Source organism: Nipponia nippon, unplaced genomic scaffold (genome assembly GCF_047370975.1).
Source record: "Nipponia nippon isolate SJK-2023a ecotype South Korea unplaced genomic scaffold, ASM4737097v1 scaffold_10, whole genome shotgun sequence".
NCBI lineage: Eukaryota > Metazoa > Chordata > Aves > Pelecaniformes > Threskiornithidae > Nipponia > Nipponia nippon.
This window is the reverse complement of record NW_028262291.1, coordinates 7696949-7841127: the sequence shown is the minus strand read 5'-3', so window position 1 is coordinate 7841127 and position 144179 is coordinate 7696949. Positions and strand designations below refer to the sequence as shown.

Below are 144179 nucleotides of genomic sequence, written 5' to 3'. Positions count from 1 at the left end.
CAGCTGACATAGCATGTTCTCTGTGGATGGAAAAATGCATCTGTGTCAAATTTCGCATCTTCTTTTTTGATCTAGGAAAAAAATTGTGAAGTGAGTACCTGTATTTCCTGATTCTTGTTTCCACATAGTTATTCAGTGGCACAATTATTCTGACCTAAACTGCAACGTAACTTTCAGGAGGAAAACCAATTTGTTTTAGAACAGTCAGGGAGTATGTATAGGAACTGGCTCTTCTTTCATATCACTTGGTATTGACTATTTAACCAAAACTGCTGCGCTCCAGGCAAGAATCAGTACTCTGGCAGTACATGCATTCAGTGAGACTATTGGATCGGATCCCTGTTTAGAGAGGGCTTTATCCTTCTTTCACTTCATGCAAATCTCCTATTCTGATGTTCAAATGGGCCTGAAGGCAAGTTAGAGGACGTTGGACTTTCTTGGTAATTATCTCCTACCAGATGCCTCTCCTCACTTCCATACCCCTGTGCTAAAAGGCTAGAAAGTGCTAGCATAGGATGAGATATCATTTCCTTAACGATTACCATATTTGAGAAGAGCCAGCCCTCAAAAACTTACTCATAGCAGCATAAAGATCCCTTTGAACTTCTCTGGTTACCATAATGAGAAGCAGAAGGCAGGGTATAAATACATGGCAATTTGTACACGACACTGAAGATACCTGATAGGACCAGAAAATCTTTACACTTACTCTCTGTGCGTCTGGCATAGGATGGCAGCAATGACTGATGTTGCCCATTTTTCTCAGATCTCACCCTGTTTAATTTCCACTCAGGCTGCCTGGACTAGTCCATTGTCTTGAGAACAGCTAAGACAAGTAGTTAATTAGAGCATGTCTGTCTTTGGGGAAAAAAGGAAACCAGAAGTGGTTAATGAGACCAGTTCTTTGGTCCTTCAACACTAGCAAAGTTACATTACAGTGATTAAGACTGAAAATCGAGTAGTGTGAAAAGGTGCTTAGGAGCTGTGAAAACATGAGTTTCAAATAGTGAGCAGGTTATGTCTGGTGCTGTATTAAAGGAGGCTACCTGTAGAAACGGCAAGGTATACTGTGCATTATGGAACATTAATAGTAATTTTGCAGGAGTATGGAAAGGTGAAAATTTCAGGTGATGAAAGTGAACAGAGATGCCCACTTATATCAAGCATTGTACAGAAGAATGGAAATTATAAATATCAAGACCTGAATTTTACAACAGTAAGGGAAAATATGACAGTGTGTTATTTGTTTTTTATTTCTTACCCTTTTTTTCTCTGCAGGCATATTGGGCAGTTTTTAATACCTCAGAACAGCTTGTGTCTTGCTCTGACATTTATCTTTATGCGTATCATGAAAATTTTAGCGGAAAGCTTGATGGAATATACTAATTGCCCAGTCTCTCTACTGCAGGTACACAAAATATGTATTTTTCTTTACTTTCTCTGAGCAGGAGATTTAGTTTTCTCTCTCTCTCTCTCTCTCTCTCTCTCTCTCTCTCTCTGAATCCTTTATTTTCAATCATCACACAGCACTGGACAATCAGATGATCCTCATTTACCTGTGGCACAGCTCAGCTTAGTATCGGAGTTACTTGAAAAACCTCTCTCTTCTCTCTTCTTTCATATATTATATTAATCAGGTATGTTAATCTCCATTCCCTACTAGTTTCCATCCTGAGCTTCATGGCAAACTGGCCTAACAGCCTGATTTTCTTCAGCATTGCATCTACGTGTTGCTGATCTTGTATTTTTCTTATCCTTTGAAGTGTTTTGCAAGGCATAGTCAAGGATCTTTGACTCTTCTATCTGTCACTACTTCCACTGTTTTTTTTTTTTTTTAATTTGAGACGATCCTCGCATAACATTTGTAATACTTTTGAAGGCATCAGTAATGCAATGTCTGATTAAAATGAGAGTACAAGTTAGCTGAACTGAGCCAGTTGCTGGTTGTCAGGGATCTTGGTTCTGGTTTCTGTTCTGCCAGCTTTGGCAGCCCAATTACAGGCTACAGAGCTATCTGCAGGCTACAGGCTATCTGTCTGTCCCAGTAAATGTGGTGCAACCAGAGAACACTTCCAACAGAAGAGCCTAAAAAGAGATACAGGTGTGTTTTTTCTCTAAACAGTCAGGTAAGGAACTGTAGTGTTATGTGTTAATTGGCCTAGATCCTCACTCTCAGAGCAGTAATACACTGTTCATTCTTACTCGAAAATAAATAAATAAAAAAAACAACCCTGCAAAAAACTTGTGTAAGTTTTACTTTCACCTTGTATGTGACCATCAGTCTACAGTTTTTTTTCTAGGTCTGTCTACAAAGTGTTGTGAAAGAGTACATAGCCAATCTTATGGCCAATCTATAAGATCCCCCCTAAATGTGTGCCTTTCTGTGGGGCATAACTGATACTCAAGTAGGCAGATTCTGAGTCTGACCTAAGACTTGTTTTGATCTGTGAAAAGACTGACGGCATCTTTTTTCATCAGTGCATAATGAGGGGGAAATAATGCTCTTTGGAATCACGGTCAAGAATCTTGTGCTGGCTGTACCCTTCCATTTTCAGCTCCATTAGCAGTATGTATTAAACTATTTTATTATTTCCTAGTTGTTCATTGTAATGGTGTGATTTCCAGAAGTTCTACAAGAAGTGAAAATTAGATTTTAAAGTCTGACATTGAATAATGTGAATATGAGTGAATAGCAGTGAGCTTGTAGAACTATTGCTCTGGAATGAATGGTGATTTTCTTAAGCAAAGTTTACAGGTGGAAGTAGCTTTTTATAAACGTTGTCCTGCTTGCGTACTTAGACCATCACAGCTATAGTAGTAAGGCATGGTGATTGGAATCAGATTTTCTACTTTAGTTTTACGCTGCATACCTGACATGATTCAGAAGTATCCATGCCTCAGTATCTTCTTTAGATGGACACAGGTACTTCCATAAAAAACATATAGCAGTGTCAGAAGGATGAAGTCCATCGGTTGCTAGATAGATCTAGCTAACCTGTGTTCAGTGCAGCGGTCTGAGGGAGTGGGGAGAGAGGTGACTTTTGCCCATTCTGATCCTGCCTTGGTTCTGAGGCCAAGCTTGAGGGCTTGGAGGGTTCTTGCATCCATCAGTGTGTTCCAATGTGCGTGTACTCCCACACATAATGACAATGGCACTGCAGTTCATAATCTCACATAACCATCTAAAACACCTTTCTTGCAGTTTACAATCATGTACTGGGCTGTAGATGACACTGAGTTTCTATCATACGTGTTCCTGTTGTACTATACTGCTACAAGAGAATGTCAATATACCAGTGTATTCCTTGAGTTCATACAAAAGTTGTTAACTTCGATAATTGGCAGTGACTCCAAAGGACTATTTTAACCCCTGAGGGTCAGCTGGACGGACTAGAAACTGGACAGTAGACCTGCCTCACAAGGTAATTCTCCCACTCAGGAACAGATTTCTGTGAGACGAGTGTCAGCACACTGACAGAGAACAAGGTTATCTTGTCTGCCAGTAAAGGTCTATTGTGTTTTCAGTTGTCGTGACTTAGATACATAGAATTAAGTTTTCATACATCAGAACTAGGCTTCCATTCTCTAGGTTGGGGTTTAGACACATTGCATTGTATCCTTTTTCCCTAGCCAGTGGTGGAATAGCTTTCACTGTTATAATAATTTTACGTGTAATTGGGTGACATTGGTTCCTAGATATGCCATTTAATGTGTTTCCTCAGTGTATAGTTAACAAAAAATATAATTTAATATTTTAAATTATGTGGGTGCAGAAATTGGCACTGAAATGCATTTATTGCTATTGAAGTGATTTTAAATAGTATGCCTCTTTATATCAGCTCGTCCATGATTCCTGTGGTGAGTGAATAGTTGTGGGCAGGATCAGAAATCTCCTGTAAAGAGCAAGTTGAAGTTGGTTCCTAAGCAGGAATCAGGCCAACTAATTCATTCAAAGCTCTCACAATGCAGCTCCCAGTTTAAAGGGCTATTTCAAACTTTAGTTTCCTTAGGTATATTTTTCAAAAGGAAATAATCTTGTATTTTATTGAATGTGATAACTTTCACATTTTTCAAGCCATAGGTTAGTATGTATTATTTTCTGCTTTAAGAGGTCTACTGTGATAAGTAGCTTTTAGAAAAGTAGCAAAGAATTTGTTGAAATAGTTTATACTTTGAATGCTTTCAGGGTAGGTTTCAGAAACCACTGCAGGTCTTTTCTGTGTTACAGAAGGACTTACTGAATGGGCTCTGTGAAAATTTTCAGCAGTGCCCACAAGTTTTAGGCACTTAAATTTTTGCAGTATAGTTTAATACCTGCATTTCTAGTGGAAGAAATCCCCAGTAGGGAATGGTATAGAGGACCATTGTTAGTGGAATTTATTTGCTCTTTATCATAAACCCTTCTGCATTTTATCATTGCAATGATGCAAAAATGTTTCTTGTACTTGAGCAAAAATTATAACTTTTGAAAGAAATTGTTGATGCATAAGTAGATTGGGTATGACTTCAGATGAACACAAAGGGAAAAAAATGACATCTCTTAAGAGTTGTAAACAAGTGTGACAGTTTTTACATTTTTTATGGGCTGAAAGTGAGTCCAAACCAGTTGAGAATACATGGCTTGATTAGTAGACATTTTTCGCAGTCCAACCTGAGTGTTCAGAAATCATGAGTCAATTTATGTGATGTGGAATTAATTAGACAACCGAAGAGTACACATGATTTGGCTCCTGTGCCAGTGATATGTCAAAACAGTGAGCTTCCATGAAAGAGCTAGGAAGTATAAATAATTTTGTATTCCACCAAGAATCAATAGCCATCTGGCTATTTGCCAACCAAACCTGGAAGGCAACTATAACAAATGTGTGCTTTACATACTTGCCAAAGTATTTAAAAGTATTATTAATTTAACTTTCAAATAATTGAGCATTTTAGACATGGCACATAGTATTCAGCTCCAAAAGTGTTCACAAATATTGCTATCAGAGATTAATGTTACTTTCAAGAGAACACCACATTTCTGAGTTCATTCTGTAAAGACATGAATCCATTATAAAATCATTCCTCAATTACAAGACAGATGAAAAATGAAGTCTTCTAGATAAAAGAATAGATTTTTTTAATTTTATTTTTTAGTTGGGTATCTAAAGATTAACCTTGTGATCATGTGAGTGTAAAAGAAATGTTAATTTTATTTGTTGGTTGTTCAATTATGTAAAGCTGTGGAACTTCTTGAATATTTTGAATAGATCCCTCTTCTTATATGTATTGCATATACTTGTATTCTGTAGGAATGGTATTCCCATTTCTACAGTAGTTGCAGTCTAAAGGATAAAAATGAATGTGTTTCCCCAAATGTATTAGGTTTTGTTGTTGTTTGGCAGAAATTATTATACATAAGGAGAGTGTACAAGGAGAGATCTACAGTCATACCAAATAGAGTGGATTAAGAGTGCTGACTCCCAAGCCACTATTTACATATTGTCCAATATCACTGATACCGTATGCAGATTCTAACCAAAATCCCTAAAGATGAGGTCCAGAGGGAGTAACTGTCTGCACAAAATGGGAACCAGTGGCAGAGTTTGCAATTAACCTTAGCTTCTTGGCAGATAATGAAGTCTCATGTATTTTTTATTAGGAATTATTAATCCAAACATTAATGTCTATCAAGAATCACTTCTGCTATTAATTTTCATTTTCTTCTAATTTAAATTGTTGTCATCCCATGGAACAGCACAATTTCATGCAATTTTGATGATGAATGACATACTAGCAGTAGGAAAATACTCAGAGAGCTTCTTGAAATGAATTCTGGCCGGGGCCTGAAAACTCCTTGGGTTGTTTAATAATGTATATATCTGGAGAAATTGTGATCCTCTAACAAATCATTTATAAATGGAAAAAGAAGGCTGAACTGATCATAAATATTAACAGCAACAACCCTTCCAACCCATTGTATTTTGTTCTGTAGACATATGGTATTCAGCTTGGATAGATGAGAATAAGACTTGATTTTCCATTAGGAAGTGGTCCCTTTTCATTGCTTTAATGTCAAAATGGAAAGTAACCTGGAGACATCTAAGTATCTAAGAATTCTTGTTGGAGAAAAATAATGAGGCAGAGGTGGTAGACTGTGTCCAACTTTCCATAGAAGTCATCATTTAGTATAAGATGACCCAGGAAAAGGGATTTGACCTGATAGTCATATAACAGCCAGTGATGATAACTGCAAATTAGCACATTTGCCTTTTCCCTATCACATGTTGCAGTGGTGGTCTTTTTAGCTTTCTGGAATATTTTCATCTTATTTAAAACTAAAATAAGCACTATAACAGTTTTAAAAGGATATACAAAAATGCAAAGTAGAAGAAAGAAAGATAATGAAAAAAACCCCCACAATTTGTTTTGTGTTTGTAAGTTTTGGCATGTGCCTTTTCCAAAGTGATTGTAATCACTAGAATTTGACTACAGGAAAAATACATATACATTGGACAGAGTTTCACAGAATTGATGCAAAGTCCAGTATTTGAGCTGTATTTTTTAGTAATCCAGTCCAAGGTCAGCTCTGGGATATAAGGACACACATACAGTCAACCAGTTGTGAAAACCATTATTCACGATTCCCAAGTAAATTTTCTTGTTGTTTGGATACTGTGCCAACAATATATTTTATGAAGATAAACAGTTTCATTCATGAAATTAAAAGCTGTTCTGAGACCATTTCCAGCAAGTGCTTAGAAAGTGTTTATACCTATATTTGTGTTGAATCAGTTTAGTTAACGATGAAAAGCTTCTCCTAAGCTTAGGATGCAGGAGGTGCATTTCTTGTGGTGCACACCAGGTGTTCTCAGCCATATGCATTCAAGGAAGTGGAATGGCTTGGTGTGTGTGTTTTCTGATAGGACAGGGTGGGGCCAAGTGATGAAACTCTATTGACTATAATGTTCTCTATACTTTTTTGATAAGCAGTTTCCAAAGAAATACCTATATTTCATTGCAAAATTTATTTACTTGTTTACAGAAAATACCAAACTACCTACATCATGCTATTGTCAAGATGTTTCCTTCAACTATTTCTTTATTCTCCAGTTACTCTGAAATATCTATTTAAAAATAAGAACATTGTCAACTTTGTGATTGTGGAACTTAGTTGAGTGAATGATGTCCATTTTCCCCCTGGACCTGTATCTCTAGGGGCATACATACTCACATGTATATATAGCTTATCAAGGAAGATAAATCACCTTTAGAAATTAGTTTCATAATTAACAAGGACAGGCCTATTTGTTGGTATGCTAGCTGAAATCAATGAGGCTATGTATATTCTTAAAATATCTCAGTACTTACACGTCTTGTCATTCTATCTTAGTGGGAGGATTTTGTTTCTGAGAAAAAGCAGGGCTTTTGCTGAATTTGGAGCTCAGTAGGAGCAGTGAGCAGGGGCTGCCAGGAGATGCTTTTGATCAGCTGCCTTATCTCTGTGATAGGCAGCGAATCCCCATCAGGAGCTTTGTTTCTTAATCTGGACTTAAATCATGGCTATATCTAGCATGCCAAACCTACTCAAAAAATTTGTCTAGAGCTCTGAGCAGGTCCCCAATTATGCTGTAGCTTCTGCTCATGACAGAGGCATCCATATTGCAAGTCAGTACCATTACACTACAAGCCTACACATGTCAATGGATAGCCTTCAGATAGAAATTATTTCATTTGACCTAGATACTGCAGATCTGGGTCAAATTTTAATTAGTGTAAATTAGTCACTGATTCTACAAACCACTTGCATTATGCTTGTGTACAGCCTTATGTGTGCTAGTAATCCCTCTGAAACCAATTGGTAATACTCAATGGTCTTGAGAATGTAACTATTTGCATGATGAAAGTGGTGTAGGCAGTTGGCACGTATTAGTCCTATCAGCATCGCTTTTCCAATCCAAAACGTAACCCTCAGAGAAGGAAATTCTGAATGAGGCCACTGGGTCAAAAGGGAGGTCGTAGCAGGAGATTTCATCTTGCATTTTTATGCAAGACTCAAGTCACTGAAGATGTTCTGTCATAGAAGTCGTGTTACCAGTCGGCATCTCTCCCCTAGGCAGCTAGCAAGGCGCTTATCTCTTACTGAAATCAACTCAAGGCCTGGGCCCAGATCTTCAAACATCTACTAGAAAAAGCTTTCCTTTGACTCCCTGTCATTCATCTCCTTTATGTCCTCTGGACAGAGGTTTGTTGTATTATGTACTGCTTTAAAGACGGGAATAGAACTTAATTAAAATCTATAAAAGTAGGGTAAGTGATACTAATAGGAAAAGAAAAATATTACATGAACAAATACGTCAGGAATTAAAATTTGTTGACTAAAAGTAAATGGAAAATTTCAGTACAAAAAAGTAAAAATTAAAAATTATGAAAGACAGCATGTAGATACTCTAGAATTATGGACATTGTATTTTATTGAAGTAAGAGTTGATAAATCATACAAGATACTACAGAGGCAGTTGGTGGTGGCTGTAAATAAAACTAGATAAATTAATTTTTTTAAAGAGTCGCATGGTATAGGAGAATTGAAAATAATTTTAGAAGACTGATAATGCATGCCATTCATTAGCCTTTCTATTTCTTTTGTACAATTATTCTAATAATTTAATTTAGTTTAGCTGTTGGGTTTTATTTGGGGGGGGGGGGGCAACAAAATAGAACTCTCTCTTCCTTGCAGAATGGTTTCAGAGTCATCATTAGCAACTTTTAACCCTACTCCAATATTTCACATTATACTATTTAAATGCCAGTCTGTCTTTACATTCAGATAGGATCTTGGTGTAAAGCTCTGTTACCTGAGCCAAAAAGGGAGGTGCTGTATGTTAAATTTCTGCAGAGTTTTACTGGAAACAAAAAGCAACTATGGAAATCAAAGATAACCTGGAAAGATCTAGTTGACACATATCTCCATTTCAGGTCTGTGGTGGGAAAATGAATACTTTCAAACAAAGAAAAATGTTTGCTTCTGTGTTCGTAATTACTATCCATAAATCACATAGTTGCATACAAGCATTAGACAAAGTCACAGTAATGTAGAGTTAAAGCACATATCCCTGAAAGTCTATGAAATGAAATTCAGCCCTGTGTCCAGGGAATACTGTGTCTGCTTTTACAACGGCTGCATGATTGGGGTCCAAGGCAAATTGTTTAGTCTGCAAGCACTTTGCCTAACATACTTTTTTTGGGGTAATGTGTTTTCTTATTCATATGGCTTGGATGTAGCCATTTTTCTTCATTAAAGTTGTTAAGAAAGGGTTATTTTTGTTTATCTTGCTATGTTGCTCAAATACTTGTGGCTTCCACCACAGACAATCACCATCAGAAACGGCTGAAAACTTTGTCCGTAATACAGTTTTGATACAGTACAATAACTGATAAACTAAGTAGCGCGAGTGATACCATGGAGATGGTTAATGGCACCTCATTGCCTTCTGTGCCCTTGAGACTCTCAGCCATTTTGTTTCAAAAGAGCAAAAGGAGCAAGTGCCCCTTATTTCCCTCTCCATGTCAGTACAGGATCGTATATGTGCCTACTTCAGAAGAAAGAAAATTAAGGGGAAATATGGGGAAAGCCAACCGTATCCTGGGCTGCATAAAAGAAGCTTGGCCAGCAGGTCGAGGGAGGCGATTCTGCCCCTCTACTCCGCTCTGGTGAGACCCCACCTGCAGTACTGTGTCCAGCTCTGGGGTCCTCAGCACAGGAAGGACATGGGCCTGTTGGAGCGGGTCCAGAGGAGGGCCACTAAAATGATCAGAGGGATAGAACACCTCTCCTATGAGGAAAGGCTGAGAGAGTTGGGGTTGGAGAAGAGAAGGCTCCAGGGAGACTCTATAGCGGCCTTTCAGTAATTAGAGGGGGCTTATAAGAAAGATGGGGACAGACTTTTTAGTAGGGCCTGCGACAATAGGACAAGGGGTAATGGTTCTAAACTAAAAGAGGGTAGATTCAGACTGGATATAAGGAAGAAATTTTGTACAGTGACGGTGGTGAAACACTGGAACAGGTTGCCCAGGGAAGTGGTAGATGCCCCATCCCTGGAAACATTCAAGGTCAGGTTGGATGGGGCTCTGAGCAACCTGATCTAGTTGTAGATGTCCTTGCTTATTGCAAGGGAGGTTGGACTGGATGACCTTTAAAGGTCCCTTCCAACCCAAACCATTCTATGATTCCATGAAATCTTGCTAAGTGTGCAGATGGTATTCGTGTAACATAACTTGACTGTACACTATCAATCTGCTTGTTTGCTCCATACTAGAACAGCAGTTTTTTCTTTCTTCAGCTAACTGAAGCTATTTACTCTGTGATCAGAATGGTTATTTTACTATTTTACTTATCTAGTGAAATATTTGACAGATAAATACAGTTCTACCTGTCAAGCAGTCCAACTCATGAATAATATTAATCTGAAAGGTGATCATAAAGAAAATTTCCAAAATTGCCAGTGTGATTATGCGAAGCAGGGGGGAATGGAGTAATTTGTTTGGTGTTTTGGTTTTTGCTGATTTTTTTTTTTTTTATTTCTGCTGTTACTACAACCCACTGTCAGCAGTGAACAAATGCTTCAGAAACTAATGATGTGCACTTCTTCGCTTTATGAGATTTAACGCCAATTGTTTCAGCTGGCATGAAGCCCAGAATCTCTTCCTTATGTTTTGAAATTATTGTAAAGTGCAGGGAATGCTAGGATATACGGATATGTATGCTTTTGCTCTTTTTCATTCAAATGCCTAAATACCAACTTACAAAGCAGTAGGTGTCTAACCTGCACATCAAAATTTGTGTATTTGATTAAGAAAGTGAAAAAAAAACATTATGTGATTATGTATTATAGTTTAAAAAAAGCATTCTAGACTGTTAATTATACTTCATAGTGCAAGAAAACCTTGAGATTCTGCATTTCGGTACTTTGTAACATATCGTGGCAAATGGGTGATTTGAAGTTTGAAAATCACAATGCATTTGCTGCCCCAGAAAGCATAGGATGAAAATATATGATGATAGATGGATGCAATAAAGAAGTGGAACAGAGTAGGGGAGCAATATTTCTCTTTCTTACAGTAAACAGCTGCAGTAACACAACAGCTGCTGAGAACTCCTTTAAACAAGCCAAGGCACTTGAGTACTGTTTCTGTGCATTCACAGCCAAGCCTGATGAGTCATATATAGTGGATGTACTCAGATAACATGTACACTGCATGCATTGCATTTGTATAATTGTACTTAATGCTCACGTGAGGAAGTCTTACACACATGCATGAATATGCCATTTAATGCATATTGAGCAAGTCTCCTGCATCTGCCTGCAGACTTTCAGCACTGGACATGGCACCATGGGGGCAAAAGCCTGGCTCCCAGAAGCCCGTCCTGAAGACGGTAATTCTCAGGCTTGATAGGCATCTGCAGAAAGGTGACATCAAAAGGATAATTTGAAGAGGAATAGTCATTTTGCTCTTTTTGTAGCGAATTCATCCCTTATTTAGAGGATGGTAGAAAGTGGGAGAGAGTTCGAAAGAAAACTGGACTGATAGATGATGACAGCTGGCTTGAACAGAGATGAAAATCACTGAAGAGCACATATTCAGACCACAGGCTATACTGTACTATAAGCTACAAAGCACATTCAATTTAAAACTTCTCTTTGGATCAGGAGTTTATGATAGACTGAAAAAGAGAGCAGTCTTTTGGTGGCATGGTGGCACAGCCAAGAAGATTAATTTAGTTGTATAAAAGTGAATGCATTGAAAATGGTCAAAGTGGCATGTGTCAAGATGAGAGAGTAAGATGTTGCAAAGGTCAAGATGAAAACTGGTGGTCTGGGTTTCAGCTTCAGCAATAGGAACCGAGGGGAAAGGCTGATCTTGGAGATGTTACACAGAAAGAAACAGATTTGTGCTGGATACGTAACATTAGAGATGGCTAAGGTGAAGTTGCCACCCTGGTTACAATCCCAGGAACTGGAGTGGTGACAACATCAGCAGGTTTTGCCTAGTCATTGCTGCAGTTGCAAACTATATAAACACTTTCCTGAGCTCATATTTAAACAGATTGGAATAATTTTTTATATCAATGCATTAAGCCCCTGCTTAAGAAAATATCTTGATAGTAGAATCTAAAAAATCTAAGGCCTTAGTATGTTACTACAGTACTTCCTAAACATTGAAGTGGGAGAAGGGAAATAAGATATCAAATCTGTGCCACTTCCCTGTGAGGTATTTTCTTCCTACCTCTATTACTGTCAGTGATCAGAATTGTTATTTGCATAGTCTCATAAAGGCCTAAACTGTGCTTAATTAGTAGTTTAAAATATGAAATTTAAGGGGAATGGATTTTTCAGAGAAATTATTGATACATTGGACAGCCTCTCATAATAATGCTATGTACTAATGATCATTACTTGTTGGTCTTAGGTGAGACTTTTGTGCTGTTTTTATAGTTTTCAGGAGACAAACCACTTATGGAGAATGTGCATTTGCTCTGACAGGCCATGCATTTTACCACACTGATATAATTAGTTACAAAACTACAATTTCAGAGACACCATGAGTTAGATTAAAAATATATTTGGTTTTGTTGTAAAGTAAAAATGCTTTGTTCATGTCCCAGCCTTTTATGTGCAATCACTTCCTTTTCTTACTCAGCGCACTTGCTTGTTTAGATTCCGCCATGTTTTTTTACTTGGTCTTTTAATGGATATTCTCTTAGGACCCAGCACTGAGGCAAGTGTTTATGTATGTTTATGAAGAAGAGAAGTTAAAAAGGCATTTTGACTCTGAATCACCCATCTGGAGTCCAGTTCGACCCTCTTGACTCTGTGGCTGTCAAGATACTCCTTCATTTGAATATGAAACAAGTTCGTAGATAGAGTATTTGGAAACTGGGAGCTATGTGAGATTTAAAATCTGAAAAGCAAAATGTGAGGGAAACCTGCTCCTTGTGCTTGACTGAATGAGAAAGAGATACAATTCAGACCCTGAGGTATTTTCTGGTGACATAAATAAAGTGACATAAATGGGCAGAGTTAAAATTTTGTACAGAGTTTGGAAAAATATCACTATTTATTCGTCTCTGCTTCCTATTTCATAGAGGTAGCAAAATCATTTTTCTGGATATTGCAGATGAATTATCAAAATTAATTCTTGGGTTCCCCTGTTTTTATCAAATGAATTAACATTTACAAAAGAACATAGGACTGTATTCCTCCTCTTAAGTTTGTTTGCTTAACCTCTATGACTTCTTACATTACCTAATCACTTTTGATGAAAGATTTTCCTAAAAGATTTTCAGATAGCTAAGTACTCTGGACAGTGTTACCTGCATTTTGCTTGTGCACTGTAATGATTTGGAAGAACTCCAGCATGTCAGTCAGGACTGTGGCTTTTACTAAGCAAATCTTATTTTTTCCGCACGCTTGGTGGCTGGATCCCGCAAAACTGTTTGGAATTGTTTCCTCTATCATTGATATTATTTTTTTATAATGGTCTGATACTGTATTCTCAGGAACGATGAATTAGAATAGCTCTACTAAGTCTATAGAGCTTTGTTAATTATGCCTGGCTGAATTATGGCCTATGTATTTTACCTTTTTTTGGTTCTTAGGTACCTGAAATACAGATCTAAAATGTTAAATAGGTCAATAATGTATGAATGAAAAATATGAACTTTTTTAGTAATTTGGGACACAGTGACAAAGTTCCTATTCAGAGAATTAACCACAAACCTTGCTCCAGGTTTGCATCAGGTGAATGCTGATCTCTTGAACTAGAAAGATATGATTCTGGCATTAATACTTTGTGCTTTAGTCACTCTGGTCAAATGGAGAAAACACATCTTTCACTTTTACTGACGTTATCGCAGTTTGCTACTGGCACTCACATTAAAGACAGTAAGTAATTTCCTAAGTTTTAGTATTTGTGGATGTCCACTTGAAACACAAGGAGCTATGGAGATCAGAGCAGGAACTTGATGACAAGATGGGACTTCTGTCCTTCTGTCCTTCCATGTGTACAGGTGCTATATAGCACCAGGAGTCCTTTAATCTGGAAATGAGTAATGATTAAACAAGATGATGTTACAAGTAAATTAATGTATTGGTATATACTGTCAGAGGGCAGGCTGTACTCAAGTGTGAACTTACCTCTGGTCATCTTCTGTTCCTCCATTTGTAATTCTGTAAGGAAAGAAACTGGGAGCCTGAGTTCCCAGGCAGTGCAGATGATGTCAGATATTTTGTAATGCAAGACTGTCAAATTGTGAGTTATCAGCCAAGTTGCAAAAGATGTGTGTTTGAGACCATAAAGAGTAGGCAGAGACTCAGAAAGAGCTGTTGATCGTGCCAGTGGTTGTTGTTATTGTAACTGTTACTGCAGACATAGGGCATTGGAAATGTAAGAAGGTTTATGCAGGAAAGAAGTGCAGAGGTTCAGTTGTAACTCTGAGAGCACTCTAACAAAGGTATGCTGTGTGACTTGGAAATCCTGAGAAATTACTTTTGACCCCTTACCAGAGAACAATGGAGGAAAAAACCAAGAGCGGTAACAATGAAAGCAAAACCCAAACCCTTGATGGATTAGCGTAAGCATTACCCATATTTAGTTTAGAGCCTGACAAGTGGATAAAATGTGGTCTGGCATAGATGTAACAACACAGAACTACGCCAATCACCAACTGAGATTAAAGCTTCTTTTGCAAGCTAGAAGTGACCTTACTTTTCTGTGTAATCAAGGGAAAGCTGTAGCTCCTAGAGGGATATGGAGTGGTGTTAATCTAGGAATCAAGGAGAATCACACCCTGGAAGTGCAATGACATGAGTTTTGTTAGATTTTAAGGTGCAATATTTTAGTGAATATTTAGAGAGACATTGGGTCAGAAGATATGTCTGCTACTTGAAGAAAATTGTATTTATTATGGTAGCTCAATATTGCCTTGTTGGCACAGTGTTTGAACTAACACTCGTGCCCAATTTCTGATTTCTCACTAGTTGACCGACACTGGCTTTAGATTGAAGTGATCCAGCTGTCTCTCCAGGCAACGAAATGTAGGCACTGTGCAGGAGAGAGCTGAAGGGAAGAGAGACTGGCTTATACACCAACTCTATTCCTGCAGCTGATGTGGATACAGCCACACGCATGTCTGTGAAGAGGAGTCAAGCTTAAGCACAATGTCAAATCGGGCATCAATGTAGCCTGTAATAGTGTATTTAGGAATTGGTTAGATGTGGCTTGCACAGGCCTGAACTTTAAGGAAAAATGAAGCCTCTTAAATATCTGTAATGTGAAGGATTTTCATATTTCAGTAAGTTCAACATATATTCTTCAAAAATACACTTCCCTAAATTAGTATTTTTAAAATCTTTTTGTTTACTAATGTGGCCATTTGCAGATATTGCCTTCCTTCCTTTCAAAGAGTACCTTAAACATTAGCAAAATTTCCATGGAGTCCACCAGCTTACTGATGATTTCTTCAGCTCACAAAACATTAACACTAGAGAGCAAATCTTTCAGCAGGTGTATAATAGGGGGGTAAACGAACACAAATTCAGTTATGATGTTGATATTTTTCAGCTGGTAAGATTTAAAAAAAAGAGATGGAAAAAATTAAATCTATTTTTCATTAAATAACTCTTTGCCCTACTTTCCATATGGTCTTGCAGCTCTTTTTAAATTACACAATTGTGTTAAGTAAACAAAATTATTCTATCAACATGGGTCATATATCACATTTATTGTGATAGAACACTTAGCGACTGCCTCTAGTGTGTATTTCTGGGCATACAAAAAATTGAATTTAGCAGGAGACCTGACCAAAACTAAATAAAACCAAGTAGCATTTTCTCTAATGGAACAGCTGTTAAATATTGTGGACAGATCTTGGTATATTCAGGAATCTTTCTCTGAGCAGAAGCAGGCAGTCTTCAAATCACTGTATTGTGTAGGTCTGCAGAGGGTGTGCCCAAAGGTATTTTTTGCCTGTTCTTTTTTTTTTTTTTTTTTTTTGGATCTGTAGCAAATGGTCTAATTACCTTTTGCTATAAAACTTGCATTTCTTGTATTTTTAGACCTTGCTTTTCTTGTATTTCTATACTATAGTCCTTAACAACTTCACTGTTATACACTGGAATAAAGAGAACATATCTGGAAATGTAAATAATACAGATGCACAGCTGGGCTTTGCTTGGACTGGAATAAGTAGGCAAGGGAACAAATGAAGATTCATGAAGGAGATAAATTCTGATGGTGATTTTGGTCACTATTTTTTCCAGTAATATAAAATATAATCTATAAAATGTGGACTATATATGAACATAAAGAGGGCCAATGAAAATTGGAGAGAAAAATGAGAAGAATATAGATGCACTCCGTTCTGTATATGAGGAGTGCAGAGACATTGTGATTAAGCAATGAACATTATCAATAATAATATAATTTTGTCTGTGAAGGCCACAAATCCATGTGGCTTTCAGATTTTCCAGTGAATTTGTACTAGTGGACCATATTTCCACTAGTGGTTGGACTGGTGGCCTAACCATTTTACACATGTTGAATTTCTTCTGCTCTTGCATGTCATCTGTCAGTTCTATCTGACAGCTGTTGACAAAAGTACAGAAGAAATTTGCCAAGCCAAAATGAGATTCTGCCACAGAATGGATACGGACTCTAGCTGTTGTGGAGATTTTAGCCCATTGTGTTTGACTGAGACTCCCAGAGGGAGGGGAGGAAAAAAAAAACCAATGAAAAGGATGGCTGTCAAAGAGAGACGCAGTCCTTCCTTCCTTCAAGGACTAGAGTACTCTAATACAGCAGGTTTTGTGCAGATGTACAGAGCACGGCTTGGCTGTCCATTTTCTCAGCTCCTTGCCTGCATTTTCAGCAATTGCAGCAGTTACTGTTATTCAAGTGTTGCTCATGCACAAACAAAGAAAGGTTAATGAACTTCCAGCTGTATAGCCAAGGTCAATTCTCAGTTGCACAAATTTGAGCAAAGAATCGTCATTGAAATTAAAGTTGAAACACATTTGAATTGAGAATCATTACTACATTAATACCACTACAGAGCTCTAAAATGCCATTTTAAAATCTGTTTTTAAAGTAGAATAGTATGCTAATCTCTTAAATTTGTGTAACAGGATTCTGTCATTTTTTTAAATGTTGACTTTATGGTAGTTTTATGGTGGTCTTGATTTTGGTTTGGGAATTGAAGACCTCTTGCCAGCTTCTGTTGCTAACACATTCCATGGTCTTTAGAGAGTTGCTTTAACTCTGTCTCAATTTTTTTGTCTTGTCAAATTGTAAGTTCTTTGGACAGATAGTCTTTTTTTTTTTGTCTTCTCCTTCTGTTTTTATACTATGAAGAAATGTCTACTGTAGGAATGTATTGCCAAGAAATCTTGCAACTTGCAGACACCTAAGGAAGGCCTTACCAGGTCAGAATGAAAGTCATCTGCCATAGAATTGGATGTGTATGGATGTTCCTGAATATTCTGAGACCATGCAAGCTGAAGACCTGTATACACAACAGAACAGTTGCACTGATAATCTGCAACAATGGGAAATGAAGTGTGTGTCAATGCTAAAAAGAAAAAACAAAACCCAAACCATTTGGACTGCTTTTAAAAGACATGATCTGAACCTCAGCAGAACCACAGATCTTCAGCTCCCATCTGTGTGCAATATATTTTATTTTTTCCAAATACCCTTTAAGACTGACACTTATATCTGTTGGCAGCAGTCACCTCAGCGAACACGCTTTGTGTAGATACATTATTTGTGTACAGCCTTGCATTTCATAGAATAAGCTATCTAGTTCTATCTGCTGGGGCAATAAGGTAGGGGTAAAGTTGCTTCAAGAGCTGCTGAACTGATACTGGTTCTATATCACTGTGTTTCTAAATGTCTGGGACTTTAAGAAAAGCTGGAAAAGGAAAACATTCAAGAGATGTTTCCACTCCCTCCAGTGTTCCATCCTCATCTTTCTTTTTCTGAAACCTGTCTGTAACTCCTAATTTTTTCCACTGATTACAATCGGCCTGACTCAGTGACTGATATCGTCTATGAATGATGCAAAATAGTGACAGAGAAATGCAAGGCTAAATTACTACTTAGGGGAGTACTTGAGTTAGGAACTGTACTTCAGAAGGATTTTAACTACTGGAAGGTTAGGTTTTGGGTTTGTTAACAATCAGTCCTTTCAAGTCTTTGAGTGACTAACTTTCTTGTTTTACAGTCTTTCTGAGTTTAAAAGCTCTTAATAATTTCTCTCCCTACTGATAAGGTTTGCTAATTTGACATAGAGAAAATTTTCCTTTAAAGTATATCAAAACGTGAATAAGGTGTCATGAGCATACTGTACTGAATAGACACTTCTAAATGTGGAGAGAAATGCCATCAGTTCACAATGTAAGAAGGCTTTCATTTGGTAGCAAAGCTTTGCAAATGTATATTACTGGGTAATATTATTGGATATGTAAATGACTATTACCTGCTATCTATAAGGCTCTACGCTTAAAAAAATAAAAGCTATGAGGGGAAGAGTGAAGAGATCTTATGGAATTATAGAGTATAAGCTACAAGATGGGGAGATGGAGGGAGAAAAGGGTAATTTAAACATCAGTAGGACTTTCCACACAAAACCTGAATCAACACACGTAAAAGTGTTTCAGAATCCACCAGTGCAAAGCCATGAGGATAAGAGCACATGGGGATACTAGTGTAAAGGCACTGCAATGGTGTGGTCAGGACGTACAGATGAAATATTACAAGTAAAAGGCAGGCTACAGAATTGGAATGAAAGGCCCTCAATGCTTCAGAAATTAAAATACTCGAGGCACTGTGCAATAACATTCAGAAGACCAGAAAAAAATTACATGTGTGGAGGTAAATGTCTCAATATTATTGCCTCAGTAATTTTTTCTCAAAAGAATACCCGGGAATACACTCTTCATTTTAGCACAACTAATTATATCTCTGACCATAATGTGCAGCCATCATTACTGTTCTTCTTCAACCAAGACAAATAAGTCTGTCCAAAGCAAATAAATCGCCTAAGATGTAATGGCAGGTCATAAACAAAAAAAAAAAAATGCCAGTTGGGATTGTGTATTTTAGTGTGATTAATGGGTTATTTTTCTTAATTATAACTTTTGCACATAGACGTCTTGTGCTGGGAAGAGCCCTTCAGATATTTTGATACCACACATCACCAAGTCTGAGCTTCACTTAACAGCTGACGACCTGAAAATATTACTCAACTTCTAGTAACATTCTTTTTAGGTATAACCATGTTGTACAAGTCCAAGGTGTAACTAGACCTTCTGTGGTTGTTGGTACCCAAGTGAATGCTGATACAACTCTATGTAGTATTTATTATAACAATGCGAGGCTAAATATTTTGCCCAGCATTTCAGATGGGTTTTGCAGCCCACAACATGGACCAAGCTGAACAGTTATGGATACTCACCAGCTAGTTAATGATATCTGGATGCCATGTCGCCGAGGTTTGATGGAATATTGGAAGACTTTTAGAAAGGAAATGCCAGTTATGCCTCTAAATTCTTATTGTTTACCAAGTGGTTAAAGTGACTTCCAGCTGAAGCCAATTTAACATGCTTATCTTACTCAAATGCTCTCCATTCATGAAACTGGGGAATGGATTACTGCCTATAAGATATAACTTTAGCTTCAGCTCTTGAATGTGTAAAGAAAACAAACACCTTCCACTGACATAAAATAATCCCTACATTCTCTGCAATATAGCCACACAGATTCCAGTGAACAAATCCTTCTTTTTTTTATTCCCCTTTGGCTTATTTATAAGAGCAATACTTCTAACCCTAGAAAGTGTTGGGCTGTTCCAAAAGTAACCAAGAGAAGTACAATCTGAAGAAACATGATCAAGTATCTGAGAGAAAATCCAAACTGATGGTATCTATCAATACACCAAAAAATTAAGATATTACTTGTGCTGTAAGAAAAGAGTTTTTGAAGTTGTAAGGACTGTGCATAAATTGTTGACTTCCTGTATGAATTCTGTGCGGACAAGGTGGTCCTTCAATAGTGTTTCCTCTCCACTACTACTGGCTGCTGTACTGTCATGTCCACCTGCCTGGAGATGTTGATAGTTCATATAGTTAGTGGAAGATCTTCAGCTTAACATGGATTTGTCAACTTTTTATATTATTTTATTCCTTTCCTTATCTCTTTCCTTGAAGGAATGTGCAGGATGATCCTCTTGAAACTACACCTTGATGTTTTCAGGGTCTAATCTTTTTAGTATCAGAATGTGTTGTCTGACTTCTGCAGTGTGTTATGGGAATAGCGTTAGGGTTAAAATAATCTCTTCAATTGCACTTGAAAAAAAAAATCAGCATTGCATGTGATTATTATGGACTGTTTGTTTTGAGAATTCTGAGGATTAAACTTAGTGCATAAACCCATGAATAGGCTAAATCAGTCCAGCATAAGTAGCACAAAATAAAGAGATGCTTTGCTATTTTAGAACCAGGCTGTCCAGCAGGGATTACCACCTACCCTGTTATAATCTTCACAGTGATAAACACAGTCTTTTTGGAACACAAGGGAGAAAATGAATTAACATAGACTGTCAGAAACTGAATCTTACTACATTTCCTTTCTGTTCAGCTTTAACTAAACAATCATTAACAGAGAAAGAAATCACTTATTTTCACGCATAGAGAATTTTCAGTGTCTGTGGCTCTTTACAGCATATAAACAGGATAAGCAACAGCACGTCCCCAAGTTCTTAAAATACAGGGGGCAGAGCACGTGCTCCATTTGTGTCATTCAAGTGGTGGAAAGGAAGCAGAGTTTAGTTACATACACTTTATTGTGCACCTCCTTGTTACACCACACAATGCCTCTGAAATCCTACAATGCATTAAAAAAGGTAAATAAATGCAAAAATAGCTTTGACTCTTTTGCATTCTGTTTCCTACCTCATTATCCTGTATTCTGCCGTAAGAGCATCACAGGAATAACTGATTAATTTTTTTCCTCCCGAGTTAGTGTGCCATAAGAACCTACTGATTTACAATAGCTAGAATGATAATATAAAATATATATATGTATATATATAAAAGATGTTTTCAAGAAGGTAATTGTGTAATTATCTGCTTAAATGGGGCAGCTTCCTCTTTTATTATGGCAGTAGTTACTAGAACCGACAGCATCATGGCTTCCTGGGGAGGTCTTTCTCCTATGATCTAATTAGGGTCACTGAGCTCGTCTAACCACTTGCTTTTAGGTGATTTAAAAGTTACATACAGTCTGATTCAGTGGCTCAATGTGTTCGACAACTGGGTCATAAATCCTTTCTGTGTATTTGTCTCATTTTCTCATCCTATGTTTGAGGACACTATCTTACTGCTTCACAGAAATATTAAGACATATTCATTATGGTTGGTAAAGTGCATCAAAGGCCTTCAACGTAAAGTACAAGAGCTGCTGTTAAAATGACAAAGAATACCAACAGGAACATAAGTGTCAGTACTTTCAGAGAGAAAAAGATCTCTCTTTCCTTTTTTTATCCCTTTTGGCTTCAGGGACTTTTTTTTTTTTTTTTTTTTTTTCCTTCAAATGTTATAAAGCTTGATTCAAAAATTGTCTAGAATTCCTGCTGCCAAAGGCTAAGCTATAAATAATTTTTCTCTCATTAGTTTTTTTTAAGTTTAACAGTTGGAATAGGTCTGTGGAGTGTATGTAAAAGTTAAATATTAAGTTCTTCGGCAAAAAGGGAAAAATGTGCATGCAATTTGAAATTCCTAATGAGGAAATGAGTTCTCGTATTATACTTTGATAGAAACCTGGATAGTGTTATCATTTTTTAACATTTTTCAGTATGTGTAATCTACACTCTGAACCTATTAATGAAAGCAGGAAAAGATTCATTGGGGAAAAATATTAAAAGTAAGCTTTGCTACTTGAATTTTCAACGAATTTTCACGAGTTTTCTACTTTCTTTGGAACACCGAAGCCAGCTTAATTATAAATATTTTACCTCACAACATAGGCTGGCTGAAAAACTGGGATAGTATGCAATGAGTGTTCCACGGACAAACATTATTTTAAACATGTGTGTTAGTATGCAGACACAAAAGTTTTTTGATGTACTGGAACTTGGAAATTTTCAAGTTGTAGGATATTTCACTTACCTTCCTCAAAATGTTTAATGAGGAAATACAATCTTCTACCTGTAATGTAAGAGAGCATGGTCAGCCCAAGAAAATGGTACTGGGATTCTGAATCTCATATTATCCACTACTTTCATTTCTTTGCTACTGCTTCTTTTCAACTCTTGTCTCTGCCTCCACTTTCTCTGCTGCAGTGTGCAACTGTAGCTGCTGTCGCTGAGCCTGAGAGAATTCTAGTGTATTAAGTCATATGCAGAATTAATCTATCTGATTTTTGGATCAGCACAAGCGGTTATGGAAGTTAGAAGATATGAGTTGGCCTGATGAGATGGGAAAATTATAGATCATATCACAAAAAATCAGGAAAAATATAGCATGACATGATCCAACAGTGAAGATAACTTTGTCTTCTGTTCTATATATCAAAAGCAATAGAACATTAAGTGTGTGCAAAGGGATAGTAAGCAACATCAGTTATTAACCAGAATTTTTTGAAATGTCATCTTTTCTGTTCTTTCAGAAAGACTGAGAAGGAATGAATTTATACTACTTGCGTAGCTGGGCTGCGCTTTAAGACTGCGCTTGCTCAATAAAGCATCAAAGGCCAAAAACTAAGTGGCTGCATAACTTCTTTTTCCCCCTGAATGTTTAACTGAAGTAGTTCCTCATCAAAGGGTCTGCTCTGATTTATGATAGATTATAAAATTGACCATCTGATGTTTGCATCTGTATGGATGGTGTCACTTTCAAATTTTCAGGTTAATACTAAAACCATACATAATTCTGATGCTAATTTTAGGGCTGCTCTTTTTTTTTTTTTAATATTAAACAGTATTATTTCATAAAACTTCTTTTGCTGTTTGTAGTAGACCTGGGATTTTAATGATGATCTTAAACCAGAAATATTTCTGTCAAAATATGATTCTGCAGTACTTTATGAAAGTTCACGTTTGGGATCAGGCACTTTCTGGTTGCAACTCTTCCCTCTGTAAACACAGACCTTTAATCTGATTGAGTCCCGTATCTTACTGAGGAGAATGTGAGCTTGCAAGAGACAAGCTCCAATCCCTGTGGAAACCCAATAGTTGTCTGTTTAAATTGTGAGAGTCTTCCTATTTAATCTGCAAAGAGGAGTAATGGAAAAAGGAGATATCAGAAGGCAAAGCCTAACAAGACAAGAAGAGCCTGCCAAATCCGTTTTTATTTTCTTTACTGCTGCCAAAGAACTGAGCACAAATTACTATCTTATATACCCACTCTTTTTCCTTTTAATTTATTAATGCTCTTACCAAACATGGATGTTAAAAAACAACACTAGTAATCTTTTTGAGGAAGCAGTAACTGAACTTTCTATGCTTTAGAATACAGAGCAATAGCTCTCACCACCACTGCTAACCCTCTCAGCTGACCTAACTGAAAGTATGCCTTTAAGAAACTGAAAAGGAGAAGGCAACAATACTATAATTATTCCCACTGGATTGGAAAGAGGATGGATACATGCATGTCAGGGGAGGGGAAAGGACAGAAGCAGTGTAAAGAGCCTTAGTAGCTTTCAGAATTTCTGGAGAGTGATTTATTCAGCCAGACTTTCAGGCCTAGCATTCCAACAGAAGTTGTGTTTATTTATAGATCAGGCACTGCAGACAAGGTAATTCATCAGATGGATTCAGAAGTCAGGGTGAACTGCTGACTTTCAGTTCATGGAAATGAATACTCTGAAGCATGAATGATTGCATTAACCCAGTTAGTGATAACTTCAGAGCATGTTCAGGAAAAAAAACGTGCCATCCCTTCAGCCTGATGTATGCAGGGATAGAGGATGCTCATCTATCTCCTTTTCTTAGTCTCTCTGTATTTACGGCATTCAACACGTATTCCTTACCGTGTGGCCTTGCTGTGTCAGGTATAGAAGCAGATCATGTAGAAGCCCGTTAATTCCAGCACTCCAGCAATGATCTGATCACAATCCTCCTGCTCTAACTCCCATATGCTTCAGTGGGAGGTTTACTTAACAAGAACTTCAGAGCTGTTCTAGGAAAAGGGACCCACATGAAGTGTGTGGATAATACTTAAGTAATGCTTCCAAGATTGTTGTTTGTGCCCTTTGCAGCCTTCATGCACTGAATAGATACTGGCACCATCCAAACTGTATGGTAGAGGTTTGCCTACAGTCTGAGTTTCCCAGTCATTGTGGTCTTTCTGGTCTGTTGCCTGAATTTCTTCCCTTCAGACTATAGAAATGGGGAAAAGATGGGGTTTGATACATGACTGGTCTTGCCTTACCATAGGCTTGGGATGCGACTTACAGAATCTGGTACTGTTAGTGCCTACCATTTAGACATCACTACAGGAGCAAAGCTTCTAAGGAGGAGTGACAACTAAATGAATGAACAAATATGCTGATGACTTAGAATGCTTCACCATTCCATTTTACAGTTACCAGCACATAATGTATTGGTTTTTATCTTTAAAATTTTTAAATGTAATATACTAGGCACAAATCTTTCTGACGTGTAGGTGGCTAACCTCTTGAAGCTGATCTAACTTTTGGTCATAATTTATGTATAACATATCCAATTAACCAGTCTTAATGAATACTAAATGATACTAATTTATGCTACTTGCAGTCCTTTTAGCACAAAGCACTTATGAATGGAAAGTAGAGTTTTCTCTTTTTCATTTATGAATGGAAAGCAGTCTCTCTCTCTTCCCCCTCCCCAGTCACTTTGAGCCTTATGATGTGTTAACTCTGCTGTCTTCAACAGGAATAGTGTGGTAAGAGTAACAACTATGAGATTAAAATCTTTCCATTCTCCTCTGCCCATATCTGTAATAAAGTTCTATGTATGTATGTTCATTCCATGCTAAAAGCAAAATTGAAGAGTGTGAAATCCTCATCTTTGACGCTGATGACAAGGTAGTCTGTAAAAAGGTAAGGAATATTCCTCATGCCTAACACTGTATGGTGCCACATCACCATGACACTGACACATAAATTTATTATTTAATCTCATCTATAGGTTTTAGTTTCTGACTGTAATTTCTGGATCAGTTATGCTAGATGGACGGTGATTTTTGACATAGATTCAGATAGAGTGCATTGCCAATTTTCTCCTCCACCTTTCCTAAAATGAAAAGAATGAGGCCAAATATTGGATTTAGCCATTCTCCTTGCACTGCCAGCTCATTCTTTGATCTCTTTGCAGATACTGATGTAAGGAGTCAGTTAGTAGGAACAGTAAGGATACTTTTTATGATTATAAAAGTTACTCAACAGAAATAAGTTTCACAGATGATCTCTATCTTCAGTAATTATCAGTTAATGAAGTCAGATAGTATTTCCATCCTTAAGTTTTGTAATAAAAGATGCAGTGCTCAGTTTTAGAAATCAGTTTTTTTCTTACTGTTTTTACTGTTTTTCTCTCTCTGCTTATCTGAACTTTTTTTTTTCCTAGTAGCTTAATCAGAACTGACAGCAACCAAGTCTTTATTTTATGACTTGTGAATACTGAGTTGCCAGTAATTCAAGTGCTGTTGAATAACATTTGCATGTCTTTCATCCAAGGACTTCTAAGTGCCTTGTACTCATCCAGCTTCACTGCAACCACGTGAATTAAGTATTGCTGTACTAGAGACAGCCAAACCAGAATGTAAAAAGATGCAACTGTCTTGTCCAGGTTCAGTACCAGATGCAGATAGAGATTTCTATCATTCTGCATCGGTTTTGTCTTACGATTAAACCATATTTTCGTGTCTCATTTTCTGAACTGTTGGGTAAAGGAGTAGATACAACCAGTAAATTAGGGATTGTGTAGAAGCTAGCCTTTCCTGCCTGATGTATTGTTAAACATAGATTGAAATAGGCAGAAGATAGCAAATGGTGCTCCATGATTCAAAAGCATAATCATAAGATGATATAACTAGAAGGTCATTTCAGGTCATTTCTAAAACTACACACCTTGAAGTTTATAGTTCTTTTAACCCCTGTAGAAGCACACCTGTGCCCACAGTATCACTCCCTGTTTCAAGTGTATTACAGGCAGTGTGCCCTTTCTGGCTGGTGAAACTTTATGTACATTCAGAAATGAATCTGTCATTTCATAAAATGTCCCCTTATTAAGATAATCCTCTCTTTATTATTATCTTAAAAACCTCTAATATTTGTCAGTTACACATGATTGTTGGTAAATGACATGCTTACTTCTCAGTGTTCGAAAGGGCACGCTGAGTGAATTTTATCCCTGTTGTACAAGAGAATAAAGTAGGAGCAAACTCTAGTGCATTGAGTTTGACTGTCTTTTCTGACAAATAATTTGAAACTGGAGGCAACAAATTGTCTTGGTAAGTTTTCTAAGCATAATATGTGCATGTGAGAGTATAAGTACCAATATACAAATGTAATCATTAGGCAAAGGAACCTGATTTGAATAGCCACCTAGGCAAAAAATGATGCCCCTGAAAAATTCTTTCTCATTTAATTTGTTTTCAAACTTCACTTTCAGTTTGCATTAGGCATCCAACTGTGAAAAAGGAATGTGCTTTCTTTTTTCTTTAACCAAATAGTGCCTGTTTTTAGTTTTCCTGTAGTTTTTTGAAGGAGATTCTTTAACTGCAGAATAAAAAGGACATTCTGTGCCTGTTGTTGCTAGTTCAAGAAAAACTGCTGGAAAACAATGTTTCCTGCCTTTGGAAGAGGTTGAGTTCACTGTATTCGGTTGAGTTCACTGTATTTGGGTCACACCCAGACTTAGCCACTGAAATGCTGATATTTAGTAGGCACTACCATCATGAAGAAGTAGCAGTACTGAGACTGAAATACATGATTGCTTCTGGAGACAATGTAATCATAAGACCCCATGACTGTCAGACAGACGCACAGCTCTTTGTGCTTCCACAGAAAGTGATCTATTGCTTCCCTCAACATAATCTTCCTACTCAGCACCTGTAGGGAGGTTATGTTACTCGAATACTACAGAAACAGCAGTAACTCGGTGAGTTACTAGAATACTGCAGAAAGAAGTGTAACATACTAGTAACACAAGACCAAGATGCATGCCCTGTCAAAATTAAACGCATTTGTGATATCAGCAAGTCATTAAAATGCTCAACCTTTAATTCTTATTTGCCTTATGAACACCAAAGGACCAAAACAATTCATATTATTTCTTGCTATGAAATACCTAGACTTCTGCAGTTGTCTTCACTAGAGTTCTTGCCCACTTTTGTAGGTGGAATGCAGCTGTGATGCAGAAGTAATTTCTTGATAACTGAATGTAATGATGGATATTGAAATTATATCTAAACTAGCAAAACATTGAGAGCATTTGTATTGATAACACTTTATGATTAATTCATAGGATGGAAATGAAGGTACAAAGATAGAATGCTACCTCATTAAAAAATGAAAGCAGAAAAGCCTAAGTGACTAATATCCCTTCTAAAAATGTAACACATTAATCTTGACTCTGCCAGGAAACGTATATGGTCAGGTTTACATGCAGAAATGGTTGCAGTGTTTCTGGTGGACCCATTCAAGTAAACACACAGTTAGCACTGTAATTCAGTGAGTTATTTTTTAGGTGAAGAAAATATGAGGCTTTTCAGAAAGAAAAGAAGTAGAAAAATGTGCAGTAGGTACACACTTGCACACTATAGTAGGTTGAGAACCAACTCGTCTAACGCTACCTTTCCTGTCATACTGCAAAAAATTGTTTTTACTGGTGCATATGAGGGGGATGTATCTTTGTTAAGAGAGCTCAGATGATAGCTTTAACCCTGGTAATTTATGTATTTCACTATATTGTCTAAACAATAGGAGGTGTGTACATTTGGTAGCAGTAAATTTAGGGTGTTAATTGATTTACTTCTAATATCCACAAGTATCAAAGATTAAAATATGACAGGAAGACAATTTATAGTTGAATTCACATCTATAGGCAGCATTTTTCTTCCATGTTCTCTGCATAATGCCACATTCTCTTCAGAGCTGCTATTGCCTAGACTTTTGTGTTGGAACTTAACAATCATTTCACTTTAGTGACTTCCCTGTTTCACAGTAGGAAAGTGTCACCTTCCAGCGTTGGAACAAGGCTTGGTTTATATTTCCTAGCACACAGCTCAAAGATTTGAAGGACTCTGTAACCCACTATCAGTCTCCATACCCTTCATAACCTCTTAGTTATGAAGTAAACCCTTGGTTACCTTTTGAGAGTAAGGAATCTGCATATTTTAACATTTTTTCATAATTTCTTAAACATATTTTTGCAAAATTGTTGTTTCATCTGAGGGAACACAATAGTATTAATGGTTTTCAGCCTCTGCTGGTTTTTGAATGCCCATAAAAACAAGTGTATTGTGCTTACAATACATTTGTTTTTCATAATTACTTTTTTGTGGATCCCAGGGTCCATGGGTCCCTGGAATGAAAGACTGCAAACTGAAAACCACTGATACACTGTCTTCATATCAAAGAATTTCAGAGGGTTCTTTAAGGCCATTCCATTCCAGGTTTTAATACAATAATGCAAGTTTTCCTTGGTTTCAGAGTATTATCTAAAATAATCTGATTTGTCGTTCTATTCTGAAAAGGAAAACACATTACATGGTAATAACACATCTCCTTTGTCTCAGGAATCCAAATGAACATTGTTCTAATTTTGTAAATAGCGCATATTATCAGAAGCTTTATATTGAAAAAATACATTTGTAAGAGTATTAGATATGCATATATGTTATATATACACACAGACTACATTTTTAAGGAACTCTTCATTTGTAACGCAGAAGCATAGTTAAACATGACTGAGGGAATATCTGGCAAAATATTTCTTAACATTTGCCCTCTTTTTTGGTATGCTTTCTTTCTAAGATACTTTAAGAATGTATTGAGTCTCAGAATTGTTCAGAGAAATAAAGTCATGTCCCATGTTAAGAGACTAATTTAAAAAAAGGAAAAAAATCCTCAAGACTATAAATAGAATAATCCTTTCATTTCATCAGATGGCAGTTGTTTTCAGTCTTTTTTATTCCAACCTTTTTTTGAAGAACTGTGTTAATCCAGTCAAGGGACAGAGGAGATTATATTGTTCTTATGTATTCAAAATTTCAGCTTTTGAGTGATGAATGAATGCAATGCTCCTGAGTAAACTGTGAAAGAAGCATTTATTCACAGAAATGATTTTGGTGGGATTCTTTGTGGTCCTAGAGGTCCAATGCACATCCAGTTGCAAGAATAGAAAATAATATTGGAAGAAATATAACAGGTGGAGCTAGCCAGCAGGAGTGAGTGGGCAGGAGAACGGATTCAAAGTTTGTTGTAATCAATGCTGAGACTTATGACTATGGCCAGATGACTGAGAATGAAACTGATGCACTCAGTATAAAAATAAACATCCCATGGGTAATTTATCAACAGAAAAGAATAAAAAGAATATGCTTTATGCTTTTTTAAAGCAATGCCTGTGTTGTGGAGTTAGTAATACCTGCTGTTAAAGCATAAGAAAAATCCTTATTTACACAGTTCTTTCTCATTAAGAAAATGTGTTTTTGTGACAAGACCTTTATGCTTATAGTTTGATTATAATTAGAAACATATAACATGTAGAATTACTATTTGATTTTTCTCTTGGAATAGCACACTGTAATCCCCTGGCAACCTCATTTTCACACTGAGGACTGCATACGCTAATGTTGAGCTTTATTCAAATGGAAGCGCTCTAAATTTTCCTATGTGGACAATAGTCTTAGCAACTTTGATACTTGGAAGAATGGCAGAGAAATCTGAAATATTTCTAGCTGGGAAGGACAGCACATTGTCTTAAATGTGTTTAAGATATTTGAATGTGTATTAATTCTTCTAAAATAACAATTTTCTGTTGCATAGTGCACAAAGCATTAAATATAGATACTGTAATGAATTGTTATTTAAGCTCAGTTAAGCAATACTACCAACAGAGTGTAAAGGATGAAGAATTCTTAACCCAGGAGTAGAACACATTAACCATCAACCTGGTTGAGCTGGAGGTGTATCAGAAGCCTTTTGTGTTAGTAGTATTGCTAGAAGAGCTCTGCTCACATAGCTTAAGAAAGGATCCTTGGATTACTTCAACCTGTATAACAAAGCTCCTGGGCTCACTAGCAGCTACTTAAGTGCCTTGCCTTCTCTGGACTGTTTAAATTGAGACTTTGGGCTGCTGTGCAGAGGTTGAAAGGCTGCATTTTTCACCATCTGCTCTCTTCACTCTGCTCTTCTGGTGTGACACAACTTGTTTTGAAATAGAAGTAGGTAGTAGGAAAAATTTATTCCTTCCCATTAAAATGTTGTGACCCTTAATGTACTTGGAAATATTGCAGATTCCTTCATGATTTTTGTCCACAGCCAGATCAAGATGTTAAAGTATTTGCAGCACTGGTTTCCCAGCAAAATCAGCTGTTTCGCTATACATGTTTTTGATTTGAATGGTATAATGAATGCTTGGTCTGAATACAAATTAGCACAACTATCAGGAAATGTTTCATCCCTCTGCATGCACAAAGTCAATTATGCATAAGGGATTATGACATGAAGGGCTTATTACAGTTTGTCTGCAGAAGCATTGAAGAATGGATTTATCTTTGGTTGCCCTCAAAGTGCTAGTAGTTCCTAGGGTTACATCTCCCTGGTTAGTAGCTGGTTTTAAATAAGAGAAAGTATAGAGGAAATCTGTGCTCTATGAAGTCTCCTTTATTTTCAGCATCCCAGGAAATCATACAGTGATTTTTATTGAAAATAGGCCTCATAAACATACAGTATAGGAGATTGTTTCTACAGATAATTTCAGTTATTTAGAAGTGGCATTACATCTACTTTTACAAAACTAAATCCTGGAAACTAGTACTTAGTCTCAACAGTTGTACTATAGTAAACAGGTTTTACTCTGAGGTTGTTCTCCCCTGCCTCAGCTAACTTCCATCCTTCCAGGTGACTAAGGTGTGTAATGATACAACTTTTAACCTGGTTTATGCAAAATGGACTATATCTGTAGCACGTTCTGTCTCCCCAGAGAAACCTGCCACTTCAAGAAATGTATTTGGTTAGTTCTATTTTGCACATAGGTAGTGTGCATGAGTACTGTGGGTGGGAGGCAAGATTTTCTATCCTGTGTTGGTCTGTATTGAAGTTACAAAAATATGTATTGTATATGTATAACACACTCCCTTAAATTTCCTTTACGCAAGAGGGGCTGCACTACTCCCATTAGCAATATGAGAGAAAAGGGCTGTATGTGTCAGCTGTGCTATGGACAGCAGGGGCTACACACACACTCTTATGCTTTCTAAAATACAGCTGGAATGTTTTTTCTTGTTGATTTTTTTTTGTATGATTGCTACACTGCCCTATGATGATAATGGCATTCACTGGTCACTTTAGGTCACTGCTGTTTTACAGCATCAGCAGTTAACCATTTTTTTTTTCATCAAAACAGGATATATACATAAAAGTTGTATGTAAACAATTTGTACTTAATAAAGTTTTGACGCCTATCTCAGCTACTGCAACTACATACCACTGCACTTGTGTAAAGTGTATCTCAACTCCCATTAAAAATATTAAATATAATATAAATAGATACTAAACCAGTAGGAAAATTAAATGCCAGGGAAGATGCCAGGAAAGCCGATGGAAAGCTAATGGAAATATTCAGTTGACAAAGAGAATATTTTCTGCTCAGAATTCTAAAGACCATGACAAGTCGCAAAGAGTGCGAGTTGAGTGGTTTTCAGCAACGGATTGGGTCGTTAACTAGTTTAATACAGCATAATCAACAGATTTGAAGCTTCTCTCATTTACACCTTATTCAATCTCTAAATCCTTTAGAAACCGTTTACTAGGGAAGCTGCAATTTTTCTTATGCAATTTAACGTCATTCTTGGCTGACAAACTAAATTCTAGGAAGGGGCAATCAGTAAAAGAAGAAAACAGAATGTGAATTTCATTTTTCTTTCAGAACGTAAGTGCTTGGATTCTCTTTCTTTAATGCACGCTTAGTGTATTCGACCCCTTCATAAGTGGATGCTAGCAGCTTTCTTTGACATAGGTTTTCTTACACGGCTTCTTTTCTGGATGCATTTTGAAGGTTTTGGTTGCAACGACCATGACCGTGACATGGTTATGCACTTCTTAGAAGAAAGAAATAGTTTGTCTCTCTTTAAAAAAAAACTAGACTAGGAAAAGTCATTACTTTTTTTGCTGAACACGTCATTCTTCTTACACCAGCTGCATGCTACCTTCTGTTAACCCAGTTTTATTTTAGTAAGAAATATCTGAACCAGGAATTCTGGTACTTGCAGTAAATGTGGTACACTTAATATTTCTAAAAATGAACGTAGAATCTAATCAGAACCATTAGACATCCTGGCTGTTGTGCTAAATCTTCTTACATGTATCACTAGAATAAAATCTCTGGCCCTTAAGGTAGTATACAAGGAACAGAAGAAATGCAAGAAATGGTGTTGTACATTATGTATAGTGAGATATTTTGAAACACCCAGCGTGATGTAGATAAGGGAGATGTATTGAACTGATACATCTGATCTCTGTGAGAAAAAACTGGAATAAATTCAGAAAAGCCACAATCTAAGGATTTAAAAAAAAATACCCTAAAGCACAGCATGTAAAAAATCAGCTCATTTTTTAAATGCTAATTAAAAAAGCTTTCTGAGGACAGAGCTGGCTGGTTGAGAACACTGGGACTTGCAGGGTTAATTTGTTTGTTTTCATATTTATTACCATGCAGAAAATGTTGTTATGGAAACCAAATATATGCTGTTTCTTAACTAAATATCCTCCCAAGGCCTGTGGAACAAAGAAAAGAAATTGAAGCTATTAGTGTTATTGTTGCTGTTGGCTGCCTGAAATCCCCAAAGCTGGGATTGTAATTGATGCTGAGAATCCAAGGATTTTGGCTTCCTGGTTTTATGGTAAAAAGGTAGAAAGCCAATAACATTGTCATTTGCTTCTTAATCACTATGACAAACTGGGAATGGGTCCCTGTGGTCCCTCTGCTTAAAACATCTTGAGGTTTCCCCTGGTTTGGGAAGCCTGTAAGCCAAGAATAATTTATGTGGAAATTCACCAAGTGAATTTGCCCTATAATTTGGTAAACCTGAACCTTAGCTTTGTAGCAAGGTGATTGTCATGGTTTAACCCCAGCCAGCAACTAAGCCCCACACAGTCACTCACTCACTCCCCCGCAGTGGGATGGGGGAGAGAATTGGAAGAGTAAAAGTGAGAAAACTCGTGGGTTGAGATAAAGACAGTTTAATAGGTAAAGCAAAAGCCGTGTGCACAAGCAAAGCAAAACGAGGAATTCATTCACTGCTTCCCATCGGCAAGCAGGTTTTCAGCTATCTCCAGGAAAGCACGGCTCAATCATGCATAATGGTTACTTGGGAAGACAAACGCCATCACTCAGAACGCCCCCCCAGCTTTATATGCTGAGCATGATGTCATAAGGTATGGAATATCCCTTTGGTCAGTTGGGGTCAGCTGTCCCGGCTGTGTCCCCTCCCAGCCTCTTGTGCACCCCCAGCCTCCTCGCTGGTGGGGTGGGGTGAGAAGCAGAAAAGGCCTTGGCTCTGTGTAAGCACTGCTCAGCAGTAATGAAAACATCCCTGAATTATCAAGGCTGTTTTCAGCACAAATCCAAAACATAGCCCCATACTAGCTGCTTTGAAGAAAATTAACCCTATCCCAGCGAAAACCAGCACAGTGTCTTGCAGATGTTTCCTGAAACCAGCTTGAGGTAGATGGATGCTGAATAGGTTTTCTGAAAGGACCCTCATGCACTTTGAAAGAATCCGTGCTTGGTTTGTAGGCATTTTGCTTTTAATTCTGTGGGAGCTCATCAAACTCAAGAATTCAGACAAAATCTGTAAGTATTTTCTAGAAAAACTGCTTCTCTAGAAAGTTTCCATATGATTCGGTTATGGTACAGGAATAATCATGATGGAAAGAGGAAACGTGAAGGAAGTTTCTGATCCTATTGTAAGGAGTGGATGAGAATCATATGGTGACAGTTGAAGTCAGGTAAATCAACCCCTGGTACAGGATATAATTCCAGGCAGTGAGACTGATGAAGCGTGACTGATGACTGAACTTATTACAAAGACAGTGGACTTGTCACCTGACATTTTCAGGGCCAAACTGGTTCTTTCATAATTCTTTGGTTTATTCATTGTGAAGATGGAGAGATCAGCCAGGTTGTGTGACTGGCATTGGTCCTTTCTGGAAACAGGTTTTATGGCCTTGAATCTGTTTCATTTTCCTTTTTTTAACGAGCCATAAGCAGCACAGGTTTGTTTATTTTGCTAGTATGCTCTAGGAAAACTCATTCAGATAGCGAATGCATTAGAATCCAATGCTTTGTATAGGCATCTGTAACACCAAAAAAAAATTTTGTAATGCATTTTTTGTGATGCATAATTTGGTTTCGGATGCCCTGCATTCATGGAAATAACAATCAGAATGAAACTGTCAGGAGCTATCAGAGCATGTTTTCTAGAGTTATATTAAAACAGTAGCCGTAATGCTTAAATGATTAGAGGAATATCCTTTAGAAGCAGGGAGGCAATACTTCACCTATATTATCCCTGCAGTGACAAGAACATTATTGGAATTCCATTTCTAGTTACAGACATCAAAAATGAGCGCAAAATATTAAAAGGCATTCACGAAAAAATCTATGAAAAAGCTGAAAGCTCTGGATAGTATGGCTTGTAATAGTAGATTGAAGTTTGTTCAGTCTCTTTATTTGGGAAAGAATAAGAGGTAAGTTAACCTTAGTCAAAAATGTATCTGTCCCTACTGAGAAGGTCTGAAATCTGACTATGTCCATATATTTTATTGTGATTTTACTTTTAAGCTATAGCGTTAGCTGAGGTACTTACAGCATACTATATTACAGTACATTGTAGGAAGTAGTTTTGTCTTTTGAATCACCCATTCTCTGATCTGCAGTCAACCACAATTCAACCGTAATTGTGCCTTATAAATTCATTTTAAGCAGGCTTTAAGTGATTTCCAAGAAGGTAGAGTATTAAGAGCATTTTCAGTGTGAGAAGCCTCTGTTACTTGCTTCTTTCAGCAAAATATGTATTTTCTTATCTTTTGGATAATATTTCAGTAGAATCAGGAGAGTACATTGGCTGTTTAAGAATACTCTGCCAGGTGTCTTGCATTGTCCATGTAAACCTATGCAGACCTTTCCTTGAGGTGCAACTGTGATGTTCATTTTATCATTCAACTGGTAGAGTAGTAGACTAAAACAGTACATTGACCAGAATTAATTTCTCTGATATTCTTTACGTTTGTCTATTTAGTCATAAAATGGTTTGCTTTAAAAGGGTGTCTCTGTATTTATTCTAATTCACTTTATAAAAGTCTCTGCTATAACAGTTGAGGACAAGGAAGGTGTTGATAAAAGGGGTTTTTTTTCAGGTTCTATAAAGATTAATATTATCCCACATTTGAAAAGCTAATAAAAACTTGGAATTCAGCAAATAAGAATGTAAATGCAAATAATAGAGTGAGTTGGTGCTTCAAGAGTATATAAACAAAATCATATCTTTTCTGATTTGTCAAGCATAACTGAATCCCTCAGGGAAATTATGCTTGGCCAGTCATTCTGGTGAATATGCAGAAATACTGAGAAAAATAACTGAAATAACTGGTCTTGTGTTGGTAATATTTTGGGTGGTTTTTTTCTTTTTTTTTTTAGTTTGTGCTGGTAACAGTCTATGAAGACTGACTAATTTTAAATCACAACATGTATGAAAACAACTTTCCCTTAGCTTTAGATACCAGATTACTTCTGTTCCTATCTTATATTTTCTGTAATCATTTTTCTTTTAGGAAATTGCTTTGGTTATTACCCATCAGATTGCAACTTTAAGGATAATTTTTGCTAAATGGGATGTCATATCTTCAAACGTGCTTCCTTCCTTTAAAGCTGTTTCCACATTCAGGTTGTAGAACCTTTTATTCATCTTTAACTCCTGAATGACCTTTGTCAGCTGTCACTGTCAACTAAGGATCACTGCTCTTGACAGTTGCTGTCAGTTCTGAAGAGATGCAAATCCCTATGCCATATTCCACAGGGCTGGAAAACCCAACATCTCTGAACTGTTGAATACATCAAGGAATAAAAACAACCACCCACATGCACAGTGAATACTATTTCTTCAGAAAATAACTTGCCCTACTTACTATCTAAAATAGTGACAAATATTTAATGTGCCGCAAGTTTAAAATAGATCAGGGTGAAATTTGGATCGCATAATAAAATAATGGTGAAAGGTCCATGTGTTCTGGCTTGGTTAGAAATTCTGTGTAGTGCAGTTAAACACAAAAATGTGGGGAGATTGCTGTTGACTGCTGGAAGGAACTCATCAGCTTTTTGAGAGGGGAATACATTTTCAGTTGATCCATCTGGTTCTTAAAAGGACTGGTAAGCAATGGAAAGGTTCCTAATGCTTATAGTAAGATTATTGTAAGAATTCTAAGATCAGGATTCATTTAAAGATAAAAAGTTATATTAGAAGAAAACCATCTGGCTAAATAATTTATTCATATCCTAAACAATAGTTTCTGATTTCTGCAGTCAAAAGCAGTGACGAAGGCACAATACTGTCTTTGCAGTATTTACCAAGGAATTTTTCACAAATTTGTAGTAATTAAATAATTTGGACATGTTGTGTAATTATACTAATTGGTGTTAACTGGTGCTTTTGGACATGTACTTGTTGTAATGATATTTGACCAAGAAGCCTACAGTTCAGCAAATCATCAGAGAACCAAATTATTTGAGAATGCCTCTAAATTCTTCACTAGGTTGACGAATTAAAGGACAAGTCTGGTTCAGAATTACATAATCCTCCATTTTATTTTTTAGTTTCTCAGCTGGCAATGGAGGAAAACATTAGAAGCCAAGACAACGCATTGGTTGTTTAACATGATCATAATTTTTGAAACCTTTTGAAACAGAACATGTTGAGGAGGTTAGGCTGGTGCTTAAATGTAATGCAGGATTTGGGACCCAATGGCACAGTTTTATTGCTCATCAGAAAACATCATCAGCCTAATCAAACTCTTAAATTTCTTAAATTTGTGTGCCTAAGTGTGTCCATGTTTGTGTGTGCATGTGTGCCTGCGTGTCCACGTATATATATAGGGAGAACTATACTCACATATGTTCTAAAGATTCATTTAATTTATGTATTCAGATGGTTTTTTTTCCTGAATCAAAGTTGCTAGGATGAATCAGTACCTTTCACTGCTGTTAAATCCCTCTGTTATGGACTTGGGATAGTTTCTCAGGGAAGCTAGAAGAGAGATGTAGAGCAGGAGAAACTCACAGATGAATTCTTTCTTCCTCCTTTCTGTTCTGCATGACTATCCTTGAGGAGTAGAATATGAGAGGGAATGGTGAGCTCTTAGCCCTTTTCTCTACCATTCTAATTTTCTCCTATTCTTTAATCTATAGGTCTACTGTGCAGTCTTGAAGAATCAGGGATGCAAATTGTGCCTGATAAAGTGATGAGTTTTCTTCTTCACTTGCTATGTGCCTCTGTGTGTGTCTGCATAAAAATAAGGACTAATCTGGCAAAACCTCTTTTCCCATTAAGAATCACACAAAAGGGGGAAAATTGTTATTTTTGTAGCTTTTGAGGAATTTTAGGGAAAGTTTTATTAAAAATTGATCTACTGTTCTATGAATGTTACCTCCTGGGAGCAACAGGGATTTTAAAATTCATGACACTAGAACTGAGATCTGACAGCAGGTAGAACTGCCGAGACTGGTAATGAGAGATGTCGTGATACCAACAACCCGATAGGTGGTAGCTGAGTGGTAATCTTTGCTTTATATTTTCATCTTCAAGAATGCATTTTCTACTCAAGCTGTAATCATAATTTGTTAAATTTCATCTCTTCAACTGCAAAATATTTTTTTTAATATATTTTACTTTTTTCACTATTGTCTAACTAGCAAACTAATCTCACTATGTTGTATGTGGAGACAAAAGGGGCAGCCTTGTATCCGAGGGAAATACTTTTAATCTTCCCTACAACTAGCAAACAAAAAATTTCGGTTCCAGACCTCAAGAGACGTGCTTTTCACATGCATACACAGTAATTTATGGACTGGAAGGTTTATTCTATTCAGAGAATCACAAGCACTGTAAGCTATGTACAAAACTGAAAATAAGGAGAATGCTGTTTCACTTCCACGTGATTGTTACCTGGAGGAAATTAGCCCTAAAATCTGTGGACTGAGGAAAGAATCAACATTTCTTTTTCTGCTTCTGCCTCAACATACTAAAATGACAAAGAAATTTTTCAGCTTTTAAGAATGAAACTGTTACAATGAAGCCTGAAATTCAATTCAACTATAAGTGGGCAACCAAGGGGGAGTTTTATATGGTTTTCTCTCTGTGTTTCTTTTGGGAATTCCAAACCATCAGAGAAGTCAAGTCTTAAAAGCTTCAATAGGTTGACATTACTGATTAATAAGAAGCTGCTTCCACAGCCCAAGAATGCTAAAAGCTAAGACCAGCCTAGTCCCAAATGAACAATCTTCATGCTAAGAATCTTATTCTGCCATAAATCTACAGACCATCTCTCACTGATGTCAGTGGAAATTCTCTGGCAGACTAGTGTCTGTCCCTAAGGAATTACATGATTTAGATCTCAAAGGACAACTAATAAAAGAAACATGTAACAGTTGAAACAAATTAGTCATTTCACAAATGTTAAGTGCTTTTTATACTGGTGAAATAGATGCAAAAGGAATATGGTATTGATTTTAAAGTGAAAATCCAGACAAGATTTTTCAGAGAAACAATCTGAAGATATTTGAACAATGTCATTAATATAATTAACAATTAGAACATGAAAATTTAGTTGTGATAGTGAAGCAGAGGAGGTTGCTAACAGTCCGAGATATCCCCAAAAGGAAAGACACGGACCTTTTTTTCCCCACAGATATGCCTTTTACCATTATCACTTTTTTAATACACCACAGACTGCGTACCACAACCACAGCTCTGTCTCCTTTCACCTTTTCCCGACAAGCCTATTTATTAGGTTACTGGCAAATTTCCAGCCACCTCCAGCAGTGATAGTTCATTAGCTGTGTATAGAACAGGGCAGTCTATCAAGTTGTGAGATTAAATTGGTGATGAGAAAAGATTTCAGAATTTGGATCCAAATTACAAATACATTTTTCTTTAAACTTCAGTTTGGGATTGAGATTTAGACTTAATTTTATCCACCTCTATTTCAAAGTTTAAAGGGAAATTACCATAAGTACATTCAAATGCCTCTCTTTCCATCTCTGTCTTTCATCAGCTGTCACAGAGAATTGCTTGAACAAAACTACTTAGCAATACTGGTCAGAAAAAAAAGAAGAAAAGATTTTTTTGAAATTTGTTTTCAGTGTGTTTCCTATGTTTCTTAGTTAATTTTTAAACAAAAAATCTAAACAGACCTGTTAGAAAAGCTCTTTGGAATGAAAAACATATATTCCCTTTCAATCAATTTTGACATCTTTCAAGTTTCCTGATTATTTTTAGACAACCCAGCTGTACTGCAGATTGCTTGTTTCTCCTGAAAGAAAAATAAAAAATTAAAAAATAAATCTGAAGTGTTTTTTGGGCCTTGTAACAGTCTGTGAAAAAAAGAGGAAGAGAACACAAGCAGAAAATATATCAGGCTAGAAGCAACGATACTACTTATAACATGATTACTTTGGGAACTATGGTGCTGGAAATTATTTTATATTATAGGAAAACATCTACAGTGCTGTGAAAGGCAAATAAGAAGCAAAACTTAGAGGGACAACTTCTGATCTTGATTATAGTGGTGGTATCGCCAGAATAGAATCAGATGACTTCTACTACTGGTTTGGAAGGAAAAAAAAATCAGTCAGCATTAAAAAAAAAAAAAGTCTTTAGCATCATTATATAAAAATTTCCAGATGCCAAATAATGGAAAATTTGCAAGAAGTCACAGGACCCATTCTTGTGTAAAATTCTGAATTACATATTTCTATCACTAGCATTAAAGCAATTGCACATCCTGTTGAAATTAGCATCCTCTATTATTTTGAAAATCCTTATTCCACAAAAACATTGTAGAGAATTAATGAAATTCAAGCAGTTTTGTATCAATGGCAATGTGAGTATGACTATTTCTATACTCAGTAAGTTAAGAAATGCCATTTAGGGATCATGACATTCCCAGAAATAACTTTCGTAGAGTAAAGAGTGACTGATGTATAGTATCAAAAGACTAGTCAGATGATACTAAAAGTTAATTTGTGTATCTCTGTTGGAATAGAACATGTGGGCATATAGTCCTCTACGGACTGCATAGCCTAGTTGAATAGCCGCTGCCTTTTAGTTTGTATGACTTAAGTGTCAGAATATTAGACTGAAATTTTGTAATTGAAAGGGAAATGCTTCCTGTATTACATTTATTATGTTTGTTCAGTTCTAATTTCTATCCTCAGCTCTGCCATCTTCTCATGTGTAAGAGATTAAAATAAACATAAAACCAAATATTGATTACGGGGACTGTTTTGACACCCTCACTCATGCAATGTAAATCTCTTCAAGAAAAAAGTCCTGCTGAATGAAGGTATTATTTAGTAACCTATAAAGTTTATTAGACAAATTCCTCATGTCACCTGCAAAATTTGAGGTTTTGTGGCTTAGGGTGAAAGTGCAGAATGAAGGCTGATACCTCTCAAGTTCTATGATGAATGCCATGATATAAACCATGTGCAATTCTTGTGGCACTACCTGTCCACTGCCTTAGTAGTCATATAATTTGTGCCATTTTGAAATGACTGAAATTTCATATAGGCTCCTGTGACTATGTATTTTCTTAGACTTCTGTATACCCTTAACTAATAGGAAACAGTGTACACCAGAATTAAGTGAAGTGCAGGCTACTTAGACCCTATCCCAAATGCAAGTAACAGACAAGCAGGTATGTTGTGCTGATTCTTTTAACCTGTGCACCCCTCTGGATTTCCCACTATCATGTATCATTTCATTTAGTGATGATTTAAATTGTGATACAAGTTATGTTTACACATGGAAGTCTGTGTAGCTGACAAAGTGGTGTAGTTTGTGCTATCATTGAATTTGAACTGCACGGTGAGGAAGCCGAAGGTAATACAGTAGGAAAGAGACTATTGCAGTAACTTAATTGTGTGTTGGTCCCCTAAATACCTTCTTTCTCACAGTGAAGACAATTCCAGTTTCAGATACCACTTTCACAGAAGTGCTCTTCCATAGGCTAGCTGCTAACCTTACCACAACTCCTATCAGTTTACTAAAGCAGCACTTTGTAGTGAATGTCTCTGGGTGAAGACACCTTGCTGTTCTGTTAGGAAGTGGCTCTGGAGCTTGAGTAAAACAGTTATGTTACCTGAATCAAAATCCTGAACGTGGTGATAACAGCAATGCCCGAGTTTACCTATTCTACTTAATGTTATACCTTATTTGAGCTAATATCTTTTGGGAAAGACATGGAGGTTCACAGTGCCTCTCTGAACTAAGCAGCTGTGTTACGACACGTTTTCCGCAAGAGCAACAGCAATTTGCAGTCTACTACTTAGTTCAATGTACTTAGTGTGGTGAAGGTGGCATCTGCAAAATGATTTGATAGTTTCTTGCAATGACACTGAAACTGAGCTCCGATTTAGTAGCTGAATTGCCATTGCTGCATCTTTCTCTATTGCATTAGGTTTCTGTTGGAGATAAAGCCTGAAGAACTTGTAATATTTTGACAAAGCTACAAGTCTGTGGCAAATACTGATTAAAATATATATACCTTCTTAACTAAAGCCTGCACCATTTTTCATATTAAGGGATTCTCTGCAGATGCTAGTTTATTGGCTGTTTCATAATTGTGTTTATCATTGCAAAATTGAGATCTTTGCGATAGTGCAGTTAATGAAAATCATCAACTGCATTAAATACCATTATTTTAAAAATCAGTCTTTAGTGAAGTTGTGTATTCAAAGATCTCTTGTTCTGTTGCTTACTGGGATAAATCAGGAAAAGGTTAATAGCAAACCATAATCCTTATCACTGTTTCCAAGAACACTGGAAAGGTTTACAAAGCTTTTGAGGTAAACATTTCAGATGACTCTCTTTTTCTGTTGTTGAATGTACATCAGTTCTGCTGGTTAACCCAAGGCAACTGTGACTTGTTTTTCTTCCAGTTCAGTTGATCAGTGGCTGAGATGACTCGTTTTCACCCATCTTTAAAATGAGTTTAGATCTTTGAAAAAGACTTTTGAAATACCAAATCCCAAAAGAGAGAAATACATTTTGAAATGTAGTATTATATCTCAAACATTTTTCTGTTCTGAAATCTAAAGAGAAGGGACTAATGATACAAATGTATTTATGTGTGGTCTTTTACATACTGCTGAAGAAATGGCAACACATGGTAAAACCAGAGCACCACTTCTAATTCCCACGTCACTGTGGATGATAATGCCATTTCCTTATAGGGAAAGTATTTTTTCTACAACAGCTACAATTCTATGTTTAAGTATATTTGGCATATACTCCAGTTATTTTTTTCAACTTCCACCTGCATAATTCAAGTAAGACAACAGAATATTTTAAAATCTTATTTAGTAACTGTGGTAAAACACTGATCCATCTAATTAAACTTATTTATCTGTCCTGTGGATTTACTAAAATGCTGAAAATATTCTATAATTCTATAAAATATATTATATAACATATCAATAAAAGATACCCAAACTGTTTCCTGCTTGTTAGTAGTAGCTAGGACTAGACGCTTCAAAGGAAGCTGTAAGATTGCTTCTGAAGACAGATGGGAAGTACTGTGACCCACATTAGGTCACATTGAATCTTCAGTAGATTAAATCAACTTAGAATTTCAACCTTAAAATATGAAGCTTAATGATTTCCTGTAATTCTGTTATCACATTCATGGATATTTACACAACTGTACAGTTTCATGTTGATCTTTATTAAATTCTTGACCTTTGCAACAATTAAAACGAAACTATTTATTTTAAATTTTCTGGCTTTCCTAACAATTAAAACAAAACTGTTATTTTCACTTTTCCACCTGTCTTTTCTATTGAATGCTCCCTTTTCATTGTTTCATAAAAAAAGAAACAGACCCTAATTTTGCTTTCTTTACACCACTTATCCTGTACTGTTTTCTTATATACCTCCTTTGATCATTTTCATCAGTGTTCTCTGACATTGTCTCTTCTTACAGTGTATTTTTTCAAGTGGTGTCTAGAAAGGCACAGGCCAATCTCTCTGAGCCTTTCCAATAGATCTTGATAATGGATAATGATAAAGAGTATTGATCTTCTATAGCTTCATTTTAGCTTTTATTTATTTATTTATTTATTTATTTATTTATTTAATTGCAGCTGGACCATGTGTGAAGGTTTTCTACAATCATTACCCAACTTAATTTTTGAGGTGATAGGATCACTTTTCATCTGAATGTCAAGAGGTTGAAATGTATGACTGAATCCATCTTGTAGTGGCTTTTATTAGGTAAGTTCATATTTTTTACAGTTGGTAAACACGTACTGCGATTAACGTTACATACAAGTTAGAAGTTCTATTCTTGAGTCACCTGTTAACACACTGACTTCTAAGTAAGAAGAAGTTCTCTCTCCTGGAGAGCTGCAGTTCCATCTGGAAAATATGCAGACTTTCTGATATTTAATAAAATTAGTAGGCGTCAACCACTTTGTGTTTTGTCTTAGCCATATATAAAAATGTTTACATGAAACAAAACAAAATAAAACTTGAGAATTAGGAATTTTGGACATGCTATCACAGATAGCATGCAGTAGAGTAGATCATCTACTCAAGCTTACCATCTCTTACAGTGGCAGGTAACTCATGGGCGCACTTTTTCACAGACCAGACTGAAAAATGTTGCTTTCAGCAGAAACTTCTTTCTAAATCACAGTTCTAAGTTTCCATTGATGTAATAAAAACATAATGATTTATGTTTCCTCTGAAACTTGTCTTTTAAAAATTTAATGTTTTATATTAACAATGAGAGGTTTTATTTTAATTTGCTTCTAGATATGCTTCTATGTGGACATAGAAGATATTGACATAGAAGTTTAGTTTAGACATTGAATTGACATAGACATTATTCACATAGAACTTCAGTTGCAAATGGTTATTCATCTGAAACTGTAGTTGATCACTTGTAGAAAAAAGTGAGAGTGCCTTCACTTGGGGAATGTCTATGGCAATGTTCTGTTTATTTGTCCCATTCATTTGTCCTATTTCAGATAGTCCCCATCTGAGAGAGGAGATGAAGAGTAGCTTCTTGCACATTGTTTATAAGTAGATGGCAGAGTGCTTATTGAAAGATTCAAGGTATGAATTTATACTGGATACTTACTGGGATCTTTTCAAGGTATGAAAAAAAGACCAAACCGTTAGCAATGTTTTAGCAAAATTTTACAAAACTACAAAGTAATGTCCCTTTGTGTATGACTGGGGAATATTTTGTGAGCTCTAATTTAGCAGGGACAGTCTAGAATATAGAGTAGTTTAATGGGACTTGTGAGATTTTATTTCATTATCTGGTTCAGCCACAGATTTCTACATAGTATATTCTGTTTAAAATTGAATGCATTACTTTGCATCTCAGAGGGCTGGTAAATAGACAAAACTTGTAAGGACTCTAGAGTGCACAGATATTTTGCCAATATGCGGTATAAATATCTAGTTTAGCATCTAACTCTCTGTTGTCTCCACAAAGGCATACTCTGATTTAAATGGGATTAGTGGTGTGCATGAAGTTAAGCATGTCCATAAATGTCTGCAAGGCTTTAGTTATTCAGTGCACTCATTATCTCAATTTGTTGTTTCATGGAATTGTTCCAAGTATCTCATCTAATCAGATCCTCCTGGAGGCACAACATATGCCCACAATAGCATGAGCTATATATAGCTCCTTCCACAATTAGGAAAGATCAATGGAACATTTTTATTGCCAGTCCATGTATGTGTCTGTGAATTATCCTGTAGGAATTAAAATCCCTCAATGAGATCACGGTGTGAATTCTAATGGGTATAAAGCTGAGGCAGAAGTGTCATTTTTTAGATAAAAGCACTATCATTGAAAGTAATGTATAAACAAATATATAGCAATGTACTATAAATAATATAAAATAGATATAAATATATAATTATAGACTGATAGAATTCCATTTAAAAATAAGCTTAACACTCTCTTGTATACTAATCACAAATATGATCCGCAAATATAGGAAAAATAATATCATTATACTGAATGAAAATCAGGCAGATGTTCTTCATTGAAGATGTTTACCCCAGTAGTAAAGCATGTTTGTTTCAGGTACTTGTTAATGACTAGCCTTTGGTATTTAAGCTTGAAATGCAGATGGCAAATAGCCCAAATAATTCTATTCTCAGTAATGCTGTTGTAAATCTGTTGAATTACTCTATATTATTGAAAGTAGAGTAGAATGTGACAAAAGATTATGGCCTATTTCTGCTGCCTTTGTTGCTTTCATCTACAAAGGCAGTCATAGGAATCAATGAAAGTATGTATGAAGTATTACTTGAAATGTGTAAATACAGCAAAATCTGACTCTTTACAGCTTGACAGTACTCAATAGTATTTCTCATTTACCTATCCTATTTGAATTTTTTTCAAACAACAGAACTAAGTAAGTCAATCTTGCCATAGAGCTGGCTGTAAAATGCCAATATTAAGATCATTAAATATCATTACCTGCTGAATGAATTAAGCATGAAGCAGTTGAAAATGAGTTGCCTAGCATTCTGAATCCTTTAATGAATGTCTTTGTTTCTAGATGTACAGTTCCCTCTTGGACTTGCCACTCAATGTATTTTCACACCATCTGAAAAAACGGTGCTGTGACAATAAGCATTAAACATTTTTTTTTCCTTATGATCATATGTCACTTTTAAATTGTATCAGCCATAGTTCAGAATAGCAAGATGGAAGAATTCAAATACTGTTAAGACTTTCAAGCAATGGAGAATATAAATGAATGCAATTTCAAATGAACTTAATGTGTCTGAAATGCCAGATGCAGTATTAGTAATGGTGGTGGGGAACTAATACAGTTTATGTTGATTTTGCATTTGAACATAATTTCATTTAAATACGTGTATGGTCTACATATATGCATACACATACGCTCCCTTTATTGAAAGGACACTGATTAGATAATGTAGTCAATGTTGTTATTTTAATTGCCATTAATGAAAATTCCAGGTTTCAGCTGAAAATCATCTTTAGCTCCAGATACTCTTAGATTTTCAAGGTAAAATTAAGGTAGATTTTCAGAACTATTTTATTCAGGAAAAAAACACACTTAAAATATAATTTTCATTTATTTCTTTACCTCCTATGTATTCATTTGAAAATATCCCTGCTTGCAAATAAGAAACTGTGTTTCTTCTGTGCGTGCATTCCCATAGTGGTTGGGAAAGTTTGGCATTTCTTTGTTATCTGGATTTGTTAATATACAGAAGTTTTCCAACTGTGTAACTGGAAGAGAACAAAACAGTGTGTGAGATTAAAGCTTAAATGTTGCACAGATTGATACCCTGTTTTACCTCCCAAAATCCAGTTCAGTATCAATGAAAGCAGAATTGGCTGCCATGAAAATAAGAATCAATTTCTTCCATTTATTTTTTGTGCTTTCCTTTACGTTTCCAGTTCTCTAGGGATGCACATGAGACTGGAAAAATGTTAAAAATGTTGAGTATCACAGATTATTCTGCAGTTCCAATCAATAACATTTCTATTGGGGGTTTCACACTTACTCCATTAAAAAAGGAGTATTAAACCTATGAATGGAAATGATGCCAGTGACAAATAGAAAAAGAGGGCCCTGGAATCGGATCTAAGTCACAGTAGTAAAAAAATAGCACCCTGTTCTGGGTATCCAGTGAAACCCAATTTAATAGTTCTGGTTTTGACACTCCCAGGCACGTTACTTTCTCAATACCGTTACTTAGAATATAAGCCTGCTAATTTCATTGCAAATATTACTGGGGGCATATGCATCAGCTGCTGAAGTTTGAGGATCAGCTTTGAATAACACAATTTATTATGGAAATACAAAATATTTTTAAGTATTCCTTCAAAGCAGTTGAAGTTATCATTATTTCCTTCCTAAAGTCTATAACTTTCTGTCTTCCTTGTGTCCTCTAAGTGTCAAGAAATAAAAGGGGTAGAAAAATGCTTTGTTCTTTGTCCTTATCACGAAACACTGTCATGTGAAATTATTCTGGAACATCCAGATAAAGGTTGGTTGTTTACATAACTTCTGATCTCGCTGGTAAAGCAGGTGAATGCAACAAAAGAAATGGATATTTTTGCCCCTGCGTTCTTAGTCATCTACATGCACAGGACTATTTCATGTAAAAAAAGAAAAAAAAACCTGTCAGCAATACAGCCTTCCCATCTCAGGTGTAGCAGGAGTTCTGCATGTGTGTATGCATAATATAAAATTTCATTTATTGCTCTGTTTCTCACATATTTGTTTTGGTTTATAACAGTACACAGGCAAAATGTCACGATGAACACTAGTTGAATTGGAAAGAGGAGATGTAGAATAACAACCATTAATTAATAGATTAATTGGATATATAACGTATGTAATCTTCATTGACAGTTTGAATAGGAAGTAACTGCATCAAACAGATAGGTCAAACATATGTGCACGTCCCTGGATTACAGGTTAGAAGCAATATCAATGTGACATACATATTCATACTTTTCCCACTATGCTTGCCTAATCTGCAAGCAACAAGGGTAAATTTACCAGACTCATGTTGTTTCAGTATGTCTGGAATCCAGGGACTGTGGGTTCCCCTTTGCTGTCTCTATACAAGCAGAGAGGGAGGCCAGGCACAGAGATGAAAAAGCACACGTATGAGCACACTGGCACCATGTGATAAAGAGCACATTAACTTCTGTTGCAACAGAATGCAAATGCAGTTGTGTTTCAGATGGAAGACAAACCTTGATTAAGTTCCATTGCTCTTAAAAGCACAATCATTAATATGTCAGTAACTGATCTTATTAAACACTAGTAAAGATCTGTTACCAAGAGACATGTGTTGAAAACCATTACAAAATGATCTGAATTGAATTCTCGTGGCTTCACTCCTGTACAAGGAATTTGTGGAGACCCACAGCGCCTGGACTACTGTGCTGATTTTGAGGGACAAAAATTTTGCTTGGGCTATCTGTGCAGTTACATTTGATGAGTAAGAATGCCTGTACTTACAGAAGTAGACTCAGAAATACTGAATGATATTCTGTATAATGAGAGTTGCTCTCACCCAGAAGTGCATGAGCAGGTACATGAACTTACCCAATTGTATAAGCAGAAATTTAGGTCAAACTGAAGTCTTCCTGTCTGTCTACACTTTCTTCCTAATGCTTTTCTCTATGCATGTCATCACCATGGCAGCAATGCATCTTCAAACTGTTGAGCTATTTCTTAGTGGCATGAGTTTCTCCTCACCCTTTTCAATCTTTTCAATCACTGTCAGCAGAGAGCGTTTTGATATATAGTTGAGAATTCCACTGGTTATTATTAGAACCATCCATGGAGTATTTGACAATTTTTATTGCTACAGAAATAATAAATAAATATATATACTCAACTATTTGAAAACCCTACTGCAGTAAATCTATTTTATTGAAATGGTAAGTGAACATATTTAATCAATTTTGCTTCTTTTCATGAACCATGTGGGTTTTGCTGCCCAAATATTCACTCCATTTTGTAGAAACTTAAAAAGGAAACTCTACCAGAATAGTCATTGTCTGTTAGGAAACTTCAAAGGAAAAAAGGTGACATGGAATGTAGCAGTGGAGAGATTTATAAACGAAACTAGTTGTTCAGTTGTCAATTGAGTTAAAGATCCAGAAAGGCATTTAACAGTCCCATTGGCATAATTCTGTTTTCTGTAGGGAGCTAATGCAGAGAGCTAAACAACAGGATAATGATCTTTCTGCCAGTTGGTTGTCAGAATTTTATTTTATTCCATGGAGTCCTTCACTTCAGTTTTCTTCAACCTAAACAGATAAGCTTAAGAAATAAGCCCATCTTTAAATTACAAGTAGCTGTGAACATGTTTTGTTGCTGTCACTAGGCTCACATATTAGAGCTTCACTGCACATGATCTTAGCATTTTTATATCCTATAAGAATGTTCATTGCGTCCTTCAAGAAAGATTTTTTTTCTGACTGTAGGCTATTGATGAGAGCTACAGGACTGAAAAGGTATTGTAAATGACAAACTTTTATGGACCAATTTGTAAAGGAGGAGGGATTCCCCTGAGATAATTCATTAAACGTTGGTGAATTTTGAGTTTGATTTAAGATATAATCATTCTGATTGTCCGTTTCCTTCCAACCCTCCAATAATTAACCTGGACACAATAGGGCACAAATACAAATTTTTCTATAATTCCTTTGGGCAGTACGGTCTTGGAAAGAACATATACCCTAAATGGAAATGTTCCAGTCTCTAGACGAATGAACATTTTACTTGACCGAAGTAATGCTTGCTACCAGTGATGATATTAAATGTGGGAGCAGAAGGCATAATCTTTTCCTTGGCACATAGTTTGTCTGGTGTATTCTGGAACACCAGAGACAAACCACAGTTAGCTTGTTGCTCCAATGGTTATAAAACCCTTTCAGGTACTTGGTTAGTGAGTGTTCTCGCACACATCAGCGTTACAGCAATGCCAGATTTAGAATCAGGACAGAATTTTCTTCAGGCAGAGAAAAGCTGGGTTTTGTTTGTTTGTTTTAGCTTGTCTGCTTTCATCTTAGCATAGTTTCTTTATGCATTTTCACCAAAAAAGATTCCTTATTGGAGGAGCCTCTGCAAAATAAAGACACTCTTATTTCTCTCAATCTCTTCTTAGGGTATATTGTAATTTTTAAGGTTTGGAATCTTTTGGACAAGGTATTTTAAGTTTGATATGGGTTATTAAAGGCATTTTAAGGGATGTAAAAGGGACTAGATTTCCTATGAAATTTTATTTTCTTCTATTACCTGTGGGTGGTTTTATTATATCTAGAACTATTAGAGTTCTAAATTATAAATGAAATAAGATTGAGGGTTTAGTCCACAGGTGTAATTGGCAAATATGACCACTTATTTCACGTAAGCATTTATATGATGTGAATGGCGTATTACCATTCTGTGACCCATTTCAAATACAGTTTTCACAAAAGGCAAAGTTGTGATTTTGATACCTTTTATTTTACCAAACCAACTCAATGTACTCTGCTATTAAGAAAAAAAATTCAACTTTTCAACAAAGCCTATTAAAAACCTTTATGCATTATTGCATTGACCTACACTTGAGTCCATTCTTCACCATATTTCAAAAATCAGGTAAAAGAGAAATAAAGCTGATGCAAAATATGTAGATAGGTTCTGTGAATGTGAATGCCTTTTGTGGTTTAATGTAAATGAGCGATTAAAAATGCATAACTGTATTAAAACCATAATAAATCATGCATGCTTACTCATGGGTAGAGTTTGTGCAGGCAGTGGTATTGACTGGATTTTCAGCCCATGTAAACTGATGTAGCTCTCAAGACTGTGCAGCGATTTTTAAATGGTATTTAAGGATCAGTGCAATTGGCTGGAATGGGATTATAGAGACAAGTAGTATCTACCTGTGCAAGATAAGGTTGCTGAAGTAGGCTATCAAGTTAAGAAAGTGTGAGGATCTGAAATAAAATATTAGACGGTACATCTGTTGGCAGTTTTAATAGAGGAATCAAGGACTGAACGAGCCCTGGAGATTTAGAGATCTCAAAGGACTCACTCTAGGGACTGGTGGTAAGGGTGAAACTCAGAGTACATTGACAGACCACTCAAGAAAAAGAGATAAAGATTTTCTTTATCAAAATAATGGAGAAATTTTCACTATTACAGGTCATGCAGGTGCTCAGAGGCTAAAAGGTGACTGGGGAGGCTGATGGTAACTTTCAAGATAGACAAAGAGAGGAACTGACATGAACATGAAGATTAACAGGGGGAATAGAATGCATTATATCCACACTGTGTACAAATCGCTATAGACCTGTTGTAGCTCTCCTGAAGAACCGGGTCAGAGAATTCCCAAGTTACATAAAGTGACTGATTCCGAGCAATGTGTTCTAAAGCATGGTAAACTAATAGAGGTAGGTTGAGAATTTTTTTAAAAAACATCACTGTATGTGTTCCGACAACAACCTGTTATGACATGTCATGTCAATTTTTTAAAATTTAAGCAATTTAATTTAGCAGAGAGTGTTATACCTACTTGCCACTGCTCCTTTGAAATACTCTATGGACTAAAGAATATTTATTTCAAATAGAACTACACAAACATTTATGATAATTTTTCACAGTCTGTCTAATTATTAATCTATAACCCATATGAGATCTAACTATATCTACTGACTGCTATCCTGCTGGGATTTTTGTAGTTACAACAATAAGTGATGGGAATACCTAGTAAGCATGCACACAGATTAATCAGGGGGATGTTATTTCATTGATGCATTCTAACTACTTCTATTATTTTAGTGTAGAATGTTATGTCTAAATCATCAGAACGGCCCACAGTATAAGATGGGCTATGACTTAGGTCTGAGAGCTGAGTTTTAAGTTCTCGTTGAGTAACATCATGATGGTATCAGCTGTCTACCTGGAACGGTGTAGTTTGTATCTATAAACAGAATTTCGTAGTTGTAGGGGTTCACTGAACCTATCATAAATTACTGTCTGTAAATACGATTGTCAGCTGATACAAGCAATCTTCTGCAGATCTTGAGCTAAAGAATTAGTTCGCATACCTTACTGTGGCATGTGTGGTGTTAACTCCAATGAGCAATGCAGAGAGATGTTAGTGTTCTAGGTTACTACAAGCTAGCCATGCTAGTCTTTTATTACGATGCTGTTTCTTGGTGAAAATTGAACAGTTCAGTGTGTCCTGCGTGATTTGTTTTTCATATGAATGTAACTTTGCACCTTAGGTTATAACAGTCCAGCTGAACGTATTACATTACATTCAGTAGACAGCGTGCCTATTGTCTAATTCATAGTAACAAGTACGGCGTTTTTATAGACCGGTAGGCAATTTGTGGCATTGTATTTACAGGCCTTCTTTATCTGCATTTACAGCACAGACCCCTTGCCTGAATGTCTTTCCTTATATTTATTTCTTGCAGAAAAATTAGGATCTGATTTGACTTGTCTGATACTGTTTCTTCTGACAAGTAATGGGAACTTTCTGGGTGAGAACTGGGGTTTATTGTCACTTACAGTCTGTTCAGGAGCTGAGTTTGTGAAAACAGCAATCTTTAGCTTTCATATTTGCACTGAACTAAATTAATGCACATAAGTATTTCACATGATCATACTTTTATTACTCAACATATGCCTTGAATAAATGTTAATTTTAATTTCACTTTTCCTATACTGCTGGGATGACTCTATTTCACAATGTTTTCTTCCACTTTAAGATCCTACCCTTATTGCTCTCCACCTGCTGTTAAAAGCAGGATAAAATAACAAGGGCACATTGGTCTTCAAATAGCTACGATGAATTTTATAATACCCCAAATACAGATACACACTACCACTCTGCTGGTTTTCAGTTATTTTACAAGGAAAAGGCTCCAATGCTTTATAAAGGGCTCCCATGTTATTCAAATAGTACCTCTCCAACTTCTAAGTTGTTACATCACCTTTATTGTCTGTATCATCAAATAATTTCATTATCATTGGTGCAGAAACACTGTGAGAAGCATGGCATAGGGAATGAGACTCATTTCTTATGGCAGGGATGTGAAGGTGATTTTTATCTAAGCTGTAACAACCATAGTGGAAACAGTTGAGACACCAGCATGTTTGGCCACTATTGCTAATTTAAACGAAAAGTCAAGAGGGGTTACAGAGCATAATACCATTTTGTGATGCCATTCATACTCTGTATATTATACAAAATTCTAAGCATTTAGGAACTTTTTAATCAAGTTACAATTTAATTAAAAAAGGAGGTAAGATTTTGCATTCTCTGTGTGGGGAGCTTAGTTAAAGATTCTTGCAATTTCAAAGGAGGCATCTATTGTTTCTGTCACCAGAAGAGTTAGTTAAAAAACGGAATTTTATCAAAATTTCAGAAGGTCTCTGCTCTGTAGTGGACATAAGAAGACAAAATGCTAAGATCCTGGGGAAATAAAATATTCTTAAGTTCTTTTGTACTGACTCATTGAGATGCACGCTTTGTGCTTCTCAGAGATGTATTCCTTTGGAACTCTGTGTAATGTTTGCACTGTGCTGTACTCCACACTGTTTGCTTATTAATCCTGTGTAGAAAGAATACAATTTGGCGTTTTAGTTATGCTTTGTTCCTTTGTGTGCATAGCTTACTATGTACTAATTTGTCTCTAAACGTGATTATAGTAAAGGCAATACCTGATCCTTCCTTGATTTTCCCTGCCCTTAGTACATTTATGGACTTTGATCTTTTCCTACCTGTCTTAATAACCTTGCAGTTATTACAAGGCAATGATAAGCTTTTTTGTGACGTATGGCGCAAGTCGTCTTCTTGAGCCTGTCTTTGTGAATGTAATGTTCACTGCATTGTTGTCCATGATCAATGGAAAATTGAATCAGTGATGCATCTGCTCACTTTCAACTCTCTTTCTAAACTACACCTCAGCTAGTGCAAAAGAATAAACATCCTCAAACTTGGTTTCTACTTGCCATGTTGCTCTCTTCAGAGAGAGTTTGAGCAAGTAGATAAACTTTGCAGTTAGCCCTAACTGTCCAGATTTTACTAAATTAGTATAGGGAATTAATTTTAGTATCTTCGAGAGTGTAGAAAATTAGCCAGTCAGACTAGTTTCAAATGCCTAGTTAAGCATGTAGGGAAAGGCAACTAAGATACACAAAAGATAAATTGTAAGAGGTTTTATGGAAACTTTGGAGGGCAGAGGAACATTCCACAGTCTCTCCTGTGCAGGTGCAGTTTAGAGCACAGGTAAAAACACTGATAATCAAATAATCTGTGCTTTGGAGACACAGAAAATAGTGGTTGCATTTGCTTTGACAAAATGGAGAAAAGAGTGTCTGATCCTACTGCTGTATAGGAGTAAAAATGCAAACAACTAGACGATTATTTCTGCCGTTTATTTCATTTGATTTACTTGGGCTTATCAGTATCATTTCAATGTTTCTGGCATGTGCTTCAGTGTACAAATTACTAAGAGTCCAGCCTTGGAAGGGCGCTTCGGTTATAAAACCTCATACACGTTCAAAATAGGAAAAAATAGGAATAGAAATAGACCTATTATTCAATCAGGGATATTGTCATTTTCTGATCTCTTCTACGATGTTTTATTTTGGGCTTTTTAAAATAAATAACAGTGATGATTTCATTTATATACAGTTACTATCCTATTTATTGCCTTCATTAATTAAACATAATTCATGGTGGATATGAAAAGCTGTGACTGCCCTCCTAGCGAGGCCTGAAATTGGGGGAAATATTAGCTGTCAGTAAAAAAGGTAATTCAATGAAGATGTAAAGATAAAAAAAAGAAAGAGAAAAAGAACAAAGAGTGCCCTTTCATGAAGTTTAATACAGTTAAATAGCACAGAAACCTTTGTCAGGAAATTACATCTTGCCCCCCCAAAAAAAAGAAAAAAAAAAAAAAGGAAAAAATGTTCAATGCTTTATTATGTGAAAAAAACCCCTAACTTTTGACAATTTTATTACTACATCATTGCTATTATGCTACTATGGGTTTTTCCTCCATTCCTAGATGTTGGACTTCAAAATCTTTTATTATGATATAGATTTTGATGTTATGAGTAAAGATGAATGTATTTTTCTTATGATTTATCCCTTCACTTGGAGGAGAAATAGTAGAACATGATAATATTATGTTCCAGGTATTTTAGATGCTCACTCAATAGTAATAGTTTCCTCTCCTATCACATTCTGTCTTGACATTTACTTTAAATGGAGTTGGATCTTATTATTGAAAAAAAGAATACGAGTAAGATAGTTATTCTACTACATTTACTGTACTGACTGAGGTCTCTTGGTCTTTCATCAGTTCACTTGACTTCAGTTCCCTCAATTGGGAACAAGTACTGGGTACTGTTCAGTCAAGCTAGTTAATTTTTCTTCTCCCTGTATTTCTTTTCCCGTGAGTGGTATATGAAATTGTAGTGGCTGGTACACAAAGTGCTTGGAATATTGCCTATTAGGTTGCCATATTTTTCTCCCTATGTAGTTTTGTTGTCCTCTTTCATCTTTCTTTGTGTGTTGTTTCTTCTGTAGGATCAGCACCAACCTTGTTTTTATACAGCACGTGATGCTATGTGGTTCTAATTTTTGAGTGATGCCTGAAGCATTATTATAATATTAATTTAGCTATATTTAGTTGGAATAAGCATAATTAAGAGCATAAGTATATTAATAAATTATTTATTATATAGCATATGCAATTAATTGTATTAATTAATTGATAATTATATTAAGAATATTTTCACCGAGAAATAGCTGTATATTTCTATGAACGAAGTAATAGAAAATAGTAATGGAACAACAGTGATAGGAGCAATACCTGCACTGTCCAAGTAACAACCCACCTTTGAGGATTCTCTATATATCTCAGTTTTTTCTTTCAGTCAGGATGTATTAATGAGCTCTCTAATGTTATAGGCTTAACTCTGACAACACAAAATCTTTGTGTAATCTTGTCCCTTAGCTTGAATGCAATCCAGATTGGCTTAATGTTAAGCAGAAAAGTAATCTTACACTGGACTACAAGAATACGTGCTAACCATTGCACTAGTTCAGCGATATTAACTGAATTTGCACTATTGTTGCAACCCTTTGCACTGTTATTGTAACCCTTCTTATTAGGCAGGGCATCAAATCTGTTGGATATATCCTTAGGCCTTGAAAAGGACTCAAGGATAGTTTCTAATATTGGATATTACATCCAGCTAAACCTTTTCAATATAAATATTAAAATCTATTTATTTTGTGGAAAGTGTGATACATTTTGTTGAATGTTAGGGTAATTTTCTTTACAAAACGCAAAAGCGAAAGTAAATAAAAGTGCCTACTGTAAAATTATATTTTTATACATCTTCTGATCACTGTAGTTTCATTTTTCTTTAGGAGAAAATTGGTATTATGCAATGAATGTTCCCACTCTCGTGCATCTATTTTTTCTTAGAAGTAAATATTCTAGAACTGGCCTGAGTACATTTGGATTTGCTGAAGCTGAGAAATTGTAAAGCACATAAAAAGGAAGAGTGAAAAATCTGTAAGTCTTAAATACTTGCCTAGTAATTACTGTTGTATTTTATTATTTTTAGCCTAATCTATTTTCTCTTAGTCATGCGTTTTAGTCACCCCAACAAGAATGACTAATGTAACTAGAAAATAATGAAGCATCTTCAAAGAGAAGAGAAATGTATTAATCATGAAAAAGACAAAGGGGGGAAATTAAGGTGAATAAGATATAACTTTAAAATCCCTACAGATGATGCAGTGATTCCTGAAGACAGCTTCCCAGGACAACAGATGCAACTAGGTGTGTGACAGACTTTGGTGTAAGATCGTAGCCAAAGGGTTTTTTTGGAGTTGGGAGGAGGTTGTTTTGTTTTACCTAGGATATATTTAAACCCTTACCTTGAAAGTGTATATGTGACTTACAGGTACGTCAAATAGAATTTAAGTGGTTCAGTGCCATGAGGATGTACTTACCTGTATAGCCATTTAAAGGCTTAGGGACAAACATTGTAAGGTCCTTGGTAGAGGTACTAGTTAATTAAACTTTGATAATTGCAAGGTAGTTACCTTAACACATTGTATAAACAAGGGATCTCTCTCCAGGATTTGTTAGATGATGTTGTAACAGAAACTGTAGTTCTTATGTTTCAGGATTATTAATGATAATCAAAGAGATGATCTCTTTTTGTTTCATTTGTCAGTTAAGAAAAAAACAAACAAAAAAAAAACCCCAAACAAAACCCATGATGAGTAGGGTTTTAGCAGGATGCTGCTAGCTCTTAGCCAGAAAATACTTTGCACTACCGTTTTTTTAAACAGAAATACAGGCCTGTGGGATTTATCCATTGGGTTTAGGTGCATAGGATGTTCTAGAAACTGCAAAGAGGGGGGCAAGAGAGTGCTGCCTTCGTGGTTCTATTTGGTGCTAAAGCAAAGAGCATGTAGTCTGTCCTTACAAAATGTAGTTTTCCATAATCTTAAAATGGCTAAACAGTCCCAGGTCTCTTAGCCTTTCCTCAGGAGAGAGGCTCCAGTCCCTTAATCATCTTTGTGGCCCTTTCTTGGGCTTTCTCTAGTAGCTCCATATCTCTTTTGTACTGGGGAGCCCAGAACTGGACACAGCAGTCCACTGGCCTCACCAGTGCTGAGAGGGGAAGGATCCCCTTCTTCCACCTGCTGGCAACAGTCCTCCTAATGCAACCCAGGATACCATTAGCCTGCTTTGCTGCAAGGGCACATTGCTGGCTCATGTTCAACTTGGTGTCCAGCAGGACCCCAAGTTCTTTTCTGCAAAGCTGCTTTCTAGCTGGTCAGCCCCCAGCATGCACTGGTGCCTGGTGTCATTCCTGCCCAGGTGCAGGACTTCCCACTTCTCTTTGTTGACCTGCGTGATGTTCCTGTCAGGCCATTTCTCCAGCTTATCGAGGTCCTGCTGGATGGCAGCACGACCTTCTGGCATATCAGCCACCTCTCCCAAACTTGCAAGGGTGCGCTCTGCCCCATCATCCAGATCATTAATGAAGATGTTGAACAGGATTGAACCCAGTATTGACCCCTAGGGTACACTGCTGGTTACTGGCCTCCAAATAGACTCTGTCCCACTGATCACCACTCTCTGGGCCTGGCTTTTCAGCCAGTTTTCAATCCACCTCACTGCTCATCCAGCATGATGCCTCATTGAAGAGTTTATAGTGAGCACAGCTATCAGCATTGAAATAATAACTTTTTCCCTTCTAAGGATTATGTACATATGTACATGGAAACACAATAATCACTGTAGCCCACTGTATTTAGCTTATTGTACCACAACTGATTCAGTTTAAAAACTTTAAAACTTCTGGTAAAAAACTCCACATTCTCTCCATCTTTTACATACTGATATTTTATGTTTTCAGTCTTCCTGAAAAGTGGAGGTGTGTCACCTGGAGTGGTAAAGAATGCTATTTAAAGGTGGTTGTTTAGGATACTGTGGAGTGAGGAAGTGGGTACTTTTCCTATAACAGCCACAAGTAGCTGGGACAAGGTCAATGCCACCCAGAGGCATTGATAAAACACAGATTAAAAGCAACACTGTTGATACTTCCGTTTCTCTTACCTCCTTCAAATTTCTGATCAGGAATACTTTCTGAAATGGTATCTAACAGTTTGCTTCTCTAACAGCTCCCTGTACCTTCCTGCAAGCAGGACTAACACAGAGAGAAGAGTGCTCTCTACTGAATGTCAAGTACTATCTGAAATAGGTAATTCCTTTGAGATCATCCATGTTAATATGACTCAGTGCAACCCCACTTAACCATCCTATGATAACTGCATGCAGAAATCAAGTGTGGGAATTTTAATGTCCGTTGAAAAATTAGTTTTTAAGGTGGGCTGTTTTGTTTTTTTTTTTTTTTCTTTTCTTTGCAATTAAGACGTTGGCTGTGTTCTTTGATTGTACTATTATAGCAACAGGTTCCAAAACATTTTTGTAAAATTATGAACTCTATAAACTCTCTATACACTCTTCACAGACGGATGAAGTGACTTGCCATAGAAATTCTATCAGAAGTAGAAACTGAAGTCTATTATTGTCAATTATAAGCCAATTCCATAACTGCAAAAGCATTTTTACTTCTCATGTCCAGTCAATAATATACAATTAAAATAGAGTTAACATAGGGACCAGAGTGTTGTCCCCACAAGTTTTTCCTCATAATAACGCCTCAACACCTGCAATATCCTGTCATTTGTAAGCTGATATACCATTGTACATAAGCCAAAGAGATGGCTTCTCTGTGCAGATGCATGCCCTGAAGCTTGACAGGCATTACATTGGCAAAGTGGTTTTGTGTTTTCCTATTGTGATTTTTTCTTTCTCTCTTAGTCTTGATCATTTTGCAGCATTTGCTTCTTTTCAAGGCTGAAATTTGTAATTTAAATATAGTTCTTAGTGTTAAGAAAACTCCGTACAATCTATTGATTATTCACAGCTTGTTTGTGAAGTAGTCGTGTATGCTTTTACAACAATTTGGTGTAGAAAATATGTTCAGCTTCTGCCTTCCTCTGGCACTGTTAGGCATAGCAATCAAAAAAGAGCCTGAACTCAAACTGCAGTATAATGGTACCATATCATCACCCTGCATTTTTGTAAGTCAGTGACTGCTTATTGGCATAAATTAAGTAACTGTGTTTAGGAAAAAGCAACATGACCATATCTTTCCAGCCTAAAAAAACAAAGGAGGCCCTTCTAGGCAATTGGTACATAGTTCTGGAAACACAGTAGGTTTGATCTGACAGCTCTTTCTCATTAGAAGACTCCCACTGTGGTTTACTAGACTATATACAAAAGATAAAATTTGCAATGTGAGACCTTAGAATTTTTAATCTTTCTATTCCAGCATTTAATTTTCACTCTCATTTTTCATTTTCCAAACAAGATTTGAGCTATTTTCTCATCTCAATGTACAGGTATATTATAGTAGTGAGTTTCATCCTTTGCTTTTGAAGGGAAATGTGGCAAATTATTGCTCACATACTTTTTGACAATTTGGTTGCTGATTACTGAGAGCCCCTAACCTACAGTTCACACTGTCTGTGTTCTGGGGAAGATTCCCAATATCCAAAATTATAGCATTTCTATATTTAGACAAAAAAAAAATGTGGTCCTGATTTCATTTTTAGATATAATTCTTAATGAATATTTACCTACTTTTTTTTTCTCATTTACATGTTGTGTGGTACACAAATATGAAATCAAAACAAAAAGGAAAAAAGACTGGACAGATAACTCAAATAAAAGGAAGAATTACAAACATCATTAGTAACTTTTGTGCCGTAAGTTAAATAGCAACTTGATGACCCTGGAAAAATCCTCTATTCTATATCTGTGCCTCCTTCATTCCTCTCCTCCAACAGCCTGTTCTTCTCAAAGATATAAAATTGCATGATAGAACATGTGAATAAGGAGGAATTTTCATGATTTCCTGAAAGACTGGGCTGTGGTTTTGGATATCTAGTATACAGTGTTCAGTGGACTATTGTTCTGCCCTAGTGTGACATCTGCCTTCTTTCTTTGTGCATTAGTGAATGTACTTACATGGCACGTTAAGCTGGGTAGCAAGCAGAGTTCAAACTCTTAACTGTTTTCAGTTTGTATTGTTTGAAAGATGCATATTTGAAGAATGGACTCAGAGACCTTAATCACAATTTTGCCATTGGCAGACTTGCTAAGACCAAAGAGGATAGCCACTGCCTAGTAAGAGTTGCAGGACATGAGATACTATGAAGTAATAGCCACTCTCTTGGACCAAAGTATGGGCTCCAAAATGTCATATGAGGATATCAGAGTCATGGCTGCAGTTCAGGTTTAGCTCATGAACTCAACACCATCTTTCTTCATCTGAAAGTTGGTCCTGCATCTGAAAGGAGATCCAGGAGACTGGATGGCGTTTTGATGCCGTTGCCAGGAAAAAGTTTATATTCCCACCCCACTTTACCCCAAACATAAGCTGGTATGGAACATTGTGCAAAACCCAGAGTAGGGAGATGAGCTAGGAAGCAGGCCAAATGGTTGCGTGAACAGGAACAAAAATAAGGTTTCCACATGTGAGGCCGTATTTGTGCTGTGGTGCTGAGATTGCTGATATTCTACTGTCATCTGTGAGAGACAGATGAAGGGACAGCATCGTGCTTCCTCGAGGGGCCTGCAGCCTGGGAAGCAAAGGTTTGAAGACTAGTTTTCCTTCAGAAAACTTTGAACTGTATGTATACCAAGAGGTTCAGCGTACCTGAATAAGTCTGGTCAGAAATAACTCCCCTCTCCCTCCAATCTGCATATGATGGAGGGGTTGAGTAGTTTCCTCAACACTGCTTCATTGTGTCTGTCCACTTTTATTGACCCACACTATTTACAAACATCGGAGTTGAACAATCCCAACTCCATTCTGATCCACAGATAGTGTATCTCTGACAGTTTATCGCATTGCCTTTGTATGCTTTGTTTCACTGCAACTACTAAACAAATGCTAGTGTCCTAATAATTCTGGCTTTCACAGAATATAAGCACCTTTGTTCTTTTTACCATGCTTTTCAGCTACAGTCAGAAACATAAAAAGGAAATCAGTCGTTCCTACTGTGTCAATGCCTAGCTGCTTTGTGTGACTTAAAAGTGAAAAGGATTTTGCTCCTTTTATCTCATTTGTTACCAGCCCGATTTAAATGGTTTCATATCCATGGAAATGCAAGAGAAATTAAATCACTGGATCTTGTGGTCCCAAGTGCCCAAGATATGCCAGTAGCCTAGCCAGGAGAGAATTTCAAAACATTTTTCACCCCCTCACTCTTGTAGTAGCCGTTAAAAGTGCCTGACTTTGTGGAATGTCAGTATGACATGGTAAGCAATGAGAAAATGAAGCATTTTTATTCACTCATTCACACAATATTTTTATTCACTTATTCACATAAAGAGCAACCAATATTGGGAAATAACTGTTGCACTATGTACTCTGATACATGGCAAGATCAGGAAAAGCTAACCAGGGTCAGTATATCCACGCAAACAGAACTAAATTCACCATTCGTAATGGTTTCTCGTGTGTTTTCGTCTTCTCTTCCCATGAGGCAGTGAGTGACCTCGCTTAAAGCCCAATCTTTTTATTAGAAACAGTAATACTCTTCCAGTGCCTCCCTTAGCCAGAACATTTCTTTGAAACAGATGATAGCTGTTTTTCCAGAACTGCTATTTTCTGCTCTGTACAAGTTTCTGGAGACTTTGAGATTCTGTTCTTCCTCAGATGCTGTTTCCATTGATTTAAACTCAGGAAATATTCAAGTTAGAAGTGAATGTGTAACACATTTATGGTATTCACTGGACATGGCCTTTTTATAATCTGGCTGAAAAAAGGAGAAAAAAAAATGAACATGGCAACATTATTTTTTTCCAGAATTCATAACAATGTTTCTAACCTCAAAATTGCATTCACATGAGTGAGCTGAAGATTTGCAGTTCTCAGACCAGGTGAAAATATGATAGCCAGAATCCATAAGGCTGAGCTCAGGATTAAAGACAATAGAGTGCGACCTAAAATCTTTTCTTCCAAATAGTTTGTGTATTTAGTGCTGTGTTGAACAGTTAATCAATACATAGCCATCTGTAAATGAAATCTGGTCCTACACATTTATCTTCTACTTAGACCTGCCTTCGGTGTCATCATGAAATTTGCTAACCAGAACAGAACCCCTCTCCTTTCTCTGCCTTCTCCCATCCATACAGAGTGTACCTGGATCTAGCCTTGAATTCACCCAACTTTACAGTTCAGTTTTTAGTCCAAAGGCATAATTAAGAATACATGAATTCTACAACCTGTTTATGGAATTTACTAATGACTGAAAAATTACTTAACATTTCTTATTGCTTATTCACATTTTAACCTTCCAGTTGGAAACTTCTTCATACAATTTATCAATATTCTTGGGGGAATAAATTAAATCAAAGCTAAAATTATTCTGATTCTTTATAAGAATTATAAGAGATGCCAAACTGTGTATGAGAAATGTATGCTTTTGATACTCACATTAGAGTACAAATATATTTACTATTATCCTGCCTAGTCTTCCAGTTCTCAGTTTGTTCCATGAAATAGATTTCCTCCTTTCATTTTTACTGGTATTTCACTGAACTGACTACTTCTCTGTTCCATTCTCTGCAGGTTCATATTCCGTCGTGTCCGTCCGTCCCCCCCCCCCCCCCCCCCGCCGTATTTTTCACTGAAGTAATTAGTGACTACATTAAATATCATGTGCAGTATAGTTCCTTTTTCCCATCAAAGAAACAAATTGCACATTTTCAAGTGTGTCTTTTTTCTCTTTTAAGTTACTTAAACAGCAGGGTGTTTTTTAAAGTATAGCTTGCATTCGGGATGGAAGTTCTAGAGTTTATAATGACCTGGCATGCAGTTCAGAACTAACCTTCAAACCCAGTCCTGTACCCAGCTGAAGAAGCTGTAACTCCATGGTACAGTTTGGTGCTGCCAGGTGGTACCCAGCATTTTGACTGGTCAGAGTAAATTCTTAATTTCACATTGTAAAACTTTCAATATCTGTTGAAAGTTATTCCAACATAGCACAAAGGTATTAAAAGCAGCTATTCTTTTTAGTGAATGGAGAGCTTGTGTCATTTGCCTTTCCGTTGTCAATCTCTTTAAACACGGACAGGAGACACTCAGACAAGAAAAATCAAGAATTGTCCATACAGGATACTTTGTTTCTCTGTGAACCTTCATGCATTAGATATTCTAGAGTAATGATTTCTGTGCAGCCAAGTCTTTCTTACTTCTATCTGAACAACTGCATGTTATTGGTAGGAATATGTTTGTGGAATAATTATTTAGAACTTCACTCTAGGGTACTTTAAAAAATGGCTGCTGAAATCTCAGGAACATCAATAATTTTCATAAAGAACTTATTGAAGTTTATGAGGATCTAATAGGACGGAGAAGGGCAACACGGGTAGGTTTTGTTTTGTTGTTTATTTTTGGGGAGGGGACACAGCCAGGAAAACCGACCCGAATTGGCCGAAGGGATATTCCAGGCCATATGACATTGTGCTCAGCAGTGAAAGTTCAAGGAAAGGAGGATGAAGTGGGGACATTCATGGTTACGGTGTTTGTCATCCCAAGTGAGTGTTAGGTGTGCTCTGAGTCCTTGCTTTCCAGGAAGCAGTTAAACATCTGCCTGCCGATGGGAAGTAGGGAATAAATTCCTTTTTTAAGCTTTGCTTGAGCACACAGCTCATGTTTTGCCCATTAAACTGTCATTATCTCTATCCAAGACTCTTCTCGCTTTCCTTCTATTTTCTCTCCATCCCACAGGAGAGGGGAGTGAGCAAGCAGCTGTGTGGGCACTTGGCTGTTAGCCAGGGTCAGTCCACCATAATTGTATAAAGATTTCACATCTTATATCCTAAATTCTGCTGCTAATGAGATCACTATATATAATAATATAAAAATCACATTATATATACAAAAATATTTGTATATCTTGCTCTCAAGCTGTACTGTTACTTAGATTCTACTGATCTTTGCAAATAAGAATTAAAAATAATAGAATGCAAACATAGCTCTATGAAGTCTTCTTATTCCACTTTCAAGTCTTTGCTTGAATTCCAAGGCTCTGGAATTGTCTGATGTAGCATTCCATAATGATATTCACAATCATAGTTTAGATAGTCACTAAATTAAAAGTCCAGAGTATTGTCTCTTTATTTTTTTGAGAAGGAAAAAAAAAAATTACATAGTTCCTTAAAACTGGTAATAAAAGTTATTGTTACCTTTTTTACTGTGAGGAAGTTGAAACGTCTAGTGATTAATGCCAAAATTCTCTAGGATATCAAGTAGTTTTAGGACAAAAATGTCACTAGTTTCAAGGTTGCAATTTTCAAAATAATTTTTAAGTGCTCTAATATGTTGTATTTAAAGCACATTCGAATTGAAAAATGATAGACATGCAATCAGTAATCAGAATCTCTTGCAGATTCTGGGACAAAAGAGAAGCACTGGGTTGGTTTTTTTTCCAAATTTTTAGTACCTGTGTTATGGTATCCTTCAAATATAGATAAAGTCATCCCAAGACCATGCTCCTCACAGTGGTTAATTAATGTGTCTGATGTCAGTAAGGAGCCAGATGTGAGCATTAGCCCCGTCTGCATTTAGTAGGTACATTAACTATTTGTGGTTAATGTAATGGTCAAGATAAAGTAAGACATTCAGTGAGTAAAGACTGTTGAAAGTGACCTTTAAGCACTGCTACCAGGTGGAAAAAAGCCAGTAAGAATATGAACAGTTAATAGGCCAAATTGAGATCACGGCATCAGAACTTCCAAAGCTACATTAATATTACCAAATGTACCAAAACTAGAGTATTTCCAGAAAAAGGCAATATAGATTTTGAAGAAAAAAAGGCCTCAACTTGACCTGTTTCTATTTGGGTGAATAAAACTAAATGACTGTGATCTGGAAAATACTTGATTCTAAGTAGAAGGTTTAAAGGATCCCAGCAAAGAAGTGAGATGTAAAATCCAGAGTGTTTTACCAGTGAAAGGTTCTCTCCAATGGATGCAGCCTAGGATACAAGGTATTCAGCAAAGGAAAATCCCTAACATATGGTTGGGGAAAACATGATTAATATAAGGGGTGGGAACCTGTAGATTTGATTTTACTTTAAGTAGATTAATAGTAAGGTTTTTTTCATCTGTGTTCTTTATATATAATGGCAACAGTATTTGGAAAATAAAAGGGCATCAATATTTCTGTTCTGAAGCACTGAACAATCTGCAATGTGTCTTCATCATTTTCAGCCTATGTGTCTCCATTCTAGGAGTAAATAAATAGGTTTGTTTACAAATGCTAACAGTTTGACTTCATTTCACCAGCAAGGAAAGAAGTTTATTTTCTGTGAGGTACTGTCCACTGGTAATTTTATGATAATTAATCACATCCATCACATTTCTTCTTCCATGTTACTTTACTGTCAGAAAAATGTTGATATTTATGGTAAATTAATCTGAAAGAAGCATCAAAAATGCCTGTCCTTTCATTTTGAAAGTAGTAATTTACATTTGTGTACTTTATGTTACTTCTGTGACAACTTGAATAGTGCTGCAATTAACTGTCTATAATACTTTCCAAGATAAATCTGTTTTTCAGAGATTCATCATTCAAATATAAATATTTACTCCACATTCAAATGAGTCTCATTGATTGGGAGCAACTATTTGTCATTCACTAGTCTAGAGACAACAAAATCGTATTCATGCTTCAGTTACTCCAATATAATAAATTTTGAAATGTTGCTCACTGCTGGTTTATTAATGTGGATTTAATTAATTATACAAATGATAGCAAAGAAGGGCTTGAACTCTAATTTCACTCATGAACTCTAATTTTAAAATAAACTAATTTTAAAAGTAATTTTGGCCTGTGTGTTGCAAATTCAAATTAAGATCACATAAGAAAATTTATACCTGACGTTTCCTTACTTTTACTTGATTTTGTAAAGTGCATGTTCTTTTGAACTAGTTTTTTTTTTTTTTTCTTCACTTTTCACATATTTTCTTCTCTATATCAACTATACTCAACCTTTCTCCACCAATTTCTGCTTTTCTAGAGAGCTGATCTGTGTCTTTCAACCCAGGCACAGATACTGCCATATTCCTTTTCCTGGATGAGGTATTTCAGTGAATGAGGAGTGAGAAGCAAGGGCAGATAAATGTTTTTTCTTCCTTATTGGGCTGACCATAATTCTTGGCCTTTTTTGTTGTTGTTGTTGTCTCTTATCAAAGCAGCATCAAGTTTCTGAAGGTTGTGTTTACTTGTATAGCAGGTCACTCAAAGGAGACAGGCAGGAAGAAAGCCTCTTGTCATCATAACGTGGTCTGTACCACAGTCCATGTTTCACCTTTTACCCTGAATTAACAGCACGTGAAAGCAGGGAAAAGGTTATCCACCCTTCCTTCCCTACTGTCCTCTCACCACCTCCAGCTTCTCGTATTTTTCAACTCTGTTTCATGCCTGCTTTGTTTCTGCCAACAGCATCCTCCAAGTTCATGCATGTCTTATGCTGCTCAGATGTTTTTCTCTTGCTCCTAGCTCTCTTGCAGTTGCTCTCTCCCATCAGCCACTCTTCTACTCCCTGTCACTTCTCCCTGTCTTCCTCATTTACCTCAACATCTCCCAGATTGTATCTGCTGAAGATCTTTTTCCCGGCATCTCAGCTTTTCCTCTTGATGGTTTTTTTTTCATTGCTAGTGCCCACAAAGCAGTGGAAGATACAAACAAGTCTCCTACATTCTGGGGGCTACAGTCATGGTTCAGACAACGTCAGACAAAGTACAAGTCATTAAAAATAAGTTCTTATAGTAGTTTAGAAAACTTAGCTATGCATGAGACTTTTTGTGCTTCCAACAGATGTACGCACATGCTGAGAAATAGAGGAAAGACAGTTTTTTTATTTTCTTATTGACATAAAACTAATGAATTAAATAAAAACCATAAAATTGTGGTTTAGATCAAATAATAACATAGGCTTTTAAAAAAATGTTGTGTTACGTAAAACATTTATTTAGGGGAAATAACCCCCCCTAATACACAACAAGGCAAATTTGCTCTACAGGTTCAAAACTTCTTTCTACTTCTTTCTACTTTTTTTGTCAAAGCTTGACCAAAATCTTCAATTTCCCTTGAAAATTTATTTTGGTGAATTTACTCTCTGGCTGGTTCCATGGGGAAAGTCACAGATATAAAAAATGCAATTAATTAAATTTGAAAATATTTTATTTGGACTGCAGAGCTGAGAATATTTGATTGAGATTGTGTGAGAGGAAAGCATCATGATGTAAGAAGAGGTTTTGAAGTACTTCCATTTTTAACTAAACTTTAGCCTGCCTGCTGTTCTTTTATATGATTTTTCAACAGAGACTTAGTTTTTAAACAAGTATTTTCTTTCATGACCAGTTAAAGTGGTGCATCACAAAACTCAGCTTTTTTTCCATGAAGAAACATTACAGTACAAGCTGTGTATCAGCTCAATTAAGCACATACAGCTCTGAAGCTCTTCTCTTAATCCCTGTGGTGATAAAACAGTAATTGTTCTGGGAGACTACAAGGGAAACTGTGACTCAAGCAAGGACATGGTGTTCCGATTGATCTCAATTACTGTCATGTAGCTAATTCTTTTGTCCACCATCTAAATTTAATGCTTCTGTCTCCCTGAGGATTTGTCACAAGATCTCTTACATTATTGTTTTTGTGTTGACTTGTCACTATCTAGTCTGCATTCTCAACCAAACTAATTGCCTTAATTTACCTGACAATTCTTTTGAGATCTCAATTCGTCACAGTATTTTAAACATTTGAATTAATTCAATCATTAGTTCAGTGTATGTTCAAAAGATCAGATTTTACCTTCTGCCTGTTTTTTCCAAATACAGACATGAAGGGCCAAAATTCTACTATAAGTAGGCATAATTGATTCATACTTCATGAAGACTTCATTTTAGCGTGGGATTACAGCCCTTGGTAAAGTTACTCCAGATGTGTATCATGAAGAAAATAAAAATTCATCCTTCAGTTTAAATAGTCCTAATAGAATGAAAATATACCTAATGGCAACCCGTTTGTTCTTTTCTATATGCAGTGTATTAGATAATGCCCTTCAACATGCATAAAATGTTATATTCTCATTTCTCTAGAAACAGCATTTAGGCCAGTGTATGCCTTTCTGGAGCTCGTTTTGCCATTCTGTCATGTTAAGTATTTATCTCTTCCTCTCTGCCTAAGGGATAACTGTATCCAGTATTAAGGACAGAAATTAGGTTAGGAAATGTTCCTTTTTAAAACCTTAAAGTATACTATGTTTTACTTTGGGAATCTCATGTTTCATCAGCTGATGTGTACTTATTGCTTTGCCTCTCATCCTTCTCAGACTGTACCGTAAGAGTGGCAATTACAACCCGAATCACATCTCAGTCACTTAAAAGGATGGGTGCATTTCTCCCAATTTTTATTGTAAGACAAATCTCAAAAGGCAGGCTGATGAAAAGATTTCCTTTATGTCAAGTACACTACCTCAATAAATGATTGCCAAAAAAGTAGACAAATTAAGAATTGTTGACAATAAGTTGAAATGCTATTTTGAAACTCATTCCCAGGATAAATGAATTTGCAAGCAGTATGGAAGGAAAAGGTCACTTGAGACAGAAGTGCCCAAGTGGAAGTCCCCTAAGCGTCTAGATTGCCATCAGTAGTTATTAATATGTTCTGTGATCGTAATTGATAGCAACAATTACTTTGTTTCTAGAGATAACAACAGCTGGGATGTCATAAGATATTGGTCTAAGTATTTGGAAGAGGTCCAAGCGATTCTTCGTCCAGGAAAAGAAAAGAAAGAGCTGAGATGGAAAACAAATTTGTATTCTGAGAAGAAAGACATAATGATTTGTTATTATCTTCTCATAAATAATGACATCAGGAGAAATCCAGTACCTGTTGAACTTGGGATCTCCCATATCTGTAGGCAAAGACTTTTGCTCAGTGGTTCTGGTGCTATCATAGAGGGAATTGATATCAAGTGAGGATCTTACAAGAACTCATGACTGTTAGTGGACCAAATTTTCATATAATCCCAAAGGGTTTTGTACAAGAGGTAGTGCTGATTCTTCTTGGAGCACTGTAGCTGTAAAATAGCAAAGATAAGATCTTTCCTGTGATGATGTGCTCTAAAAATGTAGTAAAGACAGGTTGTGATGGAGGATACAAACCCTATGCAATAATAACTGCAAAGAAGTTAGCCAACACACTGTTCCTAAGAAACTGAGTGCTAAAAAGACCAAGCAGTGTCTTGAGCAGTGTAGGGTGAGACTGTGTGCCTGTTCAGGTCTACACCTAAGAGATATGAGGAGAGGTGAAGTAGAGTGACTGGAAAACAGGTAAGAGATATACCTTACCAATGTTGTAAGGAGGGAAGCCTGTGTTGCCAGGCTATAAAGGAGTTAAACAGTAACTAACAATGGCAGGAGGCTTAAGCAACCATGATTTTAAGTGCCTAATAAAGACCTTGTTCCTCTTTTTAGTGTTTATGTCATACAATGATGCTCAGCAAAACAAAGGAGTTGCAGTGAGAGTAATGTTTTACTGTACAAACAATAAATACAGGTTATAACTGAGCAGAGCTCTACTTACAGCTGGATCAAAGCATGAGTGTGATTAGAGAAATTAATTGCCCAGGAGATGCATCTATTAAAAAAAAAAAAAAAAAAAAGCCTGAAGGACCTGACAATTGACTTAAAAGCATCTGTAACAGGCTGCAAAGAAAAGGTTAGAACATCTGCTTTTGTGGTAAACTGTTGTTTCCCCCAGGAGTAATAAACAGGGTGGTGATAGTAGGGTTATGCAGTAAGTCAGCCAGCCAGGAAAAAAGAACAATCTTTGTGATTTTTCGATGGGTGTGATCCTTAACTGCATGAAAAACCTTCACATTGTAGATTTGATTGCAGAAAGTCATTGAACACAGTCCTAAATAGGCTTTTGTCTGAATCTGTGGGCACAAATTGGCTGCATTTAGTGAGGATGAGTTGCTTTATTCTGAAGGAAGTGCAAAGGGAGGACTCAAAGAAGATGAATGCATTGGAAAAAATACTGTAGCTTTTCTGCATCAGTTCACAGTTGTAAGCAGGTAGAAATGTAAGGACATTCTCCTCTTTAGAATACCCTTTATAAGCATGGGTCTGAAGGAACAATCTTCTTTTGAAGAATCAGTTGGAGATGTCCTAGGACAAATTGATAAAATGACTGCTAGCAAACTGGTAGGACCAATGATGTACACCCAAGTCTTCCAAGGCAATCAAATATGAAATTACTGCTTCCATTTATGTGGTCACTTCTCTTTGAGGCTACTTAAAAGAGTAGATATTAGCATATTAGTAAAGTAATTATGTTAACTTTTAACAAGGATTTGAAGAACAGGAGGAAGACAGTGGATCTAAGGAACTACAGATCTATACAGTGTGAAAAGATAGGAAACTATAATTAAATGATATTAATCAGTAGATACCTGGATAACAGTGATGTAGGGAAAAACTAAACACAACTTCTGCAGAGGGAAATCTTACCCTCAAAATCTATTAAAATTCTTCGAAGAAATCAGTGACCATGTGAATATGCATAAATAGTTAACAGTATCATTAGATACCTCAAGGATGTTTGGTAAAGTTCCTAACCAAAGAGATCATCTCTTGCTGTAGAGTGAAAAACATTAAGCTTTAACAATAGCATAAGAAGCATAGTAATAAATGGTTTTCCTCTTAGAGAATGTTGAACAAAAATGCCCATTACACATAAATAAACTATAAAAACAGATGAAGAGTAAGAGGAGAGAGCTCTGGCAATACAAACCTTAACAAAGTGTTTGGCACTCTTTTACCATAGGAAGAAAGTGTTAAAGTAATTCGCATAGTCCTCAGGAACCATAAGCTCAATATTTAGTGGTAATCAAAATACATAAAAGGCTAGGAATTTTAGAAAAGGAATTGTGAAAAGTGGAAAACATTACTATGCTACTTTATAAAGTCCTGAGTGTGGTCACTGCTAACTTCCACACTCCTAGTGGAAGTGAAAATAACAGAGAAAGACAATAAAGATAGTCTTGGAAAGGGTTCTTAAAGAAGAGGCTAAATAAAATTTTGTCTTAAAAAACAACAGTATATAGGGAAGTAGGCAGGCCTAAAGTATAAAGGATGAAAAAGAGGACAGAAGAGATCTCTTTCAAAGGACTACTAAATGCAGTAGCTCATACGAAATCTTCATTTGTGAATTCCCTTAACAACAATTTGCCCTCCCATCTTCTGGAACAGTAAGGATGGGTTTATTTTGTTCTGCATCTTCCCTGTTCTCTCGTCTGTCCTAACAAAACACTGTTGCCTGTTGTCAGACAATTTAATGGCCTTTTATTCTTAGGTTGTTCTGTTTTGTAAACGCAATTAATAATTGAATAAAATAGCAAATAGAAACTATTATTTGTTCATATATGATCTGCTAATTTCTGTTTCATCTGCCCTGGTGTGCCTTTTCCTATGGTAATCTACAAACGAAGAAAGTAACATCCTCCAAAACCTAAGCCAGTTTGGCTGCTAACACGGTCTCCGTCATGTACCCCAGTCTCATATTCTCTATAGGACCTATGGTAGCCTGGTGCCTCTAACCTTGTCTAGCCTTTGGTCTCATCCCAAGCCAACAACATATGGTTCTCAGCCCAAACCATGACCTAGACACCCTTAGTTCTGATGCTTTTTTAATTTCCAGTGTTTCATGACACCACTTGTCTAGCAGGGGGACTGAATATTCTGGCTAGGCAGAAGAGTAGAAAGGACTTTTCCAGAATCATGAAAAAATAATCATAAAGCCACAGTTTTATCCCTACTTTCACTGGGGTAGAGTCTTATTTCTTCATAACCTGTGCAAGAAAGCAGGATAAACCCAGCAGTACATAATGCAATTCAAAGCAGGGAAAGGACAAGAAGGGAAGCCCCATGTCAAATGTTTCCATGCAACAGGAGTTTCCTCACACCCTCTTACTATGACTTCTGTATTTCATTCCAGTCACACTAGAAATAATAGTGCAGAAACCCTTTCCCGACCCATCCCTCATAAAGCCTTCCATTGGGCTAAAGTCTGCAGAGCCTAGAAGGAAGCACGGGCCACAGAGAGAATCTTGCGGACTGATTCAGCTTACATTTTTGTCCCAGAGGCACCAAGAGAGTGAGCAAATGAATCCTGACTTTTTTTTGAAAGACAAGCTATTCGCAGTAATTTGCTTGTGGCTGTGTTGTTTCCTCCAAAGGGGCTAAATCTCCAATGGGAGCAGAGCAGAGCTTAGAGCTTTTACTTTAGATTAAAAAGTTTTGCTAAGGATGCCTTCTTCACTGTATGTGGAGAAACAGTATAAAAGCCAAAACTGCCACAAAACAGTAGCCGCAGCCAAAACTTATCTTACAGTACATTGGAGGAGCTGGATATTCAGATCAGAAAGCCAAATTTGACTTTGTGCCTGATTCTGAACTAGCACTGTCCTTACTCATGTGAACAATGTAATTCCTGTGGAGCGCAGGCTCACACCCTTTAAAACTTGAATGACGGTGCTTACAAGCCTACTTGGCGCCTCGTGAGTGTAAATATTTGTATATAAAGGCAGAGAGTTGTGCCCATGGAGTAGCCTTGTGCACCCTCTAGTGGTATGCCACACAAGTCGAGGTTTTGTTCAGTTATCTGGCTTCTAAATAACCTTTCTGTGGATTGCTGTCTATATTATATGTATTCAAGTGTAGACGATAGATTTTGGCTCATGTTTTGTTAAGTGTCCTGAGATCTTGACCTCTAGGAGATTAATAACAAGATAAATAATAACAACTGAACCACAGATTTTCCAAAGTTAATTATTGGCTACAATTGGGTAAATATAATTTAAATAAAGAAGACCTGGTATGGCATGTCCTCCTAGAATCAACCTTATCCTCCAGGTAGGAATTTCAGAAACCTTGAAAAAAATGTTTTCTTCATCAATCTTTTCAGTTTTAGCTTCGTGTACACAACTCAGTATAGTTCTTAATAGTTTATAACATAAGCACCTGTGATTCTCTTCTGTCACCCCAGGCAACAGCTTAATCAGTTAGACCCAAGTTGTTTGGGAGTGAGAGGGAGTTAAGTACAGGATTCAGAAGAAAGCAAGAGTAGAGAATGGACTTGTATTTTTATTAACAGCCATATTTTCTGTACCTTTGCAACTCTTCATGTCTTTGCAGGAGCGTACCATCTGCCCCAGGATTTGTTTATCTAACTAAAGTTTCAGAGGATTAGTTTTACTGTAGAAAGTTTCAGACCTGGATGTAGCTCCCAACCCTTGAAACATCCCTGAAATGTATGGTAAGACAGCAGTGTCTAACTCTGTGCTTTTTGAACAGTTAGCTTGTCGAATCTACCTGCCTTTATCATAATGCTAATCCCAGTCTGAGTTTAGCAAACTTCGCTTATCTCAGCTTTTGGTCTAAGTTCTATCCCGCAGGGGGACCTATATACAGCAACATAAATGGCTTGAGTGGGAGCACAACACATTGCTTGGAGCTCTCTCAGTTTTGTGTAAGTGGTCAGGTGGCAAGCAGCCAAACTCTGTGGGTCAGAGTTAAGGTATGTAAAGGTTATAAAATATTAACTCCTTGCTTTCCTCTAACTGTGCAGAAATCTCCTGCTGAGGGATTCAGCTGTAGGCCACAGAGCAGGTGTGGCCACAGCCCAATTTGAACAGCCCCTGCGGCTGGTGCTTTAGCTCAAACGTTGTTGTGGTTCCCAGGGCTGCAATGAATCCTCTTGGATTTGTCGAGCTTTTACCTGTTTTTCAGCCAGCTCTGATCATTAACTGGAACCGGCCAGATGGCCCCGAGAAACACTGTGTGAAATATGGGCTCACATCTAGGAGGGTTAGGGAACAAGAACAGAAATGTATCTATTTCCTTATGGAAAGAAAGGGAAATACTTTGTTAGATTTGATTAGCCAACATCATATGTTTATCCCACAATTGTTGCATGTTGTAGTCTGACTGAGGAAAAAAAAGAATGCTTTTAATGACTATTACAAGTTAAGGCAAGGTAAAAAGATACTGACCCCAAAACTCTTTAGATCCTTGCAGACTGCTGTCTTACAATGAAATGTAGAAAAAAGCTCTGCAGAGTTATATTTTCGTTGTTATATGTTTTATCTAGGTAGCAGTTTGCTTAGGAGTACTGAATACTTGGTTTTTCTCCACATGTTGGTAAAGTTGTTCTTTTGTTTTGAGGTTGCAGTGTTTTTTGTCTGGTGTGTAGCTCACTGGAGGGCTAATTTCAGTGTAGGTCCAAGTCATAGTGACATAAATGTTCTGAAATTGTATATCAGAGATCAGATATTCTATCAGCTTTTGTGATGGAATTGCTAGATAATTAACAAGTTATCATATCATATATTCTTCTTGGAAGTAACTGGAAAGAATGAATCTCACTGAAACTGCAAAATAATTTCTGTAGTCTTTCAACTTAAACCCAGAACTCCAGTTAGCAATTTTAAATATTTTAGAAACACCCTTTCTGTCCTGTCTTTACATAAATCCTTCTTAAGCTGGATAAAACTATATTTCTTGATGTGAAAATGCAGTATGTGTTTATCTATAGGGCTCCTTCCATCCCAAGTCAGAAGAGTTTCTTAACTTTCTGTAGAAATTGTAGGAGGAGAGGGATATGGCACATTTGGCTTAGTATTTGTTTTCCTTGAACTTCATAAACTGTTTCATGGGAATTATTTCTGCTTAGAGTGGAAATGGTGAGAAAGATGAGGAGCTAGAACTGAAGCTGGTGAACTTTTTACTGGTAAACGAGCAACATATGTTGGACTCCCTCCAGCACCACTGTTCAAACTACTTTTTATCAAGATATTTTCTGTTGGAGAGTATGAGGATGTTGATGAAATGTATTAAGTCTGAGTGACTGTGAAGTGAATAGTGGAAATAAATGCTGCTTGCTCTCTTTTTTCCCTCTTTCTTTTTATTGTATTGTACATAGGCTTGATCCATGAGTTAGGAAGAGTCCTGAATTTTCTGTCAAGCTCGAACCTCGGTCTTAGTGACAGAAATGTCATGAAATATTGTTATATTTTGGAGATAGCTAATTTGTCAGTTTATTTGATGGAACTCTTGCTTTAGAGTTCCCTTTTTTCTTTATTCTCTTATGCTTTTGCAACTCTGCTGTCTTTTTTTTTTAATGCTAACCTATTTAAAATTTCTTTTCCATTAGTCTAGTTTGCCAAGCTTGTGTCTAAAGGCTGTGCTGGTTTTGGCTGGGATAGGGTTAATTTTCTTCATAGTAGCTAGTATGGGGCTATGTTTTGGATTTGTGCTGAAAACAGTGTTGCTAATACAGGGATGTTTTCGTTATTGCTGAGCAGCGCTTACACAGAGTCAAGGCCTTTTCTGCTTCTCACCCCACCCCACCAGCGAGGAGGCTGGGGGGGCACAAGAAGCTGGGAGGGGGCACAGCCAGGACCCCAACTGGCCAAAGGGATATTCTGTACCATATGACATCATGCTCAGCATATAAAGCTGGGGGAAGAAGAAGGAAGGGGGGGGACACATTCGGAGTGATGGTGTTTGTCTTCCCAAGTAACTCTTAGGCATGATAGAGCCTTGCTTTTCTGGAGATGGCTGAACACCTGCCTGCCAATGGGAAGTAGTGAATGAATTCCTCATTTTGCTTTGCTTACGTGCACGGCTTTTGCTTTACCTATTAAACTGTCTTTACCTCAACCCATGAGTTTTCTCACTTTTACCCTTCCAATTCTCTCCCCCATCCCATTGTGGGGGGAGTGAGCGAGTGACTGTGTGGGGCTTAGTTGCTGACTGGGGTTAAACCACAACAAGGCAAATAAGAGAACAATGCTGTTACTTTTAATGAAAAGGAGAAGTAACCTGATCTTAATCTAAATTAATGCTGTTAAATTGAAAGAATTATTGTTACATTAACAATTACGCCTGGTATAAATTCAATTATCTATCGCCTCTAGCTATAACTTGTAAAATAGCAAGCTATGACATGACAAGATCTGCATCACCTAAATAACTGTATTAAAAGGCTGCTGTAAGAACAGATCTGATTTTAACAGAAGAGGAAAATGACACCCAGAAAATGAAAGAATTAAAAGTTAGTTCTATACACTAAATAATTAAAAAGCTTAATACTGAAACTGTTATACTGACAAAGGTTTTAGAATCCATATTTCCTAACAAAATAGTTATTAATAGTTATTGTAAAGCAAAAAAGCTATGCTAACCATTGTACCTACATGTGGGGGGAAATACTCTTTCAGTCTTGTTGGTGAATATTGATTTCTCAAGTAACACCTATGTGGCAGCATATGCATGTTTTTGTGTAGGTTGCTTACATTAGACAACATAAGTTTGTTTATACAGTGACTATAGCATACAGACTCAGATCCTATGCAGTTTGGATGTGACCGTCTTGTGTTAAAGGTTATTTTCTGCAATAGGTAAGATTCTTGAATAAGATTCATATTTCATGGATTTTGAGACATTCTTCTTGATAAGCTGCTACATTAGGGGAATCAATGTATTATTTATATTTTACTATCTAATTGTTAGATCCCGATGTATTGAGCTCAATATGAGTAGCAAGTTACTCAGTGGGACCATTCTGGAATACAGTGCTACTCATTGTGAAGACGGATGCCACTAATTGGTTCCACGTGATGGATCTTGAAAAGCAGCTTATAATGGCTATGCAGAAAGAGACCATGAAGCTGGAAAATTCAGCCTTAACTTTGACATTTTAGTACTTTAGTGAAGACTTAAGTACTAGTTTTTGATAAGCTACATTTAATATATACATTTAAACACCCCCCCACCCCCTTTTTCTACTGTGTAGTTAAACTTGGAAACAGCTGGTATTTCAAGAATAATCTCTAGAATTCAAGCATATTCTTATTTCAGTGTGGGGTCTGGAGTTCTTGGCAATATCAAATGCCTATGTTATTTTTTAAAACTGTCCAGGTCTTATAAAACATTTTTTAAAATAGCATTAGTCCATACAAATACACACAATTTGACAACTGAACTGTTTTTTCCAATGATAAGGCTCTTCAAAATAAGAAGAAATTTATGATCTATTTATATTCTGTAGTGATTTGCTTTCAGGATATGTTTGTAAAAACCAGAACATTTATGCTTGTGGGTCATTCTTTTTCTTTTCATCCTTTATTCTCTGGATCTCTTGCAACAGTACTGCAGTTGAAGTTCCTAATGCTGAAAGAGGTAAATACATTCTTGCAATGCTCAAGGAACAGGGTGAACCTACAGACAGTGGGAGTGACAAGTAGAAAGGAACTGGTTGTTCATCTGATGGATTTCTTGAGTCTTGTGCACGGGTTGAAGGATTGGCAATACTGGCACTCCTATACGAACTGCGCATTTGCACTGCTGCATCATGGCTATCTTTTGCTTTCTCTGTCTTTTTCTAGTCATTCTGATCTCCAGCCCTGTGTGGCTTGTATCTAGACGTCCAGCCAAGCAGTAAGAGAAAGAGTAGCTAAAGCAGTGTGCTGAAGCTAGGATATTTACCACTTGTACTAGTCTGTTACTGCCCAGCTGCAACATAGCTTTGTGGTCCTTCCACTGAGTCCTCAAGCACCGGCATGTTTTCTGTGGTGTGAGAACAAAAACAAACAAAAAATCATGTCTTTCTTCCTTTTGTTTCTATAATCTTGAGTTAGTGCTTGTATTGATAGTAAGAAGAATGTTTTAAAATGAAGGTGAGGTTTTCAAGGTGAGATGCTTTCAGTGAATAATTATTTTTTCTTATTATTTCTGCCCACATGATGGCAGTATATGTTAATCCAAACCAAGAAAATAATAATGATAAAAAATATATCTTTTCAACAACAGACTTCTGTTGCACTCCCCAAAAATCCAAGAAGCTATGAGAAGTTTCCAAAAGGCATTATGACCAGTTATGAAAGGATAACTCCCCCTTATTGTAAAAGCCCCCAAGACTTAAGAGGCAGTAAAGCACTGCTTCATGCAAGAACCACATGTAGCTAACTCTGAATGGGTATGGAATGGTGCTGTGTTATAAATAGAAGTGGTCAGTAAAGCTTTGTCAGTCATGCTTGGCTTAATCATTTGCAGTCAATAAAGTCATTGAAGTATAATTACCACTCCCTGGCATCAGTTTTGCAAGTGCAGAACTGGAGTTCTGAGGCTGCACGGGCAGCTAGATGCTGAGTGTTTAATCTGTGGTAAGAGTACAGAAAGTCTAAACAGACAGACTATTGAGATACTAGCTGCAAAAAAAGTTTAGGCATTACTTCAGAAGGATTATGACCAGGAACAAAATCTATTGAATCTGTCAAACTCTTCATCTATTTGTAAGTTGAATCAAGGCAGTTTGAGTGTGTGTGGGGTCTGCATGTGTTTACTGGGTGGAATCAGAGAACGTTGCCAGTAGTCACAGATACAGATTATAATGTTAAAAAGAAAAAAAAAAAAAAACAAAAACAAAGACCCCAAACCAAAACACTTCTGAGCTTTGACATATCTGTAAGCACATGCTATTTTTTTAATTTTCTCTGTATGGTAATTTAAGAGTCTTGTAGACTTAATTTTAAACCTCAAATTTTTTTGATGCCAAGATTAGATAAGAAACAGACAATAGCAGAACTTTGTGTTTTCAACAGCAAAAATAGGGAACTAGGAACAGATATTCAGTTTAGCCCAAATACATAAAATAAGAGGCATCTGTAAAGCTCAGCAGGTTCCTTTGATTAGGGTCTCAGATCAGTGTCACCTGTGACCAATTTACCTCCTGGATCAGGTTACAGAACATGTGAGCACAGGCACCACTCTTTTTTTCTTTTTCCTTGTTTTTTGTAACTCTGAGTTCAGTCTTAACAGATGTGATTTTTCCCTTCTTTTCCTTGATGTTGTATAAATGAGGAATTGGGGCAGTACTGTTTTGCTTGTGCAGCTTTGTTTTGTGAAAAACTTGGACTTCATATGTCTGGAGATCTGTTCTGTGACATGTACCTGCAGATATGAAGCTGAAAAATGGGAACTAAAGCGGCTAAGATACCAGAGTAAGTAATCCATTGCTACCTTTGCTTATTGTAGTTGAAGTTTATATTTCTCAGATCCTAGGGATTATTACCCTAGGTCCTATATGGTTCATTGTAAGACGTACCATGGCTAATGTATCTTCTTATATCATATCTCTTCTACTTGCTGCTATAAGTAACATGCTCAGTAAGTCCTTGCCCTCATGGTTTATACTCTGCAGGTACGTAGGAACTTATTGTGGCATGCTGTATTCCCATGTGTTTGGAGTTATCACTCAAGCTCTACCTAAAAATAAAACACCAAAAGTCTATTGTGGTAACTCAATCATTCCTGTGTCCACATAGGACTGGTGCTACTAATGGGAGAAGTCCTGATATCTTCAGTGTCTAGGGAGTTTACTGACTGTGTAATTCCTATAGATTTGGGCAAATATTCATTTTGTTTTACCCTTACTCATCTCACATCTGTAATAATCTCCATTTAGAATACCTTGCTTTCTTCTCAGCGGGTAGCCTACAAATACCACTTATTTCTAGAAATTGCCTATCAAAACTGCATAAATGTGTTATTCTTTTCTTCCTACACCCAATCTCATGTATAAGGAAATAATCTCAATCGCCCACTAGTATATTCCTCTGCGTGATCAGATTAGAACTATTTAACTGGCATTCCTCTTGCTCATTTTACGATACTGAGCTATTATTCCATAAGGAAGTTTTCCCATTAATTTAACCCATTTATAAAGTGCTATTTAGTAGAACGCAGGGATTATCCCAGACTAGAATCCCCTGTGCTAGGCCCTGATCATATGAAGAATAGGAGAAAATGTCTGTCTTGAAGAGGTTAAGTTGAAAAAAAACAAAATTCAGGTACGACTCCCACCAAAAAGTAGATAAAAAATATGACTGCTGCAAATAGACATAGTGCCACAGCGTCTTGGGATGGGCTGAGGTAATAGCGGACAAGTGTGTCAGATAAATATGGAGGGAAAGGGGGTGTGTTAGACTGGAGGGAAGGGAGGCTGAAGAGAACAAGCTGGATGTTTATTTCCTACACATTCAAAATATTGCTGAAATTCAGTTTAAAAAATATGTAGAGTTTTCAGAATGTCCAGGGTCCTTGGTTTGTGCTTATTCCTACTGCCTCATTTCTTTCTGTCCCCAGACTGAGGCAGATTTTGTATGCAAACTAATAATAATGTAAGAAAGCATAGGGAGTCCCTGTACCTGTTTGGGCTTGGTGTATGATTGCTGGGCATAGCATGAAATGATGTTTTAAGGTATGGATTCAATTTTTTGAGGAAAAATTACGTAGCTGATGAGACTCTAAGGCATGATTATTAAACTAGTTCCTTGTATTATTTTGAAGGAAGTACATTTTGCTCTAGGCTCTTTAAAATTACTTTAAAGGTGTAAAGCTAGCTTTAATACTTGCAGAATGTAGAACTGGTGCAAAGCAATAGGTACTCCTATAAAACAGCATATTTCGTGCTAAGAAGAGAGGGCTAATCAGTTTACTATGCAATATTTTGATACTAAGACGACTGTAAAGGCAAAAAGTGCTACTGTTATGTTCACTGTGAGTCTATCTTGCCTGAAGTTAAATAGCTGAGGTATTTGGAAACTAGCATGAAGGAAAGATACCAGCTTTAGGTGTGTAACCTCTGGAGTGGTACGTCTGTTAAAAGGTGAGGATGGCATTACCAGATGCACTCTAGATTGCTGGTCTCCTGTTTTTCCAGCATTGGCAAGCAGAAATATATGGGTGAAGATTCATGGTTAAAGACTAACTTATCTTGGATGTCCTAGAGAGAGCCCTCAAGGTTTCTCAGAGGGAGCAGATTGCTGCAGGCCTGGCAGAGAAAGCAGTTGTGCTATCTAGAACTCCTGGGGAGAAGAAGCAGCAGAGGGAAATGAATTGTACCAAGAAGGCATGTGGGCTGGATAGATCTGGGTACAAGCCCGACACAAGCTTTGTCATTGCTACATCTTCATCTCTGATTTGCAATTACGTGCTTTCCAAAATTGTGAAAGACAGGTTCTTAAGGTAGTTTTCTGTTCTGGAATGTGGGAAGAGATACTTCATGGGGCTAGTTTATGAAAAAAATAATTTCTTCAGCAAATGTTTGCATAAGTTATGCTGATATTGAAATCACTATTTATCACCCTCCCTGAAAATAAAATTCTCAAAGTATGTTTCTCATTTTTATAGAATTGCTGAATCAAGTATTTATGCTTATATATTCTACAATGTATATGAAAGTTTCTTTCATATATAATCAAAACCATTCCTTTTTGGTGAAAACCCATTGTTTTGAGGATTGGTTCTCTTAGCACCCTGCTATGCTCTTGTAAATTAACTTGGACATAAAATTGTGAACAAGAAGTCTTTTAAAGGCAAGCCTTTCAAAACTGGAGAAGCACGGGAAAGCTGAAACAGCGCATTTTTGGAAACAATGCGCTTGAAGGTAATTAAGAATGCGGAATTAGTCCTGGTGCTAATATTTCCTAAATATGTCAGTGGAGGCTGGAAAGGATTTATTTATTGAAATAACTTTCTAGCATGTAGGAGGCAGTGCTCCTAGAGAAAATGGTTAGGTATTTGAGCACCTCTGTATCATTTCCATAATTGTAGTCTGATACTCAAGTTGCAGTCTTGTTTTCTTACAACATTTATTCAGGCTGAAGCACTCCTGGATGCTGAGCTCTAAGAGAAATGTTTCTTCCTTTGTGCCAGGTTGTACTTTGTTTTCTTTCTTATTTGTTTTCCTGTATATATATATATATATACTCTTACCATTAATAGTATTTAAGCAAGTGGATTCTATGTTGCATCTGAAATAAATTTCATCCTCTATCTCTCTGATAAACTGTCTGATAAAATTCCTAATTTGTTACAACCTGCTGTAAGAAAACATAGGTGGAGATTACTGGCTGGCCCATGACTTTGACAGTGGGTATAGAACCTTCTAACTGCAAGCTGCTGTTTAAAATTCGATGTAGTACATTGCAACCAAACAGTAATTGGACTGTAACAATTCTGAGAGATTAGTTTGGTCTCTGTCCAGTCCCCAGTGGGTAAAATGCTTGGCTATTGCTGCAGTTGGAGCTAAAGGGTGGCCTGGGGCTCTCTTCTTCCATCCATTGGGATCTCTTTTGTATAGATGCCCCACCCCCCCAAACAAGCTTAGCAAGCCAACAGGATATTTCTTGAAATAAGGAGTAACTTGGACACTGTCCTTTCTCCTGTCGTCCAGTCCATGGGTGTGTCTTGAAAAGAGACTATTAATTGGCTGTTATTTTGCACAAGAGACTCTCAGCTGCAGAAATATCCTTTTATGGGCCTCTTCTTGCTTATGTAATTCAGAGGTGCCTTGGGGCTTCTTTGACCTAGTTCCCTGTATAGATTAATGGGAGTACTGCTCTCAGGCTCAAAGAGTGCCTTTGTTTATAGTTTTCACTAGCACAGTGGAGAGATCTGACTTCGGTGATCTTGGCATGGAGAAAATGACAGATTGGACCATCCTCTTGCTCTCAGTGGTAAGACCTTTAGGATGGAAGTGCTCAATAGTGGAGATGATTGCACAAGTTTTGTTATGCCATCCACTAAATCTATTTAATATGGTGTAGAATGGCAGGATGTCTACAGCACTAAAGCCTTCCCTCCCCCACCCCCGTCAATTCAGATAACACAATACTTATTTGGAGCAGCATTTTTCATATATATAATCTGATAATTGATCAACATGAATTGTTTCTATTTCAGTGTTACATATGCTGAACTCAGCATGGTTCAGAGAATACAGTATTATGTCTAAATTTTATAATTTATAATATAATTTCATGATTAAAAACTCTTGTGCACCTCATACACAAAAAAATTATTAACTCCTGGCTAGGTAGCAGCATAAAGATGATATCTTCATTCTACTGGATGTAAATATTAGCTTTGTATGTTTGTTTTAGTGGTGAAGTGAAGGTGGCTCAGAATAGAAAGTGCAGAGTAAAACCAATTTTGAGTTCCACTGTTCCTGCTCCAACCACTGACTCCTTAAGGTGTATTCGGCACTTGGAGGAGCCTGCCTTAGTGAAGAAAAGCTCATTACTGTGTTCTTAGCTAGTTTAAATTGAACTCACACTTGAACTCAAGCATCAATCTAACTGCAGTTTCACAGAGGAAAACATAGCTAGCTCAGGTTCTCAAGTTGTGACAGGCTAGACAGCCTGTAGTATCCTTGTAGCCAGTTAAAAAGTGACTGTGTGCCCGCAGCCTAACCAGTAGTGTAATTGCCGCAGTGTAATGCACTGTGCAAAACACCAGCAGTGTAGTGGTTTCCATAAAATTGGGCTGAACTACAACTCTGTAAAACTGAAGAGTGTGAAAGTTCTGCTGCATAGTCCATCAATAGTTTCATTCAACTTTAAGGAACAATTTATTTACTTATTAGTAAGAATCTGGAAGAGTTGGGTCCTGTACGTCGGACAGCATGCTGCCTGATTACATGTGGTCTCATCAGAACTGTGCTTCCTGCTTTAGGGAAGAAGTCTTCCTGAGGGACAAAGAAAACTTACTGCGTTCCAGATGAGGGTTAAAGAGAGAGAATTTAGGTTGTTTTCTGCTAGACAAAAGCTCTTTATGGTTAGTTAATAGACAGGTCAACAAAGAACAATCAGTGAGTAGTCAATTATCTGTGTCCAGTTATGAATTAATAAAGAAGTCTCAAACATGTGATATAAATGAAAAGCATCTTTATCCAATGCTGATGATAATGAAAAAGTCTGACTTTTTCTACTTGGTTGTGCTGGCTCCAGCAATACTTCTTGGCCAATGTCTCCAGTGTGTGATGAGAGCATTAGCATTCTTTATGGAAACAGTGAATATTTCCATACAGAAATAATACTGCAGAATTGTGAAACAGTAGAAGCTTGAAGCTTCTCTTGGTTTGGCTGGATGAAACAGTGGTGTGCTCTCAGGTAGAGTATGTAGCATTTTCTTACACAAAGCTTATCACTTTGTGTATGACCTAATATTTCTAAAAGACCACTGTAATGCTAACAGCTAATACCTATTCATCGTTTCTTTAGTATTTCTTCCTTTGTAACAGCATCTTGAATGTAACTTGTGAAACTAGCTCCCAACAATTGAGCATCCCTTATAAACAATACCTGAGTGCATACATAGTGCACATAGTTGTCATTCTCTTGTATTGCCCTAAGAATATAGTGTGGTAATGGTTCCAGAGTTTAAGAATCAACATTTCTTTAAATATTTTCTGCAAATATTAATCTGTATGCCTTCAAGGACACAGAAATATGAGTGGAAGTAGCTGCAAATGTTTGAGACGTGAAGTCACATTGAGGCTTAATGGAAGAGTATGTTTTCTGGGGTAGCTCTTCCCGAACTTACAGGTAAACGGTAGCTGGACTTGCTCAGGCCAAGTAGGAAGCTTCAGTTCTACTCCATTGACATTCATAGAATTGCAATGTTGTAAATTTTTGTTTCCCTTTGGGATGAAGTGAAAATACAGGCCAACTCTAGGATACCAGTGTCCTAAACAGGCAACATGGTTTTACTGCCAAGCAGCATTATTTTGTCATTAATATTTTAATGCTCTAAGTGTTAAAGGGTGTGATGGTCTTAACCATATTATTTCCTTTGCTACCTTTTTGCTTTCACTTTGAGACTTTTCAATATAACTTGTTATACAACAGTCAAATGTGATCAAAAAAAGTAGGAATTTAGAGATCAGCATTGATTTTTAGTGTTTAACTATTGCTCCTGGTGGGTGGAAAATCAATTATATTAAACATCAAGTATTTCAATTTTGTCAACTTGGTCTGAGTATAAGGCAGAGATGAAACCTTCATTATTTTGTCATAGTGAGAATAAAACTTGCAAAACAAAACGATACCATGTTACTCTTGGTGTCTGACCATCATAACAATATGGCTCTATTAAAACTGCAGTGCCTCATAGTTGTAGGAAGACCTTTTTTTTCACTTCAGTATGTCCTTGCACTGATGCTGCGTGAAGCAAGTAGGTGCAATGATTTTTTTCTCATTAAATAGATTTGGCACAGAAGTTCATCAATTGCATGACAATGTTGTAAGGCTGGCCCATGTTTGTCCTTTTAGCAGCATAAACCTGGTATAATTTGAAAGTCAAGGGTGCCACACTGATTTATGCTAGCTGATTGTGTAATCTCCAAACAAGAATTTAATTGGACTAAAACAGTTACATAGAATCTGAAGCAACACGGTACATATTGCCCTCAGCTCCTCAGGTCAATAAGGAGTAGATTGGGACTGGTGTGTGAAGGTATGACTTGGTCCACAGCCTTAATAATGGGAACCTGTGGACAAAAAGCATGCTAGCTCTCTGATGGCAACCCAGCACTGCAGTGGTGTTGGCGTCTGGCAGTTTCTGTGTGTGTAATAAAATATCCTCGTCTTTTCATATAGCAGCACTGCATGAGAAGTAGTTCACTGAATTTACTTTTAACAGTGTTTTGGTTTCACTGTGAAATGCTCCCACACACAGTTTTACGGGAATGTCTGTCTTCCAGTTAGGCAGAGTAGTAACTAAAGAATTCCCCTCTCCCATTACTCCTGCCCAGTGGGGGAGGACAGCATATATACAGCAGGATCTTTTTTATGTTCATCTGTAGGTGGAAGTGCCCTGCAGCCAGACACTGGTTCCATAAGGAAACTTGAGCAATAAAAATATTTTATGCTTTTACCCACCCCATTAATCAACAAAGATATTTCTGCAGGTGTGAAGTGGCTTCTCCAGCAATGCTTCCTTCAGAGGCAGAGTAATAAAAGAGATGTGTGGCACTGTGAAAAGAAGGGGTCAGATGGCTTAGGCTGTCTTTTCAGGTTTGATACATTTTCTGTGCGACTTTGTGGCGATACATGACCTTGCTGTTGTTTCTCCTTCTGTTTCCAGATAAGAGGATAATTGCAGGTTATAAATATTGGAGCTCTGGATCTGAGAATTCACTTGGGTGGTAGCACCTTCAGATTTGGGGCTCTCACTTTGAAAACAGAGGCAAAGCCATGGAAGATAAACAGCCAGTTTGTTACCTGAAGGAATGCTCTTGAGATGTTCAAGATCTAGCCAGTGTCTTATCTGAGATGTTAGTCAAGTAATAAACAGTTATTCCTTATAGTCAACTGGCATGAAATTCAGTCCTATGCAGAAACAAGTCCCTGTGCTTATGAATAGACCTACACAGTGCTAGTTTAAGTGGTTCATAGACTTGCTAGCGAGCCAGAGTTTAGGACTGGATGATGTCAGTTGTATTTATCTCTGTCAAAAGAGAAAAATTGTAAGGCATAAACTCTGTCTACCTCTGTATTAAACCGTACAGATATCTGCCTCTGAAGGGAGGCAGATGCCAAGCTGGCTTAAACCTGATCCTCACAAACCCACACTTTACCCTTAGTATCCAAACTGTCCTATTAATCTCCTCATTTTAAAGAGAGAATTATTTTTCATGCGGCCGTGTGCATAGTGTACAGTCATAACTACTTCTCAATTTTCTGCACTGACTGCAGGGCAGCAAAAAACCCCTCTGTGTAAATGAGTCAGTCTTGGAAAACTTGCTTAGTTATTGACAGTCTTATACCTAGTTTGTTCCCTTTTAATCAGCTCTAGCAGTAACAATGTTTCACCACAGACATGCATATACCATGCTTTAAGCACCTAAGCTAGTGCTCAAATGCCCATTTCTGGAAAAGCTTAAAAGTGGCATGTTGTTCAAAAGTTCTTGGGGTGTCTATTGTTTGTTGAATAGCCACCGACTATAAAGTCTCAGCTCCTCAAACAACAAAGCACTCCTCTGAATTGCTACTTACAGAAGGCTATGGTTGACTAGGGAAGGGGAAAAAGAGGAGAAATCAGCAGTCTCCTGTGACTTCACAGTTATTTGGCCAGGAATGGTGTCCTACACTGACTGCAGTCAATGAATATCAATGAGGCATGTCAGTCAGCTTGCCTTTCATTGCACAGGCTATCCACTAGCCAGATGTTAATGGAGCAATGCCATGAACTGCTCAGGCTCTATCATGGACACTGAAAAGCAAGATTGCCTGGCTTACCCAGGAAACCTCTTGACAGAAGCAGCATGGTGTTTCTGCAACTTCATATATTTACTTTTAAAAAGGCAGAGCTGTCAGCTTGATATTATTTACTCCCCCACCACCACCCCACCCCGAACATCGTACAACAGTTCATAAAATATACAAAATGGGACTTTCTCTGCATTTCCTTCCCTAACTCCGTCCTCCATCCCAGCTGGCTGTTTCATTACAGGAGTATGCAAGGGGAAATGTGAGCTTCAGCACTGCTGGTTTTTCCTCCTAAGTAGATGCCTAGAAGAAAGGGAAGCCACTTCACTGTTGCTTCCTATAAGCGCTATCTGGGATGTCCTATGTCTGCTGCTGCTGGATTGGTTATAGATTCCCACTCACTTGAAGAATTTTTATGCTGGTCTCTGTGGTTTGTAACCTAGCCCAAAGGCATTAGTAGGAAACAAAAGTCTGAACTCTCCTTCACCAACTGTGTGGCCTGGGTAGCCATTTACAGCTGTGCATGCGCCTGCGAGATGCTGCCAGCCATAGGGTGACAAGATCTAGCGATTCATCAGTTGTCTAAATATTATGTAGGTGGAGAAACATTGATGTGGGGGACAAAGCTCTAAGACCGGATTTCTGGGACAAAAACATTTCATCAAAAACTACCCTGCCTTTGTGCTGAGACCTGGTATGATTGCTGTATGCAGCCTATGTAACTGAAACAGTCTTCAGCCACCTGTGTGGTGTAGGTAAGCAAAAAGAATTCACAGAGAAAGGCTGCCTGAACAGAAGAAACAGAAAATGTAGCTGTTTATACTATCATCCAGATGAAGTAGAACACTTAGTACCTAACTGCTGATATATGACAAATTTGAAATGCTTTACTTTTGGACTGGGTCTTTAAATGGAAAAAGTATTCTACCATGGTTGTGGGAAACTTCATGTTATTTTAATTCCCCCTTTCTTTAAAATGATTTATCTTTCTGATTATACAGTCTTTAAAAGATTAATATTTTAGTTATCTAGTTTTATAGTCTTACTAAACTTCAGCTGGTGCAAATCTTTTCTTTGGTGCTTATTGTAGAACTTGTCAAACTAAGAACTATGCCTTTAAAAGTTCTCAACAGTAACATTCCTCAATAAACAACTTCTAAATGATACGGAGAACACAAACAATTGGAACGCTAATAAAATCTTTTCTGCGTGTTAAGGCATTTGAATAAAATTAACTTTATTTTTTTAATTGGGAATTATTTCTAAGTGCTTCCTTTCTGTTAGGGTTGACTTAAATACAAAGTCAAGTTTGTGTTTTAGTTTTTAACAGAACTTAGATAATGACATTTGCTTATCCTCATATGAAATTGAGTTATAAAATACGGAAAAAGTGCATAAAGGCAGTGGGAAGAATCCATAACTTCTTTCAGGAGAAAGAAAATATGATGCATATTGTTTTCACTCCCCCGAGTTTAAAAAAACAAACAAACAAACAAAAAAAACAACCACAAACAAACCAACAAACCAACCCAAACCTTAAAATGAACAGATAATTTGACAGAGCATCCAGACTTTCATTACAATTCATCCCGTGCCTAACGCAAGACAAACCTATGCAGTGATTCAAGCCTGCAGTGCTTCCTTTTACCATTTGTACTTGTATTATTTCCAGTCCCTTAATCTAGACAGAGGGAGAATCTGGTCTTGTTACTTTCAGGTATAATGCTTTTCCACGTTTATTTTAATATAAAAGTTTCCTGAAAAGAGTCTTTCACATATCTTAGTGCTTCTAGTCATTGACTGGGACATGAGAATGCAGAAATCAAGACTTGGGATTTAATTACAACAGCCTTACTGAGCTCTGGGTTATAACTTGTACAGTGCTGTTATGACTTCTGTATTTATTTTCCACTTACAAAGTGTTATCTTGGGGAATTAGGCCATCTACAGAATAAGTACTGTTAAATGGAGTTAGTAGGAATGTTTTTACTCCCATTCTTTTAGGTTCTCACATAATTCTCTTGAATGTTGACTGATCTTTTTCCCTGGCTAATGAGATGTACCACGCTTTTTAAGTCTTCGACCAAAATGTTTCATCCTTGTGACACTTTCAAATCTCTATTACACTATTATTTTGCCAGTTTACAACCTTGTACGTGCCTTAAATTTCTTAAGGAAGATGCCACTTTTTTCTTAGCCAAGCTTGGGGATTTCTGCCTATCTCAAACTTAATCCTGGCCTCTGCCAGAATAAATTCTTGTTCTAGACCTGTGGCCCTTTCAGCACTGTGATATAAATCTAGCTCTTAATCAATGAATTTCACAACCTTGTCTCTATTCCCACCCTAAACTGTACAGCCTAGTAATTTAGGAACTTCTGCCTGCATAGGACATCATCCAAATCCCAAGTGATTTACAGCCTTCATCCTAATCTCTTGACACTTCTAAAATTTATTTGCAGCTATATCTGAACTGAACTTTCATTCTAAGTATTTTCTTATTACCCTTGCTTATCCTGTGGGATTGAGTAGTAAGCAATGCTCTTGTCCATGCATTTTGATTTTTGTTAATTTTAAGCTTCCAAACTCCAGGCCTAACCCTGAAAACTTGCATCAGTTTTAGTCTTCAATCTCCTTTAAGATCCCTGTAGGATGAAGTAATTACTTCAGTTTGAGGATCAAGGTGCTTTATACTCTAACTCTAAAGAAGCCTGAAATCTGGTTTTAACATCTCCAAATACCAGACTATACCATGAACCATGTTCTATTTCTAGTATCTATTTAAGCTGCCCAGGGCCTCCAAGCAACTCAACTCCCCTCTCATCCTGTGATCTCCTAAACAGCAAATCTTATCCATACTTCTTGCCTGTCTCTATACTGTGTCTTAACTCACTCGTCTACTGTACATGGCCTTTGCAGTGACTCAAAAGACTTTGCTATAAACACAGTCCTTCAGCTGATCCTAACCCTGCCCTTACCTTTAGCTTTAACTTCTGATTGTACCAGCTTTTCCTCTTTAAGACCTCTAAACTTAAAGTGAGGATGACAAGGTAAATCTAACTGGTGTTAGATATGCAGTTGTATTCTTGTTCACCTATCCCTCACTGCAGATTTTCTAGGCCTTGGTACATCTTCAGTGCATCACATTCTGAATCTCTGATGCCTTGAAACCCGGGAGTGCTTTAACTGTTACATCAGGCTTAATCATCAATCATTTATTTCCATCTTTACCACCTCTTCTTTCAGACTTTCTTGCTCTAAGCAAGCAGACAAGTGTTCAGCTATATATAAACCATGATGTTAAAGCTCAGTGTTAATCCTTGGACTTTTACCCAAATCATATGTGCAACGTTGACTTTTAAAGAAAAAAATGATCTATTGCTCAAAGGAGGCCATTACAAGGTACTTAAGTTAGAAAAAGTCTTATGAAAGAGAATTATAGACCCAAAGCAAGAGGTACAAAAATGTTTAATACTTTTCCAGTTACTTCATCTCTTTAATTACACAAAAAAACCCGTGCATGATGGGATAGTGCTGGGCTTGAAATGGACTATTGAATTCTAACTCTGGGAACAGAATAGGCATTTTTGCCAAATGTCTTTTGGGTAAACTTTCATAACTTATCCAGCTTTACTGATGCTTTTCAGTTATCTCTTGGGTTGTTGATTTGTTCCATACTCTTTTGTTATCCTTGATCTGTTGAAACCAGATAAATGATTTCCATGAGTATTAGTTAAGATCTTAAACAGTGATTTAAACGACTTTATCCTTCAGACTGTGTCTGAGTTAGTGTTTCTCTTTGTGTAGAAGGCTGTGAATAATTATGGGTCATTTGAACCTTCAGAGAAAGATTTACAGGGCAAAAAAAGTAATACGCAAAACTTTGACACAGTATGAAATTAATTTGTAAAGAAGCACAGAGTAACCAGAATTCTTTTTTTTTTTTTTTTTTTTTTTTCCTATTGGCTGTATTTTTTCTGCTTGGAGGAATAACACTACTGCTCTCTTAATGAGGAAGTTCTAAACTAGCTCTTCCTTGCTTTCTGAGGCAGCTGATAATTTATTTTTATTACCATTTTTGCCTTTGGGTTTTCTGAGCCTGGGCTCTATGGAAGATAACAACTAAAAGGCAGTTCACATCCTGGAAGTTCAGAAGAAAACTTCATGGTCAAGAGTTCACTAATCCCTTCCTTTGACAAAAGGATTCAGCTTCTCTTCTGCATAACATGTATCATGCTTCCCAAACTTAGAGCACAATCTGTGTTTAAAAATAAGTTTAATAACAACTCCTTGGATAATTGCTTATGAGTTGAAATTATTTGATCTTCTAGGCATTTCAGTGACTCACCTCTTACACACTTGAGGGACTGGGGAGGTTTTGGGGGGTTCTCAGAGAGGGGGAGCAGTTGTTTTTGCTAAAACTCTAGACTATAGATGTACCCATTAGTCTGACAGCCTTTTGTTCCCTGAAACAAAAGCTGCTGTTTTGTTCTGCCTGGTGCCTAGGCAGACTGTGGCCTTTAGGTGCTAACAGCTGAATCCCCAAATGTATTTGTGTACTTTTCAGACACATTAAAGGAAAAATATTTAGGGTTAGGTGGTTTCCTTTTGCATGAAGAAAACTATTTTGTGGATCCAACTATTAAGCAGCCACTTAGTTCCTGAGGATTTCAGTGTTGAACATCACTTATTTAAGATTGGGTTTGGGTTTTTCTTGTGTTTGGGTTTGTTTTTTTTTTTTTTTTTCTCCTCAAAACAAATAAAACCTCTTGTATGCATTATTTAAACATGCACATCCATTATTTAAAAATTTCTTCTTCTTAATTCCAAATGTACATGTTGTGGGTTAGGACAGAAAAGTCTTACTTCAGTAGCAAATTTGGAGACTACCTTTTCCAACATGCTGTTAAAATGATTACTATGGCCCTTCATCCTGTGAGAAGAGAAGCTTAGGTTGTCCTTAGGCAAGATGGTCACTTTCTTGCATTGTTCCCTGAAGGAACAAAGAGAAGCTTGTGCAAGGAAACATGGCCACAATTTGTGATAGCGGGAGAAGGTTAATGCACAGGGGATGTGTGTAGGAATGCACATTGAGAGCAAAGAATGTCAGTGATTGTGAGCAAGGTCATGGAAAGACACAATTGCAGTAAGACATAGAAGCAGAGATGTTGGTTGGATGGGAGTGAAGGAAGACAGCTGATGGAAGAAAGAAAGTAATGAAGAGAAATGGAGATTTGTGGGAAGCTTGCAAAATTATAAATGATGGAAAACTCATGGAATTTTTTGAAAAAAGAATTTTTTTTTAATCCGCTTTATCCAACTTTATTATTTTTCTGAAGTATGTCTTTCTCTGGATTATAAAGTGTTGAGATTCTTGGGACTCTAGAAAAGGGGATGCTTTTCATCTCCAGTGTTCTAAAATATTATCTGAGGAAAAAGTTGTCCCCAAATACACAAATCTGTGTATACTTGCATCTTTCTTGCCTGCACTCAGATGATTCACTATACTTCTCTGGTTTTATCCTTTGCAAAACCATAACAAAGTTGGTAGTGTTTATATCTCACAGCTGCTTTTTCTGTTTCTCTCTCAGCTCTAAATCAGGTAGCCAATCTAGAAAACACCTTCTCCCCCCCCCCCTTTTTTTTTTACCCTCCGCCTCCCTTGGCAAAGAACTGTTGCTAGTTTTTTTTCTTGATCCCTAGACAGCCTCCCAGTTTGCTACTTTTTCTGTCAGCAAAGAAACAAGCAGTCTCTTTTTATCTTGTTTGCCTTTTATCTGTTCTCAGTTCTCTAAGTTATGACCTAGAAGAAAAAACAGGCAACACCTAAATTCACACCGAGGTGAAAGATCAGACGTTCCCTGTGCTAGCGGTCCGTCTTTGATACAAACTCGTGACAGTATGAAGGTACAGCCTTCAGAGCTGTTGCTGGGAGGGTTGTCATTAATGAAATCAAAAAGTCATTACAGGAACTTCTTTGCTGGAAGAGTGATGGTTCCTTCATTTGTTGACAAGCATTTGAGAAATGAACAGAAAAATCTTTACTGATTAAAAATCACTACCTGGGGTACTTCTCATATACAACTGTAAACTCTTGTATGTGACCCTGACACAGAAGAGTATTCTGTGATAGCGCAACTATATAAAAGGATGCAGTTAATTAAAATTATTTTAATGTAGTAATGGACCTGCATTAAAAGGACTCAATCCTGCAACGTGCTGCAGACTTCAGTAAGCTCCAGGGAAAAGCTGGGGGTTCTCGCTCTTTGCAGGATCAGTCATTTAGCTCCTTTACTGGAATCCCAGAAGTTGGGAACTTGAAAGTTTCTGCTTCTGCTTGGGATTAAAATGTTAAAATTCCTCTTTTTGCTCTGGTCCAAATTTTCTCCAATGACCTCAACAAATTGTTCCCTGAGGCTTAATTAGCACTAACAGAATAATTGCCTTTGCTGTGTAATGAGGCCGTCCAGCAGTTACAACCCCCCAGCCCAAAACAAAACCTTTCTACCATCCCATGCAATCATGCATATTACCCTCCTACTCTGCAGCGCACCTGTACACATGTATCAAGCACACGTCTAACATTGTCTTGTGTATGTAACCATGAATCACTAAAGGTACTTGTTTATTTTAATGTGTGATTTTCTTTAAACCTTCACAGATTCTTGGGCTTCTACAATGATCCAACTTGAAGGATTTTAAATGTCTCCCACGCCCTTTAATTTTAGCAAACAACTTTGTGTCACTAACCTGCTATTAACGGTGACTTAAACGCTAGGTCTATGGTTGCAGTATGAAAAGACCTAAGAGTGGAAATAGTGAAACAGCATCAAAACAGGAAATCAAGTTAGAGCAAAGGCATTTCATTAAATAAAACAAGGAAAATATTTGGGAGACTTTCTTGTGAACAAACATTGGGAATGCTGCATTGTTTTGTCAACTCAAAGATGCACAGAGTCATCCAACAGAAGTTACGTTGTCTTTCATCAATTTTAATGCAGCTTCTAGCTGTAAAACTCTGCCAGCATACAGATGAAGGTGTCTGGGCGTATTGGTATGCTAAATCATAAGCTGTCTATTCCCATTCTGCATCATTTGGTTAAACTTAAAGTCCCAGAACAACCTGCAGAATGTGAACAATGTGAAATTTATTGATGTCTGGATACTTTGATCAAGTTCTTCCTTGTCTGTTTGAATCAGTTAATAAATGTCCTAGTAGTTGTGGTTGAAAAATATTACTGAAAATAACACCTGGTCAATTATTGATTGTTTTGGACCAGTTTGGATCTGTTCAGTAACTATCAGGAAAAAATGAACACACAGTCCTGAATTTTTTTGTTTTTAAACTTCAACGTTTTTAGAAACTTCATGAAAAATGACAGTAATGTAGGATGCTGCTTCTTTTAATAGCAAAATAGTTTTCTAACTCCCAATCATGAAGTTAAAGGCTCACGTTATTAACGTTGCCTCAGATAAGAATTTCAACCCAAAAAACCACTGGCAAATTTTACCTTCCCTAGTTAGGGATTATCAGATACAAATGAAAGAAGACCGTAGTCACTGGACCTCTACAGATTTGCTGCAAAATTTGTATCGTTTGGTGAGTCACCTAATGCAAATACATATCTGGTAAAGAATCTAAAAATATAGATTTTTCATTTTTAATGTCACTGTTATCAGTATATGGACCACTTGCTTGGTTTTTCTGAAGGACCCTTTAAGAGAAATTTAGTGCAGATCATCTTTGATTCTTGCACTCATTCTACTTGTACCGGTCTTCTTAGGTTTTACTTATAACTAAAGAAAATTATTAAATCAGGCTTTTAAAATACGTATTTACTCTTAATTGATTTTAATCTAAAGCCCACTGACTTCAACTAATTTGGGGTCAGGTTAAAACATGTAAAGTACGTCTCTGTATTTTAAATTAGCCTTAAATCAGAGTCTGTATTTTAGGTCATAGTTTCATAATTAACACTTGCTAAATTTTGATAATGATATTCTCCTGTGAAACACTTATTTGAAACCTTCATATTAACTTTTCTTTGTTAATCTATACTATGAATGTATTTAAGTCCTTCTGTTCTTTTCTCCGCTTAATTTGTGAAATAAAAATCTGGTCTTGCCAAAAATAAGGTCAGGTTTTTGTGGAGAAGCAAATAGGTACTGACTTCAGAACAGTCTGGCTAGGTTGCTGTGTTGTCACACACGTGTTCTGACAGTCATCTTCTAAATTCAAGTGACTTCAGTGGGAAGAGGTTTGAGCAATAGTGGACATTTATGCTTTTGGAAGTTGAGGAAGAAATACTGAGAGCTTTGAAGCCTTAAGAAAGCAATAGTAGACAGTGTTATAGATCTGTAGATGGACCATGTATCATAATGTTTCTGAAAGACCAAGTTTGACACAGAAAAGCTGCCTGTTAAATCAGAGCCATCAGTTAACAGATTTTTTTTCCCCTGCTTTTTTTTAACACTGCAAGTGTTACTATCAACTAACTGTGTGCTGATAGCAAGTGTTTAGCTGAACTAATAAATATGAAGAACCTGAAGAATGATAATTTTAATTTAGCCTAAAGGCACATAATGACCAAAATATCAGCATACAAATGCAGCTTGTGTGGTTCTTGACACTGTAAAAAAGCAAACAAACATTTCCTCTTCTGCCTCCCACAACAACCCACAAACACACACCCTCCCACCCCCACTTCACAAAACAAACAAAAATATTGCTTATTGCTAATTTTAGGCTCTGTTTTTGGTGTTGTCCATATACGGTCTTTTTTTTTTTCTTCAGTTCAGGAACCAATGTACAAGCTGCTGTCTGCCAGTGATCTCAGTAGTACTTTACAGTTCTTTTGTCTTTAGTTGATTTGCTTAAGTTGGCAGTGAGGATAAGTCACCGAAAGTAAAATTTATCCTTTGAGCGTGCGTTGTCTGCAAGGAAGGAAAACATTTTTAACACAAAGACTGCATGTGTTCATCTATGATGTCATCTTGGGTTCATTAATTTGACTACTCTGTACTCAAATAGGTGGCCAGGAGCACATATCTATAGGGTATGAGAGTTAGGGTTTAATCTTTGATAGGAAAAGCTGAACTGAAACTGGCTAGACAAAGTAAGGTAATGCTTGATTCAGATGCTGCTGAGATCAGAAACTTTTGAAATTCCAGAAATATTTTTAAAATATCTGTAGGCTATACCTGGGTGTAGGTCTTCTGTGAAAACATATTTTGGATCATAAATCATTGACTATTCCCCAATATTTATATCTCTTGTTATTTTTGATATGAAGATTGCAAATCATTGAGTGGAAATGCTGATGTCTCTCTGTGGTCTTGACGAGATATGTGCACATTCGTTATTTGTTGAGGTTTGTCTTGTGACTGGTTTGGGGCATGATGTCGAATAGATCTTTGTGCAAAAGTGCAATGATAATACCAATGTGTATCTCCAGAGTACTACAAGAATAAAATAGATTTATTTTTAGGTTAATGAGTGCTATATTCTGGTTTCTCCAAGACGCTTAATTCTGAAAATGAGAGAGATGTTTGTTTTGCACTGATGCTTGCTTGGGCAGAATTTAACCCTGTTATATCAACAGATCATGCATTCTGTTTTATTATTTCAGTGCTAATGTACTGTATCGGGTTTGCGTGGCAAAGTTTTGGTAGCAGAGGGGCTACAGGAGTGGCTTCTGTGAGAAGCTGCTAGAAGTTTCCCCTATGTCTGACAGAGCCCATGCCAGCCAGCTCCAAGATGGATCCGCCACTGGCCAAGGCCAAGCCCATCAGCGATGGTGGTAGCACCTCTGGGATAACGTATCTAAGAAGGGGAAAAAATAAACCTGTGCAATTGCAGCTGGAGACAGGAGTGAGAATATGTGAGAGAAATAACCCTGCAGACACCAAGGTCAGTGAAGAAGGAGGGGGAGGAGGTGCTCCAGGTGCCACAGCAGATTCCCCTGCAGTCCACAGCGAAGACCATGGTGAGGCAGGCTGTCCCCCTGCAGCCCATGGAGGTCCATGGTGGAGCAGATCTCCACCTGCAGCCCATGGAGGACCCCACGCCAGAGCAGGGGGATGTCTGAAGAAGGCTGTGACCCCGTGGGAAGCCCGTGCTGGAGCAGGGATCTGGCAGGACCCGTGGAGAGAGGAGCCCATGCTGGAGCAGTCTGTTCCTTAAGGACTGCACCCCATGGAAGGGACCCATGCTGGAGCAGTTTGTGGAGAACTGCAGCTCATGGGAGGGACCCCATGCTGGAGCAGGGGAAGAGTGTGAGGAGTCCTCCCCCTGCGGAGGAAGGAGAGGCAGAGACAACATGTGATGAACAGACCACAACCCCCATTCCCTGTCCCCCTGCGCCGCTGCGGGGAGGAGGTAGAGAAATTAGGAGTGAAGTTGAGCCTGGGAAGAAGGGAGGGGTGGGGGGAAGGTGTTTTTAAGATTTGGTTTTATTTCTCATTACCCCACTCTGATTTGATTGGTAATAAACTAAACTAATTTCCCCCAGTCAAGTCTGTTTTGCCTATGACAGTGATTGGTGAGCGATCTCTCCCTGTCCTTATCTCGACCCACGAGCCTTTTGTTATATTTTCTCTCCCCTGTCCAGTTGAGGAGAGGGAGTAATAGAATGGCTTTGGTGGGCACTTGGCATCCAGCCAGGGTCAACCCACCACACATGCCAAAGACCAAAGGTCAAAAAATTCATTCTTCATCCCTAAGTCAATAGCAGGTTTCCTGGGTGCTTCCACATTTTACAGTGTTATCTAAAGTACTACTCTCACGTGACAGTGATAAAACCTCACCTGTCCCTTTAGGTTGTTGTGTTGATGTACAGGCATAGGAGCCTGGACAGTTCTAGTGTCATCTCAGCCATAGCTCATCCAGTCATCCCTTCCAGCAACCATGGGCTTCAAACTTCAGGCCTGACATCCTATTTTCTGCATTAAAAGTGCCCTCTTATTGTGACAGATGGAGAAGCCTCAGTCACTAGTGGCAAAGGGACTTCGCTTAGACAGTTAAAGTAGTTTTGATGGGACAATATTACAGTTGGTCCAAGTCTGGTGGATTTTGGAAGGGAACCAAAAGGCCAAACCGCAGACCCTTGTATGCCATTGTAATGCTTAATTGAAACAGACTGTGAGTCTGCTGTTCTGTTAAAGTATCTTGCTGCTAAGCTGCTGTTTCAAGAATAATGAGTTAAATGAGCTTATAAATGAGGTCTACCAACAAATTAGACATGTCAAGTCTCTGTCCTTCTTTACTAGAGCACTGTGCAGAATTTGGTTTCTTTTTCAGTAGTCCAGCTTTGTGGTTCTTATTAAAACTGATAATTTTTTTCCCTTTATCTTGAAAGCTCCCTGAAAGATTAAATTATGTGCTATGTCTGAAAGAAAGAGTAAGGCAATATACTCCCAAATCCCAGAATAATGCTCTAGCTTTCACATTTTGCTGTGCTCTTTGTGGCCATGTTCCTCCCCTGTTCGTACTGGAGGTGTTTATTGTGTTTGGGAAGGAAAAAAAAATAGGGTCTGTTGGTAAAGGCATCATGATTTATGTCAGTGGGTAGCATTTGGGCAAGCATGAGTCTTTATTTTTAAGTTAGCTTTGAACCAAATGTTGCCTGCTGCAGATTTAAAAATGGTAAAATGATAGCTTTCCTTCAGTGAATCTGCTGATCATGGCTGGTAATGTCAGGAGTGACTTGTATCCGCTTCTCTGTTGTTTAGCTTTCTTTGAAAATATAGTTAGACTGTGGTTTTTAAACTGGAGCTCCACATGTTTGCTAGTTTTTCAGTGAAAGTTAGTGGTAGGGGTAGGCAGAAGGGTGGTCAGCACAGAGAGACAATCTGCTTTCACAAGGTAGTGCAGACTGGAAAGCTAAGAATATCAGCACAGGTGCTCACTTCTACCTTAACCATTCTAGCGTGCTATATGTGCAAATTGCTAGCCCCTAAAGAGTTAAAAGTGTTTGTTTCACAGGAAATTGGAAGAAATTTATGTGCGCAAGTGAAACTGAAAGGTCGAATGTGTGACTCATATCTATTGACAGATGGAATGAGCATAACATAAGAAGACAGTGACTAGAAAACAAGCAGGTTGTGTGAAAGTATTTTTAGAGACTAATTTCTACCCAGCTGTGTCTTCTATGAATGGAAGAAGTTTGTCAAAGTTACCTAGAAGTTGCCTAATAGCTACCTAGTAAAAATTAATTACATTGGTATGGTTTAAATGGATATTTCATCCCTTGGGGTGAAAACAGAGCTAGCAGTTTTTAAGAGCTCTATCTGAGATTTTTAAAAAAAATAGGAAAACAAGAATTAAGGGAACATCTAAGTCCTATTAGTGCTCCTAAACTTTTACATACCCACTTACTTTACCTCAGTTCCCCTGTTGACTCCCACTTCTGTGCTCTCTTCCCCTCTCAACCTATCTCTTCTTCAGCTTAAAATATCAGAACATACCCAACTTGCTTGTTATATAATAATGACTCATACTTCCATTGGCTTAAACTTTACCCAATCTTTCTTTCGTGTCTTTTCATGTTCTTTAAATTGAGATTTAGCCTCTTCAGTTTTGGGTACTACATTGTGGGATTTTTAGTAAGTTCCACTGATGAAACTTGGAAAGAATAATGCTGAAAGCAAGTATATAAAATTTATTTAGCAATACGAGGATAAAGAGTTAGCAGTGTTTTATATGATACATTCATTTTCCTGGACAAGCAATGAAGCATAATGTATAGAAACCCGTAATGGTATATGGTATTCGATAACCATAAAGTCTTCACCAAGATTTGACCCAAAATACAGACATGAGCCACACAGTAAAGTACGTGTGAATGCTTACTTGCCTGTTGCCTGGAAGAGCAACTTGGGCATATATTGCAATATAACATATATATTATTTGCCTTGTTTATTTTGTAGACCATAGGGTTACGTTCTGAGGCAATAAACTCAAAGGTTAACAGTTGCAGTTTCTTCTATTGTTGCCCTGATTATACTTTTGTGGCCAGATGATCACAATCAAATATATGACGTGTATCTGAAAAACTACATATTCCATTAATGAGTGAAAAACTTATGACATAAGGCAACCTGCGACTTTCTGGGCCTCTGTTCCTACCAGGTGAACAGAACTGGGGGGCAGAACTTGCATCTCCACGAAACTCGTGGAACACTGCGAGTAGGTTAGGGGCTTTTTACCCAGGTTGTGGAACTCTCCCTCACCCCAAACTGTTGGGTTTATTTTCATTTATTTATTTTTTTTTTATTCAAAGGCATCTACACTTCATAGGCTATTAAATGCTTTCCCTCGCATCCTGACTATGAGTTGGGCTCGACCTCTCAGACCTCCTGCTCTATAGCCGGGTGGAAGAGTATAAATACCAAGCACTGCAAGCTGATTAATTTTGTTAAAGAGAGCGAAATGGAAAAGAGGAGAGAGAACCATTCATTTACCCCAAACTGGGGTATTTCAGCAATGTCAAAATCTGGTTTTCTTTTTTAGCTAAGTTGTCCATCCCTATAGACATAAACTGCTGCTAGTGTATTCTGTGTTATTTACAAGGTTCTCACATGAGCTAGCAGGACAAGTGTAGCCTACTGGAATGAGGAAAACATCTGATGTTCTCTTTTACAAGAAATGAAATCTGCAGTAAGTTAAATCTACAAATTCACTGGCGTGCTAAATCACTGAGTAACTGTAAGTAGGGGTATGAATAAATCCTTCTGTTAGTATAGCATGTTGCTGCAATTAATATTTTCACCACACAATTCTGTTATAAGACAAGTTCTATAAAGGTGAAGAGCATAACTTGTTCATTAGAGTGGGCAGCAGGGAGCAACAATAAAAATGTGGGTATTGCAAGAGCAGGATATCTTTTTTGAAGTAAGCATATGCATATAGTGTGTTCCATCGTCTATAATCCTTTCTCATCCAGCACATGTGCTATTAGTCTACTCCTCTTCCTGGAGCTAATCCAAATACTAGCAGCATCATTTCCTGCTTAGAATGGAAAACGCAAGGGGAGAGGAAAAAAAAGAGTCTTTTGCAAATAATCCTATAACATTCCTACAGGAATTATGTATTAGTGAAAATCTTTGATATGAAAATAAAGTATTGAATGATAAAAATTAAATGATGGAACTCATGGGGCAAATTTTATAATTCTGGGTCTGGTGGAAATACAATAGCAAGTATATGAATGAAAATGTCTCTTTTCAAGTACTGCTTGTCATTTGTCTCTATTTGTTTTAGATTATTGTTCTCCCAGCACTAAAAAAAAAAAAAAAACAAACAAAAAAACCACAAAAAGAAAGATTTTCTACCTCTTCACTTGCATTCTTAAAAAATAGTGTTTTCTCAGCTTTCCTTGAAAAACCTGTAGGAGAATACTGTTTCATATTACAAATATAAACTGAGACCTAAAATCCCATGTACAATTAGAACTTACTTTAAATAAAAGCAGAAGCTGGCAGGTTACTATAAATGTAAAGATTACAGTAGTGGGTGCCTAAGATCTTTTTTAAGATGAAGGGAATGTTCCAAATGCTGCCAGTAAATGGTAGAATACATACCCTCACCTCATACCTCATGCGTGGATGAGTGGTCCAATGTGGACCACAGAGAGGGGTCCCATATTTGATGTAAATCAGTGCTATTCCTCTGCTGTAAGGAGATTTATGCTGATTTGTGCCACTGATGGGAGGCAGACTATTAGTGCTAGCATACTTCATTTCTCTCCACAGTTGTGTAATCGTTAATGGTGCGTACCTTAAAAATGTTTAAAAGAACCCCTGCCTGTGGTAGTCTTTTCTGTGATCCACCAAGGCTTTCACAGTTCTCTCTATTTTGAAATCTTGTCTGCATGAAGTATTGTGAAATTCAAAATCCTCCATTTGTTTTCATTTCATTGAGCAATAGGTGACTCTGCAAAACACTTGAAGTAGGTTTTGGCATTGTGGCATAATGGCAGTGTCCCACAGTCAATGGAAAAGTTGCAGGTCATTAGTAAGTAGTTTTTACACATCATGAAAAACATACACGATATCTCTTAAGCGAACAACAAGAAAATACAGTTATGACTTTGCAGATCTCTAAGTTTAGGAGAACCTATGGCTGGAAGAAAACCTTGGCTATTTCATTAGCACTAAATTCACTCCAAGCCTATTTCTTTTTTGCTTTAGATTCTCACTCTCTTCATTTTTGCAAAATTTGGAAAACTGTTCTCGATACTACTATCTATACCTTTAATATGTCATTAAAATCTGTGTCAGAGGACATCCTGACCTAAACTAAAACCACCACTAATAAGGTGATTAAAACTGAACTGCATCACTGTATAACAGCACAGGATCTAATCTGCAGCATTTATGTTCTGATTCTGCTTTTACTGAAGCCAGCAGCCATACTTACTGGATGCTTTGGTATTGTGTCTTATTTTGAAAACCAGATCTTCTGTGGATATGATTGTGCAATTCATGCATGTACCTTTGAGATGAAAAGCAAATAAATATGTTATTTGGAGAGGAATAAAATCATGCAGTGAAAAGCCTTATGTAGCACCAAATCTAATGAAATACCCAACTTTGGTCCATGCACATGTTGTGGTATGATCACTGAAATGGAAAAGGAAGAAACTGAGGTAAACAAAGTTAACCTCCATTTGAAAAGGATTAAATCTAATAACCAGAGAGAAATATACACAGGTTTATACAGCCATATGCACAGTTGCTGACAAAGTTGGCCATCTTGCAATAGTAATTTCTCAGATCTTGTAGAATTCTCCTTTGCCCTTTTCACCTTCTTCTCCCCAGTCTGATGCATAAAATTGTTAAGTAAGAATTTTTACTCTTCTAGCTAAAAGTCTGATAGTCTCGCATATATGCCAGGAAACGTATACAGCATTGCAGGTTTTTGGAAACAACAGGAGACATATTGTAATTAAATTTTAATAGGTGCTCTCACTTTGTACAATGACTTGTCTTCAGTATTCCATTATAGGTATTGAAAACTTCACAATCAGAGTATTATTACACAGGTAACACAAGCTCCCACACATTCCTTTGGGAATTTTTAGACTGCTGCAGCTCTCATGAATGCAAAAAAAAAAAGAAAAAGGTTTTCTTGAAAGGTTGTGCAGAGAAATTGACGGAATTTGTATTCAGTTAATGGGGTAGCCAGGCATTCTTGTGTACATGGACACATAGCTATATGTAAAGGTACCCTGCTACTTAGATAAAGGTCACCAATGCATAGGTCATATGATTGCAAGTGAAATTGTGTGGATTCCCTTTTCCCCTTGCTTATCAAAGATGACGGTACAATGCGTGGATGGACATCATTACGCTGAAGATTTTTCTGTGTCTAATTAGTTTATTTATGCTTTTCTGAGGGCTTACCAGCTGTTGGTGTAGGAGTAGCACTGCATGTTAATAATATTTCTCTTTTAACCTCTGTTGCTGACTTCAGTGAGTATAATCTGAATGTTTTTTTAGCTGTACATACAACAGTATTTTTGGAGATAGTGTTGGGCAGCAGGGTGGGGGAGAGAAGATCCTTCAGGTACCTACACACCCAACACCAAACTGTGATGAATTTGAATTTACATGGTGTTGAACAGGACTGTAGTCTTCCCACAAGTTTGTTCAGGAACACCTGTTGTTGCTCTAATGCCTTGTTGGCATAGTAACTGCTAGCCCTCCATGCTTTGTGGGTCCACTGAATTAAAAAATAAAATAAAAATCTGTTTGTCAGGAAAAACCTCCCCTGTGTTGGCTTAATAAGTCAGTTTAGAGTTTGATTCTGTTTTTATTTGGTAGGCTGGAATTTACACTCCATATATCACAAAACTCAGCATGTTCAGAGAATATTTTGAATAAGTATCAAGAGGTGAGGAACAGAAAGGGGGAGCAGTGAGGAAGGAAGGCATCTCGCTGCTCTCTGTAGAGTGACCTCCATCTACGGTGGAGGGGCTGTTAACACAGATATTTCCAGTCTAGGAAATCTCCATTCCTTGTCCATGGTGTTTTATTTTACAGCAATAATTTTGCTCTCCTTCCTGCAGCAGGACTGATGATTTGAACAAGGCCAAGTGGAAGAACTGTAAGGGCCTTACTTAGGAATACTGCAATAAGAGTAAAAAGAAGCAGGCTTCCTCAAAGGAGTGATTCAAAATGTTAGTTCTTCCATTGGAAATACTTTGTAGTTATGTTTTAATTCTCCCAGTTCTTCCAGGCCTTTTTTGTTGTTTTTACGGAGTTTGTTTCACCCTTAAAGGGGTGGGGTGGGGGTGGTGGGGAGATGACATACAGACATTCACAAGGAAAGCTTTTAGTGCTTATAGTATCATTCAGAATACACTTTGAGTATGTTGATCTCTTCAACTTAATAGCAGCTACCAGTGGCATATGACTAGCATGCACTTCGTATCTTTGGAAAAAATGGCAAGTATCAAGGGGAGCTGAATTTATTCCAAAGCTGTGCTACTGTAATTGATGATACCTTCATAGGTAAATTATGCGGTGGAGTGACCTCGGCTAGCCGCCAGGTCCCCAACAAGAAGCTCTATCACTCAGCAAAACCCCGGGGAGAAAATATGACGAAAGGTTCATGGGTTGCGATAAAGACAGGGAGATCACTCAGTAATTACCATCATGGGCAAAACAGCCTTGACTGGGGAAAATTAATTTATTACCAATCAAATCAGAGTAGGATAATGAGAAATAAAACCAAATCTTAAAAACACCTTCCCCCCACCCCTCCCTTCTTCCTGGGCTTAATTTCACTCCTAATTTCTATACCTCCTCGTCCCCAGCAATGCAGGAGGACGAGGAATGGGGGTTGTGGGCAGTTTATCACACCTTGTCTCTGCCAATCTTTCCTCCTCACACTCTTCCCCTGCTCCAGCATGAGTCCCTCCCACAGGAGATACCCCTCCACGAATTTTTCCAATGTGAGTCCTTCCCATGGGCTGCAGTTCTTCATGAACTGCTCCAGCATGGGTCCCTTCCATGGGGTGCAGTCCTTCAGGAACAGATTGCTCCAGCGTGGGTCTCCCGCGGGGTCATGAGTCCTGACAGCAAACCTGCTCCAGCGCCGGCTTCCTACGGGGTCACAGTCTTCTTCGGGCATCCCCCTGCTCTGGCGTGGGGTCCTCCATGGGCTGCAGGTGGATCTCTGCTCCATCGTTAACCTCCATGTGCTGCAGGGGGACAGCCTGCCTCACCGTGGTCTTCAATGTGGGCTGCAAGGAAGACTCTGCTCTGGTGTCTGGTCACTTCTTCCCCCTCCTTCTTCACTGACCTTGGTGTCTGCAGGGTTATTTCTCTCACATATTCTCACTCCAGTCTCCGGCTGCAATTGTGCAGGGTTTTCTTTCCCCTTCTTAAATACGTTGCCACAGAGGCACTACCACTGTCATTGATGGACTCAGCCTTGGTCAACGGCGGGTCCCTCTTGGAGCCGGCTGGAACTGGCAGTGTCAGATATGGTGGCAGCTTCTGGCGCTTCTCACAGAAGCCACCCCTGTAGTCTCCCTGTTACCAAAACCTTGCCACACAAAGCCAACGAATGATCATTTTAATTATCCAAGTATTTCCAAATATTCAATAGAAGGGGAAAAAACTCATAGGCTATAGTACTGTGAATGCAATATTCAGAACCAGTAATAATTGCTGTCATCATGTACACAAAAATACTTATCCTGAACCATCCTAGTAGTTGTTACTTCACGCTTCAACACCTTTTAGACAGAAAAAGATGTGTGAAGAAGCTTAAAGGGTTTCCTTGTTGTCAATTTAGAACATGTCTGAGAGATGCAAGAAACAATAGTAGAAAATGACTGAATATAAACATGGGTGTGCTTCGTGATCCTGCTGAAAGGTTGAGGTCTAGCTGATAGGAGGCTGATCATGTTACTATGTGACCTGACCACAGATATACCTAACTACTAGTCTGCTAGCTCATAGTTGTGCAGCACTCTGCATTGTACTACTCTCCATTGGTGCTTCTGATAGCTCATGAATTAGTAGCTGAATAAAAAAATGGGAGTTATTTCACATACTCATAAAAGAGAGAGAGGGTTCAAATAGTTTTTCTATACAGAAATAGCAGAGCCAGGAATTTGATCTTGAGATTTCCATAATTAGTTTATTCTGCTGGGCCATTCTCAGATAAAGATGCATTGAATTTATAATCAGCCAGAAAAAAAACATTACATGCTTTCTGTGAAGATAAGTAATAATTTGGAAATCAGAAGAATGAGGTCGATAGATTCTAACAGCTTGTAAACAGAGGGGCAAACCCATTCTCCTGTACTTTTGCACACCTGCTATTTCAGACCTGCTCCCTTCCTTCCACCTCCTGCTTTGGGAATACTCCCTTTTCCCACCTTCCCTCAGAGGCCAAGCATCTCTGCTCTGCTGCGCTCCAGAGTAGTGCTAGCCTGAAAGATGAGCCATACCTGACTGTAACCAGAGATGGGAAGGAAAGGAACAATTTTCCTGTTAACAGCAATTCTTGGTGTGCTGTTCTTTCATATCAGTCGTTGCATCAGTTTCCCATCTTTGCTGAGCTGACACCTGCAGGTTTACCTTCAGCACACAGCGCAAGACATCTCATGTGCAATTCACAGCTGACCTGTCAGACCTTCTTATGTTTAGTAGTTGCAGTGTCCGCAGCTCCTCTGAAAGAGCTCTCAGACTTCATCTGTTGAGCTGCAGCACCTTATTTCAGTGGCTCTGCCTTGAAAATCAATTGTCATGAGGCAAGTTAAGGCTTTTAATGGGTGGTAGCAAGAAATAGCAATGGCTTTTGCGAATAGTATGGAGAAAGGCTGAAAAGAAAACTTGTGGAGTCCGTATTACTGGTTTCTATACTATGAAGAAACATGAAATCCAGGCACACACGTGCAATATTCACTGACCACAGCTGAAATAATAACTCAAAGGTTATTAATCTCTGAGCTGGAGCCTTCCTCTGCTTTTAATAAAAGACACTGAAAGAAATTAATTCTGTCTAAAATCACTGTGTGCGCTATGTGAATGAAAGCAGGCATCGGTGGTTTCTTATAACATCAAAAGTCCCTCGGTTATGGCAATAAGCATGCTGCTTGCCCATTAAGTCTGTATGTCTGCTATTGTTTTTTCTGTACTATTTATTTTAAGTGAGCATATTCATTTAACTGAAAATGCCAAGTGACTAATGTGTAACTACATGAAGAAATACAAAAATTGATCATTCTGTTAAAGGAATGATTTATTCTTTGTGCATAAATTCTAATGTTCAAGTGTAACTAAGAAATAAACATAACTTACTGCTGATAATTATGAGTGTTTCAGAGATCCAGAGCTTGTCAGAAAATCAGCTGTCTTCTAGGTATTAATGAAAAACAAAAAATATAAGGGTGCATTTACTAATAGATGATACACAGAGTCTGAAACTAAGTGGTTTGGAAAAGTACTACATTGTTTATAGTAATAAGGGCAAAGAAACACCAGAGGAAACATCCCTGTGGCTTAATCAATGATCAGCACATGAACATAAGTCAAAGATTGTTTAAAATTGTTCCAAATGAGGAATAACTGACGTCAAGAGCTTGCTTGACTTCTTACCAGCTTCACACTCTGCCTGCAGTGACAAAAGTACTAATAGAACACTTACAACCAGTCTTTCGCAAACTGGTTCAGTTGTTTTTATTATTTGCATTTCCCTTAATTTATTTACAGAACAGCCACAGATACCCTTAGAGGGCAGAACAGTGATACACCAGTCAATCTATATATTGTTAGCTTCAACAGATAATAAAGCCAGGAACAAGTAATCCTGTATTGTTCACATGGAACTGCTCTTAACACACTGCAAGCCACAAATGCCGTTTGGTCAGTAACATGTTTTTTTGTGTTGGTAGAATGACACAGGTACAGGGCCAAATTCGTTGTGCTCCCACAGCCAAAAATATGCTGCAAAATTCATTCTGCCTCTCAGCGTTTCAGGGGAGGAAATGTTGAGGTAGGGTGGAAAAGGGATTCTCAGAGTAAAGGTGCATCATGCATTTGCACAGGTGCTGTGTAGATGCTGTAAGGTGCCCCAAATCGTAGGTGCCTGGTGACTGCTCTAAACCACAGTGGGTAAGGATATTCCTCAGAATTGCAGAGCCAGTATTCATTTCTGAATGTGTTGCTGTACTCGCCTTCCACAGACACGTTAATTTCAGCTCTGGGTCAGGAAACAGTTCAGATCATGAAATTTTCCTGGCTACTTCTAATCATGTGACTAAACATTCCTGATGTTTCAAGAGTGTCCTTTCACTGTTTTTCAGAGATCCTGAAAGGAAGTCTGAAGTCCATCTTCTAGAAACTTTATGCACAATAGGGAAAAAATTTGTCTTGAGGGAAAAATAAATGTGACATGTCTGTGACTGTTTAAAAGTATTGTTTATACAAGACTTATGTAGTTTTCCATTGAATCTATTAAATGGAAATTGAATGCATTTAAAGAGACTAATCTGAGAAAAGGAAGAGTGGATTGTATCACCCGTGCAAAGGGTGGAAGTGTAATCGGCTTTGTTCCAACAGCTGGTCTGTTTTCATGACTGATTTTTCCCATTAGCAGTGTGGAAGCCCAGGGCAGAGCAGTGAGCCCACAGCACTGCACAGACAAAAAGCTGGGCTGTAAGGACAAACCAAATATTTCTTCATAGTACATGAACAGCTTTTTTCCATGCTGCCTGTTATTAGAAAAGGAGACCAAAAAGAGAGTCTTCCGCCTGTGCCAGGAGCTTGTTGTATGTGACCTTGAAAGTTACCTACTCCTGCTATCCTTCAGTTTTCCACTCTTCTGCAATTTCTTCCATTTTCAGCCTGCATATTTCCTTTTTGTTTCAAATAAAGCAGGATTGCAATGGACAACAGCCTCGTTCACTGTACAGACATAATACATACCCTGGAAGCTGCCTATTCTTTGTCAGAAACATGCCATAGTCATCTGAAAAATAGCTTATGATCATGCTTAGGTGTTTTGTTTTTTTTTCTTTTCTTCTTTTAGTGCAGTCACCTGTTACTTCAGTTGGATTAAAAATTGTTTCAAAAACATTAAACATAAATAAATAGGGCTGCCTGGACTATTTTCTTCCAAAAATATGGAACATATGGCAGAATAATTTGCTCCAAAACCATGTTCTGGATAGTTCAAGTAAACTTTCTCTGTCTCTGTGACACTGATTTGAAATGGAGCACTATTGGGAATAATCAGCTAGCATTTGGGCCTGCAAGGGTATTAAATGAGTAAACACCTAAAAAAAACCTGCATGCAAGATTTGTAGCTTACTTAATTTTGTTTTCATTGTGTCAGCCTTTATCATTGTGTATAGTAAGAACCATAGTTGAGAGCAGACGAACTACAGCTACAAATCCTCCAGGTTTCAGCAAATTATCAAAAGAATGTGCTGTCTTCCGGTGTAGATGTTCTGGTAGGTCTGCCACACACATCCTTCTTGTTTTGTTGGAATGGAGCTGAATCTGTTACTTAGTTTTGCAAATGTTTGAATATCTCCCAAATGAGTTTTCCATCTGTCCCTCTGGCCTTCATTCTTTCCATCATATTAACTGTTAGAGATAGAGAAGTGTCTAACTTCCCTAGCTTGTGACCTGGAATTATAATGGGCCTGGCAAGATTTTTAGTATATTTCTAATGGCTTGGGAGTTCTGGGTGCTTGGGTGTTTTGCTTGTGGTTTTTTTTTTTTGTTTGGTTGGTTTTGGGGTTTTTTTGGTTTGTTTTTTTTGACAGGCACATTGATAAGATACATCTCTTTAATAGGTAAAATTGCAGTGGCTGGCATTCCCAATTAGACATACCTGAGCATTCTAAAATTCAACTGTATCCTATTCTGTGCACAGATGATTTACAGGATTTCAAAAAAAAAAAACCAAGACAGCTGTACATACTGAAGTGAAATAGAGATGGCTTCCTTATTTTACTGTGTGATAGTCAAGAGTTCATAATGATCAGTAACCCCTTGGAAGTAGTGGCATTCACAGGTGTTTGCTCCCCCTAAGGACTGAGGCTTCCGTGCCTTTCAGTCACTATAGTTTGTTTTAGTGTTTAATAGAAAACACTTCACAGAAAGGAAGACTGAACAGAGTTCTGTGAATATTCTTTCTCCATGGAACAAGCCAGAATTCTTTTTTGTTTATCTGTATGAGAGGGAATATGTGAATGGCTCTCTTTTTTCCACCAGAAAACCATGTGGTTATAAAATGGCCCTGAAACTTTATTTCTAGAGAAATGTTGGCATCTGGAGTCTGTTTGTGAAGGGAGACTGTGGAGAAAGCTTGTGAAAATGAGTCCTCACACTTTTCAGCAGAAATTAGATAGGATTGCAGTCATCCTGACAGCTATGTCTCTTGCCTTCTCTAGGCAAGGCAGAGCTGAATGGTCTAAGAAGAGATTTGATTTGTTTGTTTACATGTCCATTACAATAGGAAAAATGTTTTCAATGGTTTTTCTTTACGCTTATCTGATGAGATCACAAGATCCGTATTTTTGTGACAATATAAACATTTACAAAACCTCTATATTTAATACAAAACACGGTGGGTAAAGGAGTGCATGTAACAGCTGAAGAGGTCTGTGTGTATCTATTAAGCTGTAGGATGATGGTATGAGGACTTGGCTCACAATTGTAGATGAACTAGAAAGCATTGTTAGTGCTGGAACTATAAAAATATCACTGGAGAGCTGCGATGCTGTGTGTCTGGGAATCCATACGTAGGCTGTTTTAGTCATTGGTCAAAATTTTGCATTTATTTCGAATAACTAATTTAAAGTATGAAACAGTCTAACTGAGTTGTCCATGTGTTGCTAACTTGCCAATAGTGAAAACTGTAAGCCTGATTTTTGTTGACTGTTATATCTTTCTTTCTTGCTGGTTTAACGATAATGCTATGTGACTTCTCTGTCTGGAGAGATCACGTTTGCCTTTCCTCCTTCAAGAAGGAAATCTTAAAGGCACAGGAGAAGGCCGTCCTCCTGTGTCAAAAGACAAGCTGGCGGGGAAGAAGACCGGCCTGGCTGAACAGAGAGCTTTGGCTGAAACTCTGGAAAAAAAAGAGTTTATGTCCTTTGGAATAAGGGGCAGGGAACTCAGGAGGACTACAAGGATGTCATGAGGTTATGGAGGGAGAAAATTAGAAGGGCCAAAGCCCAACTAGAACTTAAGCTGGCTGAGCAACAGAAGGAGAGCTAAGGAGAATCTCCATCCTTTATTGGATGCAGGGGGAAACATAGTGACAAAGGATGAGGAAAAGGCTGAGGTACTTAATGCCTTCTTTGCCTCAGTCTTTAATAGCCAGACCAGTTGTTCTCCAGGAACCCAGCCCCCTGAGCTGGAAGACAGGGACAAGGAGCAGAATGAAGCCCCCATAATCCAAAAGGAAATGGTTAGTGACCTGCTACACCGCTTAGACACACACAAGTCTACAGGGCTGGGTGGAATCCACCCAAGGGTACTGAGGGAGCTGGCAGATGTGCTCACCAAGCCACTTTCAATCCTTCATCAGCAGTCCTGGCTAACTGGGGAGGTCCCAGATTGACTGGAGGTTAGCAAATGTGATGCCCATCTACAGGAAGGGCCGGAAGGAGGATCTGGGGAACTACAAGCCTGTCAGTCTGACCTCGGTGCCATGGAAGGTTATGGAGCAGGTCATCTTGAGTGCCATCACACGGCATGTACAGGATAACAAGGCGATCAGGCCCAGTCAGCATGGGTTTATGAAAGAGACAGGTCCTGCTTGACTAACTTGATCTCTTTCCATGACAAGATGACCTGCATAGTGGATGAGGGAAAGGCTGTGGATGTTGTCTGCCTAGACTTTAGTAAAGCCTTTGACACTGTTTCCCACACCATTCTGCTGGAGAAATTGGCTGCTCGTGGATTGGATGAGTGTACTCTTCTCTGGGTAAAAAACTGGCTGGGTGGCTGGGCCCAAAGAGTTGTGGTGAATGGAGTTAAATCCAGTTGGTGACCGGTCACAAGCGGTGTTCCCCAAGGCTTATTATTGGAGCCAGTTCTGTTTAATATCTTTATCAATGATCTGGATGAGGGGATTGAATGCACCCTCAGTAAGTTTGCAGATGACACCAAGTTGGGTGGGAGTGTTGATCTGCTGGAGGGTAGGAAGGCCCTACAGAGGGATCTGGACAGGCTGGACCGATGGATTGAGGCCAATTGTACAAGGTTCAACAAGGCTCGGTGCCGGGTCCCGCACTTGGGTCACAACAACCCTGTGCAATGCTACAGGCTTGGGGAAGAGTGGCTGGAGAGCTGCCTGGTGGAAAAGGACCTGGGGGTGTTGGTCGACAACTGGCTGACTATGAGCCAGCAGTGTGCCCAGGTGGCCAGGAGGGCCAATGGCATCCTGGCTTGTATGAGAAATAGTGTGGCCAGCAGGACTAGGGCAGTGATCGTGCCCCTGTACTCAGCACTGGTGAGGCCACACCTTGAATACTGCGTTCAGTTTTGGGCCCCTCACTACAAGAAGGACACTGAGGTGCTGGAGCGTGTCCAGAGAAGGGCAACAAAGCTGGTGAAGGGTCTGGAGCACAAGTCTTATGAGGAGCGGCTGAGGGAGCTGGGGCTGTTTAGCCTGGAGAAAAGGAAGCTGAGGGGGGACTTTATTGCTCTCTACAACTACCTGAAAGGAGGTTGTAGCAAGGTGGGGATCGGTCTCTTCTCCCAAGTAACAAAGGATAGGACAAGAGGAAACATCCTCAAGTTGCAGCCGGGGAGGTTTACATTGGATATTAGGAAAAATTTCTTCACTGACAGGGTAGTCAGGCCCTGGCACAGGCTGCCCAGGGAGGTGGTTGAGTCCCCATCCCTGCAGGTATTTAAAAGATGGGTAGATGTGGTGCTTAGGGACATGGTTTAGTGGTGGATTTGGCAGTGTTAGGATAACAGGTTGGATTTGATGATCTTAAAGGTCCTTTCCAACTTAAATGATTCTATGATTCTATAATTCTATGAATCACAAGGGCACCCTAAAATCATACAAATAGAACTTTTCTACAGGTATTTGAATAAAGTATCGTTATTTTTCCTGCATATAGGTTAATTTGTTCTTGAAAATTCTTTATTTGCTAGCGTAGGCTTCTTCCTGCAAAAATGTGTCTGAATATAAGCTTAACATAAAAAATACTTCAGAGTAATGCCTACATCATATGAAGTTTATCCCTAATGAACTTCTGCTTGATAAGTCCTACAGAAATAGATTAAATATTCACAGTACTAAGAACAATACTTGATATCAAAATATGCATTTTCATACTATACCTTCATTTTTCAATGTTATATATGGGGGATAAGGTTAAGAGGAAAAAAAAAAAAGGAAGAGTGCAGGGTATATTTTTCAAAAGCAGACTTTCATGGGTTTTTTCCTACTGTGATATGAATTGCGAGACTCTCAAAAATCTCCTTGTGCTAATTTCTCTTATTAACATGTCTAAATTGAGCCATAAGGGTTTTGCTTATGGTTTTAGAGCAAGCTGGTGTCAGAGCTGAGAACTGAACTCTTGTTCTCTGAGTTTCAGGTCTGTTTCTTCCTTTAAATCTTCATTTAAATGATTTTTATTACGCACTTTTGGGCAGAGCAATAGCATATAAGCAAGAATCTTCAGAGTGCTTGGAGAAAAGAGGGCTTACAATGGTGCTGGCTCCTGGAAGAGTTTCTATGGTGAGAATGTCCCTTTCCTGTTTCATCCTTTGCACAATACCCGCCCACTGTATCCCTGCAAATACTTCAGCCTGTGTGACAAATAAATTATTAAAAGTGAAATCAAGCCCCACTGATATCAGACAAAACTCCCTCTGACTTTGGTGGAAGCAACATGCATCACCCCATGACTTGTAAACACGCAGATGCAGTGCCAGTATGTAAACATTTGTTTGCTTTATAAAATATGCCTGAAACCAGTTACCGTCACTGTGGCTAAAGACATCTGTTTTTAACTTTTCAGCTTTATTCTAACACATGAAAACCAAACACTGAATCTTATGATCTCTGTATTGCTAAGTGTCTTTAACATTCCAAAATAAAAAGGAGACGTTACGTAGGCATAGTTTATGATTTAGCCAAATAATACACAGAGACAGTGAAACAGGTTTATTAGCAGTCTGTCTCACACTGTATGTTGCTTGGGTTAGGGGAGTTAACAGCAAAGATGGTGTAATCTTACAAGCTGAGTAGGGAAAATTACAGAATCCCTTTTGAATAAACAACATTAGAAATGCATTTTTTTTCCATATACTCTTTTGTCCTTACTAAAAAGGTTTAAGTTAATCAAAACCTTGGAGATTAAATAATTAAACCTGTAGATAACCACAGTTTTTTATTGTTAATTAGTCATAGAGAGGTGCCATTTTCATAGGATGCAGAGTCCCTAAATTTAGCTGTGGAATATTACATTGATCACACACAAAAAAACATCATTGATTCTCTGGGGAAGGGTTGGACGTCAGTATGTGCGTTTTGGCTCAGACCACCTTTCACCTATTAAAGGGGGTTCCAGTAGATTTTTATCCTTGCTGCACATAGCAACAAAATGTGATTTGCCATCCTTAACCCTTTGAACATTTTTGGCATCTTAGCAGGATGATTCACACTTACTCAGTTACTTTGCTTTCATGCCCTGTATTGTATCTGAAATCTTTATACCAAAAGTGCTGCAGTTTTATCCTCTGCTGCTCTGACAATTTTTTAATGTATGGTATACATGTTTAAATATTTAATATACACTGAAGCCATTACACCATGGCTGTAAAAAAAAATCTGTAATACTACACCTTCCTACCATGACAATTATTCCTCTCTTTAAATGACTTGTAGCATTTGTAAATAAAACTCTAAAATGAAACCCTGACATAATGCAAAATACCGTATTTTACTTCACCTGTTTAAGTTTACCAAAGACAGTGAATCGAATTAAAACACTGTGCAGAATATTTTTATTGCTGTGTAGATCTTTGCCATTATGCAGTATGATAATTCTCAGATCGTTTTTTCAGCCATCACTAATTAAGTGTAACAGGCATGCATCCAGACACTCCTGAATTTTAATCTTCATGTTTCTTAATGAGTTGATCAAATATTGCACAGAATGTAGAAAAAATAAGGGGCTCATTTAAAATACAAATATATAATTTGTGTAATTGTCCAGCTAATAAATTATGTCCAAATATTATGATTGTTCTTGCAAACACTTAGGGATGCGTACATGCAAATGGTGGAAATTATCTATGTGCATACGTGCAATTAAATATTCTATACATGTAATTCTCCATAATGATTTTCATAAGCATACATAAAACTGCATTTTCAGAATACCTTTTAATATAAATACAAGTCTTGCTTAAAAAAAAGAACAGAAGCTAGTTATATTAAAAGACATTAGTGATATATAATCAAATTTGATAGAAGGAAAATTTAGATAAAACAACATCCAATACCACTAACTGTCACCTGACTGTAGCACCAGCCTTTCCTGGGTTCTGAAAGGATGGAAGAGCTTTTGGCCTCTCTTTTTGCTGATGGGAAATTCCTGGCAGCTGAAGTGCCTAATATTTAACCTGCTTTAAAATGTATTGCATGATTTTGCAAAGTCAAGGAGCTTCCAGTAGTTCAGATAAGCTTTCAGCAAGGACCTAAACATCCTGCTGCTTAGCTAAAGTGATGTTTTGATGTTCAATACCACTTAATTTTGCTTCATTCTTCTCCGTCTTAGAAAGCCTCTACACTAACTCGGTATTATTTATTGAAAGAAAAACGAAAGTAAAAAATTGCCAGTTGAGAGAAGCATTTATTTTTCCACGTATCAGCAGTATAAGCAGGGTTCTGTGTTTCTGAACGGTGAGGGCCAGCCAGGGTTCTGTCTCTGCTTTGTTCTGTACAATATGATTTAGCTGGGTTTAGTTGATAGTTTTATTTTCCAAATCCTTGGGCTCATAAAGGCTGGGAAGACCACAGAGACAGATTGCTCAGGCACTGAAGAGAGAGAATGTCTTGTGCTATTTAGCAGCAACCTCTCTGCCTGATTTTGTGAGAGAGAGACAAACAGAAAGAATAAGCATATGCAAGAAATGCTAGTCATGGTGCTTAACATACAGTTGGCAGGCAATTGAGCTACTTCTGCGTTAGCAGGTGTATAAATAGGAATGGATCTGCAGAGTAAAACAGCTGGTACTGAGGACCCGACATCCCCATTACGCCTGTGTCGGAGTGGTTTTCCTTCAGCCTAGCTCTAGTCTAGTCCCATGGGCTCCTGCCTGCCCCTCTGCAGCTGGCGTGTGGTAAGGGAGCTCTGCAGTGTATGCTCCAGACAGAATCCAGTTCATGGGCAGTGAGACCACTCCACAGTGCGAACCAAAGCACAGTAACAGGGATGGTCAGAGACTAGCCTCAGAAGGGTTTTTCTAACGTGTGCTGGAACACTGAGACCTTCAGTCTCACTTTCTGTGTATCGGACACGATATGTGAACCTCAACGCTGCAGAAAAAGCTTTTAGGAAAAGAATGTTTAAAACTAGATTATTCTTTGGCTCTTACATGTAGCTATGAAAGCAAAAGAGCACAGGAGAATCTCTATGCTGAGGTATTGCCCTTTTCTTTTTATGAATTCCCCTCCACAAAATGGTCATGGAGGTATTTATCTGCTTACTGTAAAATACTTTACAGTGGTGGCTGCATATATATTCTGAAACTTTGGGATTAAGATTTATTTTTTATATATTGTGGACTATCTCCTGAATCAATTCAACTTTTCAGGGGATACAAAATAGATGTGTTCTTTTAAGTGACAATTTATTTTAGCAGATTAATTAAAAATAATAACATGAAGTATAAATGGGAACAGCATTTCCTTTTGCAATTGGAATATCCCAAGAACAAAAATGTCCAGCAAAGACTGTTCACTGAGAAGAGGCAGAGTTTGAGAAATTAAAAGATGGATCGGGCAAAAATAAAAATACTTTATTTTCACTGTTGCCTCACCTGTAGCAATGAATTGTGTATCTTGCAAGACTGACAAATCTTCCCCTCCTGCTCCTCTACCCCACCAAAGTCTCCTAATGCATGCCGATGCTTGAGCATTTTCCATAGGCTTTCCAGTTTTCTTCACTGTTCTTTTATGCTGTAAGCAAGGTAAAGGACGTAAGAGCCTTTAGAAATTACAAATGCTGTAGCTAAAAGTTGTAACCTCTATGAAGGGTCTCATACTCCTGCTTTTTTCTTCTCTCCCTGTGAATATTATATGCTTCCTTACATAATGGCACAGTTTCATAGTAAGAGCCATAAAGGGTATCCCTATCCAGCCTATCGTTGTCTGATCAGAATATTTTCCTGGGAATTTGGACCTATGAATTCAAACTCCCTTAAATTAAGGAGGGGGCTAAGGTAATCAGTAAGGAAAAACATGACTCAGGTTTTAGATGCAAAGCTCTTCCCTCAATTATCAGTAGTATTTTTATGTGAACTAGAAAGCAGCTGTTAGAAATAAAATTCAGTGAAAAGCAGAAGGGCAGACTAAACATTTACTTCATAGAGCTGTTTTTATCTGGAGGATGGGTATGCATCCATTACATGTGGCTACAAAGGCTAAACTGTCCTTTTTAAAGCACTCCATCTGCAGTGTGTCAAAAATAGTAATGTCCTGTGCACATTTAAATTTTTGGCAGCAAAGTAACACCTTAATTTCTTTTACAGTAAATATATAGATACATTATATAGTGACATGTAGAGCAGATGTTTCTAAAAATGCAAAGAAATTCCAGTCTGTTCATGTTGATGTAGTAGCTTTAGTCTTTCAAAACACAACTAGTTAGGCAATGCAGTCATGGTGGAAGTATGAATATTTGAAGAGTCTATGTACGAAGTTAACACCTTGTATCAAGGGGTATGGCCATGACATCTACAAATAAAAGGAGAGCATATTTCAAATGCCCCTATAGAAACAATAAAGCATTCCTTTTAAAAGTTTTCAAAGTGAGGGACCATTCTTGTATTCAGAGTTCCAGCATAACAGGCTTGACTCATCAACAGATGACACATCAAGCACAGGGAATTTGAAAAAGCACTGCTTAACCTCACTAAAAAAAAATCATACTTTTGAGAACAGGAAAGAAGGAAAATTGCTTTCTGATCCTTGACTCCACTATGTTCAAAAAGGGTAATGAATGTTCTGATAAAACATACTTCATTGGACAAGTAAGTCTGGTTCAAACTGACAATGTTATGTAAAGGGATGTCCAAGTCTGTTTAAAAATCATTTTGAAGCAGAATAAAAGCATAAAAACCAAAAGTCTAGCAGGAAGCAATAAATTAAATTTGCCTGTGCATTAATTTTTTGTTTGTTTCTCTTGTAAAAACTTTCAGTCTTTATTTAAAAAATATTCTACATAACGATGTCTGACACAATTGGGCATCTCCTGTTGTGGCAATTTATTATAAATATGAAAAGAAGTGTTTTAATTACAAGAAATGGAGTAGAATTGCTTTTTGTTTTCCTAAAATGTTTTCTATCCGTTAATAAGTTTAGATAGATGTTTGGAAACTTTTGGTGGCATCAGAGGCTGCTGCATGCTCTCTCTGTACTAAATCCTGCAGGAGTTACTAGTCTGCTCCCAGTTTAGTTGCCATCAACCTGGGTAAGTGGCCTGGAAGTAGATTGCTACAGATATTTTTTATTTCCCTCTCCCCACCAGGTTATTCTAGTATGCGGCTGAAGGGTTTCATTTGAGTTGTAGGAATGGCAGTGGGTTCTTGGCTTTGGAATTAGTTCCTTCAGGAAAAGAAATTTATCACTAAGTCACAGTAGTGTTCTGAGACCTCAGCCAAGATTGAATTAGTGCTTACCTGAGGTACATTGTAATTTGGAGGCTTGGTTTTGATACCCTTGCTTATTTTCTATATTTTTCTACTGTTGGATTAGTCTCTGTTCAGTCAAGGAGGTAACTAGGAGCAGTTTATTACATAGTTAAAGTAATAAAATTCTGTGTGTCCCTAAGTAATTGAGAGGTTTTTAATCAGAGTTAATGACAGGTGTTTTTTCTAGAACATGTTGCAATCGCCTGTTTTTGTCCAATGTTTTAGCTAGCATTGATTTGTTACTTCTCTCAGATACGTTTTCTTCGTTTCTCTCCCTGTCCTGCAGAGACCGTGTTTGTTGTCTTTAGTCTGGTGAAACAAATTTCTCGTGATGCAAATAATGTAAAAGTTTCACCAGAAATAAACTGATGTATAAAACATAGTTGCATATAAAACATACATGGCAATGGTAAAAACGTTTTAAAAATAAAGTATCTAGGATGAGGGACTTTCTTTAAACCTCCCCAGTCAGTCTTTTCTTAAGTTTATTGTCCTACATTCAAAAAGTGTCAAATCTGAGCTAAACAGAGTGTATCCACTAGAGCTGTTCTTGTTTCTCAGGAAGGGATTCCTGGGTGATGCACTCAAGTGTGAGTTAAAATTCCAGATGCTCTTCATTTCTGGTTTTTAGATTAAAGGGCACATGTGATAAAATCTGTGTTACTCCATGATTCAAAACAGCAAAGGAGTTATTGAAATTTTTTGTCAAAATAATCTGTATTGTACATGTAATTTAGTAATATAGGTAATAAAACCTGCATCCAGGATTAGGTGGCTCCTAAGAAAAGGTCCTTTCTTAATTTTCTAGTCATGTCCCTGTTACATCCTAAGTAAGATTAAGCAGCTTATGAAGACAACTTTTTTTTTACCTGACTTTTTTCATACCTTTTGCCTTTTCTGCATGGGTAGAATACTGTTTAGTTGCTAACTGATACCAACAACAACTTATTTGCCTCTCCACTGTCTCTTCCTGCCAACAGCTCAATAACGGAGCATGGAGCGCTGTCCCCTCCAGCACTCTGCTCCTCGTCCCCTCCAAGCCCACTTTTATCTGTTACAGGATAAAATATTAGAACATTTGTGATGTGTTGTGAATTAATTTCATAAAGTGAAATGTAAACAGTGTTAATCTATAGCTAAAATAGAAGGCAGCTTAAATGTTTTAATTTAAGGTACTTGTAAGAAAATCAATAGCTAGTTAAAAAAGAGTGAATTATATAGGATTTTAAGCCCCATCTCCTGCTTCTGATATAAATGTGCTGTAACAATTGGCCCATTGTCCTGATTATGCTGCCTTGAATGTTAGCATAGCATTATGAAGGGTGTTGTAGACTTTTGGTGACAATTTTCTGAGCAGTTCAGGGGAGAGGGTTGTGTATGTGCTTTTTTTTAAGTACAGTTCTGACCACATCTACAATACTTTTGATTGGACTACACCAGTGCAATATGTGACGAATTATTCAAAGAATCCAAACAAACAGACTTCAAAAAAAGAACAAATGACAACCCCCACACCCCCCGCCCAAGGCCCAAACATTACACTCAGCCATTCACAGGTGGACAACCCCAAGAATGAGCATTCCTTTTATCTATCATACTAAATAGAGCAACATAGTATCTTGCATCTTATTTACAGCTTTAAATTAGTTAGAAGGTAAGAGATGTATCAGATCATTATTAGTAGTTGATTGAGTAGCTTAAAAATAACCATCTCTTGCCATTTGAGATGCAATGGAGTATCTGAGACAGCTGGGTGGGGCTTGCAGATTATGATGTATGGAAACCCATAGCCTTCTGAATTAGCAGCTAGAAGCCAGCGTGAAAATCATAGGCCTTGTCAAAAAGCACTAGATACCTGTTAAATACATTGAACTTTATGTTTTCAAGGTTTTAATGCACCTCAAACACCTTTGAAATCAAATGGACAGTAAGCTTCAGGATTATTACTTTGAGTACTTTGTATAAACCCCTGAAATTTTGTCAGTCTGCATAGTAGGAATTGTGCATATCAACTTTTCCTAAGGTTACCCACATTTCTTAAAGATAATATAAATTATTGCAATTGGATATTGTATCTGTTATTAATGATTTATCTGACACAGATAGCTCTTTCTTTTTTTAAGAGTGATATATGAATAGAACCAATGAAAGAAAAAAAAAATGTATATTTTGCAAACATTTCATTCTGGTATAGTTTTTCATCCCCCCTCGAAAAAGGACTTAATATATGAAGTGGTGAAAGATATAAATATTGGTGAAAAATTTAGGTTTTGAAAAGCATATCTACTTGGGTAGATAATGTAGAGATTTTTATATCAAAATATAAAATAAAGCATGTGTGTAGGAACCTATGCATAGAAATATCTAGGAAGCCATTCACAGAAATGTAAGGCAAGCCCTTCTGGGGAGCAAGACTGTTGTAGCTAAGATATATGTCCATAGCCTATAAGCTTCTTATGCAGAAAAACGTTTACTCGTTCCAGGTGGAAAAAAAAGGTTTTACTAACCAGGTATTGCCTGTTTTACAAATCACACGAGTTTCAACTCTTAATTTTTCAGCAAATGATCTAAATGCAGCATACAAGACCATCCATTTGGGAGATCTCCTCGACTTACTGAAGTCTGACAGCATGAAAAAAGGCTTGGAAGTGTTTGCATTTTCTTCACACTTGCTGAGCAAACTGACAAAACATTAAGCATCACAAGTGTTAACACTATTTGTTTACGATGAAATACTAGGTTTTGCTGCAAGGGTAGAAAATAGCAGTAGTGAAATATCACATGGTACAGCTAAAGAAACTCTTGGGAGACTTACAAAAAAGCTAACAAGACAAGATTCAGCAGAGAAAACATTTGTCAGCCAGCTGCTTACTTCTAAATTTGTGATGTACATTTAATCTCTCTCTCCCTTTTACAAAAGTAGGGACTTGTGCATGTCTGCTAAAATGTGTTCTAATGTTGTTGTCCAAAACATCATTGTATATAAGTAAAACAGTTTAATATAAAAATCAAGACCATTGCTTCCAGCTGTCTGGGTGATAATTCTAATACTACCTGGATCTGCATGGATGGAAACAAAACAGAAAAATGAGAATGCCTACTTTGTGTAGGAGAAGTAGGGAAGAACAAACTTTCTTATATCCTTAGCACTTTGTATAAGAAAAGATAGTTTGAAACAAATGAATTTTTTTTATATATATGCCAAGCCTACTTTTCCTAATATCTTACCCACCATCCATAAAACCTAACTTTCTGGTCGTCTCTTTAATATATTTATTTCTCAGCAATTCTCAATCATTTGTTGTCTTCTCCCTTGTGAAGCATAGAAGGATGTAAACTGGTACAAAGCTAGTCAAGAGTTATTTACTATCTATGGTCAAGTAGGGAATTTATCTGGAGAAGGAGGGTTCTCTTGGAATCCTTCCCCTCAAAACCTGAAGCCTCACAGATGTTGGCACTACATACACACACAATATATAGAAAATCTTGTTTGGGAGTCATGAGATTTTCACTGGAAAGTTAAAATTACACAGATGTAGAGTTGAAAATTACGCCTTATTTAATTGTGTGCCTGGAGATTCATTTTTGGGTACTGACATTTGAAAATGTTAGCCTTTGCCTAGAAATTATTCCATGATAAATCTGTTCAACTAACAAAATATTCTGTTCAAATATCCGTCAGAGTTAACAGAACCAACATTGATGTAGTGTCTTATATTCAAGTTATTTCTTCTATTTTGTGAATTTCTTTGTGTTTTGATTTTCTTTGCCAGCAATCAAGGTGGGTAGGAGAACTGTACAAAAGTTTTTTCCCCAGTACTTCTGACCAAATCAATGAACAAGGGTCCTAAAAGTTCCAAGGAATTGTGCAGATGCAAGAAAATTCTTGGATAAGACAGAGGCTTTGTAAACATATTTGTGGAACTTATAACTTTTTCTTCTTGATAAATTTAGTAGTAATGAAAAGTTTGAACTATATTAGTATTGAAAAATATTGAAGATACAAAAAATATTCTGAAGTTGTATTTCAATTTTTCAAATGGAAATCCCAAACTTTTGAGGTATTTTGATTTATTTTTACTTCTAATTATTCTTCTCTTCCTATTTTTTTTTCTTTTCTTTCAGTGAGAGTGTTGTAAGGCTAGAAAAGCATATATGAGAGGTGGGAATGGAAATAGCGAACAGAGAACAATGGGTTGTTTAATTTTTCTATTATTTTTATTAAATGAACTACTAATGAAACTACTTGTAAGAATCTGCACCTTAAAATACAACCATATTTTCTGTACTTTCACTTGAAGTATTTCACTTCAGCACAACTATTGTGTCAGTGCTGGAAAACAGTATCCTCCTCCTACTTTTACATAGTCCAGCATGAGGGAAGCCATGCATGCTCTAGGAGGGCAAGAGACAACAGATATAAATTGAAACGTGAGAGGTTCCAACTTTGGTTCAAGGAAAGCCTTTTTCACCTTAGGGCATGGGAACAGTGGAACAGGTTGTCCAGAGGAATTGTGTATTCTCCATCTTTAGTGATTTTTCAAGACCTGACTGGTTCAAGTGTGGAGCAACTGTGTCTATTTGTATGGCTGACCCTGCTCTGGCAGAAGGTTGGACTAGATGAGCTGCCAATCGCCCCTCCAGACAGGGTCATTCCGTGTCTTTAAGATCTGTGTTCAAGCTTTTGTTGTCTGAATATCCACAATCCTTTTAAGACCCTTTTTTTTTCTCTCAGATTGTCAAGAAGTATGCCACTTACAGTGTTTGGTTTGACAATGTGTATGCACAAGAATTGAGAACTAAATGGAAATGACTGATACCTAAGAAAACAGAAATTTAAACATAGGTCTTAGAACACAGGTTGTAGTGTGTTGTAGTAACAAACTGAATACCTGAACCTATGTTCCAGGAGCATGGTGATCCATGTCCGTGGTACTGCTGCCACTTGCCTAAATCATACAGGGACAGTAAATATTTAGAAAGGAAAACTTTAGCTAAGTGATGGTCATCTCTGATTCCATCTACTGTCAATGAGAGAGTCCTGCTTTCTGGCGGAGACTCGTACATGGGGAGTACTGAAGTCAGACATGTTAAGATAAAGCTAGTCTTTATGATTATTTCTCAAGTCTCCATCTCTGGATTTCTTGATACTTGGACATCAGTAAGACACTTGTCTCTTTTATCTCATTCTTTATTTTCTTTATAGAGCAAGCTATATGTGGAATGACACTAAATGCAGGTAAAGATAAAATTACACAGATATAAATAGTTTACAGTTAAGCGACAAGTTTGTCTTGACCCTTCAAGAATATTTAATGGAGATAACGTGCCACATTAATACAATTCAGGCCTCAGAGTTGCGAAAATGATTTTGTAATTCTCCACGGAAAAAGTATTGATTGTTTTTTGTCCATTTATTACACTGACTTCTGATAAAATACAGAGATGTTTTCAAGAAATCCAAGAAGAAGAAAAAACTTCCAGGAGCAAAATATATTAAGATGATATGTCACTGAAAACAATTCTGTTTTCAGAGATAAAGTAATAATTTTGGCTGTCACAACTATGAAATATCTCTGTGGCTGTGTATGCACAAGAGTTAAGGTCAGCAAAGAAAGTTAAGTCTATACTCTTCTGATTAATCCTTATATTTGTGGTGTTCTGTAAATGAAACTCCTGCAGAAGATACATTCAAGACAGTAGTTGATTTTATGCCTACATTTTTAATCTATTTCTTCTGTGAACTTTTGCAGAGTTGTTGCAGTTATTTTCTTTTAAATGAGAAGGGGATCCCATATTTAATTTCCTCCTGTCTACAGATCAATAATTTGATATTCTTTTTGACATTGGGTAGGGTAGGTTTTTTCATGCCTCCCACACTCTTAATTTTAAGTCACTTTCATGGTAATAAAAGAAAATTTAAAAGCATAAAACAGTGCATTTCAAAAATAAATGTATGAAAAATATTATTAAATGGTTAACCGCCTGTTCTGATCATGTAAAGAAACACTCGTAATAAAGGTGAAATTGAAGTCATTAAATTTTTTTCATATTGCAAAGTTCAGTTCTGTATCCCAAAACCAAAATAAGCCACCTACACTGGTACATGTTTGTATTGCACTACACAACTTTAAAAATAGAGAAAATTTAATTATGTAGGTATTTGTTATGGAAATGCAGATTTGATTCTTTTCTTTTGGGGCTCTATATCTTCTGGGAAATATCCTTTGTGTTTGGTGATAGATGGAAGAATTGTTGTCTTGTATGAAGAGAAATAAGATTTAGCTGAGTTATTAAAATTCTCTGAAGCTAAAGGCCTAGAAATAATGCAGAAAGGCCTCCTTCCATCTCAAGTCTATAGCAATTTCCCAAACTTTGATGTGGAGCAAAATATTTACCTGCAGAGGTGAGGAAGGGGTTGAGGGTTAAATATTCTGTTCAAATATATTGAACTGTTTAGTTAGGTTTTGAATATTTTATCAAATCTAAAAGAAACTCTTTCTCTCTTTTTTTTTTTCCTTCTTCCCATGGACACCACTAACCAATAATTTTATTTTCAATCAATATTGTTATATCTATATTTTAAGTCCCATTATGTTTATGAGTTAGTAATATAGATGTTTTACTCAGTTTTGCACTGATTTTAGTTATTTCATCCCAGTAATTCCACCGTAAGGGCATAAACTGGATTTTACAGATGGGAGACAGTTTTTCCCTATCCGTCTCACACTATCACCAAAAAAAAGCCTGAAAGAATTGAGCTCACATCATCAGAGTTGAAGAACACCACACATCTTATTTGTCCTCTTATTCTGTCAGTACTTCACAGTACTGATTGCTCTTTGCATTGAGACTGTTTCTCATCTTGCTGTATGGAAAAGGCAGCTGTTCTTTTCACTGTCTGAATCATGAGCTTTTACAAAGGATCACTGGTGTGGGGTAAGCAGGGATGCATGCTCTGCAATCAGCAATTTTGGTGAATTGGGTAAGCTGAAAGAATTCTGCATGGAACTGAAGAGGAAATGGTGGGAAAGTACAGCCAAAACAATTCATTTTTTTTATGCACAGAACATTGTAAAGGTTTCTTTCTTACCTTTCTATTTCTGTCATGTATCAAAAGATTCTTTCTTTGCCTTCTCTGGAAACATTTAATTTTGGTAGGTTTGGATGTGCTTCACATGGTTTGCTTGCTTCCCTATCATGTTAATGTTTTTAAAATAAACTCAGATGAAAGTAAACAGTAAATTGCTTGAATTCATCCTGTGCAGAGAGCAGTATGGTGTACCTTATGTGAGAAACTTCTGGCATTGTGATCTCATCTTTGACATTTCCAGAGCTAGACGTAATCTCCATCCTATCCTTGGACATAGAGGATCCCAAAAGAAATAGAATTCAGATTCCATACCTCAGGGAACTGATGCCCAGGGATCTTCACTGTTCTGTTCTTTCCTGACGGGAGGTGAAAATACAGCTAAAAGGAAGCAGACATAAAGGAAGCTTCACTGTCTATTCATTCTTCCCACTTTCACCTCCTGAATTAGTGGAAATGATGAAACCCTACAACCTGTTGTTCGGTCTGAAACTGGGGTAAATTCTTTCCTGAATCACATCTGTCACAGCTTGACTTTCCTGCATTTAAATCCAAGCTTTGATGCCATATCTGTGTTGTAATGAAATATCTTTGTGTCGGACACCAGCTTCTCACCTAAACAAGGATAACCTGCATGAGATGGACAAAGGCAAGGAACTGTGAAGCCAAGGCCAGAAATGGAACACAGTATCATGAAAAATCTAGGCCATCAAATCCAAATCCTTCTTATTGTAGGTGCTTACATCATCTGGCTCCATTAAGTTAGTGAAACCCTATCTTAAAATAAATATTTTTGTTCCCACTGAGGATCTTTTCCAGACCCTCGCTCCTTTGATGCATAGGAGACTTCTTTTAAACTTACTTACAGACAGCTCATGCGTACTTGTTCTGTTGACACATTAACCTTTCACATAGCCTTTTTCCTGACTCCTTTCTGTTCTCTGGTATGTTTCTAGGGAGGAAGTTTATCTCCTTCCTTTGCGTCTCCCTCTTCCCAAAGCTTTCATTCTGTTGAGCAAAGCAAGCCAAGATCATTTTGATCTCACCTTTCTCCTAATTATTCTATCAATTCTTCTGTGTCCTTGCTCTGGTAAAGTTGTTCTTATTATTGATGGATAAATGTATGGAGTATTCCAGGTAAGACTTTATCTTTTGAGAATCTCATGCTCAAAATTCAGCCAGTGCTCATATGATATGGAATTGATTTCCTTCTTATTTTCAGAGAGATTAAACCAAACATCTGTGGATATTTAGCAAATAAAAGGTCTGCTTTTGCAAACACTGATGCTTAATTTGGCATGCATAATGATATCCTCTGTTGTCAGTCAAAATTATTTCCACTCCCTAAAACAAGGCATATTTTTAAGTCTTTGCTTGGGGAGGAATGTCTTGATCCTGGTACTTGGCCATCTTCAGCAAGTTGTGTATATAAACACATATAAATGCTTTCTAGTCCAAGATTATGGACCTGATTCTCCCTCCAAACCAAGTTCAAAACTATGCATAAAATGCTCCCAATTCTGTTTTGGAGTAGTTCAAGAGGAGAGTCAGTCCACTTATATCAGCTGATCGCAGAATTTGAATGGGGTGTAAGTTGTAATTTGAACAGGGAGTTGTATTTTTCTCTAATCATTTTACGGACATAACAGTATAGCTTCAAAATATCTTCATAGGTCATGTCCCTGTAATTTTGCTTTCCTCACAGATATTATCTGTTGGTTGGTGTCCATCTCAAGAAGGATTTTATAACGAGAGAGAATCTAATACTAGTAAGATGGAGGATAGAGTTTCTCAATATAATATCTGTATATATATAAAACTCTGTAATGAGAACCCTATATAATTGTTAAAGCAGAATGACCTGAAAGGGGATGGTGAGTCTGATCTACAAAAAGTTTAGAAGGAGTTAACTCATGACATAAAAAAAGCAAAATTTCATGGTTTGACAGTGGGCAATTCAACCCAATTAAAAAGGTTTTGATTCCTGGCTCCAATTATTACTCTTCTTCTTTTCTACTTACCAATGCCAGGAGAACTCCAAAAGTAGACTGTAAAGTGGAATGGTAAAAAGGAGGTGTTGGACTTGTAGAGAGTAGTTTTATCAAACATAGATAAAGTTAAAAAAGAAATGTGAAGGGAACAGTGCCAGTCTCACATCAGGATTTAAGCTAGCCTTTTATCTTTCCAGAGGCAAATCTGATGCAGAACAGTTTGGAAACTAATGTTGCTGTTGAGACTGCTGGAAATGATTTAACAGTCAAATAATTCATGTCCTTGAAAACTCAAATGCTGTCTCTTTGCCTAATACGCCATTCGGACATGGCAGTACACAGTATCTTGTACAAGACTTCATTGGAACACAATATTTTCTCTGTGAATTTTACCTGCTCTGTCTAGACATGCTGATTATGTTTCCCTTTCTCTGAGGTATTTTTGACTGCTAGTGTTGTAATGCAAACAATCAGTAATACTTATATACCTCCATGAACCAAGGGCAGTAGTTGCGTTATAGCCGATGCTCATCAGAAATAGAAAAAAGTCTGACTGAAGTTCATGCACCTACGTCATCTTCTGAGACTTACTAGCTAAGGGAGAATATTTTTATCTGGAATGAAATTTAAGGCCTCTTAATGCCTCATTTGTCATTTCCTTGAAGAGCATTGCTGACTTAGAGGGTGGTGTTAAGCCTTTGATGTTTTTAGGATCAACAGTTCTTTCAACAGCTTCCTTAAAACCTAGTCAAATACAGCTTAGTTTAGTAACTTGCTTTGCAGAAGTATAGGTTTAAGTCATATGTCAAAGAAGTAATATTTTCATATCTGTCTAGTTATAATGTATTCTAGTAGAGGGAAAGACTAGCACCTCAGCTTGTACAGGTTAGCAAACCTCTGCTGGTTCAACCTGCTTTTATGATGCCTTTGGAGGAGATGATCTGTCAGCTGCAGAAAATCGTGAAGAACAGACTGGTGCAGACATATAGTGACTGCAGCTTCTCAGAGGAGCATAAGGACAACAGTTTTCACTTGTGAGCAGTTCTGTTTAGCAAATGTCAAGAGAATGGATTATTTATGTAAGTAAATTTTGAAGGATTAAGCAGAAAATTAATTGCTGGTATAGCATCAAACTCAACAGTTACTCATTTGATACACTTTTGTTTGATTTGTGTAGGTCTGTATGCAGTATGTATTGTTCACTGACCAACTGTTTAGTCTTTCTTGCAGTGTAAGTTTAATACATCAATAATTTTCTTCTAATTCATTTGCAATACTCAATTGCTTTTAGAAGATGTTGCCATCGATACTTGAAAGGAGTAGCTGGGGACCGTGTTATTTTCCATCGCAAAATTCCATTTTGGAGGTTTAACGTACCATCCTGTTCGCCTTCAGACTTTTTATAACAGTGCCTTCCATGCTGTCCCATCCTAGAAGTCAAAATCTTTTTATTATAATATGAATTTTATCTGTTAGACATCACTTACAGGTTTTCACCCGTGTAATGGGCTGAATTCACATGAGAAAACTGGAAAAGCTGCACTCTATTTCCCGCCTGTGTGGTCTGTTTCTGCTTTCTACTTTCCCTGGTTGATATTAGGACATGCAGTTCATTACACATTTTCAGAATTATAATGGGATAATTTTGGTCTCCTACTCTGTCCCTGTTCAATAGAAGTATGTTAATTAGACCAACAGAAGATATATAGGCACCGAAAGAACAGGTGTAACACAGCTACTTCATTCTGCTATAACGGGAAGTAAATTTACCTGGTCAACTAACGTAGTATCTTTGTTATGAAAGAAAGGTTCATTGTGCAGGTATATCAGTATGAGTGAAACGTGTCAGCTGGATGGCAAGAGAGATTATGCAACTGTTGGTCAGAAAGGAAAAGAAAGGGGAGATACTCTGAGGATATGCCCTTCTGAGCCCGGAGCTGAAGGTTTTATCGTCATAGCTTTCTACAGGCAGGCACCCCGCTGTACGTAGTGTGCACCATACTCAATAGGAAAGAGTTGGGTCCTACCCTTCTGAAATCTGTGTCCTGAGGCAGTCTTATTAGTCGTGTTTTCAACTGTTATTTGGTCTCTTGTTAGAAGATAGTTAACAAATTATAAGATTAATTTTTCATGTCTGAACTGAAATACTGACCACCAAAAAAAAAAAAAATGGAAAGGAGTAAATTAGCTGGTCAGTGAAAAGGACATATCAGCCCAAAGCAGCACAGTCTGACACTTTTTGGCTCTTTAAACAAAGAGAAGCAAAAGCTCTATGATAGAAAAGCATGAGGTTCCTTTCTTGGGGAACAGAAGAACAAAATAACCTAGACCTTGCTTATTTCATTTATTTGAATACTAAAGTTTCTCTAATATCCAGAAGTGCATATCCAGAATGTTGATATTCTGTTTGGAAATGGTTATTCTGGTGTATGTGTGGTATTACATTGTTCTGAAGATGTTAATTTTGCACAGATTAATTTTGTGAAAATGTAGATGCTTTGCAAGATGTGTACTGGGTAAATGATTAGCTTGACTTCTAGTAAATTGAAGGTTCAGCAAAAAGTTTAGGAAGGCTTCTATGTCCGCGATGTTCAGGGGCAGTAGTCTGCTCACTGTCCTGTCTGTAACTCATAAAATGGGATTCGTAGAATCATAGAATCGTTAAGGTTGGAAAGGACCTTTAAGATCATCAAGTCCAACCGTTAACCTAACTGCCTGGTCCACCTCTAAACCATGTCCCTAAGCACCGCATCCACATGTTTTTTGAACACTTTGGTTGTTGCGCATTGCAGGAAGACATAGGAGAACAGCATATTGGGCTGGATCTGACCACCTGAAGAAAGTAATTTTATTACCGCTGAAGCGGTACCTGTCTTCAAGTGAGGGGCTTTTTTTGGACGTAGCCTAAGATGAGACAGAATTGTTGACTTTTATAGCGTGCTGACTCCTAGAGATTAAAACAAACAGCAGGGCCTTCCTTACTCTGGGTGTTTGTGTGATGTTTTCTTTATCAACTTAGAACAGAAAAAGCTCAGCTTCCTCCTTCCTTTTATGGTTTGCTTTGTCTTTGCTCATTAGAATACATTCATATGTAAATGAGTATTTTTCAATTTCACCTACATTCTTGTATCAAAAGTCAGATTGTGCTATGAAGGGGTTTATTTCATTTTCTTCTGTAGCCTGTACCTTCATTAATTCTTGTCTATAGGCCTACCTCCCTAAAATCTCTAAGACAGTCTTATGAGTGATGCTTTCAAATGTTATTTGATGTCTTGCTAGAGGACTATTGGAAAATTACAAGATTAATTTTTCATGTCTAAAAGTTGTTGTCCTTAGTCACAGCCTCTTACCTGCTGCTCCTCTGTTAGGAATGATAACTTTTTTCTTTTTTGTTATACCTTCTTGAGAAGTCTGTTCTGCTAAGCAGCTTTACCAAGATAGTCAAGATGGAAATACTGGTTCTAGTCTACTTTTGAATATTAGAAAGATCAGAACATTGTCAGAGTATTCAATTTTACAGAACTTTAAAGACCGTATTAGTTTTTATGATAGAGTATTTTGACCACAGAATATCAAGATTTATATTAAATAAGTTGATCCAGTTTCAATTTAATTCAATTATTTTGGTTGTTATGAACAATTAAGAGGGTTTTAACTTCAGTCTAACCTGTGCTTAGCAAATAAGTTAATTCTAAAATTTATACATGTAAAATTTATTAATTCTGAAAATAACATCATTAATCAATTCATTCATTCATTCCTGTATAAGGCAAAGTAATAAATACTGCTATCCCTAGTAGAATATTCAGAAGAAAAGTCCAATATGTTGGTGGTCTGTGTTACTTCTGGGTTTATGTTTCTTTCTTTTTTCTGGTATGTCAAATTTGTGCTTACTAGTATTCCTTTTTGGGGGCCTCAATTTGCATTGATTATACTAGTTTGCTGCTTCTGTGTTGCAGCTATATTGTATGCAGGCATGTTATTTTTAGGACATTTTGTCCTTAAATCAAATCTGGTGCCTGTTCCCTTTATGACCCCTTTTTGAGATCTTTTTTCAGCAGCAGCAGTCATTCTGCAGTCTGTAGTACTTGTGCTGATATTTAGCAAAGAAATGTGAGCCATATCTCCTCTGAATGCATCAAAGTGCCTCTCCTCAAAGTATATACTGATACTTTTAAAAAAACTAACTAGATTCTCTCACTAAATCTAACTAGTTTCTCTGACTGAGATCTAAATGAGGTCCATTTATTTACATCTTAGATATATTTTAAGTTGTAAAAGAATACATTTTGTTCATGTTTGGCCAAGTTTCGTTTTTTTGGGGGGGTGGTGTGGTGGTGGTTCTTCTTCCATGTAATTAAAAAATTATAATGCATCATTTTCAACAGCATTCCATGAAATCTCACTGCTGTGAGAACAATACTGTCCTCCTTCAAAACAGTGATGCATATAAAGCAGTTTTATTTCCTTCAGTGGAATTAATTAAGTTCTTAATTATACATGTGTTCAAGGGCTTTGCGAGAATAGGTCACAAATCATACTGGCATTGTAGAATCTTGAATAAAGTTGTTTTCTTTTGTTTCAGTCTAGTTTTCTTGTCTCCTGAAGTTTACTGGGAGAACTGGAAATGATTTCTCATGAGAAAGTTAAGGAAGTGGATGTACATCCCCTATCATGACCACAGTTGCTAAGAACAGATTATAGTGATTATTCAGGATCATACACTAAAGTGGTAAAGTGAGTAGAAATTCACATCACATGTCTGACATTTACAAAGTGGCGGAAATCGTTAAGAAGTACATCCAGATCACAACCCCCGCCATTTACCATACATGCATGATAATCCTCTGTACTGCCCGCAGAACTGACAGCGTCATCTGTAGTTAAGCTTTACTGACACTTGCACTTGCCAGGCCCTTTTCATTTGCTTTATTTTAGTTCAGTCCTAAAGCTGATATTTTTAACTTGAGATGAGTTGCCTGAAACTGACATTTTTGGGGAGTTTAAGATGAAACATTTCAGCCACACCTGAGAGAAATACTGGCATAAAACCTACTACTTTTTCTTAAAATAAAATAAAGTTGTTCTGCCCATTTTATTGGCATCAGCTCCATACTTAGGAACAAAGTTTAAAAATGAATGAAAAGCCTCTGAAAGTTCTGTTCAGCATCCTTTGACATGGGTTTTTGAATACTATTTTCATGAATGAGTCTGCATGGCACTGAAGTGGTACAGTAATAAAACTCAGAAGCTGACGAGGATCTTTTCCGTGAAACTGCAGTAATGGATCCGTACTTCATTCAGGCGTCATAGTTCATTTATGCTATTTGGGGTCAGAAATAGATTCATTTTAATACAGCCGGTGCCATGACATCCTAGCAAACTGTGAGCAAGTGACTTTACTTCCACAACAGAAATCTGTAAATCAGAGAATTATAATGTTTAGTACTTAAAGAATTTCGTAGAATAACTGCCTTGGTGAACCAGTAGATGTGAATTAGCATTTTCTGCCCTTACATCACGTTAAGTCATATAGAGTATAGATATATTTTTTGTATGTTTAATGATTTTGCACCATTCCTTTGCATAAATACCACACTACTTTCTATAAGTAGTTTTCCAACTTTTAATGCAGTTCATCAAATATAATAACTATCATACACAGAAGTTTGTCCTCAGCTGAGACATGTATTGCCTTAGCACAGAAAGAACTCTCTGGTTGCTTTTCTCGTCATTGTTTTGTAAGTGAAGTATGTCGTTGAGGTCCATCCAGAAGAAAAGCAAAACTGTTGCCTCAGAATTAGAAAAAGGACTGTTCAGCAGTTTTTACGTCTTTGAAAGAAACACAACCTGGTCTAGATAACTTAGTAGGTGATTAAGATATAGGAAGAAAATCTGCCATAATTACCACTCTTCAACAAATATTTTCAATAACGATGGAAGAAGAAATCATGATGTAGTTCTTGGCATAAATAAGGTACAGTGAGGATTTTACTGAGAAACAGAAGACTGTGTTTTGTTTTCTAGAACTCAATTTTTCAGAGTTAATTTTTATGACAATAACTCCTTATTTTTGCAATGGGAAGTAGACAAAGCTGTTTAATATTTGTCGTTTTGTTTCTGTCTGATCTTGTTATCCTTGGGAGAAAGAAGAAGTTGCAAGAGTTGCAAAGTTCTGATTGGAAACTTATTATGCACTGTGTGAAAGAAGGTATTGCACAAACTAAGGGGAGGACAAAAGAGGAGGACAAAAACCTTTTTTCTTGATCTTGACCTTAAGCAGTCTTTTGTACAAGGATGTGGGAGTACATGGTTTTTTTCCTTTCTTTTTTTTTTTTTTTCTTTTTCCCCAAGGCTGGAAAGTGAGAACATTTGCGTGCTGACCTGAACAAATGTGTAGAAAATGCCTTGCGCTGAGAGGTATTACGGATAAGTTTGGTTTGTGAAATGTCAGTGTGGGTGGATGTGAGATGATTGAAGGGAGGTATGTCATGAATTCTTTACAAAGATAAACTTGTCCCAAACTCCATAACATTTGTGAGAGTTGTTCATAGATGGTATGAATAATTATCTTTGGAATTGGTATCTGTGGTATGTCCTAGTATTGTAGCTCTGCAAACTCAGAGAGAAATGAATGCTCCATTTCTTTGTTAAGCGTTAACCTGCTGTTGAGCTCTGGAGTTCTGTCGTTCTTGCAGGTTCTTCGTGGTGTCGCGGAAAGGAAACATTACTATATTTATGCACTGAAATTCTATTTGAAGTGTTATTTTAACAGAAATTGAGCCATAATGAAATATCAGAAGTAGTAAAATGAAGGAATCTGCATTTCTAAGACTATTGTCAAGAAAACAAAAAGATTCTGTACAAGAAAAAACTCCCACTGAACAGACACGAGAAACACATGGTCTGTCCTTTCTGGCACATTGAAAGTACTGCCCAAAGTAAGTGATAGAGTTGAGTTGAGTTGCCTTCCATCTTTCTTGTGCTATACACCCCCTGCTCAGTGAAAGCGTTCATCTTTGGTGACCCAATGGATGCATATTTCTCTCTGGATTTCTGCATTGCCCTAACAAGCAACAGTACCTGAACATTTATGAACATTTGGGCAGACAAACACGGAGGAATACTGCCTCAGGAATGATGACCCTGGCCGTTCTATAGTATGAAAATGAGCACGATAGAAAGACGTGCTGCGGAGATTAGGGATGGAAGTCTTCTGCGAGGACCGCTGGAGGACTGCGCAGTGCTGCAGCAGCGTCAGGGGAGTGTGCCTCTGCACAGGGAGGAGGAAGCCAAACCTAGTGCAGCCTCATCCAAGCTGCTGTTTAGGAGCGGGCCCTGAAATGAGACATTACCTCTATTTTAGCCTTGGATAACTAATTGAAACAAACCAAAACAGAAACAGGGAACAAGCTGAAAATTAAGAAGAGTGAATACTTTATACTGAATATATATTAAAATAAGGTTCAGGGAAAACTGAGTTTTGCACCACTATAATATTCCAGACTGAGTTTAAAATGGTATCTGGGAGCAGTATCTGTGATAGTGAGTTAATTTTCAGTTATCATGATGTATTGCATATTTTTGTCAGCTCAGCATCACTATGGAAATATGGCTTTCAGAAGGAACCAAAAATACTTGCTCTTTTAGTGAGTAACAATTTGAAACATAACTATATATAGGACAAACAGCTCCTTAAAAAAAAGGAAAACTCATATTACATGTCCTAGGAGATAGTATATGCCAAAAAGGAGATCAGAGTTAATTTTCAATTCACTAGCTTTGGGATCAGTTAAGGACCTGAGTTAAAGCCGTGCTTTTAACAGTTATCAGAATGTTTTGTTTTCAAAGATAACGTATGCTAATGTAAGGTATAACACCATATATTAAGAAGGTATGCTGAAGCATGATAAGAGATCTGTGACTTCAGGAGCCACTAGGACAGATAAATGTTTCTGTGGGTTTTGTATAGGCCTCGGGGTTCAGCTTTTTGGCACTGGTTGGCTGAGCCCTTCAGGTTTCTATAGAAACCTTTTGTATGAGACTTTAAATAGAGGCTCTGCAGGTACCCAGAAAGTAAGAATTCTCTGGTGTCTTTGGTTACAAGGTTCGTCTTTTGCCCAAAAGTCAAGTCTGATAATATTGAAAAGATCAGAGATACTGGAAAGAAAAATGCTGTACAGATGATAAATACACGTATTATTTATATCTCTTTGTGATCTTACAGTTTATCTTATGCTTTATATAAATAAGCTGTCCAAAGCATGTACTGCTCCCGAAAGTTTGTATGCCCCATCTATTAACACATGAACATTAACTACTTTGTCATTTCTTTAGAAAACATAACTATTTCTTGTAGTTCTGAATGTTCATGAATAAATGTCTTCTATAAAAAAATCATCCTTATTGGTAGAATTGCACTCAGAGACCGTGAGGCAAATTCTGCCATCATCTGGGAAGACAAGACTAACAGTGAAGACAGATACTTGTGCCTGCTATACGTCATCTATGTCTTTCCAAAAAATTCCGTGTCTATTCTAAGATGTATTTTGTATAGCATTTTGCCCAGAAGGATGTAACTGTGCTAAGCACAAACAACCCATCCCAAATAAGCTCATTCTAAAAAAAAAAAATAATAATACTGAGCCACGGTTCTTTGATCCCAGACAGTTTTCCTTTTTTAAGTCTTTCCACCCAAGTAAGTTCAGTCACATCCAGCTCAACAAAATATTTCATCTCAGAAATAGCGAAGTGTCTTCCACAGTTCTTCTCATTGGCGAGATTTTTCTCTTGGGATGTTTTTTCCTCAAATGGTCCATTTTTTTGTGCAGCAGCTGAGGACAGTTTTTTCTCTTGATATGCTAACTTTGCTAAAAAGTAAGTTCAATTCAAGATTTTTTTTTTCCCAGACACTTTGAAGTTTTGCTTTAAAAAAAAAAAAAAATAAAATTTAAAACTTCTATATTCTGATTGCTACTTTACGTTTTCATTATTTTCAGGAAGAAAAAAAAGCATCCAAACTTCTGTTGCGAAATAGTCAGGACAGCCACAGAGACAGTGAAAAGCGATTATTTGTGGTTCACTAACTCACTACACTAGCTTTTGGCTACAGAATTGTTGTCTTCTAGAAATATGTTTTGAAAGGATGAGTTCTTTATCAATCAATAAACTGTTCATTTTCCTGTTATTTCCTATAGAACTGTAAAATTATATTTGTTTTTTTCTGGGGTAAATCCTGTGTCTATTTGAGTGATGAGTAAAATGCACAATTATAATAACTGGACTGGGATTTTAAAGGAAAATTAAGCTATTAGATGTCCTGTAAAGTAAACCTAGGCTCTTCATTCACTTTGGTTTTGTTCTTCCAGAACGTCCGATTTGTTCACACAGGCAATTTACATTTTTCTGCTTGGGAAGTCTTAGTGATTAAAATGAATGCGAAGAGTGGATATTGTACTTGGAGCTAGGAACTTCATGTACTGCTTTAAGGTAAGACTTGATGTAAGGAAAACTACTTTTTTTTCAACACTGCAGTTGTAGTGTCAGTGAAACTGGCCAAAACAGCCATCTTTCTAGATAAGGACACGTCAGTTATTTCCTACAACTCCATAAGTTATTTAAATAGAATAGAATAGTTCCGGTTGGAAGGGACCTTCAACAATCATCTAGTCCAACTGCAAGCGGTGGTGAACAGGTAAATCTTAGGGTTTTTTTGGATGAAGTTGACTGTATGATTCCCTGTGAGTGTACTAACAGTAGGGGAAAAAAAAGTCATTAAAATCTGCCTAGTGGAAAAACAGATGCAAACCCAAAACACCTGATGTCAGACAACTTGGTACATATAGCAGCTGAGCCCTCTGGAGCAAATCTAGAACTACTTGTAAACTCTGAGCAGTTAATAATAAGAAGTATATTTACATAACTCACGATGCTTTATAGATGTAAAATTGCAATCACTGTACAAGTGAGCGGCCTAATACTGGAACCATTCCATAGTCCATGGAATTATAATTCATGATTCCATAGATGAGGTCTGTTTAAAATAAAACCACTAAATAATGGAGAGATTAGCCACTTAATTGCCATGTGTATTAGAGAGAGATTACCATGTATTAAAGGGGAAAAAACCAAAAAGAATATAAATTTTTCTTTTATGAGTAGGTTTTTAATTTTTGGTATTGTTTTCTTGTTTAAAAAAAATCCCGAGTCAAAATATTTTATAGTTGTATATTGAAACACCTAATAAAACACTCCTAAAACACTAACATTTTCAAATACTAATTACTCGGTCGGTCTTGTGCATGACTTTGCATGCTTCTCAGCTCAAAGATCCATGAGTATAAATCTTTCAAACCTTGCCTGCTTCGCTCATCCTCATTTAAAGACAAGATTGTATCTTGTTAAAATACAGAGAAACTGTTTGTAGATTAAAGGACCATGACAATGTCAAAGAAAGGTGCAAGTTAATTTGGATGAAGGTTCAACAGCAGGTTGTGAGACAGAACAGAGGAGTAATATGTTGAATTATGCTAGTTAACTTGTGTGACATGTTACAGTCAAAATGATTTTCAGTAATATGATTTAGAGGATTCTATTGCTATATGACTGTACTTCCTATTTATTTCAGATGATCTCAGGAAGATTTTTGCCTTAATATGTCACGTGCCAAATTTCTCATACATTCTTTGGTAGGACTTTCTGTTGTTCTTTGTGTAAGCTGAGCACTGATCGGGTAGAAGAATGTGTGAGTGTACTGCAAAGCCTGAAATGCCACAATCCCAGAAAGATGCATTAATTCTCTCTTCCATATGGTGTTATTTCTTGGGACCCGAGTACCTAGACAGGGGCTCTATGGCCCAGGTTTTAAAAAAGGAGTTTATTGTGTTTCACAAGAAAGCCCTGGGTAAACAGTTCTGATTACGGTTCTGATAGCCTCTTAGCATAATAGTCACTTCTCAGAAAACCAAGTTTCCTTTGGTTAAGTCAAGTCCCAGCTGGCATATTTTAGATGAATGCACTGAAGTAAGTTCTGCGTTCAGAAAAAAAACTTACCAGCAACAGCTGCTTTCCACTTAAGCTCCTCTGGACTTAGTTAATTAATATGGGGTTTTTTAGCTTTATATGTTCTTGGTCAACACTAGTAGAACTTTTGTCTGTGTAAATTTTCAGAATTTGTTTGAAAGTTACATATAGAATGTAAGTGAAAATCTCAATCAATCATTTATTTTTTCTATTTGACCTTCAGGATACATCTTTGCAGTGCCTGGAAAAAGCGGCAAGCTTTGAAACAGCATTTGCCATCTGTAAAAAAGGTGTGTTTGTCTACGAGAGAGAAGTACATGCGATTCTAATAAAAAGGTCTAGAGCCCACCCCAATTCTAAGAATTTGTCTGTCATTCACAGTTCCTTATTAGTAAATGTTATATTCCCAGTGAACTATAATTGAGTTATGAAGCAGTCCTTTGCAGAATCAGAGTACCTTATATGAGAGCCAGACAATTACAAGCTTTCCAGACATGTCCTGTCAAACACAAGCCCGTCGACAAGGGCTCTGCAACTAAGAAATCTTAGGTCTTGATGGAAATTTTTCTTTACTGTTCTCTCCACATAGAGTCAGATTCCAGGATGTTTCCTGCATCTTTTATGACACAGATCAACTTGCCACATTCACTAGAGACAGTACATTGGATATGACTCGAATCATCACATATTCCTGCTAAAAATGGTGTTGATAGCTCATCCAAGGATAATACGAAACAAAGCTTTTAACTGAGCTGGCTTTTTTTGCAGTGTTAGTGTTTTTCCTTTTGCTGTAGAGTGTCTTTCAACATTGTTTTTCAGTCTTTTTTTTTTTTTTTTTTTACTGTTACTGTCTATTTGCTACCTACTGCCTTGGCATCTATTGAGGTGATTCAGAATAATATTTTATTTACTGCTGATTGCTTTGAGCAATTAATAGAAAGAATAATCTTATCACTGTGACCTTAATGACTTTGTCTACCAGGGAAAGGAGTACGTGTATGAAAGCAGTTATGGAACTAATTTTTCAGTAGATTGTTTTGTTAACTATCTCTTATTTGAATTTATTTTTTAAAAAAAGAGAAAGGAAGTTTCTGTCAAAGCATTGTTTAATTCTGTTAGGAGGTTCTTTATTAGCAGTACTTTTGGGTTTTATAATTATTTTTCAAAATGGATGCAGAGAAGGGCCAAGCACCGAAGCTATGCAATATATTCATCTTCCGAGTGATTCATAACTCCAAACCATACCAAAAAGCTGAAAACTCAACTAAATATCTAGTAAGCATTAGAAAGATTATATTGCAAACATGCACATGCAAGGCCAGTGGCAAATTTGATGATGTAAATAGCATAATAATACAACAGTTTAGATCAAAAAGTCATAAAAAATAAAATACGTATTAACTTCAATTAACGAGAGCTCAAACTATGTATTATTTAAAAATTGCATAACCAGCTGGGCTATAACGAGCCATGCTGGTTAATCAGATTAATGAGTCTACAGTTCAGCACTGTTCATGACTCAGAATAAAGTCTTTCCCTACAGCACAACTTCCTAACAGCCCTTCATGTATCATTCATTAAACACAGACTAGCAATACTATGTAAGGCATAAGGACGTACGGGACAACCAATTTAATGTATTTGGTTTGTCAACCTAAATAGCTGTTTCTCTTCAAAGTTAGCAAGACAACATACAGCAGTCTCTTTGAAAATACCACCATGCTAACAGGTACTCCAGCAAACTAGCGTTCACGTCATTTCTGATGCTTGAGGTACTTCCTCCAAGAGGCAGTATTCATGGGAATGGTAAGCAGCATTTACAACTTTGCAACATTATTCCCGAAAGTACTGCCTGACTCACGTTCATCTGAAAGTTTCAGCTCTAGGGAAAATTACAGAATGTACTCTGTTGTTGTAAAGGACTCTGCTAACATTGTCAGTATACAGCCAAAGACGGTTATGTTTCTTACAGAATATTACAGAAATATAACATTTTCCATACAGGAAGACTGAAAATTTTGTATGTGACATTTACATAGACCTGTAACATGCCATGGTCTTCAGAATTGTGCAGGTATGAAAAATTTTTTTAATTAAATTTTATTATATAAATCTCATGGTACAATTTATAAGAAGAGAACAGTAGATTTTTACGGTGATATAAAATAGTGTTCCTCTTCTTCATCTTCTGCAAGCATGAAATTTTAGGCTTGGATTTTTGATAGCATTGCAATGGTATGACAATGATACTTTTAATGTTTTGTTGTGTGTTTTTGTTTTTTTTTTTTTTTAACTAGTGAAAATTTACGATAATTTGAATGTGTCAAGTAATGCTTGTTTAATTTTGAAGGAAATAAATATTCCTTAAATGGGAATGGAATACTTTTCACAGTGATACAAATGCCGGTTTATAATTCTGTTGGTGGGTTTGTGTTGGTTGACTAGTCATCTTTTTGCTCTGGCAAAATATTTTCATTTTAGTATGTTCTGAGCTTCAGATTAGAAGTCTGGGAGTCTAGATCCTTAATTTCATTTCCAGCTCGTTTACCATATAAAGGTAAATTTATTTATTTATTTGTTTATTTAAAAAAACAACAACAAAACTCCCTAATATTTTCTCCATTTCAGCAATATTTGTCTGTTCAAGGTTATATTTGTCATCTTGAACCCAACTTAACCAAATTCATGACCAACACGTTAGACTCTGAATTCTGTATGCATATATTAGTAAATATTTTTTCTTTCCCTAGCAAGCTGAGAGATATCTTTCTTAATATGGGAATGCAGTTAAGTATTTGTGCCCTACTCATATCAACAACTGTAGACAGGACAACTCATCTTATGCTTTACAGACTTGGAGAAATAAACATGGCAGACAGCGATGCCTGTAGAAATGGCACTGTTGCACTGAAATCGCAGTGCTGTATTCTGACGTGTTCTCCACTGAAGATTTGACTAAATGTTTTCAGCAGGCGATTTTTACAAACTACCACAGGAGGCCAGCATCTTGAAACTTGCTTAGCTTTTACAGAACAGTTTGGGTGACATAAGTGCAGATAAGCAGTATGGATGTTTGGATGCACCAATGTTAATTCCAGTGGAAATCAATGGAGCGAGCTATCTTAAGGAAAAGTAAGAAAGAGACTAATAATAACAATTCTTCCATCTCCTCATCCAGTATATTCCTATCATAATCAGTAAACTGAAACTTGTGGTTAAAATGACAGAAAAAGGAATGTACTGTACTTTCACAGGTAAAGTTTCTAGTGATGTAATTGAAACAATGATAATTTCCTTCATGGGAAATATATTGGAGTTCTCCCTTTGTTACAGGTAAATAGATTCTTCTGGGTTTGGGTTCTGGATATCATTATTCTTGGCTAGCAAGATTTTTTTCTGTATGTTAGAAGGGATTACCTCTCTTTTATCTCATAGGCATTTTATTGTCTCTCTGTCAATGTCACCTTCAGGAAAGTAACGACGACTGTCTTATCCCAAATTCTAACTGTAAAATGTAATGACTGTAGGCAGATAAAGACAGCTGAACAGTATACAACTCAGAGGAAACTATTGTGAAATGAGAAATTACTGTTCTGTTGTGAGGAAAATAAATCAGTCATTCTGTATTTAATGTAGGAATTTCCGAGAACTTGATCTCCCCTTTTCTATGGCAAAGAAGAAAAATGTTATGAAATATTCAGTATATTTTTATTTTTTACGTTTCTGAATGAAAAAAAATCTGTGAGCGTAAGCCCCCGTGTCTCACACCACTATCCGGCTATTTTGTGGTTGTGGTGTTGTGGGTTCTTGTTTGTTTGTTTGTTTGTTTGTTTGTTTTTAATATAAAATACATGATGTTCTTCTGTATTTTATTATGAATTATCTTTTCTGAATGGAACTTCATCCTAATTCAAGTGCCACTAAAATAAAGGTTAGCTTCTCTGACTGCATATAACTTCAGTGGAAAAGCTTTTATAAATTACTTTATTGTTTCACAGGCCTTGGAGAGCGCTGTTGTGGATGGCAATGAGTGTGACTCATCTGGCTATAGAGCTGGAAGTGTAATATTAAAGAAAATAAATAACAAGACTGAAAAGAGCATTAAATGAGGAAATGAGGCATGAATGCGTGAGACAGAGGTTAGTCTACTGCATGTAAGTAGATACCACCTAATTACTTGGGAAGCAGAACTTGGGAAGGAAAGTGCAAGATCATGAATGAACTAGAAGCACTCTAGGATATGCCTGACTTCTCAAATCTAGTAATTTCACTTCCAACAGCAGGTGGCTGCCTTACTGCCATTCTG

The 144179-nt window shown here is 37.2% G+C and overlaps 1 long non-coding RNA gene across 1 annotated transcript; it reads left to right on the top strand.

Moving 5' to 3' along the window:
* The first annotated feature begins 79668 nt into the window (after positions 1-79668).
* On the top strand, positions 79669-140121 carry LOC148057053 (uncharacterized). The gene is made up of 3 exons (XR_015702082.1): positions 79669-79802; positions 138220-138340; positions 140097-140121. It is a non-coding gene; the product is annotated as an uncharacterized LOC148057053 (long non-coding RNA).
* Positions 140122-144179: the final 4058 nt, after the last annotated feature.